The sequence below is a fragment of the Schistocerca americana genome, chromosome 5 (assembly GCF_021461395.2).
Source record: "Schistocerca americana isolate TAMUIC-IGC-003095 chromosome 5, iqSchAmer2.1, whole genome shotgun sequence".
In the NCBI taxonomy this organism is placed as follows: Eukaryota; Metazoa; Arthropoda; class Insecta; order Orthoptera; family Acrididae; genus Schistocerca; species Schistocerca americana.
This window is the reverse complement of record NC_060123.1, coordinates 621,608,452-621,752,630: the sequence shown is the minus strand read 5'-3', so window position 1 is coordinate 621,752,630 and position 144,179 is coordinate 621,608,452. Positions and strand designations below refer to the sequence as shown.

The 144,179-nt window shown below is 42.6% G+C and overlaps 1 protein-coding gene across 1 annotated transcript; it reads left to right on the top strand.

Annotated features, from left to right (window-relative positions):
- The first annotated feature begins 51,477 nt into the window (after positions 1-51,477).
- On the top strand, positions 51,478-131,112 carry LOC124616594 (glycine-rich protein 1-like). The gene is made up of 4 exons (XM_047144915.1): positions 51,478-51,528; positions 78,108-78,582; positions 104,680-104,845; positions 130,891-131,112. Exons 1-3 carry the CDS (start codon positions 51,478-51,480, stop codon positions 104,817-104,819), a joined length of 666 nt encoding a protein of 221 aa, XP_047000871.1. The 3' UTR covers positions 104,820-104,845; positions 130,891-131,112.
- Positions 131,113-144,179: the final 13,067 nt, after the last annotated feature.

The window sequence follows — 144,179 nt, the reverse complement described above, 5'->3', positions numbered from 1 at the left end:
TCTTTGATAGTAATATAGTTGATGACCATGTCTGGGGGTCGATAAAAGTACAAACAAATTAAATAGAATTGGGCCAGAGACATCAAAAATGGTTCAAATGGCTCTGAGCACTATGGGACTTGACAGCTATGGTCATCAGTACCCTAGAACTTAGAACTACTTAAACCTAACTAACCTAAGGACAGCACACAACACCCAGCCATCACGAGGCAGAGAAAATCCCTAACCCCGCCGGGAATCGAACCCGGGAACCCGGGCGTGGGAAGCGAGAACGCTACCGCACGACCACGAGATGCGGGCGGGCCAGAGACATCAATTACGCTAAAGTTCACAATGAAAATACCTAAAATTGAAAATTGGGAAACTTGTGATAAGTTCCTATAGGACCACACAGCTGAGGCCATCAGTCCCTAGGCTTACGCACTACTTAATTGACCTTAAACTAACTTACGCTAACAACATACACACCCATGCCCGAGGGAGGACTCAAACCTCCGACAGGGGGAGTTCCACGAACCGTGGCAAGACACCCAAGACCGTGCAGCTACCCAGCACAGCTCCCAGAACCGAATAAGTGTCGGTAATGAGCAGTCAATAAGAAGTACACAATTAAAACAATTCAACAAATTCATAGTATAAAGCACTCTACAATGGCTAAACAATCCTTTCAGTTAGATCGGATATCTCGAATTTCTGCTTCAATTAAGCCAATCATGAATTTGTTTAACTGCATGTCGCGGTTGAATGTACAGGAAAAACATGAGAGACGCACACGACCGCAATTCTGTCAATTGAATTACACTTGCTGGTGTAGCGTGAGCGCGTCTGTTTACTTTGGTCAGCGGCGGTAGGGGCTGCTGTCGGCACGAGCTTCTTTCTTTCTTCTCTTGCTACTGCCTTTATCCCGCACTGCGCGCAGGGTCGGTAGGGTTAAGTACGGAGTTGGCGTGGTTAATTGTATGGGGTGGCCAGGTGCCCTTCCTGCTGCCACCTCATACCCCCTGGGACGGAATTAGTGTACCCCAGCTGTCTGCGTCTAGTATAAATCGTGAAATAGTGTGAATGTGTTCAGATGTCTGCGAGTCGTGTAACTGAGGCGGGACTTGGGGACCAGCCCGTTATTCACCTAGGAGGATGTAGAAAACCGCCTAAAAACCACATCCATTCTAGCCAGCGCACCGGCCATCGTCGTTAATCCGCCGGGCGGATTCGATCCAGGGCCGGCGCGCCTACCCGAGTCCAGTAAGCAGCGAGTTAGCGCTTGCTGTCAACAGCCGAGACTCCTAGTTATTCCCTAGCGAAATTAGTTGGCATGGTACACTCTATTTGCCTGAAATAGTGCATACGTTGTTTCTCTCAAACCACTCGCAAGCGTTCCACGTGTTTTTGGTGCACTGCTGCGTACTAAGAGACTTAGCAATTTAACTCCTTACGATTTAAGACGAGCCTGTGAACAAGTGTTCACATAAAGACTCTCGCAATTCTCTCACCGCAGCATTCGACGATTCCTGCAAGAGAAGAAGCGAATTACTCTGTCTGCAGTTTGCCTATATTAGAGCTGGTGGCCATGCATTTTATTTTTGGCTAATCAGAGCGTTCGGACTTGTTGTAACACCACCCACCAGAGATTTTGTGGTCTATCACTGGTGTCGTTTCTTTCTTAGGTCAGAGTTTAGCCTTTGCTTCATAATATTTAGATGAAAAGCTTTTTCGTTCATGCGAGTTTAAAAACAGGTAGCGCGAGTGAGTCATCAATGTTTAGAGTTGCGTTTCTCCAGATGTTTGAGCTGGCATCTCCCGCTGCATTCCTGTAGAAAGGCTCTCTGAAGGGTCGTCGCTAAAATCAGGGACAGGGGCTGTTATTTACGAAATGTTGGCTTATTTGTTACATCTACATCACAATAAAATTTGTAAAGAGTCGAGCAACTATGTCATGTGACGTCGAGTTAATAGACATTGTTTTAGAAATTAAATGTAAGGTGTGTTATTGGTATAACACCTTACAAGTGCAGTAATTTCGGAGCATGCTAGAATTTTACTACCCCTTCTTACATGATCTTTATGAAAGTGCTCATTGGGGTCCACTATGGATTGTACATGTCAGGCGTGTAAAGCTCATTTGTTACTGTTGAAGCAGCGTTAGTTGAAGGTTAAGGTTACGATCCATACCACGTTGTACGGTAGCGGATGATATGGTTTCTGTGTATCATCTTACTTGACCGTCTCGTCGTCTACGTGTGTGTATCACATCTCTCAAGACAGAGGGTGGCAGTGTTGTGATGGCACAGAAGGACTACTGCATGCTCTGCATCATTTCTGTGCAGAAGTGTGTTAGGTTCCTGTTAATGTCGATACGTCATCGGATTTATTTTATTGGGCTCTGGATCGGAAGTCTTACACTGGCTCATAATCCTGCGTTGTTTGTTGCTTTTGAATGTGACGATGTGTCTGACCTTGTACTCAGATTGCTTTCTGGTATGTTACTGGGGTTTCGATGATCTGTATAAGGCGTTTTCTGTCCGTTTTTGGTCTTTGTTGGCTACTGTTTTTACATTGCTTTGGACAATGTTTGGAGAGGGTAAGGGGGGGGGGGTTGTGAGTAATTCGTTTTCAGTTGGCAGAGTTGTGTTAATTCGTGGATGAGCAGTAGCAGGGGATCTTTGTCATCTGCGTCTCTTCAAATTTTTTAGTCTGCCGTTTGACAGTCCTTCCATACAAGCGATATTTCAGCTTCAGGATTCTACCAATAAACCAATTCGAAGCGATGCGGTCTTTCAAGAAAGGAAGCAGCTTACAATACGTTAGTTCGTCAAGTCTTAGAGTATTGATCGTCTGTATGGGACCCTTACCAGTTAGGTCTGATTCAAGAGACTGAGAAGGTACAAAGAAGAGCGACGAGATTCGTGACTGGTACATTTAGCCATAGGGAGAGCGTTGTAAAGTCTGAAGTGGGACACACTTGCAGGTAGACGGCGTGATAAACGGAAGGGGCTGCTCACTAAATTCCGAAATTCGATCTTCACCGAGGATCTAGAGGATATGTTATTACCACCAACTTTCAAATCGCGCAATGCATTCAAAGATAAGGGAAATTAGAGCTCGTACTGAAGCGTTCATACAGTCGTTTTTCCCTCGCGCGATCCGCTAGTGGAACAGAGAGGGGGAAATATGACTTTGGCGCGAATTGTGCCCTCCGCCACACACCGCTTGGTGGCTAGTGGAGTATATATCTAGATTAGATGTAGTTTGTGACATGGGCTACGAAACTGTTGGCTTTGCCTAAACCCTCAGAAAACTAATCCTGAAATTATTCACATAACTTATCAAGCCTGTCCCGAGGATCAAAGGAAGAAATAGAAAGTACATTGTTCCGAATACTCATCCCAGACAAATAAAAAGAGTGTAGACCAAAAATATTAAGACTGTCTGGGGAGGAAAGCAATGTACATCTCACTGTCTTCGTCGAATTTTGGAAAGTCACAGGAAGGTTAAAAGTACCTAAGACAGGAATGTCAGCGTCTGACACCGTGTGCACAACTTATGTTTGCAAAGTAATTCGTAAGTGCTACAGTTGAGTAAAGTCAATGAAGTATCAGTGTCACGTTTCAAGTGGACTGATTGCCCAACTATAACAGACACAAAAAATTTGTTGTCTTTAAATAACACTGCAGATGAGACGGGAGCCTTTCCTGAACGGCAATTACACTGCCGTTTTGCACTAACGGCACTATGGTGCTCTGGAAACAGATTGCACTTGTGTGAAAGAATAGAGGAAGGGACTCCTTACGTTACCGTATGTACACTGACTGTGCAAGTCCCCGTTTTCCGCATAATAAGCAAGTCACTTCACACAAGGTGCAAGATCGGCGATCATGTGCCGTATTACAGCGAGAGCACCCGTTCGCACCTTGCGCCGGCCGCGGTGCGTATCGAGGTGAGCCCTGCTGTGGTTGTGCTCTACCAAGCCACTGTCTGCGAACCAGCTGCGAGGACTGTTTGACGAGTCCTACCGAACAAATATGCGCTACGTTACAATTGTCTGCTGCGCTTTTGCCAGAACTTGCAGAACCTGCTGCAAGGAAGAGCCCGGGCACTTATGAATCTCTTCCCGAATTCGAGAGCCAGCTACGCTGTTCGTGATGGAACCACGAATCATAACATCACTGTAGTACTTGCCACAGTCTCACTTGAATCCGCACTATATATTAAGGCCTAGCAATTCAGTCAGCCGCTGACAGTATGTCTGTCTTTGTTGCCTAGGGAAACTAAAGAATTTGTAAGGAACAGCTGTCCTCATGACACTTCGTAAGCGCCTTTAATGGGACCTCATATTGTGCTAGTTGAGGGCGAAACCTTTGAGTAGAAGTGAAATAAGAATGTTTGTCGGTACCTTGTATGTGACGCTCTGTGATGTGTGCGATGAACCATACGAAGTACTCTGCCCAGTCTTCCCTTGTCTCGTCAAACTCACGAAATGGCGGCACATACGCAGGTGGCGCAGACGATGACGTTGCCGTTGGGTTCGGTTTCTTGTTTGAACCCATCTGCGTCGTCATGAAGATTCATAACGTCAAGCAGTTGCGCCATTTATTGACCCTGAAACTGATTAGACTGAGTTAAGTCCACTGCAGGCGGCACAACAGGCGATTTCAAAGTGACTAGACATTATCAGCTATTAAACACAAACAGCGAAGATCAAAAATAGCACAGAGAGAAAAAAAAGAAAGCAAAAGTAACAACCTCGGAATGTAGAACATAAAGAGTACACCTAAGGTATACTCTGGGGACATTAAAGCCCAAAAACCGAAAAAGAAGACAATCAAAAGACGACAGAATAGGAAAAAACTCAACAGAACATTAAGAATGCCTTACATAGAAATTATTTCCTGTTTCCAGGTAAGTTGCGTATTACATCGTACACAGCAGTAACAAGAGGTGGACTACAGCGTGGTGCAGTAGCTGTCATCGTAGGAAAGGAGGACAGGAGCAGAAATGATGAGTGAACAATCAAATTCACTAAACAAAACCTTTACTTAACTGAAAACTTCCTCCATGAGCGTGAACACTCATTATATATAATGTAGCAAGAAACAGAGTCCAGCCAATATAGCAGCAATAAGGATGAGTCTCTATGGCAAACGCCGAATTGAAAAATATTAGAAAATGATTACAATATAAAAGCGACTAGATCTGCAGTACAGAAATGAAAACCAGGATAGTGGCAGGAAAAGGGCATTTTACAAGAATAGGAATGTTTTCCGCAGAGATACAGATATATTTATCAGTGAAAGACACTTTATGCGTTTTGTATTGATTGCCCCTTGAGAGATATTGAAACTCGTAATATGAGTAAAAGATACAGATGAAAACTGGAGGATTCGGAGCTTGGATGTAGCAAGTAATGGAAAACATCCACTTATCAGCCAGAATATTATGACCACCCGCATAAGAGCCGGTATGTGCACCTTTGGCGAGGATAACAGTGGCGACACGTCGTGACATGGAAGTATTGAAGGCTTGGTAGGTCGCTAGGGTAGGTTGGCACCACAGCTGCACACACAAGTCACCTCCTTGTCGTGAATTTCGGGGAGGGGGGTGCTGAGTTCTTACGTCCCGTTCAGTCACATCCCAGAATGTGTTCGATAGGGTTCTGGTCTGGGAGGGGGGGCGGGGGGGGGGGGGCAGCCCACCAATTGGAACTCGCCACTATGGTCATCGAACCATTCCATCACACTCCTGGTGGTCTTGTGACACGGTGAATTGTCTTACTGAAAAACGCAACTGGCGTCGGGAAACATGATCGTTATGAAAGGGTGTGTATGGTCTGCAACCAGCGTACTATACTACTTGGCTCTCAAGGTGAGTTGCGGGAGCTCCACTGGTCATATACACGCCGACGTGAATGTTCCCCAGAGCAAAATGGAAGTGTCGCCAACTTGTCTCTATCGTGCAGTACTGGTGCCAAGAAGCTGATGTGGTGACGGCGGATTCGCGCCACCAGGCCATGCAACACTCTGCCACTACACTAACATCCAGTGCCGATGGTCTCGTGCCCGTTTAAGTCGTAGTTGCCAATGTCATGATGTTAACATTGGCACACGCGTAGGTCGTCGGCCGCAGAGCCCCATCGTTAGGAGTGTTCGGTGCACCGTGTATTCAGACACCCCAGCATTTAAGTCTGATGTTAGTTCCGTCACAGTTCGCCGCATGTCCTGTTTCACCAGTCTGCCCAGCCTACAACGTCCGACATCTGTAATGAGGAGTGGGCGCCCAACCTAAAGATGTCTGGGCGTGGTTTCACCTTGGTTTCATCACGTGTTGAAGACACCGCACTAGTTATCGAATATTCGACAAGTCGTGCAGTTTCCGAAATTCTCGTGCCGAGCCTCTGGGTCATCTCAATATTCCATCAATCAAGCTCAGATAGAGCGCACGCTTTCCCCATTATACTCACGGACAGCACGCTCACTGCTACTGCACACACCGTGTGTGTGTCTGACTCGCACTTATTCCTCGCCAGGTGACGCTGCTATCGCCTGCACAGGTTTTTATCGATAGTTGGTCGGTGGTCAGTTGATCAATGTAAGTTGAATAGAGAGAGTGAAAAATGAGGAGGTAGTCAGAGGTATCAGAAAGCAGAGAAAATTACTGAATGTAATAAAAAGGCTGAAATGATTTGGATAGCAGACGTATTAAGAAAAAACCGTTCTACCAGGCATGTGGGTTGAATGAGGAGGTGCGAGAGCAAGAGATTATAGGTACTGGACTATATGCTGGACTGCAGAATATGCAGCAGCAGTAACAAGGAATCGGTGGAATACCACAACTGGAAACGATAGATGTCTGCTAATAAAGCAGAAACCTGATGATTATATTGGTGATAATGGTGTCAGCAATCAACTGTCACAACTCGAGGTACATGCAGTTTCTGCTACTAATAACTTGATGTGTCACAAAGCTTTTATCTGTGGGAACAGAAAGTTTCGTCGAATATAGGTATTCATGGTTCACCCTTAACACGGCGGCACGTGTGAAACACAACGTATGTGCGACCTCATCTCCATATGAAGCGTAGAATGAGTAGCGGGCTCCGCACTCCATCTCTTCGCGAAGAAACTCGCAGGTATCACGCTCAACCACATTACTTAAGTGCATTGCCCACGGGGGCAAGAGGCGTGCGTGAATCCCCGCCACGTGTCACCTCCGATCATTCCATTACCAGTGACAACAGAGTGGCCGTTCTGAAACACAGAAGCAGTATATGGCACAACTACTCAAGGATCTAATATTAATTAACATAGTCCTTGTGTAATATATTAAAATGTACAAGGTCCAGTCACATTAAGGTAACCAGCGCCTATGCTCGACCTCAAACTGTAATAACTACTCAGGCACGGCACTTGGCAGAACTAGCAATGAGGGTTATACAGAGCAAGTCGGGGGATGTGGAAAACAGGGAAATCCATGGAGTTAAAATCTTCTCGGTTATTAGGCCGCGTCATGTTTCTTCTAAAATGTTCGACGTTTCAACCCCTCTGCTGGGATCTTTTGGTCTCCACTACTGCTAGAACACTGTCAGAGACGAGTGTCGCGTCCACTTATAAAGGGGGAATTTTCTGGCGTTCGTGCTGGAGAAGTGATAGTATTGGTTAAACTTCATATGGATACCATTGGTGGGCCATAGTCATAGGCTCATACAGAAGAAGGGGCGTTGGTAGCTTAGCTCCTATGGATACCATTGGCGGTCATCGTCACCGAATAGAAAGGCAGTATTCCACACTATGCTGGAGAAGGGATATTGGTTGAAATGCCTGCTACCGCTATTGGTTGGTCGTCATCAGTGGCTAGATTCGAAACGGACAGCGCAAGAGAGGGGGGATTTCAACCAATAACCCAATAATCCCAGCAGAGGGGTCGAAACGTCGAACATTTTAGAAGAAACATGACGCGGCCTGATAACCCAGAAGATTTTAACTTCAGTGACAACGGCCACGAAAGCCTGCAGACTTACAGGGAAATCCATGTCGTAATACGGTAAAAGAGTGACTTACCTCACGTCCAAACGGGCATGATCATTGCTTTAAACGCCAAGTGTGGAAGCAAGACCGAAGTGGCTAAGTTTACAAACTGTTAGCGTGTCGTTGTCGAATGACAAAATCCAAAACCAACGCCGAGGCAGCTCTGGTCCACCACGAGTCATAGATGGCACGGGTGAACGACGGATGCGGAAACGTGTACAGTAAATCCGGCAGAAGCGGTGCATGCAATATAGACTGCACATCCATCGTACTTTGGAAAACACGGACAGATTACGCAGGTACCGACAGTGCAGTTCCTCAGTGCACGACAGGTCGGAATGAAAGCGTTTACGTTTCCGTCGAGTACGCTCGACATCAACGTTCCGCAAGGTACCATAAGGTGCATGGCGGAGGATATCCTGCGCCATTGATAGTCATTTTCTTTCCTGATCCACTCGCAAATAGATCGAGGGAAGAACGGCTATCTACATACCTCGTAGGACCCCTAATTTCTCGTATCTCATTTTATTCGTTCTTACTCGTATGTCGGCGGCAGCAGAATCGCTCGGAGTCAGCTTCAAATGCCGGCTCTCTATATTTCTTCAATAGTGTTGTGTACATAGTAAGCGCGTACACAACTTCCCCACTAGAGCGCACCCCGCTAAGCACAACAGCGCAGGCGCAGCGCTCGTCCGTCTCCGCACTACGAGATGGCGCTGTCATAGAGACGGACCAAATTCTGCTTCCGCCGATCCGCGTATTAATATGTAACGCTGCCAATGAGATTGCTGCTAACTTAGAACCTTTTCTCCTCGCTGATCACACTCGTGCAGTGATACCTGAACGCGCGAGGTATTATAACGAGTGTACGGACCTCCGATTAGTCAGTCTGCCTTAGTCTGCATTAGTCTGTAGTCAAGTTTCAGTCTGTGCCTAATAAGATTGTCATATTCGTGTACGTAGCCATGAAGATAAATGTATAGACAATTTGTCGAGTAGCAGAGATATGTGAGAATAAGATTAACGTACCAAGCCCAAGGAACTTCAGATTGTCCATTGTAAATAGCATCCAGAACCAAGTTATTTTTATGTTGTGATTATTTTAATAAATGTGTGTGAAAATTAATCAAGTTCTGTTTAAAGTTGGTCACCGTCAATCTGCTACTCTAAGCGTGCAAGTGGCATTTCTATCGTCTGACCTAACGGTAGAAGATAAACACGCCACGATAAGACCACGAGACATATTGCTGACACTCGCCTACTTAATAAAAGCGACAAGTCAAATAATCTGATGTTGTGTGTACCGAAGGTCTTACAGTAAGCACACCACAAATAGTCTTTCTCGAAGTGAACGACGCCTTCCCTCCAGGGCTTCCCATTTCAATTCCCGAAGCATCTCTGGAAAACTTACATGTTGAAACTGCGCACACTCCGCTGTAGAGTGAAAATTTCTTTCATTCATCCCAACTTAGATGTTGCTCGAAACTACCGATAACCATTCTAGCAGCCCGCCTCTGAGTTGCTTCGATGTCTCCCTTCAATCTGGCCTGGGACTGATCCCAAACACTCGAGCAGTACTCAAAAATAGGTCGCAACAACGTTCTACACTAAAGCGCCAAAGAAACCGGTATAGGCATGCGTATTAGAATACAGACATATGCAAACCGGCAGAATACGGCACTGCGGTCGGCAGCGCCTATACAAGACAACAAGAGTGTGGTGTAATTGTTAAACCGGTTACTGCTGATGCAGTGGCAGGTTATCAGGATTTAAATGAGTTTGAACCTGGTGTTGTAGTCGGTGCACGAGCGATGGAACACAGCATTTCCGAGGTAGCAATGAAGTGAGAATTTTCCCGCGCCACTATTTCAAGAATGTACTGTTAATATCAGGAATTGCGCAATACATCAAATATCCGACATGCACCGGCAGGAAAAGATCCTGCAAGAACGGGATCAACGACGAATTAAGAGAATAGTGCAACACGATAGAAGTGCAACCCTTCCGCAAACTGCTGCTGATTTCAATGCTGGGCTATCAACAAGTGGCAGCGTACCAACCATTCAACGCAACATCATCGGTATGAGCTTTCGGAGCCTAAGGCACCCTTCGTGACTGCACGACACAAAGCTTTACGCCTCGCCTGAACCCGTCAACGCCGGCATTGGACTGTTGATGAGTGGAAACATGGTGCCTGATCAAAGGAGTCTCGTTTCAAATTGTGTCGAGCGGATGTACCTGTACGGGTATGGAGACAGCCTCATGAATCCATGGACCCTACATGTCAGCAGGGGACTGTTCGCGCTGGTGGAGACTTTGTAATGGTGTGGGGTGTGTGCAGTTGAAGCGATATGGGACCCCCGATACGTCTAGATATGACTCTGACAGGTTACACGTACGTAAGCATCCTGTTTGATCACCTGCTTCCATTCATGTCCATTGTGCGTTCAGATGGACTTCGGCCTTTCCAGCAAGACAATGTGATACCTCACACGTCCGGAATTGCTACAGAGTGGCTCCAGGAACACTCTTCTCAGTTTAAAGACTTTCGCTGACCACGAACATTACTGAGCATATTTGTGATGCCTTGCAACATTCTGTTCAGAAGAGATCTCCACCCGCCTCATACTCTTACGGATTTATTGACAGACTTGCAGGATTTATGGTGTCAGTTCCCTCCAGCACTACTTCAGACATCAGTCAAGTCCACGCCACGTTGTGTTGCGGCACTTCCGCGTGGTTGCAGGGCCCCTACACGATATTAGGCGGTTGTACTGGTTTCTTTGACTCTTCAGTGTATATGTCGTCTCCTTTACGTGTGAACCAATCTTACCTAAAATTCTCCCAAATATCTGTAGTTGGCCGTACCACAGTTCTCACGTGCTCGTTCCGTTTCATATCGCTTTGCAGCATTATGTTTAGATATTTAAACGACTTGACTATGTCAAGCAGCACACAAGTAATACTGTATATGAAAATTACAGGTATGTTCTTCCTACTTATCCGCATTAACTTACATTTTTCCACATTTGAGCTAGCTGCCATTCATCACACCATCTATTAATTTTGTTTAAATCGCCTTGTATCTTCCTGCTGTCATTCAAATTCGATACTTAACACCAATGTTTCTTCAGAAAAAATCCATAGATTGCTGTCCACCCTCTCCGTAAAACCAATTATGTACAAATAGAACAACAGCGGTCCTATCACCCTTCCCTGGGGCACTTTTAACAATACTCTTGTCTGATGAATGCTGGCTGTCGAGGGCAACATACTGAGATCAATTACTTAAGAAGTATTCGAGACACTCACATTTCTGTGAACCTATTCCATGAGCTCATATCTTCGTTAATAGCCTGCAATAGGACACCTTGTCAAACGCCTACAAATATGGAATCTGCCAGTGGCCCTTCACCCATAGTTCGCAGTATGCCATGTGAGAAAAGGGCAAGCTGATTTTCGCACGAACGATGATTTCTAAAATCATGTTGATTCATTGACATAAGCTTCTCAGTCTCAAGAAACTGAGAAAAGGTTCAAGGATTCTGCAGCAGACCTAAATTACTGATATCGGTCTGTAATTTTGTGCTTTTGTTTCCTTTCTCTTCTTATACACTTGATTCACCTGCAATTTTTTTCCATTCGCTTTGGTCTTCGTGCTGGGGGAGGGATTCACGATAAATGTAGGCTGGGCAATGGACTAATGCTGCATAGCACTCTTTGTAAAAGTGAATGTTGATTCCATGCGGACCTTGTGATTTATCTACTTTTAAATAATTCAGCTGTTTCTCTACACCAGGGATGCTTCTTAGAATGACATCCATATTTGAATCTGTCCGATGGTAAAATTCGATGTGTTTGTACGTGTCTCCCGTGTGAACGATTTCTTGAACGCTATCTTCAGCTACCACACCAGACTGGTCAACAAGGGCGATTTTACGTTGGACCAGCATTATCTCTGCCAGATCTTTCGCTAAGGTGTCATGGTGTTAGTTGTGTCTTCTCACGGATGGGCGAGTCTTTCCTAACTTTTGTTTGTGGTCATTACTGCGCTCTGTTTCGAACCGGAGTGCAATACCTTCTGCTTCCTCAGCATCCTCGGAATTTTTTCATTAAACTACGGTGAGTTTTTCCCGTCCTTTATTCGCTTACTAGGCACATAACTCTCCTTGCCATGATTTACAGTCTGCTTAAACTTTGCTGATAATTCCACCTAGAACTAAATGATGTCATTCACCGTCTAAGTGAGATGCTGGCAACTGCTTGTCTGCTCTGTCTAGCAGAAACACTCTTTTAGCCTTCTTTAGTATTCATAGTTGGCATACTGACATCGTGATCGCTAATCCCAGTTACTATACAGACCCTGTCGATATGGTCCGCCATATTTGTAGTCAAAATGTCCAAGATATTTCCACTGTATGTGAGCTGCCGAGATAGGTGCTCAAGACAGTCTTCAGAAAGCGTGTTGTAAAGAATTTCGCTTGACTATCTGTCTCCCCCCCCCCCCCCCTCCCCCGGAATGAATATATTGACATCCTAGTCTAGTTGAGGTCTCCTCCAACTAGTATTACATGATTTGGGTATTTACGCGCTGTTGACCATGAACTTACTTTGAATGAATAGAACTGTCACAGCGGAATCGGGTGGCCAGTTAAAACATACAACAATGAATTTGGTTCCACCTAGACCTGTTACATGCGACCAGATGACTACACAGTCACACTGAACTTCGACCTCAATAGAGGCAATATTTAATTAACTGCAATGAACACTCCCCCTCCTATGGCCTCTAATCTGCGTTTCTGATAAACGTTACATGACTCGGTAAATGCCTTAGAGCTTTCCACTTTAAACCAGCTCTCGGTCCCAAGACTAATTTGAGGGCGAGAACTTTCCTGGGGGGCAGTAAATTAGGGAACTTCTTTTCGAATACTTCAACAATTTACAGAAAAAATTTTGACAACCGAAGTGTCTTTACTCTGAATGCGAGTGTTCATCACAGCACCTCAACCACCGTCTAGCCTGAAAGATCCTATTCTGCACTCCACAAGTACTCTGCTACCCGAATAGCTGCTTTCGCTGTGTAGAGCACCCCTGTCCTATCGAGGGGGTCCTACAAATGTCCACACGACAACATAGATCTAGAAATACGCAACCCAGACCATCACAGAGCCAACGTAGCTTTTGGTTGAGATTCTCCAATTGGCTCCAAATCAACTCTGAGAAAAATGCTGCAAATTGCGAGCACTGCTTGCACTCCGCATGTGAGGCCAGCAGTCTTCATCAGCTCAACTAGCCTCCTGTGTGAACTGAGGATGGCCTTAGAACCCATGCAACAGGCGCCGTTGTTGCCGACGTGATCCAAAACATGCAGACGACTGCACCCCGCATGCCCTATAGCCGCAGGCAACGCCACTTCTACATCTTGGATGAGGCCGCCGCTCCAGACAAAGCAAGTACGCAGCGGCTTTCTTTCCTGAAAGCTGTCTGCATAAGGCGCTCAATAAGAACCTAACTTTGGAGCTCCCGACAACTGGTAAATCCCTTCCCCTGTGTGCCTCTTTGGACCCTGCTGAAGGAGCGACCACCTGTCAACTCACACGGTGAGTGGGCGAGGCGGGATGGACAGTCTCCATGTTGGTAATCCACATCGACTGATAAGAACACGTTACCTCCTGCCACTGATCCTGCTGTAAGGGCAGGTCTACAGCGTTGGGTACACTAAGGGCTGCCTCAGAAGCAGAGCCTCAAGTGTCCAATGTGACGCGCCGGATTCTTCGCCACCGGTACACCCTGAGGCTGCAGCCTGGAGGTGACTGACCATAACCAAAAGCGTATTTACCTGTTCGCTAACTGTAGCCAGCTCCTTCTGCATAAATACATGCACCATCCTAGCAAGACTAACCGAGGAAGTAAACTGTAAAACTACAGAGAAGCCTAGATATGAAACTTGCTATCCGTCTTATGTGTTACAAATGGACGCTGATGCGTTACCAAGCTATGTAGCTGGCTGTTCAGTGAGCAACTACTGCGCTATAGGCTGAATGAATTCACCCTTACAAAAACGCGAGATTTAAGCCTTTCAACCGAAAACACGTACGAAATGTAATTAGTATGCTACAAGGAAAAAACAGAAAGAGGTAAACACTTGACTTGCCTCTCTATAGGGTTCTATCAGCCGAGAGCTATGGCCTGACTGACTGCTCAGGGGGAATAACAAGGAAGTCTATAATTAAGGGTATTCACACAGTCGTATGCAGACTTATGCACAATACTATTCAATATTTCAGAAAAAAAAAATATATATATATATATATACATTATATTATATACATATTATATATATATATATATATATATATATATATATATATATATATATATATATATATATATAATATGTGTTGCGGCTGGCAATCAGCGTTCCAGGGAATGTTTTCCAACAGTATAACGCTCGCCCACATACCGTTGTTGTAACGCAACATGCCTTACGGGGTGTCGACATGTTGCTTTTGGTCTGCTCGATTGCCAGTTCTGTCTCCAGTCGAGCTCAGATGGAACATCATCGAGCGACAATTCAAGCGTCATCCACAAAGTGCATCAACCGTCACGGTATTGGCCGACCAAATGCAATAGGCATGGAACTCCTCATCACAAACCGACATCCACCACCTGTACAACACAATGCATGCAGGTTTGCGTGCTTGCATTCAACATTCGTTTGCGGTTACACCGCTTATTTATGTATCAAAGTTTCACATTTGCAATGGCTTTTCTCGCACTTACATTAACCTGTAATCTTGCTGTGTTAATTACTTAAATATGTTAGCTAGAAAAATGCACTCACGAAATTTCATTACTCTACATGAACTATTTTTTGGAGCAGCCATTTTTGCCGTTAGTGTATTTGAAATTGTTTCAGGTGAAATTCCTGTAGTGTATATTGATTCGTGATCAACTGTAAGCGCCAGTTTTCGCAAAAGTTATCCGTTATGCGTGGGTTGCCGCTAAATTATTGCAAACTCATGAAATATTTAGGAGTGTTAGCGACGTCTTTTTCTTTTTTTCCCTTCGTTTGAGCTTCATACGAAGGAATATCGCTGTGGCAGTCCTGCTTTTCCCTGATACTCCTGCCGTTTGGAATTTTTGTGTTTAAAATGTTTCTACGATCGATATGAACCAAAGGAACGCATTAAATCGTACTGAAGAATAAACCTAAGTATAAAATATAGGAGTTGATATGAGAATGAAATATAAGAATATGAGAATTTAAGAGATTGTAAACCCTGAAAATACCATACACACATATATCATACAATAAATGTGTGACGTTGTAACAACCAGTTGAAAATTTACATTTCATACTCGTATAGCGTCCGTGTATACCGTAACTTGGCAGGAAGCTTTCGGGTAGAAACCTTCTACTGACATAGGTAGATAAATGAACCAGTTTTCGCGCATTTTGAATCCTCTTCTAGTGAGTGATGTTGCTAGGAAATCGCCTCGGGAGTATGCAAGATCGAATGTTTCGCTAGGACAGCTAATTTCTAAAGAAATGACTGCAAACTGTGATAGATTGCGCAACTATAGCATATTACCAGTATATATCACGAGTTGTAACTAGTCATAGTATGATGAAGATACTCGAGTCCGCAGCAACCTTAAGCTGTACGTTACCCCTAGGTGGCGCTAAACAAGTATCAAAGCCAGAGCTATCTATTACGGATCTCCCGGCCAAAACAAGAATGCGCAACTGCATCACAACTTTCGTCTCGGGACCAATAAATCAGACAGCTGAATTTGACAGGCTAATATTGAAAGCTTAGCAGGTCTAAATCCCAGCATCTCTCTCGCATGTTACGTGAGAACAATGTGGGTTAAGCAGTGATTAAAGGAACACACATGGATACTGAAGATAGCCTGCATTCAAGAGGTCAGGTATCTGGTTACGAAGTCCTGAGAGCTACGTCATCAGACATACGGTTGCCCTACTTATAAGCGCCATAATATTTAAGATACGCATCTGAAATCTCTAAACACAGTAGAAAGTAAACTGTGTATAAAAATCTGTATAAGCCTCCAGCAGTAAGTGGCTAATTCAGGTTCTTCCCGTTTGCTCACACCTAAGTTGGAACTTAAAATAGTGGCAACTATTTACTCACAACCGATGCAAAAGAGTTACATTTTTTCACCTGTTACAGTCCTTCAAAGTAGTCGTGAGCGTTGTGTATAACCCGTTGCCAGCGATGTGGAAGGCGTAGTATGCCGTTAGCAGAGCCCGTTCTATTGGTGGTGCGAATGGAGCGGTCTACTACCGGTCGAATCTCTGCAACAGTCCTGAAGCGAATCCCACCAAGTGGTACCTTCATCTTCGGAACCAAAGCACAGTAACAAGGACTTAAGTTCGAGGAGTATGGTGGATGGTACAGTACATCCTAGTCCCAATGAGCGAACAGAGCAGCCACAGCTTGCGCTGTATGGGCCCGCGCATTATCGTCCAAAATGATGGGTGGGTTGCGCAGAAAGTGTCGCCGCTTCTTTTGCAAAGCTGGTCGCAGGTAATCTTCCAAAACCTAACAGTAATACTGTGCATTTACGGTCTGCCGTGGAGAAGCGTAATGCATTAAGATAACACCATCACAGTCGTACACGAGAATCACCATAGCTTTAGACCGCTCCATTAGCACCATCAACTCAACAGGCTCTGCTAACGGTATACTACGCCTTACACATCGCTGGCAACGATCTCAACACAACTTTGGTTACTACTTTGAAGGACAGTAAGAAGTACAAACATGTAAATCTTTTGTATCGGTTGTGAATAAATAGTTGCCACTATTTAAGTTGTTGCCACCGTATATACAAGGTTTGGACAAAAATATAAGAACAGAGCGAGAAACACATGCATGAATACAAACGCAGATGCGAGCCAAGGCCGACCGCGGTGGCCGAGTGGTTCTAGGCGCTACAGTCTGGAACCGCACAAACGCACGGTCACAGGTTCGAATACTGCCTCGGGCATGGATGTGCGTCATGTCATTAGGTTAGTTAAGTTGAAGTAGTTCTAAGTTCTAGGGGACTGATGACCTTAGAAGTTAAGTCCTATAGTGCTCAGAGCCATTTGAACCATTTTTTTGCTAGCCAAGTCTGCAGGTTGCACGGCTGTTTCGGAATAAGAATGGCATCTGTGCAGTGATCTCAATACTTTGCAAGTATCATAAGTGGTCCCAACAGTTCCGTGGAGGTGTATATTACCTCGGAGGTAAGTGAATTCGAACTTGTAAAAATGGTTCAAATGGCTCTGAGCACTATGGGACTCAACTGCTGTGGTCATCAGTCCCCTAGAACTTAGAACTACTTAAACCTAACTAACCTAAGGACATCACACACATCCATGCCCGAGGCAGGATTCGAACCTGCGACCGTAGCAGTCGCACGGTTCCGGACTGCGCCCCTAGAACCGTGAGACCACCGCGGCCGGCGAACTTGTAAAAATTTTTGTTGTTCGTGTGGTAGGTGATTTCGTAACTAAGGCGGCCAAAGTGTTTGGCGTTTCAAGAGGCACTGTATCCAAGATTTTTTAGCAGATAAGGAAAACGGAAAAACATCATCCGCTAAGTAACAGCGCGGACGATTGTGGCACACGGTCATTGAAGAGGATTCTGAAGAAAAATAAGAGGACGACCGCAGTAAAAGTCACCGCAGAACACTTGCAAACAGTTGCAGTACCAAAATAACACGAAGGGAGCTCCAGTAGCTGAGAATTGCTGGGCTAGCAGGAATTATAATACCACTTACCAGTGACGCAAATGCCTGTAGCAGTCAAACGTTGTGTCGAAGCCATAAAACCTGAATTATGGAGCAACGGAAGAAACTTACAACGGAAGACTTGTAGCTACCTCTTGAACAAAAACCGTATTTGCAAACCAGCCGACCGGTATCCGTAAAGTAAGTTCACTACCTTTTTGTCTGCGTTGTGAGCATTCCGCTATGGAATAGTCTTCTCGGTCACACAAGAAAGAATTAATGATTAATCCCTAGCCAAACTACTACACCTACATCTGTATGGATACTCAGCATATCACTTTTAAGTGTATGTCAGAGGATTCATCGAACCACATTCACAATCAGCTATTTTTCCAATCTCGTATAGCGAGCGGAAAGAACGAACACCTGTATCTTCCCTGCGAGCTCTTATTTCTCTTATTCTGTTATGATGATCGTATCTCCCTATGTAGGTCGGCGTCAACAAAATGTTTTCTCATTCGGAGGAGAAAACTCGTGATTGAAATTTCGTGAGAAGATTCCGCCGCAACGAAAAACACTTTTGTTTTAATGATCCACCCCAAATCCTGTATCATTTCAGTGACACTCTCTCCTCCCCTTTCGCGACAGCAAAGAACATGTTGCCCTTCTTTGAACTTTCTAGAAGTACTCCGTTAATCCCAACCGCAGCAGCAGTGTTCTAAAAGAGGACGGATAAGCGTAGTGTAGTTAGTCTCTTTAGTAGATGTGTTACACTTTCTTAGTGTCCTGTCAATAAAACGCAGTCTCTTTGGTTAGCTTTTCTCCCAACATTTTCTATGTGTTCCTACCAATTTTAGTTGTTCGTAATTGGAAATCCTAGGTATTTAGTTGAATTTACGGCCTTTAGATTTGTCTAATTTATCGTGTAACCGAATTTAACGAATTCCTTTTAGCACTCATGTGGACGACGTCATACTTTTGTTATTTAGGGTCAGTTACCAATTTTTCCACCGTACATATATCTTATCTGAATCACATTGTAACTTGTTTTGATCTTCTGCAGACGTTACTAGTCGATAAACGTCAGCATTATCTGCAAACAACCGAAGGCGGCTGCTCAGATTGTCTCCTAATTCGTTTATGTAGATAAGGTACCGCAGAGGACCTTTGACACTACCTTGGGCAACCGAGAAATCACATCTGTTTTACTCGATGACTTCCCGTGAATTGCTGCTAACTGTGACCCCTCTGACGGGAAATCACATATCCAGTCGCGTAAATGAGACGATATTCCACAAGCAAGTAATTTCACTACAAGCCGTTTGTGTGGTGCAGTGTTAAAAGCCTTCTGGATTTGTAGAAATACGGCATCAATTAGAAATCCCTTGTAAATGGCACTCAACACTTCGTGTTAGTAAAGAGCTAGTTGTGTTTCACAAGAGCGATTCATTCTGAATCCGTGTTGACTGTGTGTCAATAGACCGTTCTCTTCGACATAATTCATAATGTTCGAACACAATATATGTTCCAAAAACCCACTGTATGTCGACGTTAATGAGGTGCCCCTTTCCTTTTGCCCTGACAGTCCCTTTACAGACAGTGATATGCTGCCTGAACATTGTTACCCTAAGTCTCAAGCACAAGATGAAACCGAGATCGCTTGTCATCCCGAAATCCTCTCGCTGTGATCAGTGAACTGGGCGGTCTAATAAGAGTAAAATCTGCTATCAGCTTTGCTGTGCGAACCGAACATTGCGATCGTTAGTCATTCCCTATAAAATACTGATGGAGAAGATATGGAGACTGATTGTTATTCGAGATACCCCTGTCGCTAACCGCAATTAGACGTATGAACGTCTGGAGCCGTCTGACATTGATTAAACTGTCAGAGCCGCTACCTGCGGAAGGAGGGAAGAATTAATTGATTTCTGGACGGCAGGGACCGCAGGGATCGCGTGGCATTTCACGCTTCCGACAGGTACTCTGGATCGCGGGTAGGTGTGTGTGTAGGGGCAGGGAGGTATGGGGGGGGGGGGGGGGAATATCGACAGCCCTCGGCTATGACCGACAGTGAACTTTGGCGGCCGTGACCCCGGTGGCACAGCGTTCGACTGAAAGAGATAAGGCAATAGTTACACGGTGGACTGGCATTGGGGAGCACGACGGTTCAGATCCACTTCGGACCATTCAGATTCACGTTTTCCATTATGTCCCTAAACCGCTTAAGGCAAACGGGAAAGACAGATTTCCTACACCACCTTTCCTTTATCCGAGTTTGTGTGCTTCGTCTCTAATGACCTCGTTCTCGACGGGGCGTTATACTATAATCTTCCTTTTTTGATTGTGTTAGACCCAGGACAGATCAGTCTGGAGAGCGCCAAATTGTTCAGCGAACGATGAAGTTTTTCATCTCAGCAACACAGAGACCAACGTTTCGGCAATGTAAGGACACCGAAGAGGAATGGCTCAAATACCTGTGTGCAGAATTATTATTTAATTTAGGGACGACTAGACACTTAAAAAATAAGAAACAAAAGGATTAGCGTTTGTCAGACCTTAACAAATCGCCTCTAGTATTCTAATGCTACATCAGTGCCCATTCTCAGCTGGCCATGGTTTATTGACTAACGGAGATGGTGCCTTTAATAACTGCTTACACAACATTACTAATTTCTGTAATTTATTAATAATAGTTCACAAGAAAGTCTCGAAACACTTTATAAAAGACTGATTAAATAACTGTTCCTTTGGGTAATAAAGCAAATAAAACTTACAGAATCGTAATGGTAGAAAGGTAACTTTCAAACTGTAAAATTAACTTTCATTTAATACGCAGATACAAAAACATATACAAAACTCAAAGTTAGCATACATGGTAATTCCAGCATTCATAACCCACTGAACTACAGCGCAGAACTGATTTTCAAATCTATCCAATGAGTAATCCTGGTAACAGAAAATTGTGTTCACAAATAAGAAATGTAATAACCATATGACAACGTCCATCGGGCATTGGCCACACCTTTACACACTCATCAATTCCTTTGAAAATTGACAGTTACTGTTCAATCTCCTCACAGTTAAGCAAACTAACACCGCAGAAGACACTGACGGTTAATACACTTACCGTATTCCACTGCTTTCTTCTCCAATATCATGACGCCCTTATTGTGGGCGAAAATGCTGCAGCACAGCGTGTTCAGGTTGGGCCCCCGATGTCTTGTTTATCTGCCGTGGCAAAACACCCACAAACGACATCGGCCACAGCTCGCCGCAATTGCGTCCACACAATTGCAGAGCCCACGGCTTATCGATCAACAACAGCGTTGAATCCCTAGCTCCTCGGTTTCACCATCGGTCCACAACTACAGAGTGCAAAAAATTATTAAATGCACAATTCGGACCATCCGGACCGCAACACCCCGCCGTTCTGTCCTTCTCGCTCGGTAGTCTCTAATTCTTCACCCCTCGTCGCCAGAGGACCACTCGCCGCCCCAGTATCTCGGGCGAGGCCAATATCGACCTTAACACTCGCGGCCGGAACACAATCGAGCCGAAAATCGGCACACCTGACACAGGTCAAAGCTCATTGTGTAATTCATCGAGTAGAAGGTACTGCGAAACTACAATACTTTCTTTCGATTGCGGGGTCCCCTGTGTTCAGGTTAATACTAAACCTATTCTCAACCGCGTCTCTCGACGAACTCAGTCATGACCAAGTAGTCGCTGCATTAGCTTAGTACTATAACCAGAAAGTTAAAACACTTGCAGCCAGATATCTGTTCTTTCACTTGCAGAAAAATTCGGAACAGATTTACTTTCAGTGGTTTGCAGAATTAACTGGCGTGACTAGGAATTGCAATTTTAAGTGTAGTTGCAGCAACTTTTCCAGTTACTTAACGTTTAGAGATGCTATGTCATTCAATATCCCCGATAGTAGAATACGAGAACATATCTTTAAGTGCTCTGATCCATTACATCCCATATTGCAAAACTTAGAATAGTATGCTTCAAGTGCCGTAGCGGCCGGTAAGTTTGACCAGGCCTCGATTTGTTGGGTCGAGTCACCCTTTGCTCGCGATCGCCCCAAACAGCCACAACAACGATCGTATGCAGAGCAGCGCGGACAGCCACGCAGACACGTAAACAAGCCGATGAACTTAGTGAAGTCTTGCCCTAGATGGTTTGCTCACCATAACAGACAGGATTGACCATCATGTAACACAACGTGTTACACGTGCGGAAAACACAGCCATGTCCAAGAAATTTGTTTGTGGTGTCACAAAAACGCCAATCTTGCCCGCTCCCAGAAAAAACTGACTCGTGCACATGCAGTGGACGATGTGTTTTCCAAACCTGTAAAGTATGATTAAGGGTTGTGCCTTACTCTCGGACTAGCACTGTGCAACGACGTTCTGACAAACTAACTGTCTCACTGCAAATTGCTGGCTGTCGTGTGAATTTTCAATTACCTGCAGGTGCCTAGGTGATTTTGCTTCATTGTGCCACGTACGAACAATTGTTTGACATCAATCGACAGTGAGAAACTTTTTGGTTTAGATGCATTTGATTTGTTTGGCCTTAGCATCCACGCCAACTTACTTTCCATATCGGCTTGTCATCCAAAAGACAGTGCGCTAGATTCGTGAACTATTCTTCAGAAAGAATGGGAACAGCTAATAGCTTTTTAGCGCATGTTACATTGAAAGACAATGTACAGCCTAATGTTTTCAGGGGCCGCCCCATTACAACAGCTTTAAGAGAAAAAGTAGCCGCCATCCGGTGTGGCCCAGCGGTTCTAGGCGTTTCAGTCCGGAACCGCCGACCGCTACAGTCAAAGGTTCGAATCCTGCCTCGGGCATGGATCTGTGTCATGTCCTTATGTTAGTTAGGTTTAAGTAGTTCTAAGTTCTAGGGGACTCATGACCTCAGATGTTAAGTCCCATAGTGGTCAGAGCCATTGTTTTGAACAAAGTAGCCAGTTAATTGAAAGAATTTCAAGATAATGGTGTAATTGCTAGAGTTGAAGCTAGTCAATGGGTAGGTACTCTCGTTTTGTTGTCTAAGCCTTCTGATCGTATTCACATTTATGTTGACTTCATGTCTACAGTCAATCTAAAGACAGTTGTTGACATTTATTCGTTACCTCTCCCTGAGGAACACTTGGACAGGTTTGGCGCAGGACATTACTTTTCCAAGATAGATTTGCGTGATGCCTACTTGCAAATTCCACTGGATGAATAATCACAGAAAAATGTCTGTTGTAAATACACACTTAGGACTGCTCAACTACTTGCGTCTGCCCTTTGGCAGTTCTTCCGCCATATTTAAAAAAAAATGGTTCAAATGGCTCTGAGCACTATGGGACTTAACATCTATGGTCATCAGTCCCCTAGAACTTAGAACTACTTAAACCTAACTAACCTAAGGACATCACACAACACCCAGCCATCACGAGGCAGAGAAAATCCCTGACCCCGCCGGGAATCGAACCCGGGAACCCGGGCATGGGAAGCGAGAACGCTACCGCACGACCACGAGATGCGGGCCCCGCCATATTTCATCATTACTCTGAACATCTAACTACAAAACTTCCATTTTCTTCACACTACACCGGAGGAACACATTGCCAATTTGCGTACTCTTTTTCGAGTATTGTCAGAAGCAGGACTCAAGTGTTACCGCGGAAAGTGTGACTTTTTTCAAACTGAACTACAGTATTTAGGTCATGTGATAAACGGTCGGGTGTACATCCTCTTCAGTCTTATTTGCTTGCAATCCGTGACCTGTTTGCTCCTAGCAATGTGTCTGAACTACAGTCAGTACTAGGCAAGATGACATATTACATTCGGTTCATAACGAATGCCGCTCAGATCGCGGCTTCATTGCATCGCTTGCGTCGCAAAAAGTGTGGACTAAAAACGGTCAAGACGCATTTCAGAAACTCAAAAGTGCCTTGCTTAGTGACAGATGTTTAGTGCATTTTCACTTTGCCAAGCCCGTAGTTTTGTAAGTCGACGCTTCTTCCTATGGAATCGGCACTGTGCTTTCGCACAGAATAGGGAGACACACCTATTGCTTTTGCCTAAGAACTGTTAGCCCAAACAAATAAAAAAAATCTCTCGCTATTGTGTACGGTGTGACCAAATTCCGTCACTATTTGTAAGGTCGCACGTTCTGTTTAGTGACAGATCAGTATGAAATTGTGTTCAGACCGAAGGGAAAACATGGCAAGGCAGACATTCTATCTCACCTTCCGAATTGCCCAGACTCTGATTTTGATGCATCTGACGCATCTTGTTGCCAAATCGATGCGCAGGGCTCTCAATTGCTAGAACATTTTCCCTTGCACTACAGGAAAATTGCACAATACACGCAGGCAGACCCGCACCTCATGTCTTGGCCACGTTCATTGAATAGAATCCAGAACTCAGTTGTGCACTGATAGTTTGCTTGTCTGCGTAGTCTTTCAGTTCAACAGGGTGTGTCCCTCGTGATACTCTCGAGTGCTTATTCCGAAAGTGTTACAAATCTATGTGTAGCGCTTGTTCCACCAAGGACAATGGGGAATTGTTCGCACTAAACAGCTACTGCAAAAGCACTCTACTTGAGAGGGCATGGACGCCCACATTGAACAAATGACGTTACAGTGTCGTACACACATGAAAAACCAATCCGCTGAACCACAAACATTCTCACCTTGGCCTAAGACTCAATCGTCAGCAAGTTTCCATCTGTGATGCCTGTGAAATCTACCACATCACGTAGCACCATTCAAACGTTGTCCTCAGTGTTTTGAATAGAAGGTTTCCCAGTAATATTTGCAAGGGACAACGGACCATAGTTATCTTCGCATGACTTCGAACATTTTTGTGAACGCAGCAGCATTCGTAATTTGAAAAGTTTTCGCCCGCAGTCTAGCGGAGAAGCACAACACTTCGTCTGCACTTTCAAGAAACAGATGGCCAAGTATGGTGTCACCGCCAGACACCACACTTGCTAGGTGGTAGCTTTAAATCGGCCGCGGTCCATTAGTACATGTCGGACCCGCGTGTCGCCGCTGTGTGATCGCAGACCGAGCGCCACCACAAGGCAGGTCTCGAGATACGGACTAGCACTCGCCCCAGTTGTACGGACGACTTTGCTAGCGACTACATGGACGAAGCATTGCTCATTAGCCGAGCCAATAGTTAGAATAGCCTTCAGCTAAGTCAATGGCTACGACCTAGCAAGGCGCCATTAGTAACATTGCATGTATCTAAAGAGTCTCACTTGTATCGCCACAATCTCCAGATGTACCAAAAGGATGGATTAAAGTTAAGTATTCCAGAAGCTACGTACTTTTCTTTATAGCATTCATTACGTATCCTGTTTCAGACATCAAGCCATCCTGCTTTAGCTTAGCGCGTGCCTTTCGGCCTCCTCTCATTGTGTCTAGGCTGTCTTGTCTAGACACACCACCAAGCTTCGCACCACCCACACACTGGAACAGGCGCTGCAACTCTTTCTCGCCTCCTATCGTTCCCACCCACAAGACGGATCATACCATGAGACACTGCTATAGATTAAGGTAATGTATGTCACAAACGAAACATAAGCTCGTCTTTACTAAACTAATGTGTAGTGATTAGATTGACTATTAGTTTCGAGTTGAATATGAATTAGCAAGTGCTAGTATTAAAATAATTGTTGATATTTCAGATGAAACCTGAATCGACTAAAAAAGACTTAAAATGTTCGTATAAGAAACATTTAAACATACCAGTACAAGGTTTAGGCTAGTGAAAGATAACGATGAGACACTGCTACACTTGCTTCACCCCCCGCAGCATCCAGCGCAATCAATGGTCCACAGGTATATCTTTGCGCTTTGCGATCTTGTCCTTTTCAGGGTTTATGGGAACCGTTGGCACTGCGAAAGAGGTGAAATCAAGGAATGCATTGGATCTCCTATACATTTAATAACAGGTACCGATGGTTTGCAGCACCGCCACCAGAACCAAAATCGGGCATGTCATTTGTCCCGTGATTCTGATTTTCTTCTTCCCTCAGATTCACACCTTCGAGGGACAACGTTGCCTTCAAAGCCGCCCTCTGATGCCACCTGTGCACCCCAACAGTAGCAGATGGAAGATGCGCTCTCGCACCCGCTGTCTCGCTCGCTGACCCTATGAGCCTGGACACGACGTCGCCGCCGCCGTCGCAATCATCGCTCCAGCACACGCCCTCAGGCCTGGACATGTACACTGGCAGCAGTTTCCGGGGGCATGTTACTGTTGCCTCGCAAGCCAGATGGCGGGGTACAGTCGGGAGTACGTCGTTCTCCACAGTCACGGCTCCCATCCCATCTCTATTTCCAGCGTCCTGCCTCTCTCCCAGTTGTCGTTCGCAGCCTCACTACATGACAACGGCGTGGCGTTTCGGAGGGGGGTGGGGGGGTGGGGGAGGAGGAATGTTCAGACACAAACTGGCGCCAGCACATCAAGTGTCAAAGAGGTTGCAAGAAGATTGATAGCGGCCAAAGACAGAGTCACAGGTAACGCGCCGACAACGTCCTCTTTGCCGCCAGTATTTAGACTGTCGCCGCGGACCGGAGGGTCAGGCAGTCGAACCAAGTTAGCTCCGAATCTGTCTCGGCCAGTGAGTTCAAGTCTGTCATCAGTCAGCGCCCAATCGGAGTGGCAGTAGCAGTTAGGTCAGAAGCAGGCAGCACATAGCGACCAGAATAGTGTAAGTCGTGGACTTTTACTTCACCAGCAATGAGGCTAACGTTGACTATTACAGAGAGCTTGCATCTCAAGGATTACGTTAAGTGAAGATTCTTATTCTTAGGAAGAAAGAACCTAGTTAATATATGCATGCAGTTTGTGTTATAGATACTGGCAACCAAAACCTCCTCTTGCTCCCTTGGTACAGGTTTATGGAGACAACAAGATGACATAAAAGATCTACTACGACAGATTACGATGTACAGAGAAGTACCAGGTAGGAGAATATATTTGGCTGAAAACTCATTGAAAGTCGTCACCTCGAAAGAAAAGCTGCAAAAAGCAAGTCTTATACGCCAGTCCCTATAAGATTAAGGTATTGTATGTCACAAATGGAACACAATCTCGTCTTTACTAATGTTTAGTGATTAGATTGACTATTAGTTTTGAGTTAAATATGAATTAGCAAGTGCTAGTATTAAAATAATTGATGATATTTCAGATGAAACCTGAATCTACTAAAAAAGATTTAAAATGGTCGTATAAGAAACCTTTAAACACACCAGTACAAGGTTTAGGCTAGTGAAAGGTGTCTGAGTACTACCCCTACTCACGGATTAAATATGATGCGTACATTGTATTACTTGACACTGGTATATTATTACCTAAATAATACAGAGGGTTCCAGAAAAATGTAGACACTCTTTGATAGCTAATATCATGGAGCAAAATGACTCATCGTTGCAATTTTGGGCGGTAGCGTAGTCCATTGTTATCTCAATAGATCTTGGTGTCCATGTTGTAACAGATGACAGTGCAAAAATGAATGAAGTAAGACTGTCATTTGAGCAACGCAAGGACGTATTGAAGTGGTACAACGGCGGTGATGTAATGTGTATGGAACTCAGCAACCAGCACGCACAACTATTTATCGTACGTGGAATAAATTTGAATCGGACCGTTATTTTCGAGAAAGATCCGGCCTTCCAAAAACATCAACAAGTCTACCTTCCAGCGCTGCTGTGTTGCAACATTTTACTGTTTACTTCAAAAATCTGTGAAGCAGGATGCAAAGAAAATCGGGCTAAGCCTAACATCGCTGGCCGCTATGAACGAGAACTACCCAGATCGAAGGATAGAGTTCTGAGAGTAGTTTGAGGGCATGCTTCACGAGGATGAACGCTTTGCAGGGATGGCTATCTGGTCTGATGTGCAATAGCTTAACCTGAACGCTACTGTAAACCGCCACAACTGCGTATACCGGGCTCCTGATAATCCTTAACTTCGCGTGGAGAAACATCCCAATCTACCGGGTGTTAATGTGTAGTTTGGTCTATCACTGCGCAGTTTGATTGGCCGTTCTCCTTTGAAGGTACCGTAACTGATTAGGTGTATCTTCATATGCTGGAAATATCTATTTTGTACGCCATCCGAGAGGGCCGGGCGCTATGGCCGAGCGGTTCTAGACGCTGCTTTTACGGTCGCAGGTTCGAATCCTGCCTCGGGCATGGATGTGTGTAATGTCTTTACTGTTAGTTAGGTTTAAGTAGTTCTGGATCGACCTCAGATGTTAAGTCCCATAGTGCGTAGCGCCATTTGAACCATTCGAGAGGTGTTTGAAAATGAAACATTTTACGTACAACACGTTGACGTTCCGCCTCACTACGCAGAGATGCCAGGCCCTGCTTGGATGGATACGTCGAAGAGGAGCTGCTGAGTACCCACCACGATCTCCAGGCCTTACACCTCTTGACTTCTACCAGTCGGGCTTGCAAAATGAAGTGTATCTGTTGTGGATGGGCAGGAGAGCCAACCCAGGAATTCTAGAGGAAGCCGAAAGGCACGCGTTTTAGCTCACGCAGGCTGGCGTGAGGTCTGGAACAGGACAAGGAGTTTAGACTTTAGAAAAAAAAGGATGTAGCTTGTGGAATACTTAACTTTAATCCATTAATTTTGAACGTAGCTCTTGTCTGTACATTATTTACAATATCAATAGTAACTGAAAATGGCGCCTTGCTAGGTCGTAGCAAATGACGTAGCTGAAGGCTAAGCTAACTATCGTCTCGGCAAATGAAAACGTATTTTGTCAGTGAACCATCGCTAGCAAAGTCGGCTGTACGACTGGGCCGAGTGCTAGGAAGTGTCTCTAGACCTGCCGCGTGGCGGCGTTCGGTCTGCAATCACTGATAGTGGCGACACGCGGGTCCGACGTATACTAACGGACCGCGGTCAATTTGAAGGCTACCACCTAGCAAGTGTGGTGTCTGGCGGTGACACCACATTATCAACAGAATCCAGCCCTACTGCTCGAGCCGGCCGCGGTGGTCTAGCGGTTCAGGCGCTCAGTCCGGAACCGCGCGACTGCTACGGTCGCAGGTTCGAATCCTGCCTCGGGCATGGATGTGTGTGATGTCCTTAGGTTAGTTAGGTTTAAGTAGTTCTAAGTTCTAGGGGACTGATGACCACAGATGTTAAGTCCCATAGTGCTCAGAGCCATTTGAACCTACTGCTCGACCTACGAGAAACCACTGAGGCATCCTCCGCGGCTACCACACTGGCAGCACTGACAGCCGTAGTTCGGTCAACAATTCTGCGGCATCAACGTTGTTTGCTGTTAATGGGAGTCACTTTGACCACATTAAATAACCTCCTCTTAACGGTGTGTAATTTTTTTACGTTAATACTTAGTATCAAAGAGTGTCGAAATTTTTCTGGACCCCTCTGTAGTTATGTGAAAACACCAACATTAAGAATATTGTTAGGTCAGCACACAGTTAGGTTGAGAATAAGCTGTGTAATAAGAATGAGTAAAAAAGATTTCGGGCTTGCAGCTGGTCGTTGTAAACTTCATTGCACGATATTTCGGCTGCAAGCCCGAAATTTTTTTGAACAGTTGATATGCTGGGAAAATTTCGAATTTTACAATAAAGAGTAATTTCACCCTCTTGATCGAAGGACAAGAGGACAGTTAGACACAATACTTACGGAAAATGGTAAGTGCCTTTCCTTTCCTTGACAGAAAGGTAATGGAACCGCGACAAAGATTTGTTCGTTCAAGTAATTCTTATGATATGAGAACTTTACTACAAGATACACAATATTTATTAGTTAAGCTAGATGAATAATCACTTTCTTTCCAGTACTTCCGGAGTCAGTAAATAGGAGTCATGGCTCAATGAGAAGGTGCTGCAGTCGCCAGACTTACATATACTCACATACGTATCTTAACATAAGTAGTTGTAAAAACTAATTTAAATATTATACTCTACAAATATTAATCTTAAGTAAAGCAAGAAAGATCTCGGTGAATACGCTTCTCTAGCTTCTTGCGATTTTGGGTATCGCTCTGCTTTGAGCATCTGTTTTCTTCCGTGTTTAGCTTCCGTGCATGCATCCCATGAACTGACCTGATCAGCCACTCTATCTGCAAGTTAGACTTGTCACTCTACAAACATAAAACGTCGGCCTAAACTTTAGGTAACTGGTTCTAATATAAAGTAAGGTTACATTAGGGTCAGGTTTCAATCGTTACTAACATGACAAAATAATTGTTAACTCACTCTGCTGCATTTCACAAGGTGGACTTACTGTCTTGCAAATATGTTAAATTAAAAATATTGTGATAAAGGTACATGGACAGTACACACAATAAAATGTTAAGCCACTGGACGATGATGAGGTGAGCTCATTTTCTAGGAAACAAGACGCTTACGACCATGAACAAGTGACGAACACTGCAAATATAGGGGCAACACAGTCTGAGCTAGTATTGTGTCGAAGTACGTTGGTGTGAACTTAAAAATCAGACGAAAAAACTACCAACACACGCCTGCAGCGATATATGGAACTCGCACTCTGATATATGGTTCTCATCGGTGATGTACTCAATAACGGGTCATCTGCTCCTTGTGTGGTACAAGCATTATGACGGAATTATGTGATGTGATGAGCAATGCCTGCTCACACGGTGCTCAAACTATCACACTGATGGACGAATTGTTACGACGTGCAGGAGTTGGACCCTGGGCCATAACTATGGTTGCCGTATCTAGCTAGGACCTCGTTGGCAGACTCTGAGATGACGGTGTGGAAATAGGTAAAAAATTTATTTTATATAATTAAGTTTCATTTAGAACACAATTACATGGAACCTGTTGCGGCCGAAGTGGTTGGTATGCAATATTTTTCGGAAAATTTCACCTTTTCCAGGAATTTTTTTCCCTTTTATGTATTTATAAAACCCCATGAAAGTCAGATTATGGTTAAACTGACATAGTAGGGTTAATTACACAGTCCCGGCAGCAGTCGATTTCTTTCGTCAGTCCACTGGGCCGACATCAACGAAAATATTCTTTCCACAGTGGCACCTTGAGGAGGAACAGAAAACGTATACTCACATACTTTTGGCAGATGTCATTTGCATTAAGGATTTTCGGGTTCCTTAAGAAAGTAAATCCACCTCTCTCCCACGGAGTGTTTGGACTTCCACTCTTACGACTCAGGTTTGATTTTTAAAAAGCTGTTCAGAGACATGCATTCCCGAAAACAGTCGTCGCCTGAAATCTTCACACCATTTTTAGTCAGATACGTAATAGTGGTTTCAATTATCATCCAATCTGGGGTTTCAGATAACAAATCCAATCAAATACTAGATATTTATTGAAAGAGGTAGTCCATTTTTCTAAGTAAGCAAATGCTATGATATAGAAAGCGATTGTCTCTTCCTCAGATTTCGAAATCAAATTAATTACTTCATGTTTAGCGTTCTCATTCTTTAATTAGTTCAAACTCATCTTGTTTTGCATGGCAGAAAAACTGGTAGTCGTCTTTTCATTCAGACATACTTGAGTGTCGGTTAATATATTTCTTATTCCAGTATCAAGACTTTATTCTTCTTCATGCTTTTTATATATTTTTTCAACAGAGACAAGTCTGACTACAGAAGCAAGAAGTAAATTTCACGGATCGGACTACTGTAAAAAGTCTGAAATTATTTCAGGCGGCGGTCTTCGGCGTCAAAAAATTGTTTTATTGGTATCCAGAGCTTAAAGATTCTTTCAATTGCAGGTATTAACGACAGCCATCTTGTTTTTAAGTGAGACAGAAGAGTCTGAAGACTGACATCAACATATGAACACAACTCTTTAAGCTTCTCGATGCTTGCCGTGTGTATTGAAAAATAATTATATATTTTCATGACGATTGTTTCAATGTCGACAGTTACGACTCCAGCAGCGTTTGATATATTATTGGGGAGAATATGAGTAAGGCATCTAATTTTCCTAGCTCTTCTTCAGTTTGATGAAACAATTCGCGCTGGCTTGTAGATGAAGCCCTCCGAAATTGATATTGGTATTGTCTCCATAAAAAAGCGGTTAATTTTTCTAACAGCGTTCGCAATTATCGTAGACTCTCCAGACGAAACTTTGCAATTGAAGGGCTTCTCGGAAAAATAGCATTAGTCCAAAACCTCTTAAACAGAATTAAAGCTGCCATCTTGCAGTGTGTATATGAATACATCCGATGATCAAAAAAATGTTCAAATGTGTGTGAAATCTTATGGGACTTAACTGCTAAGGTCATCAGTCCCTAAGCTCACACACTACTTAACCTAAATTATCCTAAGGGCAAACAAACTCACCCAAGCTCGAAAGAGGAATCGAACCTCCACCGGGACCAGCCGCACACTCCATGACTGCAGCGCCCAAGACCGCGCGGCTAATCCCGCGCGGCATCCGATGATCACTCTGAGTCGGCTAAAAGGGCGTTGGGGTTATAATATAGGCGGTTCTGGAGAAAAACATACGTCCAACGTAATTTAGGGAAAAACAGCTCAACTGCTGCTTTTGCGTGAAAGAGCGACGCACGGTGCTGCAGTACAGCGGCAGGTCCTGAAACTAATCTTGTCAACAGAGACGTTGTGTTTTCCGTAAGTACATGGTGTCCTTCGAGGTTACATTGCTTGTGGAAAGATGTGTAATCAATCATGAACGCTGATGGAGAACCTGAAGGTTATGACTGGCCTTTGCGTAAGAAGAGGAAGACACATACTAGAGAGCTAATACGTCAGAAGAAAGTGGCTGGGATAGTACAAACCATGTGGGTCGTGTTGTACCAATCCGACTAACAGGAGCTAACTGTAGTTAAGATATAAGATAATGTCTCACACGTTTATTGTGTAATTTGTATCCTATAGTTTGTGTTTTCTCATCGATTCATTTGAAAAATGGGTATGGTATGTTGTACTTCGCATAGTGTTAGTATCACATACCCAACACTAAATGTGATTTCATTTTAGGGTGTGTGTGCATTCACTGTTTTTGGAAGATAGGCCATGAAGGAAGAGAGCATATCCTTCAAACGTTTAATGCACTGGAAAATAAAAATGATCAGGATCCTCATCTGACTGGACTGATTAACGTACATCAAGTATTTCGTTTGCTGCAGAATCCAGCGGCAAAGATCATTGTGCTGCTTCAACACACAAAGTAAGGTTGGATGGTAAGGATACGCCAATTTTTCTGATAGCATTTATAAGCCTCATGGCATAACTCATGCGTGTGTGCACAGAATTCAAAGGTCTTTGGTAGTTCATGGCATGTCCTACAAAGATATGCATGCTAGCATGACAACTGGCATAACCGGCAGTAGTGATAGAGCTTATCACGTTCCACATCAAATCATTTTTTGTCCGGCAGGAACATAATCCCAACATGAAATATCTACCAGAAGATATGTCAATGAAACGGTTGCACAGAATATTTGTAGCGCAGTATCAACTTAATATTCATTACAAATTGTACCGGCACCTCTTCTCCAATCACAACATAAAGTTCGCTTTCCACTGTCGGACGCATGCACGTTTTGTGATTCACTACAACAGACGCTGAGCAGTCCAGAGTTGACCCTGGAAGACAAAGAGAAGTTGTGAACAGAGGAGCTTCAATTGCGCAGAGCAGAAGCATTCAGACAATGAAAGAGAAATGCCTAAACTAAAGAGATGACATGAATCAGCACTGATTATATGCAAAACCTTATCTATCACAGGTTAAATCCAATGCTGTCTTGTATTTCAGGCAGTTCTGGTATTATTTTTTATGTACACTCCTTAGCTGATAACCGATTTACTATGTAACAGACATACGTGATAGTGCATCTGGACAGAACAAAAACCATGTCATAGCGTATTTCTTGCATTTTATAGTGCATGCGTTGAACATGTTTCGTAGCATAGCGTACTTATTTCCAATGTGGGGCACGCTACTTCCCAAATGATCAAGACATTGCTCTCATAGGAAACGGACCGGAAACTGAATGCAGCAGAATATCCTAATGACTGGATGAAAGAAGTATCATGATTACGACAAAATACATCCATTTAATGTACAAGAAATACACTATTGGGATTTCATTAATTTCAGAGCAACTTCGGCCCCATACTTTCTCATTTGTCACAAACCTCCAATGCAAATTAAAACAGTGAGGATGTTCAAGATAGAGCAGAGACGTCCGGTTGTAAAACTCACGGATTCATATTCAGGTCCGTGGAGGACTAGCGTCACACGCAGTAGCGTTCCTTTCTCATAGGAAATTGAGTTAAAACTAAAATACAGTGCAAGGTTACCAATTTCACTAGCCAGGATTGCGGACCTGCAAAATTTTGTACAATATTTGACCAAGCACGAAAACAGAGTACTTTATAACAAACCTTGCATGGCACTAGAAGGCAACAATGAAGAAACTGACATTGACTGTGATGATAATAGCAGTGGACTTGACGAATGAGAAGCTAACAGCAGTTGTTACACGAATATCAACTGCGTGTATTGCAAGTTCGGCTCACCGAAACAGTATTAACGACTCCTTGATCAAGAGTGTACAGTCTAATTGTGTCACAAGGGGATATGTATAATACCTACTCTAAATGTAAAATCATTTTTGTATGTTCCTGGTACATTGTTACACTCATGAATGCCAAAAGATATTTTTACGTTATCTGTATTTTTCAAGCACGAATGATGTATGTCCGTGGTAGTTTTTGTTCTCATGAGTGGAGTATAACACTTTACGTATTTGGACGTGCGCGTTGTTTCTTGCTGTGAAATCGTGTCTAGGTTTCAGACTGGACAGTCGGGTTTTTAAATTAAATTTGCGGCGTCCGGTCGAACGTCCGGACCGAACGCCAAAATTCCGGTTTCGGGCCCTTTAATTTACGCTAAATTCGTATTTACTAACTTCAATTTTTTAAAATATTTTTACAGAAGCCAAATAATGAAAATGGGGTCAGTTAAACTTTTCAGTTTCATTTTTCTTTGATTTCAATATTTGGTATTAAATAGTGTCACATGTTGGGAGAATTATGAATTTGTCGCAACGAATTACAATGTATTTTAACATAAGTTGGAGCTTTCATTTCTTCGACAAACTGTGTCAAAGAGGTGAAAGAGGCTTTTTATTTTATTACACCGGGTGCCCATTGTCATAAAGTGATTTAAGACCGCTCTGATATGAACGAATTAGCAAAAACAGGTCAATAACAGCTTGTATTTCATTATGACGGCTGCATGACACTTCCACGTGGACAATAGAGTTACAATATCAGTTTATGTCTATTTCTTCTTCTGCACAGTTACATAGCGGCAAAAAACAACAAGCAAAACAAGCAGTGACAATGTCGCATTTTCATTTTATTATCGGTGCTTGCAATAAAGACCAACTAATTTTAAAAGAAATACCACAGTCGAACAAATGAAAGCGCCAAGTATACCCATTGTTGCGGGCGGCTGATTGGTGTAGTGAACTATTCTGTTGTACCTGTATTAGGTTAGCCGTACGCAGCACGCGTGCAGTTTAAAATTGAAGTGCTTAAGAATTTCATTGTAGTGACTGAGTGATACGTGAACGTATATAACATCGTTTTATAGTGAGCTTCTCAAACGCAGCAGGCTGAAAAACAGCGCCGTGGGTGTTATTTCAGTGACAACAGTGGCTACAAAAAAAAAAAAAAAAAATAAGACTTTTCGGAATGGCTTTCGAAACAAGATGGATATAACAGTTATTGTAAAGCATGATGTGTAAGCTCTATAGTGAAATACGACTCCGTGAAAGCGGTAAAGGATCATGCCTGTACCAAGACTCCGCTGTTCAAAGGTATTTCCTGCAAGCGGGAACTATTCAGGAAGGGGACGTGTCAGCAACGTAACTAACATTAACACGTCGTGGAGTGGAACATAATCACATGTACCCAGCACAAGAGAGTGGAAATGCTCTCGTATCTCTCTCTTTGTTTTAAGATTGGAAACTACCATCCAACATTCACTGTGGACGGACTAAATCTCAAGTTATAGTAGAGAATATACCGACTCCACATTTCTGCAATAACTTCTGGAAAAAATTTGTTGCAGAGAATGTAGAACCAGCATATTCTCTACAATATTTCTCCTTCAGTCCGTCCACAGTGAATTCTGAATGATACTTCTCCGCAACCAATTCTGAAAAAAGGTGGTAACGCTCCATCCTCTATTCCGTGGGATGCTTCAAACAAAATATATACAAAACTATTTCTAGTTGCTATCGGGTACTTCGACCAAGAAATGAGGACGACTTCAGCTGTTATGGATTTTTACGAAGACGCTGACGAAACATCAACTTTAATAGCTAAGAAGCTTAAAGAGAGCATCATTAAGACTGATCTTTCAAGATCGCGATTAGTTGCTTATAGCACGGACGACTGTTCCGTCAATTACGGGAAAAACCATTCTGTTCTCGTGGAGCTGAAAAAAAATGTTTGAAGCACCACATCTTATTGTAGGACATTGTCACAAGCAAATACTGCATAATACTGCAAAATACTGACTGAAACGTCTGCCACACGATGTTGAATCTTTAGTGGTTAATATATTTTACAAGTTTTCTTCAAGCGTTAAGATGGTGAGAGAACTGAAAAACGTTTTTCAGTTCCTACAGTCAGAGTACTCCATACTACTCCGGTGTTTTCCTACATGTTTTTTTACTCTGTTTTTCTGCTGTAGATAGATTTCTCGAAAACTAGCCATTGTTGAAGTCCCATTTGCCAAGCCAGAGTGAAGACAACACTGCCAAACTTATTTGGACATTCTAAGCCCATGTAAACGATTGTGTGGTGGATAGCGAAGTAACATTGCCAGAGATTATATCTATTTTGTCCACAATATTATGCATTTCTTTACACAACAATAAAACGTGTGAAAGGTGATTATATGCAAGCAACTCAATAATATTCTGTTTCCTGAAGTTGAATAGAGAAATTATTAATAGTCAAAGAAATAATTTCTTCTGATTCAGTGCATTCCAAGAGCTCAAAAAAGTCCGCAATATTAACAAGCAAAATTTGTCAGAGAACCTCAGCAAGTGTATGCTAGAATTTTCCAATATCTAGAAAAGTGGTTTGACTTCAGGAAATATTCAATTTTCAGGCTTAGTTCTCAGTTAACTCTTGAAGAGCCCCTTAAAATGGAGAACATAATGAAACTTACACATTATTTCAACATAAATATAAACAGTGGCAAACTATATTCTGAAGGATGAACACTGAATGACTTCTTGCCGTTCAGTGAGGACTTAATGACCTATGGAAAATGTCGATAACTAACTAACAACTTAGACAGAAACATAGAGTTTTCCTTGGTTTTAACAAAGATTATTCTAATTACTCATAGTTTTTTACCTTCTATTATACAATCTGCATCAGATATTAATACTTCTGTTTGGAATAACATAAAAATATGTTTTGTCTTACCTTATGTCACTTGTTGTAGTGGGGAGGCTTGCAAGATCGCCCCCAAGAGTACTAGTAATATGATTGCTCGTAAGACTCAATGTCACATTTCGTTATATAGGACAATTTCAGATTGTATTATTTCACAATCAGACGTTGGATTAGTTGACATACCTTGTTAACAGATTGTGTAAGGAACATTGAGTTAATGACAGATATGACATTGGTTTGTATCACTGACAGCAAAGACGTTGAATACTGATAACAGATTTTTGGGGAAATTTTAACATTCGCTAACCCATTTGGGCAAAGGTCAAAGGAAAACCCAAGACAAAACTTAGATTGAGCAGATCACATTCGGTGTGATTTCTCAGTATTACAAAATTTGGTTTTACAAAGTTGGTACTGTAGGATGGACCTGCTATTAAATTGATTTCCACTTAAGAATGTCCAACGTTATTCTAAATTTTATAATATGAATATGTTTCATCTTAATTAATTAAAAATATTTTTGATTTTACTTTACTCATGATTGGAAAAGTATTTTCGGTTTTACATTCTTAGCATATTTCGTCTTAAGTATTTTAAGACAGTTTTAAATTTTATATTACTAGTTTTTGTCATCTTAAATATTTCCAACAATTCAGTTTAAATATTACTTGAGAAATAATAATTAATCATAAATATTGGCAACCGAATACGGTATAGAGAAAATATCATTTATAAATGTTATAATTTTTGTTTCAGAATATTTTTTTATTGGTGCCTTCTCGTTGGATGAATGCTGCTACCTGTTTCCCTGTAGATCATCTGGGTGGACCGCTTTTTCAGGCTGTCTGTGGCTGGCTAGGACGGAGGCACGACTCAACCGTTTTCCATAGGTTGATTGCAGAGATGCGCTGATCAGCTGTGCCTGTGGCTGGCCAAGTAGTATGCTAGAGACACGATTGCACCGTTTCTCGTAGGTTCTTTTATGTGCGGCACACGCCCCACGTACGAGTGCCAAGAACTTTGAAACGCTTGTCTCGTTTGTCCTTAGGCCAACCGTGATACGCAACCGTTTTCGTTTCGTCGTAGGAAGTCGCTATGCAAACTTTTAACCAGTTCAGTGGTGCAGGTAACATGAAACATTTTCCAAGACATTTTGTAAAGCCATTACACTTATTGATGTATGTCATGGTACTGAAAAGGTATGAATTGAATAGTTTTGTGTCTGATGTAGCTCTCTCTCATTTTACAGTTGTCACAATGACATGTAAACGGTCTAGTTCCCCGCAGGAAACGGGAGCTACGCACTGTCCCGAAAATTTCGTACACTCCACACGCGGAGTGCATATTTCGGCTCAACAACGAGTGTTTAGTATACAGCGGGAAATTTACAACGTAAAATTTTTCCACTCCAAAGCAGCACGTTTATGTGGAAATACATTACACGTTATCAACATGTTATATGAGTTAAAACACTGGTTTCTCAATTAGTTGTTATTATCCCCAAAGTGTTCCTCTTACTCCGAGCTTTTAAATACACTCCTGGAAATGGAAAAAAGAACACATTGACACCGGTGTGTCAGACCCACCATACTTGCTCCGGACACTGCGAGAGGGCTGTACAAGCAATGATCACACGCACGGCACAGCGGACACACCAGGAACCGCGGTGTTGGCCGTCGAATGGCGCTAGCTGCGCAGCATTTGTGCACCGCCGCCGTCAGTGTCAGCCAGTTTGCCGTGGCATACGGAGCTCCATCGCAGTCTTTAACACTGGTAGCATGCCGCGACAGCGTGGACGTGAACCGTATGTGCAGGTGACGGACTTTGAGCGAGGGCGTATAGTGGGCATACGGGAGGCCGGGTGGACGTACCGCCGAATTGCTCAACACGTGGGGCGTGAGGTCTCCACAGTACATCGATGTTGTCGCCAGTGGTCGGCGGAAGGTGCACGTGCCCGTCGACCTGGGACCGGACCGCAGCGACGCACGGATGCACGCCAAGACCGTAGGATCCTACGCAGTGCCGTAGGGGACCGCACCGCCACTTCCCAGCAAATTAGGGACACTGTTGCTCCTGGGGTATCGGCGAGGACCATTCGCAACCGTCTCCATGAAGCTGGGCTACGGTCCCGCACACCGTAGGGCCGTCTTCCGCTCACGCCCCAACATCGTGCAGCCCGCCTCCAGTGGTGTCGCGACAGGCGTGAATGGAGGGACGAATGGAGACGTGTCGTCTTCAGCGATGAGAGTCGCTTCTGCCTTGGTGCCAATGATGGTCGTATGCGTGTTTGGCGCCGTGCAGGTGAGCGCCACAATCAGGACTGCATACGACCGAGGCACACAGGGCCAACACCCGGCATCATGGTGTGGGGAGCGATCTCCTACACTGGCCGTACACCACTGGTGATCGTCGAGGGGACACTGAATAGTGCACGGTACATCCAAACCGTCATCGAACCCATCGTTCTACCATTCCTAGAACGGCAAGGGAACTTGCTGTTCCAACAGGACAATGCACGTCCGCATGTATCCCGTGCCACCCAACGTGCTCTAGAAGGTGTAAGTCAACTACCCTTGCCAGCAAGATCTCCGGATCTGTCCCCCATTGAGCATGTTTGGGACTAGATGAAGCGTCGTCTCACGCGGTCTGCACGTCCAGCACGAACGCTGGTCCAACTGAGGCGCCAGGTGGAAATTGCATGGCAAGCCGTTCCACAGGACTACATCCAGCATCTCTACGATCGTCTCCATGGGAGAATAGCAGCCTGCATTGCTGCGAAAGGTGGATATACACTGTACTAGTGCCGACATTGTGCATGCTCTGTTGCCTGTGTCTATGTGCCTGTGGTTCTGTCAGTGTGATCATGTGATGTATCTGACCCCAGGAATGTGTCAATAAAGTTTCCCCTTCCTGGGACAATGAATTCACGGTGTTCTTATTTCAATTTCCAGGAGTGTACTTCTCGTGTACAAATTGTGTGCAGAATACTTGACTGTTTTTTTTTTTTGTCTTGTCTTAGGGTTTCTGAATTTTGTATGAACACACAGTTCGATATGAGTGATGTCGTTTTTTGTAAGTCTGATCAACGACGACATTGATTCGAAGAATTTTTTCTCTTCAATGAAATACACAGAACGTTCTCAATCACTTTGCTTTATGACAAACCTGAAGTAATCACAACGCTGTTTCAGTGCAACAATTTAACACAGTTTAGAGCAAGTTATTGTTAATGTTTTTATTCTGGGAAGAATGTTTGTGTCGTCCTGTCGAAATGAACATTTTCAGGTTATATACTTTACTCTTTCTACAACGATCATGATACATAAATATCACTTAACACATCTACTTCTGTCACTTGCATGACATTTGAGAATATTTTACCATCATTTGATAATCAGTGGTTACATCCTTGCCCCTCATTTACAAAATTTGCGTCACTTCTAGGAAATGCAGAAATATAAGTCCATGTTTGACATTTTTGTGGGACATTCGTATATGTTCTCACGTGGGGGAAATAATCGGGAGCACCAGTCCCTAGTTCAAAAGAAACTATGTACCAAAATGACAAAACGACTTCGCCTAGACTTCGAAAATCTTGCCAAGACTAATAAGTGATTTAAACGTCTCCATTGAAATGGCTTAAAAGTCTCAATTGAGAAAGTATTCCTCAATACACTATTAAGCATTTTTTGAAATCTTGGTGGGTTATTTCAAACCAAAAAGCGTTATACATTCATCATTATTAACATCAGAAAAGAACACTTACGCAAAAATTATTCTGTAAATATTTTCATTAGGTACTACATACACAGTAAATATTGACATGATGCACATACTTCACTTCGTATCAAGTGCTCTTTCTGTGAGGTGGAATCCTGCTCTCTCAAATTCCTTCAAACATAAGTAATTACGGGTTTTAAAGTATTACTAATGAAATTACTCTTATAATTTATTGAATTACTGACAGAGGTCAAAGAAAACAGCTCACATTTCATATACTTTCGGCTACTGGTACACTTATCAACTATTATTTACATATTTACATCTGGAATCTATTTATAGTTTTTTTCAGTTCCTTAATACCCTTTTAATTATGAAGCATTTGTCTAATTTCTGGTCTAACCGCTTCCTTTTCCGCTCAAAATACGAAATACGTAGCTCCGCAAAAGGTTTTGTTGGGAACCACTTGCATATCGCATGCATATCCTTTAATGTCGCCTTGTTTCTTTGGGAAAACTTGTATATAATATTATACCTCAACATGTTGCCTGCTGTCCGGGTACTCTGTTTAAAAAAACATTTGGCCCAATGGTTTTTAAATTGTCTACTATTTCCTCATTTAAAGCTTCAGGTTACTTCTTCTCACTATGTTTATATGTATGACCCGTGGACTTCCACATGTAATTCTGATGCTCTCATACCCCTATGCACCTTAGATGTTCTGATCAGTTCCAGTACAACCCTTCTACCTGTTCATTAAGATACACTTACCTTCAGAGAGGTCGAGTATTGCGTCCCTCTCACGAAGAAAATCCTAACACAGGACACAGACCACTTTTAAATTCTTAAGAACTTAAAAATTACATTTAATTTGCTGATTGTCAATCAACCTGTACCAGGTTTTTAATACTCTCAGCGGGTTAATCTATGACAACTGTAGTTGTACAACTTTTTACTGGAAAATCATATATTTTCTTGTCGTGGCTAAAGTTTTGCAAAAGTCCTTTGAGGCACCCGTGTCGATTATAATATTAATGGATATATCTCCGGTTTTTCCCTGGACAGCAGTTTGCACTATTTTAGTGTTAAGCTCTTGCCATGGACGAGATTCATTGGTCAGTTCTTGTCGAGTGCCCATATCATCGGCATAAAGAAACATTTCAAGCTCTTATACAAGTTTCTCTCCACTTTTAGTTACGACTTGACTTGGGAAGCGGCTAAGCACGGTAATAATTAGTTTAACTGTTGTGGGGTTCTGGCGGGTTTACGTCTAATACTTTGACAGCCATGGCTAGTTAGACTGCTGCCAGGATTGCCCTTCGTTTCTGATATTGTCCATACAACGCGTCGGTGTAGTCTGCACTGGCGGGCTTCCTCTGTTGTTCACCAACAGTACAGGCTGGTTACCTCGCCAACGTTTTCCTGGCGTATTTGGTTTATTCTGATTTACAAATGATCCATTATTTTCATTACGGGCTTCTGTCGCAAGTGCGGGGCTAGAATTCTCTTACCAAGGGCCCGGGTTGTTACCCTGCAAATACTTTATGCAAATGGTTGTTTGGGTAGTTATGTCCAGAAATATTGCTGAATTTTCTTTTTCTGTTAAGCTTTCGCTGGCCGTTCAGAATTGTTGCCAGAAATTACAATTACCGATTCCGTTATTAACTGATTGTATATTTGGAATATTTTCGTTGTAGTTATTGCCAGTATTGTTTTGGTTTCGTGTGCTGTTACGATTAAACTGATTACTTAAATAATTACCATTATTATTGTTATTCCTCGGATATGTGCTGTAGTGATTTTCACGCACTCTTGATACCATTTGGTATATTGTTGAATCATATCTACTGAATCAATCAGACAAAGATTGTTCGAAATCGTTGTCTGGAACGTGGATAAACTTTTCCATCAGATGTATTGGTAGCTTTGTTTTCAGTTTATGGACCACATCCTTTTGAGAAGTAATCTGACTTGAGTAATGTGTTTTGGTGATATATATCTCAAAATATGTTTCTGAGACCACCTTATCGGGGTTTTACATCTCAGGGCTGTGTACCTTTTTAAGCATACGGTACTGTATAACAGAAGACCAGTACTATGCTAGAAAGGCTTTTGCAAACTCATCGCTTCTATGACAATTTTCTGCAGTTTGGTTAGCCCACAGAGCATCGCCACGTGCTACATGTGAAAACATAAACTGTATCTTCCGATATTCAGAGCAGCACTGCGGTATTACTTTCCGGAATCCTTTTATAAAAATCAACGGAGGCTGCATAGTTTTTTGAGGTCGGTTAACGTTTGGAACTGTTCTGTCGACAGTGATGGAATGCTATTGTTCTAATTTTCCACTGTATTCGTTTGTAGTTCATAGTACTTCTGTTTACTCCCAAACGTTGGTGCATACTCATGGAATTTTGATGAAATATGTTGTCTCTCTATTTCTGTTTTACGGTCAGTCGTTAACTCATTTTCAGTGAGTCATAAACGTGCATCGACCTCGCTTTCTCCTCTTTTAATCAGTGTTGCCATTTCGCCATTATCGAACACGACGTCTGAGCTGACGCGTTGCATAGCGACTGAAATTTCGTTTGACACACGTTTCTTAATTTCTGTGCCCGATTGATTTAGTTTTTGATTTACACGTCTAGTTCCGTAGGACCAAATTGAGGAGTAAATCACCAAGGTCATGGAATGTGTTAGTATATGAAATTACAATACAGAAGTAATAGCAGATGAAATGAAATGTTTGTGAACCTAAAAAAAGTCAACCCATACGTTTAAGTAAACGTAATCAATAGTATAAATAGGGACCAACTTAATCTTTCTTCAGTTTCGATCTGAAAGAGCGTGGAGTACAGGTAAGATTTGGGAATTCTCGTGGTAGCTTATTGAAAATGGATTCAGAAGTATACACGAATGTAATTTCTCACGAGTTTAAAAATTTTTCCTTCCGCAATACATTACGTATATCATGGCACTAACAAGCAAACAGTTCCCAAAAACAGAGTACGGTAAGCAGGAAATACGAACAGAATCTGATATGGACATCGAACAGAATATTGGCTATAATGTATTGACAATAATGTTGACACAAACGTTAATGAGCAAAGCTTATAGGTGACAGTGTAGTGAGGCTGTGTGTCAGACCGGGTTTCCAGTTTCGAGCCCAGGACTGGCGCACAGTGTTACTTTGACAGGAAGTTCCAGATCAGTGCACACTCCGCTGTAGAGTGAAAATTAGTTCTACTTTCTTGCATCTTGCTGTAAGCACTTGCCAAATTTGCCATTTTATGGAAGTTTTTCTCAAACCTACTGAAGTTGTATGTTCTCAGTACCTACGAGGAATTGTCAGTGTCGAAAATGAGTGAGACAGATGAGCCGAAACAAACGAAGAACGAGGTAGAGGCTTGTTCCCCCAGAATGGTAACCCCAGTCTGTGGTTGGATTGTCTGCCAGGCCAGCAGAACAGAACAATCAAGAGGGACTTTCAATGAGTATAGGATAGTTTGGTAGGTTTGGGCAGCGTGGAGGCGCTTTCATTTTTGGTATTTCTGCTCCTGTACAGAGGCGTGGTGAAAAGTTATTGTGAGTCTTTCGCTTCCTCGTCTTTCGGTCCCTTCCTGGTGTAGAACTTTCGGTCTCTCCGTTGTGAGTGGGACTTGTGGTCTGTATCTTGTAGTGGATTAAGAGCCAGAAGCAATTTCCAATAATACCGACGTGGAACTGCATATCATCTCGATCGTATCGTGTGTCACGAGGGTGAAATTTTTCGTCCTGTGTCGGCAATCAACGTTTCACAATTCCAGTACGCATGGTCGTGCCATTGCATAAAATTTGTTTGGCCAGACCAGAGAACAGATGCAACTCAAATTCAAGCCTGCGTTGATTTTAGGACTCTGGGAGGTAAGTTTCCCACGTTCTGATAATCAGAACGCCAGGCCACATAATTTGCATATTTTCGGGGTCGCGTCAGATCATGAAGCTGCCACAGCACACCGCTCCTCGCCCACAGCGCGCCTGAATCAAAGTGAAAGGGTAAAGTATTGCTCCACAGATATAGGGCTGTTAAGTGATATTCACCACTCCCTGTTCCCAGGTGAACCATGCTTTGTGGTATACTTGATCGTAGTTGATTCCATTTTAGCAGAGTTGGGCGTCAGAGCGGATTCATGTAAACGAAGTCAGACTTCATTGTAAAAGGGTGTAAATCACGGGAGAATTAGTATACCTCCACCCAAATGTGTGCTCTGCCTATCAGCCACCACTCTTCGCTCATTTTTGTGTAATATTTTCAGATAGTTCTCCATAAAGTTGTAGATACTAATGTTTCGACAAAACTTGTCGTTATTTTGTAAACATAAATACGCTACTGTTCTCATTCTTATTCCCTCTGCTATTAACTGTTTTTAATTTAGGTGGTGGTATATGGGTGCACCAGCAATTAAACGTTCAGTCTTATTCAGTTAGATAATTTAAGTATAAATTTGAGTTCTGAAAGTGATTACAAGCATACAGCAACAAAAGTGCCTTGATAAAAATCACTGGTTCATATACAAAAATTTAGGCTGTAGCACACGATTGGAAGGTTATTACAAAGATAATATTTTTCTTTATGTAAAGACAATAACATTTAGCTTCATACAGACATACGTTTATGATTAATAAAGCGACAACTTATGAGGTGAGAGGGCAAATCTTCTTTCAGATATGTGCACACACGACTTTCTGTAAATAAATATTTTGGCTCTTTCACAAAGCAACACACCTAAGAAAACTATATTATGACAGATTAGGACGAATTGAGAAATAACAAGCCATTTATTTTATTGAAAACACGCCATAAATCTTAATTCCTTTAAAGATCAAATGAAAAAATTTTTGTGTATGGGTCCTTATAAGGTCGCTAATATTCATCGTGGAGAAAGTTTCGTCTCCCGGCATAATCTGAGACGAAAGACATTGAGGGGTTATATGCCCACTATGATCTGGAAAGATATTTCCATAATAAAATGAACTTACTATTTCATATGCGCTATCTTGTATTTGAGGCAATTGTTGGATGTTATTTGTTACTTCGTTAACTAGTGCTTTATATTAAACATCTGATGCTATGTGAGGGAAAACTGTACAGGCTGAGGAAGAATTAGGTGTTTATACTATTAGTAGTTAATTACACATTCACTTAAGGAACAAAGTTTAAAACAGTGAGTTTTAATGGAACACGGCTCGCACTTGCGCACTGTGTATGTAAGAAGCATTACTTGCTAGGCGTTGTACTGTCTAGAATGTTGATGTACGTAGATGGGTAAATAGTAATTGTAAGAAGATTTAAACACACAAACGCTGCAGTGTTAATTTGTGTGCCACTTGGACATTACACGGTGGCATAGTACCTACGTGGTGTAATAATTTGTGTGGTGACTGTTTCAGCCTATGAGCCTAATGAGAAGAGTTACTACTTGGACATAATATCTTGCTTCAGTGGGAATGCATTTTCCTCTAGAATGTTAAGGTGTTGGTACAATTAAAGGAAAACCAAGACACTAGTACATTCTTCTCAGTAATTCCTCTTGACATGAACAAGGTCTACAACATGCAATAGACAAGTTGCATGGATAATCACGAAAAATGTCCTTCCAGTGCTTCTGGAATCAATAACTGAAAGACTTGGCATTGCGAGGAAGTGCTATATATGCATACCATTGTCCATATTCATATACTTAGGAAACCTATTCGTTTCAGAACTCTGCAAAACTTACTAATTAATAGTCTTAGCAGAACAAGCAGGTTTCATTACGGTACAGTTTGACAGCTTCTCACGATTTTAAATATTTTGTGTTTCATCGCTTTTTCACGTGCCACGTACATGTTTGACCTGACGCTCTGTGGCGCAGCTAGATTATTTATTCTACAAGTAGACAACGTCATCCGATCCTGCACTTTTAGTGGTCCTTATAGGATGTAAGATTAATTGGTGGTCAGATCAGAATCGAGTATCAGAGGAGACCAAAGATCGTAAATTCACTCTCTGGTAAAGTGTGGAGATGATCCTCACGCCATGAGATGTGCATTTGTCTTGTAAATATGATAATTAGGTACTTTATATTATGAGAACTTGAATTACATGGGGGAAGAAAACTGCATGATCTGCAAGTACTACCGTATTAGCGTATAATAATGTGAACTAATTTCCTAAACACAGGAAATTTAAGACAGTGAATATGTGACGAAATATAGACAGTGATGAGCACACCGAAGATAATGGTTGCACAGCAAGCTAGCACTGTGTAGCGGCATCTTATTGTGGCCTGCAAAACTAAAACTACCAGTGCACGCCATACTACGCAAAGTAGCACTTACAAGAGGTGTACTCAGCAATGGGTTGCCCGGTGCTGGTGTGATGTGCATTGACGACGGTGTCACCAGAGTTACCTCGTGTACACTACACAAACACACACGTCATGGAACGCACTATTTCGACGCTCTGGAGTTGCCAAGCTGGGGGCGCGTCTAACCGCCTCTGATCTGGGCGTTCATCCCGGGTGTCGCTATGTTTTGAAAACAAGGAAACGTGATCCAGAATGTAAAGATATACATGTTCTAGCCATTAACTGAAGGATTAATTTGAACTGCAAGAACTCGTTCATCACGGTCTATAATATTTGTACTCTATACATAAACCGATGAGTGACACTTTGGAAAAGAAAGTTGAAATAGGTTTTCGCCGCTCTCCCCTATCTACGTAAAACACAGATCTATATAGTAAGTCGCAAATTCTTTTGTTATTGATGTAAGTTTCTTTCAGCACAACCTATGTAAGTCATATTCTACATAGTAATGCAGTTGTATAATTGTTTTACGTGAACTAGCTGTGCGGTGCTGTACAGGGCAACCATGAGAAACAAAGAAGCCTGGGCAGATACGCTGCTAACTGCGCCGATTATGACCTTTCCTGTAGAGACCCTAACCCTTCACATGGGTCCTACCTCAGCCGACGACATCGCCTGAATCAAATCACTGAGTTCGTCGTACCTGCTCATTGTCTGCAGCTACCTTCAGCCACTACCATAACAAAACCTCTGATTTATTCATTGTAATCGGTTACAGCAGTGCCGACGTGATGATATAATATCTACTAACAATTAAAATGACGAACTTTCGATAAATCACAAAACTATAGTTCCTTAATGACTCTTAGGAAAACATATTATTAGATCAACTCAGTGGTGGCAAATGTTTTCTTTCTACTGTCCTGAACATTACTAAATTTCCAGCCGATAAAGCCAGTGCATGGCACATCATATGTTAATGGCGAAACACAGAACTGTATTGAATAGCCGTCTTGTAGAAAAAGTGTCATAGCAGGAATATCGTATTATCTGGAATAATTATTTTTTACCCCTTGCGATAACGTTACAGTCATAAGGTATAACGCAACTTTTCACTTGATGTGGTGTAACAGTGTATCTACCAGAATATTTCATGCTCCAAAAGCGATGTAGTTGATTGGCTGTTCCAGTATTGTTAATAATGATGTCAGAGTCATTGAAGGGGGCGTTGTATTTAATTATATCGCTCTGGAACTATAAAATTGTATAATATCACTACCATATTTCTGCCGCCAGTGTCGGTCTCATTTTCAATGATCATATTGCAAAATAAGAGAGTCACGAATGGCCTCGAATCTGTAGTCTGTCTTCTTTTGCTCTACAGAGTGTAAGCGTCCCTTGTTGAATGTTCGAAGTGCATCTGAATCGATAACTGAAAATTACGATTTAGTCTGAGTTTAATTTATCGCAGATGATGTTGCTTCCGTTCACTGATGTCATACTGAGTTTCGTTATATTTCAGTGTCAATCACGTCGGATGGAGTCAGTTTGGTGATGTCTCAATTTGCTCGCCATCCACGTGCCATAATGTGCACATTTGCAGGGGGTAGAAAAAGTTGAAGCTTGCTGTCTAAATTTCTTTAATGAAGCCCGATTAATGTTTTGTAGTGTGACGCAAATTGTTTTAATTGCATTATATTTTATAGAAACATGGTCCTCCGACACCAACCTTATCTGCTCTCCAACAAAGATCGTAAGCCTGGGGACTATCAACCCAGGACCCAGGTAATCAAATTTACTTAAATTGACCAACCGCAGTAGAGGTAACTCGACATTGATGTTGCTGTTTTTAGCTATGCTTTCCAAATTCAGTTCCTGACGCAGTCATTGTGGTGTGTCACGAGTTCGAGGAAATGCAAGGTCAGCATTTCAATTTAAATTCCAAAATATTTCCTTTCTGATTGCAGCACATTTTATGACCAAGAAATGAAAACACAGGCACGTACAAAAGGTCGTAGGTGAAAGTAGTTATTCGAAGGTGAAGTGACTGGCACAGGATAGGCCAGCGTGTAGAGCTGCACCAGATCTGAGACCGCAACACAACATTACATTGATTTTTTTGCTTTCCATTTTTTCCTTTGTCTCTCAGATGTTGGATTGGTTGGTTAGTTCGGTGGTAGGGGACCAAACAGTGAGGCCCCACCGGATTAGGGAAGGATGGGAAAGGACATCGACTGTGCCCTTTCGAAGTAACCATTCCACAATTTTCCTTAAGCGATTTAGGGAAATCATGGTAAACCAAAATCAGGATGGCCGGACGCGGGTTTGAATCGTCCTCCTGTTGCATGCGAGTCCACTGTCCTAACCACTGCGCCACCTCGCTTAGTCAAATACTGAAAAGCAGCCATCTTGCCATATCACGTAGAAAACTGTGTACATGATGAAATGTTCTCAGTGGTTCGTTATTGATGATTATTAGACACTTACAAACAATTTATTGCTTTGTCGATGCTTTTCTCTGTCGTTTTCGAATCTAAATATGTTATTACTTACCATTTTAGTTTTCCTGTGTTCGTCTGTAATAGCGTTTAACACACAAAACATTATAGAGATGAAATGAGCTAAACGCTATATGATGGCGATTTTCCTGATGGGCTTTGTGTCGGGTTCAGCTGTCGACGTTTGTTTAATCATTTTCCTGACGTTTCACCAATATGAGTGGTTGAGATTGTTGAAGAATCACCCTCCATTGTTGATGGATGGAGAGTTTATCTTTGGCAATCTTTTTATCAATTCATCGCGTGCTTGAGTACGTGCTGAAGCAGATAATCAGTAGCGTCGTCGCCAGAAAATCGTCTCAAATTCTTAAGAGGTGTCATATTTTTGTGGTGTTATTTTGGTGCATCTCAATGCACAAGCATGAGAACACTGTTGTAATATAATTCCAGTTGATTATCTACCGTCGACGAGATGTATGAAAATGTCTAGCAAATATATTAATGCTGCTTCGTAACTTCTGTTTCATTTGTGAATGAGAAACAACTGCTTGGTGGGGATTTTCTATTATCCAATCTGTAAAGAGAGGTATATTTACTGTATTTTTGGCATAAGAGAGGGGACTAGGACAATTAAAGAGGGACCACACTGACGCCTTATGACGTGTTCTTCCTACTGGTAAGTGATTAATAGTAGAAAATTAGGTCAGTTACCATACTGATACACAATGATTTGGAATTGGCATATCAACCATGCTAATCACTTATTCCCGAATTATTTCTTCTGTAGACGAAGTTGTCTCCATGTATAATAACCAGGAGTTGTATATACTGATGTAGCACACAGCGTAAAGCATAGCATTTATTTCAAAATACGAATACCTCGAATTGTTTTCTAGGAAACTTCACAGCGGAAGATGACAACGAAGTAATGCACGACTTGGTATTCTCGTGTGGACACCTTTAATGTGAGGCTTCGCCAAGAATTAAATTTTTGCCATCATAACTGGACTTACTCCAAGTAACACGACGAAAATAGAGGTCGATATTAGCGGGATATTCCAGGGATGGAGCAAAGATAAAACTGAAAATGGAGTGCTCCAAACATAAGCGTTTATTGCCGCTGGGTGACTGCAACATGTTACTAGAGAACGGCGAAAAAAAAAAGACTGCCGTAAGCCCTTTTAATATTTCTTCACATCATTCTTTTCCACATTTCCTTGCTAGACGCACGCGGACAATTTGATTCCCCGACAAAAGAGAGACAGTTCTGTGATATGACGTATTAAGTTCTGTGACACTACGTTCCAGCACTTCATAATTTGTAGAATACTGTAACCCTTTATACCATGAAGTTTCACTTACAACTGTATATTGCTTCGGAGGAATACTAAAGTCGCCATTTGTGATTTTAATCGGTTAAAATCGATCAGATTGCAGTTTTACGACGACCGCTGGACTTTTACGGAGAGGCTGATGTAAAAACTGCACTCATTAACTGGCGCTTATCTGTAAGGCGAACTGCAGCGGCAACAGTAACCGTTTCCTTGACGCCGTAACAAGGACTGCATTTCACGCTGGAGAGCCGTGATCGGGCTGTATTAGCCGGTAACGCACAGTGTGACTGTCACCGGAAAATATATGGCTCCCCCTCTCTTTTTCTCCCGCGGTATAAGAAGAGTGGGCGTGTTCAGTGGATAAGATTCAGGGAACATGAACTTCTACATAGCGCCGCTACTGCTCGCGTTTTGCGTCGTTGCGTCGGTAAGCAAAGTAGACAGTTCATTACTGCTGTAGATGTCTCAGTGCGTCAGAACTTCAAATATTCTTTGAGCATCCCTATCGTAATGCTTATCTTATGAGCCACGAAATAATGTCAGCACCAATACAGAAGATTTTAAGTTATGTGATGAGGCTCTAGAGGTCCCATGGTCCTATTTTTTTTAATGCAGCTAATGCTAAGGAGAAATTAGGATGTTAGAAAGGCGCTTTACCAAACCACAGGATACAAAAAAGTGTAGTTAATCAAGTAACGCCTAAGTCACTGATCGATGCAGTAGAAATTCAGCTATTTACCCGTGGAACCGGTATTCAAGCGCGCCGAAAAGTTACTATTTAGTCATACGCAACTATAGTTGAATTCTTTTATCTTGGCGGCTCGCGCATGCCCGCCCAGACGTGGGAGATTGCTGCGTTGCCAGTTGCACACGACGCACGCGCCAATAGAAGCAGCGCCATAGTATAGCATAGTTCGCAAGCTTACGTTTAGGGGGGGAGCGCGCAGTTTATGAAGTAAAGCCACCACGGCCGCATTAACCCTTTCGCTGCTACAGAGACGTGCTCCCCGCATTCCGCGCTGTGCGCGATTTTGTCACTGCACTGCTCGCCTGTGCTGACACATGGTGTTTCCGACTGCTTTGACACACTTATCATTCGATTCCACAAAAACTATTTGGCCCAAAAATCAGATTTTTACACATCTTCTTGACTGATACCTTCGCCCCACTTCCTTTGACTGGTTAAAGTGCTTTAAAATAAAGCCAAACGCGCCCGGTGTAAATAAAACTTTTATTACAGACGCGAAAGACGGAATATTTCTCAATATTACATACGACACCTATGTGATACTTACATTAAATGAGGTATTGTTATACAGTAAATTTTATATGAAATTTAGGTACCTTGTCCACATTTCATTCTCAACATTGTGGCAACTAAAATCGACCATACGGAAAGTATACGCTATGGACTTTTACCTCTGCAAACTCTTCAAGATTTCGTGCAATGGTTTTCTACATTTAATGCTGCACAATAACTGGGTTGAACATCGAAACAAAATTAAGTCATTTATGGGGGAAAGTATCAGTCAAGAAGATGTGTAAAAATCTAATTTTTGGGCCAAATAGTTTTTGTGAAATCGAATGATAAGTGTGTCAAAGCAGTGGGAACACCATGTGTCTGCACAGGCGAGCAGTGCAGTGATGTCAAAATCGCGCACAGCGCGGAATGCGGGGCGCACGTGACTGCAGCAGCGAAAGAGTTAATGAAGAGACAAAGCACTAGAAATTTCAAAAAATTGCATTCAAATGAATAAAATTCGTGAAGTAAGACACTTCGATATTGTTTTTAAATAAAGAAAATATTTAGCATCGCACAAGGTTTGAACTCGTTAAATTTCGCTTCTTAACCCAACGCCTTAACCGTTACGCTAGCGCAGCTCATCGTGCTATGTCGTTCCATAAGGACTGTAACACGACACGCAAAATTCTGACAAACACTGTTGGTATGCCTATGAATTACTCGCACTTCATCGAAGTACAATAGGACATAAACAATTACCTCTGTTCTTTGTTGCGAAAAAGCCTGAATTAGGAGTCTTATTGCTTGTTTGGTTTAGTTAATTAATAGAAAATGAAGCAATTCGTATAAAGAATGGTTATTAATAACTTTCTATAAAACAAAATCTGCTATCAAGACATTGCTTTTGTTCTATTACTTTATTTATGACTGAACGTTTCTGAAACAGAAGACACTGGTCCCTGCTCTGCTCTGCAGTCGAGATCTGGCAACGTCGTTCTCTGTTCATTGGCTGACTGTATTTTTTGACGTCAGATGCGCAGAACGAACCTAAACTCGGCCGCCAACATAAATGACGCGCACTTTAGTAATTGCAGTTGCTGTACGTGTCCCCGCGAATTTCAACAGCCTCCTTGAAGATGGTGCTATGTATCTTCTACATATTAGTAGTAGAATGTTTCACGGTGAACGTGATTTCCAACGTGATCGTGTGACATGTTCATCACAAAACGCCTAACCTGGTCCATTGCTCATGGTGCACAATCTCAATTGCAGATTGCATATCTAACGCCTTCCAAGGGCAACGCATGTTTTTTGTACAATATTTAATGTAAGGCTGCCGAATACCGTTTTTTTTTTTTTTTTTTTTTTTTTTTTTTGGAGTGATTTTTAAGTACTTTTAGGACCAGTTTGTGTTGCTGAATAGGAGTACAGCCTCACTTTTGATAAATATGCTCCCGTTTTGTGGCAGTTTAACACTAATTGATGAATATAAACATACAGAAATATCATATTTGCGTAGGCATATCATAATCACAAATTACATGATTACTGTCTCAGATAAGTAACTAATTATGTTGATTACTTCATAACAGGCGGAAGTGTATGCCTACATTCGGCGAGACTATAGCAATTATTCCTTCATGATACGATGTCGGTATGATTTTCTTCTGTGCTGGACTGGAGGCACCGACAGTAGTCCTATTGCCCCTGTCTGTAATCACCTAAGTTATCTGGAAATCTTGATAGGTGGCTGTGGAGGAAATACAATTTGGTACTCATATTAACACCCAACTTTTAAATGAAATTACAATGAAATACAGACCTTTAGCTGCTTACAGACGTTGATAAATATCAACGAATGGTTCAAATGGCTCTGAGCACTATCGGACTTAACATCTGAGGTCATCAGTCACCTAGAACTTAGAACTACTTAAACCTAAGTAACCTAAGGACATCACACACATCCATGCCCGAGGCAGGATTCCAACCTACGACCGTAGCAGTCGCGCGATTCCGGACTGAAGCCCCTAGATCCGCTCGGCCACAGCGGCAGGCGATATATATCAACGGGGACAGATGAAAATGTGTGCCCGACCGGGACAAGGACCCGGGATCTCATGCTTACACGGCAGACGCTCTATCCTTCTGCGCCACCGAGGACACAGAGGACAGTGCCATTGCAGCGACATATCTCTGGACTGCTCCCTCTAGGACCCCACATTTCCAACTTACTGTCCACACTCTACATTTGCAGTGCCCCTGCCCACTATACTCATTTTTCGTGGCTCTCGAACTACCGGTTGCCGTAATCAGACATGTCCGAAAGAACAGATACCATTTTCATACAACATTTTAACGGCTGTCAATATGTTCTCCACAATTGAGTTGTATATGTCTGACTTTGATTACCTAATAAATGTTTCAGAACTAAGATATAACGACGCCAGGCCGACAGTTCTGAATCATTCGTGAAATTCGTCACGTTGGAATCATTCGTGAGTTTGCAAATCTGCGACCCATCAAATACACTTGGTTTCCTTTTTTTGAATGCTCAATGCAGGAGAAAATATACATAAATATTTGAAGATATTTTCTTCTTTATCTAGGGCAGTAACAAATTATTTCATCTCTCCTAGCCTTATAAGCAATTTGGGGGCGGAGGGGGCGGCGAGAATTTTTTTCTCTCTTAACCAATAGCTCCAAAATTATGATGGCAGCACTTACGGAAAGACTTTCTCTTAAAGGCTATCTTACTTTGCTTCATTGATCTTGTTTTGCTCTGCTGTCGCTTAAGCCTAATATCATTTAGGGCCACCGCAAGCACGCAGAAGTCCCACAACACGACGTGGCATGGGCTCGACTAATGTCCGAAGTAGTGCTAGAGGGAAAGGACAACATGGAAAACGCAGGGCTGTCATAAAAGAAGGAGGTGGTGGAGATCTCTTCTGAACAGCACGTTGCAAGGCATGCCAGATAAGCACAGTAATGTATAATGTTCATGCCTGAGGAGTTTGATGGCCAGCGGAAGAGTTTAAACTCAAAAGAGTGATCCTGGAGCGACTCTGTAGCAATTCGGGACGACTGGCATGTCGCATTGTTCTTATGGAATTGCGCAAGTCCGTGGGAATGCACAATGGACTTGAATGGATGCGGATGATCAGACAGGATGCTTACGCACGTGTCATCTTTCAGAGCCGTATCTTGAGGCATCATGAGTCCCATATCGCTCCAACTGCACACGTTCCCCACCATTACAGAGCATTCACCAGCTTGTAAAGTCCCCTGCTGACATACACGGTCCATGGATTCATGAGGCTGTCTCCATACCCCGCTCGATACAATTTGAAATGAGACTCGCTGGACTAGGCAATATGTTTCCAGTCATCAACAGTCAAAGTTGACTGGCGCAGACGAGGCATAAAGCTTTGTGTCGCGCAGTCCTCAAGGGTACACGAGCGGACTTTCAGCTCCGAAAGCCCATATCGATCACGTTTCGTTGAATGGTTCGCACGCTGACACTTGATGGCCCAGCATTAAAATCTGCAGGAATTTGAGGAGGGGATGCTCTTCTGTGACGTTGAACAATTCTGTTGAGTCGTTGTTGGTCCTGTTCTTGCAGGATCTTTTTCCGGCCGCAGCGATGTCGGATATTTCATGTTTTACCGGATTCCTAACATTCTGGGTACACTCGTGAAATGGTCGTAAGGGAAAATCCCCACTTCACAGCTATCTCTGAGATGGCGTGTCCCATCGCTCGTGCACCAACTATAACAACACTTTAAAACTCACTTACATCTTGATAAACTGCCATTGTAGCAGCAGTAACCGATCTACAAACTGCACCAGACACTTGTCTTGCATAGGCGTTGCCGACCGCAGCACCGTATTCTGCCTCTTTATATACCGGGTGATCAAAAAGTCAGTATAAATTTGAAAACTGAATAAATCACGGAATAATGTAGATAGAGAGGTAAAATTTGACACACATACTTGGAATGACGTTGGGTTTTACTAGAACCAAAAAAATACAAAAATTCAAAAAATGTCCGACACATGGCGCTTCATCTGATCAGAATAACAATAATTAGCATAACAAAGTAAGACAAAGCAAAGATGATGTCCTTTACAGGAAATGCTCAATATAACCTCCATCATTCCTCAACAATAGACGTAGTCGAGGAATAATGTTGTAAACAGCACTGTAAAGCATGTCCGGAGTTATGGTGAGACATTGGCGTCGGATGTTGTCTTTCAGCATCCTCAGAGATGTTGGTCGATCACGATACCCCAAAGCCAATAATCGCACGGACTGATGTCTGGGGACCGGGGAGGCCAAGCATGACGAAAGTGGCGGCTAAACACACGATCGTCACCAAACGACGCTCGCAAGAGATCTTTCACGTGCCATCTGTCGGACATTTTGTAGACTTTGTTTTTTTTTTGTTGTAATAAAACCCCATGTCATTCCAAGCATGTGTGTCAATTTTTACCTCTCTATCTACATTATTCCGTGGTTTATGAGGTTTTCAAATTTATACTGACTTTTTGATCACCCTTTATCTCTGTATTTGAATACGCATGGCAATGCCAGTGTCTTTTTCGCTTTAGTGTAAAACAAGGGCATTTCTTGTACCCACACTGCTAGCCAAGCAAGATATTTACCATCTATTTCACAAGAAATAGACAATTGACGTTCATGATAGCGTAATTTCTGAAATATGATTTTGAGGGTTTCATATTCCACTTTCAGTTTGGTTGAGTAGTCAGTGGGAATGGATGAAAAGATATTACCGTTGTGAAGCAAGACACATCTCAGACATCTGGGGGAACTGTCTATGAAAAGCAACCAGTCTTTGGGTCAATAATCCTGTAACACCATCTGGAAGAGTAGAATGGGAATGCTATTTCAATATGTCGTCTCGGCTGAAGCATTTTAGAAGACCTGCTTTCCTCGTACGGTATACTGGAATTTTCGGTTCTGGACTGAGACAGTTCCTTTCCTTTAGATTGGATGCCAGACATTATGCTCCTTTCTTTGACAAATTAAGATCACGTACCGTAACTATAGTTTCTTTGGAGTGAACAATTTAGATGTAGAAATTCTTCCATTATATTCGTTTCCACTGCTGATGCTCCTTTTGCACCCCATATCCCGTATTTATTCAGGTAGTTTAGTAAACGCTGGTATAGGAACATCTTTATTGAGTGCCACAGGTCTCCTGGCTGATTCTAAATTTGGATAGTCCCATTTACGTTAGTTGAATCGACTGAACCCTTTGACATCTACAACAAAGAAGTAACAGTCATCGTTGTGGTCTTTTGGCACTCGCCAGACCACTGGTACACCGAAATTACAGCACTCTCTTCGTCCATTTATCCTCTGTCGAAGACGCTGCATACAATTTTTACAAACAGTGTGGGGATCCCATGGTGTATCTTGACATCCAAGCTCTATCCCAAAATATTCAGTCTTTGCAGAACTCGTATTTTCCTGAAACAGAAAAATAAAAATACAGAACAAATTTTAAAGAATTTAATACAACGAGTAATTGTGAAATATCAAAGATTGTAAAAAGTTTGATGAAAATAAAGATCAACAATACTGCTGGACAATCAGCATCTATTGAAATATTTAATTAAAATCCAAAGACTTAAATGTCTTCAGAACTAGAGCAAAATTCGGGAAAAGTAAAGCCATATTCGGATTCGGGACTTTTCAAATATAATAAATGTGTTCGAGTATCTGTGACAATAATATTTTTAGAGCTGTGTAATTATTGACCAAGTTAAGAAAAAGGCTTTCACAATGTACTCGTTAAGAGTTAAAATAGTAGTTAAACCCACCAACGCAAGCGTTACAGTTTGAAACAGTGTGTGTGTGTTATTTTTAGAGCTGTGTAATTATTGACCAAGTTAAGAAAAAGGCTTTCACAATGTACTCGTTAAGAGTTAAAATAGTAGTTTAACCCACCAACGCAAGCGTTACAGTTTGAAACAGTGTGTGTGTGTTATTTTTAGAGCTGTGTAATTATTGACCAAGTTAAGAAAAAGGCTTTCACAATGTACTCGTTAAGAGTTAAAATAGTAGTTTAACCCACCAACGCAAGCGTTACAGTTTGAAACAGTGTGTGTGTGTTATTTTTAGAGCTGTGTAATTATTGACCAAGTTAAGAAAAAGGCTTTCACAATGTACTCGTTAAGAGTTAAAATGGTAGTTTAACCCACCAACGCAAGCGTAACAGTTTGAAACAGTGTGTGTGTGTGTGTGTGTGTGTGTGTGTGTGTGTGTGTATCTGGAGGTAGCGTAATCTGCGGCGATCAAAATACCACGATTATATTAAGCCAGTATTTGGAAATGACAGCATTTGGCGACCTGCTGGAAAGGTTAAACATAATTTCAGAATTTTCAAAACTTTTTCTCGCTGAAACTACCTGAAAGTGATGAAAGGAAAGAAGTTCAGCAAGTACTACATCTCCGCTGTTCATGGAGTTAAACTTCGCCGTCAAACACGATGTTGTAATTTATTACTTCAGTGCTTCTACCTCCGTTGGCAATGCATTTTGTAGACGGTATTCACCTTTAGTACTCAATGTTCCCTTTTAAATTATGTCACTGTGAAATACATAGCTCAGGAGCTACAACTATGTAAAAATTAAGAAGCGATTTAACACGCAGTTCGATTCTGTAAAGAAGCGAGGGTGGGAAGTCAACTGTCTGTAGATAAGAGCCTACTAGCGTACTATAGAAGCTATACACAGGCGAAGAAGCAAACACTTCTGCTTTGCTCAATAAACTCCAAAGGAAGAAATTACGTTGCTGACAGTTAAAACGACAAAACTAAGAATAGCAAATCATAATATTGCACTTTTTCTGCTTGTACTGAATGTCAGGTTTAATGCAGTGCATACTGTGTATGAGTTTCACTACACGATGCTGCTACCACTGGCTCTAAATCAGCCGGATATCGAGTCGAACTGAGCATATATATCAGGTACGGGTATCTCATTCCACGTTTCTTCACCCGTGCGCCATAGTCCACAAATCATACTGGCATCTTTCGACAACCTGTTCAAAATGGTTCAAATGGCTCTGAGCACTATGGGACTCAACTGCTGAGGTCATTAGTCCCCTAGAACTTAGAACTAGTTAAACCTAACTAACCTAAGGACATCACAAACATCCATGCCCGAGGCAGGATTCGAACCTGCGACCGTAGCGGCCTTGCGGTTCCAGACTGCAGCGCCTTTAACCGCACGGCCACTTCGGCCGGCTACAACCTGTCTACATCTACATCTACATCTACACAGATATTCGCCAAGCCACTGTACGGTGCTTGCCGGAGGGTATGTCCTACCACCACTAGTGATGCCTGTTCCTATTCCGCTGGTAAATAGAGAGAGGGAAAGACGACTCTAGGTATGGCTCTCTGTGAGTCCCGATTTTTTGTATCCTGTCTTAGTGGCCCTTACGCTAAATGTATGTTGTTCGCAATAGAATAGTTGTCCGGCCAGCTTCAAATTCTGGCTCTCTAGATATGTTCCTCGAAAAGAATGTCTCCTTCCCTCAGTGATTTCCATCTCCGTTTCCGGAACATCTTCTTAACACATGCATGCTGATCGAACCTACCGGTAACAAATCAACAGCCCGCCTGTGTATTACTTCGATGTCTTCCTTTAATCCAACTTCGTGCGAATCCCGAACACTCGAGCAGCACTCAATAACAGGTCGCACTAGTATCCTACAGACTGTCCTTTACAGAATAACCACACTTTTTAAAAATTCTCTCAATAAATCGAAGTCGACTATCCCCCTTCCTTACCACAACTTACACGCTCATTTCATTTCATATCGCTTTGCAGCGTTATACTCTCAGATTTTGGAACAATGAGACCGTGACAAGCAAGACACTACTAACAGTGTATGTGAAGATTGCGGGTTTGTTTTCCATATTCGTCCGCTTTAACTTACATTCTCTTTTTTTTTTTACATTTAGAGCTATTTGCCGTGTATCACAGCAACTACAAAGTTTCTCTGACTCATCTTGTACCCTCCTACAGTCAATCAGTTTCGACGCCTATCCGTACACCTTTGCATGATCTATAAACAAATGCAGATTGCTACCCACACTGTTCGTCAGATCGCTTATGTATTCAAACAATGATAGCACTCCTGTCATTCTTCCCTGGGCCACTACTAACGATACCGTTGTCTCTGATGGTCACTCGTCGTCCGGGTCAACATACAACGTCTCATCAGACGAGTTCCGTTTCTATGTATAGCACCACAATGAGCATAGGCTTGTGTGTAGCCTCCAGGAAGAACTAACGTCGGCATCTGGATCTACATCTGTATTGCTTCTCTGCAAATCACACTTAACTGCTTGGCAAAGGGTTCATCGAACAACCTTCGCCGGCCGCCGTGGTCTAGCGGTTCTAGGCGCTCAGTCCGGAACCGCGCGACTGCTACGGTCGCAGGTTCGAATCCTGCCTCGGGCATGGATGTGTGTGATGTCCTTAGGTTAGTTAGGTTTAAGTAGTTCTAAGTTCTAGGGGACTGATGACCACAGATGTTAAGTCCCATTGTGCTCAGAGCCATTTGAACCATTTTAACAACCTTCACAATAATTCTCTATTACTCCAATCTCGAAGGGCGCGCAGAGGAAACGAACTCTTATAACTTTCAGTGCGTGCTATGATTTACCTTATTTTATTATGATGATCGTTTCTCCCTATATAGGTCGGCGCCAACAAAATACTTTCGTGTTTGGAGAAGAAAGTTGGCGGCTGAAATTTCGTGATAAGATTCCGTCGCAAGAATGAACGCCTTTGTCTTAATGATACCCACCCCAGATCCAGTATCATGTCAGTGACACTCTCTCGCCATGTCCGGATGGAATCACAATTATGTTTTAGAAATAAAACTCTGCGGCACTTGCCTCCTAAGTTAGCTTGAATTTATTGCGAATCTCTCGTCCAGCGCAAAGCCCCAGGCAACTTGAAAAAATCACAGGAGACTCCTGTATGTGAAAAGGAAAAAAGTAATGAACCCGCATAATTATAGAACAATATCTGTAACATCGATCTGCTGCAGGATTCTTGAATATTTCCTCAGTTCGAATATACTAGATTTCCTTGAGACTCAAAACCCTCCGCCCACGAATCAGCACACTTTTAGAAAGCATCACCCCTACATACATAGCCTGCGCTTTCCTCGTGTGATATACTGCGAATTATGGATGTAGGGATGTTGCTATATTTACGAAAAGCGTTTGACGCGGCGCCCCAGTGCAGACTGTTTGGAGAGGAACGAGCATGTGGGGTAGGCTCCCAGATATGAGATGATCTCGAAGAATTCTTAGGTAATAGACAGACAGGTCTGCCGGTGCATGTCTCTCTGCTGCTGCGTGAGAGGATGACGCAGCTACGCATGTCGAGCTGACAGCCTCAGTACACCAGTCGTCTTAGCGTTGGGAACGTGGATACCGTTTTCGCTGCAGAGGAGACCACTCCATCTCACAATGTACGTGACGTGACAGTATAATTCTTCTAGTATTAGCAAAACTGTGAAGGTACAGTGGTTGGACAAAACTATAAAATCCAATAGGTGTAGATAAATAGTCAATCTCACAGTCAGCGCTATTGAATTGGACAATGGTACTGGTAAGAAGTCCTCGATAGATTGTGGATTTCAGTCGTGGTTCCAAGACTGTTGTGTGTAACTATGGGTGCGTTATGTGGAGCTATGTGAATTTTAACGTGGGAAAAATGTTGGCACTTCTGGGTGGTTGCTACCGTAACCAAGGTAGCGGAAATGTTTGGTGTATCAAATACTTATACTGCATACAAGTAAAGCGGAAGAAAATCATCAGTTAAGTCGTAACGCTCACTAAAGAGTGTGCTGAGTATATGTGACGGACGATCACTGAAAGGGAATTGCGACGCATTATAAGGGAACGACAGTTGAAGACGTCATTGGAAAACGGAATGTCGCACTCGCGAACTCGTTAGCACCAACACATCACGAATAGAGCTCCATAACCTGAGAACTGCAGGGTGAGCAGGCATTCCAAAACCTGTCATCAGCAATGTAAATGGGTGTAACAGGAAAACGGGGTCGGAGTCATAAAACCTAGACTACAGAGCAATGGAGAGATGCCGTTTGGCAGGTTGTGCGATGATTCACGCTGTTTACAAAATCTGGCCAAGTTTACGAGGAGCAAAAGATGGCGGACTTCGGTGATTTGGGCAGCCATATGGTAGTATTCAATGGGAAAAATTGTTACTGTACAAGGTCGCATTAATTCCAGGGATTACGTGCTCATTTTCGCTGATAAGGTCTATCTCATGGTAAAATATTTGCTCCCCAATGGTGGCAATGCGTTCCAAGAAGGTAGGGTCATTATTCACGTGGCTCACCTCGTCCAGGACTGGTTCTGTAAGCATGAGGATGAACTGTTGCATCTCCCCTGGTCACCCTAGTCTTCATGTCTCAGAATCATTAAGCCCTTTGGAGATCGCTGTGCACCTTCACCAGCATTATTTGAACTTGCCACTATTTTACAGGAAGAATGATATAAGATTCCCTCGAAACCAATACATCATTTCTGCTCAGCCACTGCGAGAAGACTGGAAGATTTTTTGAATGCAAACATATTTCCTACAACATATTACGCACGTTAATGGATTGTATTTTGGGTTTTTGCATATTCTTGTCCAAACCCTGTATATCTGTTCTATCGAATACCTTCAGCGTAGGACTGTTCAAATCGTGCAAGTCGTGTGGTACGGTACTGGAAATCATTATTCAGGCATGGGTATTTGTAGGAATATTAACATTGTCGGTTGGAACACTTTTGCGCTGTGTATGCAATAGTATGAGATCCAGTATGCCGAGAAATACAGCCAAATGGTATCGCATTTGATGTTAGTACTACACTATAGAACAAAACATGAATGAATCACGTGATAGAGGGTGAGACAAGGTGTTGTGGGTTGGCAAGAGAGCCAACCCGGTTTTGATAGGAAGCCGAAAGGCACGCGTTTTACCTCACGCAGGCTGGCGTGAGGTCTGGAACAGGACAAGGAATTGAGACTAGCAAAAAAGGTACGTAGCTTCTGGAATACTTAACTTTAATCCATAATTGGTGAACATCGCTCTTGACGGTACATGTTTTACAGCACCAATAGTAACTGGTAATGGCGCCCTGCTAGGTCGTAGCAAATGACGTAGCTGAAGGCTATGCTAACTATCGTCTCGGCAAATGAGAGCGTATTTTGTCAGTGAACCATCGCTAGCAAAGTCGGTTGAACAACTGGGGCGAGTGGTAGGAAGTCTCTCTAGACCTGCTGTGTGGCGGCGCTCGGTCTGCAATCACTGATAGTAGCGGACGGTTGTGGCATTAGGCTTCCGCCCGCCGTGGGGAGGACCCCATGTTGACGTATGCGACGAGGTGGGGAGCCTAACAACAGGCGAGACTGTGCCACCCGCACCCTGCCATTCGGACCGAGGGGAGCTAGGAAACGCCTGAAAACCTGCTCCAGGGTGCACGCCAACATGCGGTGTATGCGACCGTAGAGAGACAGGAGGGCCGAAGGGTCGACCTCCATCGGGCCGGGGTACCCGACGGGCGAAGACGACATATGGTCCGGAGCGGGCAAGAGTTCCATGTCGGAGGACAACTGGTCACGGGAAGCGATCGGCGGCGCGTGACCCAGGGAGGCGCCCGGCGGTTGCAGCGAAGCGTCCACTGCGGGCGCGGCGGCGGGGGCGGGTAGCCATGGGGCAAAACGGAAGGCAGCGTCGGTAACACCAGGGGCTGAAACGAGCCAGTAGATGGGTCCCCAGGGCGCTGACCGGACGGCACCGTCGCTGAAAGCAGACGGGAAGCGGCAGATCCCGTGCGACGACAGAGGCGCAGCCGATTGAGATGCCGACGCACCTCACGAGAGGCCCCCAAAACCAGATACATAGCGCGGCCGAGGCAGCGAAGAATGCGCCCTTCGAGCCAACGCCGTGGACCTCGATAGTTGCGGTAGTAGACAAGATCGCCTGGGGCAAAAGCGGGTGTCTGCCGCTGCACAGGAACCAGATGCGGCGGATGTAGCAAAGACATCAAGATGCGATGAGGGCGACCGTGAAGCAACCCAGCCGGCGAACGACCATCTCGAGGCTGAGAGCGATACGAAGACAAAAAGAGCAATAACGCGTCCTCCCGAGAATGCGATGTTTCAACTTCAACATCTGTGACTTGAAAGTCCTGACCAAACGTTCAGCGGCACCGTTTGGCTGTGGCGAAAACGGCGCGGACGTCAGATGTTGAATACCATTGGCCTTACAGAATGACTGAAATTCTGCGGACATGAATTGTGGGCCATTGTCGGAAACAATAGTCTGTGGAAGACCTTCGATGCAAAAGATAGCGGATAACGCTTGGATGGTGGCAGATGACGTCGTGGAAGACATCCGGACAACAAAAGGAAAATTAAATAATGAATCTACCACAACCAACTATCGAGCATTCCAGAATGGGCCAGCAAAATCGATGTGTAAGCGTTGCCAAGGGAAATGGCTTTTGGCCATGCAAAGAATTTCCGCGGTGGTGCTGATTGTTGTTCGGCACATACCATGCAAGAAGAGCACATACTCGTAATCACGGCATCGATTCCGAACCAAATACAGTGCTGACGAGCAAGTTGTTTCGTCCTCACTATACCCCAATGTCCTTGATGGAGAAGCTGTAAGACAGAGGACTGTAACAAACGTGGGACCATGACCCTGTACTGATCATTATCTGAACGCAATAGCAAAACACCACGTCGTACAAAAAGACTCCTTGTGAGCAAAAAATCGGCGAACCAACGGATCCCCGATCCGTGACTTTGAGAAGGGCCATTGAGTAGCAACGAAACGCAGAACGGTAGCCAGGACAGGGTCGGCATCTGTGGCTGTAGCTACACGAAGAAAATCAATCGGAAACGATTCGACCACGTCATCGGTTTCCGAATCAATGAACATGCAAGCAAGTTCGGAGGAATCGAATGCTCTATCCTCAGCAACAGCAAACGGGACAACGCATCGGCGTTTCCGTGCATAGAAGTGGACCGATACAAGATATCGTAGCGGTACTGCGAGAGGAAAATAGACCAGCGAATGAATTTCTGCGCTGTACGTGGAGGTACAGGTTTCGTGGGATGAAAAAACGATGTCAAAGGTTTGTGGTCTGTGATGATGGTAAAGTGACGACCATACAAGATATCATGAAACTTTGTAACACCAAATACGAGAGCCCATGCTTCTTTCTCGATCTGTGAATAATTTCTTTGCGCAGACGAGAGCAATTTGGACGCAAAGGCAATAGGGCGATCGTGCGAACCATCTTTGTGCGCAAGCACAGCACCGATCCCGAAATCCGATGCATCCACCATCAACAAAAGGGGCTTCCGGAGATCGAATGGCGTAAGGCAAGTTTTGGAAAGCAATGCCGATTTCAACTGGCGAAAGGCGCGTTCGCATTCCGTCGTCCAGACGAACGGAACACCTTTACGGCGTAAGCGATGAAGCGGAGCTGAAATGGAAGAGACATGCGGCACGTATCTGTGATAATAGTTAATTTTTCCCAGCACACTCTTTAGCTGCTTCAAAGTCTGCGGCGAAGGCAAGTCTTGTATGGCACGGAGGTGCTCGGGACTGGGATGTATGCCTTGGGCATTGAGTACATGTCCCAGGTAGGGCAAGTCACGAGCAAAAAACACACATTTGTCCAACCGCAAGCGAAGACCATTTTGTCTCAAGACCTGAAATAATGTTCTGACATTGGCTAAATGTTCTTCTTCCATCTTTCCGGAGATCACAATAGCGTCCAGATAGTTTGCTGCAGTAGGGACCGACGCACAAACAGTTTGTAGATATTCCTGAAACAATGCAGGGGCGGATGCACACGCGAATGGCAGTCGTTTGAATCGATACAAACCAAGATGCGTGTTAACCACCAAAACGCGCTGGGATTCTTCGTCCACCTGTATTTGCAAGTACGCATCTGCTAGGTCCAGCTTCGAAAAATATTTACCTGGGCACAGTTTGTCAAAAAGATCTTCCGGGCGGGGTAAAGGAAAAGTTGCAGTCACTAGTTGTGGATTCACTGTTGCCTTGAAGTCCACACAAAGTCTCAATTCTCCCGAAGGTTTAGGAAAAATTACTAAGGGTGATGCCCAGAGAGAAGCCTGTACACGTTCAATTACACCTTGTGATTCCAAAACGTGTAATGTTTTTGATACCTCATCACGCAATGTGTGGGGAACATTGCGCACTCTGAAAAATTTCAGTTGCGCGTATACTTTCAGTTCTAAATGTGCTTTATAGTTCTTAGCGCAACCGAGGCCCGGTGCAAAAATGTCTGCAAATTCTTCACATAGACGGGAAACATCGTCGGAAGGCTCAGTCTGGTTCACTGATAGGACCTGATTTACTATAGACAAGTTAAACAACTGAAATGAATAGAAACCAAACAAGTTCACTGCAGCAGAAGAATGAAGGACGTAAAATGACACAAGTTTTGGTTGTCCCTTGTATGTTGCAAGAAGGCTGCACTGTCCTAACACAGGGATCACTTGACCTAAATAGGTACTTAACATTTGCGGCACGCAACAGAGGTGTGCCCAGCAGTTTGTAAGTGTCTTGATTGATCAGTGAAACTGCAGCGCCGGTATCGAGCTGGAACGGTATCACTTTGCCGTTAATGTCCAAGTCCACAAAAAGTTTATTGTCCTGCGGAGGACAAGAGCGACTGTCTCGTGCAACGTGAACTGACTCTGGTACAAAATCACTTGCGACTTGACGGGAGTTCCGGCGACATCGACGCACACTATTTGTGGGACGAACACAGTCACTGTTAGAGAGAGTGGCACTGGGCGGAGTGGAATGAACTACATGAATTTCCATGGGCGAAGTGTCGCGAGCCTGAGTATCCTTAGTTCGATTCCGATTCCGGCGCGAAGCAAAGGGCCTGGAATGATTTTGAGCTTCCGATCTGAGCTTTTTCTGGCAAACACTTTGAACATGTCCTTTTTTATTAGAGAAAAAGCAAATAGCTTGGCGTGACGGGCAATTCTCAAGCGAATGTCTAATAGCACACTGCAGGCATGATTTTAGCACTGCATTTGCATGCCGGCGCGGTACACGTGGCTGAAAGTTTGGCGGCAGCGGCGCGGTCGGGCGCGAGGGCTGTTTACTGTTCCGTACAGCTCGCCCGGCGGGCCGGTTAACTTGACACACGGGTGGCGAAGTCTCAAATGATGCCTAAGCAAAGTCAAGTGTGTCCTGCCGATCCAATATGTGCATCACTTGTTGAAGGGAGGGATTGACTAGTTTCAAAATCTGTTCCCGTATACGAAAATCAGAAACGTTCTGTGCAATTGCATCACGTACCATAGTATCTGAATAAGGGAGTCCACATTGACACTCAGAAGCACAATCCCTAGTAAGGCCTTGCAAGGTTGCAACCCACTCCCGATTAGTCTCATTGGCCGTACGTTTTGTACGAAAGAAGATATACCTTTTCGCAACTATATTTACTGATTCTTTGAAGTATGCATCTAATGCAGACAAAATTTCGTCGTAGGACAGAGTTGCTACATCGCGTCAGGGAAGTAATTTGACTATCACACGGTACGTCTGAACCCCGACGGAGGAAAGGAGAAAAGGCCGCCGCTCACTACCTTGAATTCCGTAGGCGGCGAGATGGAATCCAAATTGGCGTGACCACTTCGTCCAGCTTTCCAGTGCAGCATCAAAACGACGAAAAGTTGGTGCAACTGCGTGTTGTGGCTGCGTTGGCGGTGGAGCGGAGGCTGCCGCGTCGTTTTGCATTGCACGTTGACCCTGGACGAGCTGTCCAAAGGCATCCAGTAAGGCCTGCGTCTGCTGATTCTGTAAGCGATAAAATTCGGACAGTACATCTGGAGATGGTGGTGAAGCCATTACACAAGTAAATCAGGGCAGTATAGTTACGAACGCGGTGTGGCCTCGTCGCCAAATGTTGTGGGTTGGCAAGAGAGCCAACCCAGTTTTGAGAGGAAGCCGAAAGGCACGCACCTTATCTCATGCAGGCAGGCGTGAGGTCTGGAACAGTACAAGGACTAGCAAAAAAGGACGTAGCTGTGGAATACTTAACTTTAATCCATAAATGGAGAACATCACTCTTGACGGTACATGTTTTACAGCATCAATAGTAACTGGTAATGGCGCCTTGCTAGGTCGTAGCAAATGACGTAGATGAAGGCTATGCTAACTATCGTCTCGGCAAATGAGAGCGTATTTTGTCAGTGAACCATCGCTAGCAAAGTCGGTTGAACAACTGGGGCGAGTGGTAGGAAGTCTCTCTAGACCTGCCGTGTGGCGGCGCTCGGTCTGCAATCACTGATAGTGGCGACACGCCGGTCCGACGTATACTAACGGACCGCGGCCGATTTAAAGGCTACCACCTAGCAAGTGTGGTGTCTGGCGGTGACACCACACAAGGTATAAAGGCAGTGAGCTGTGTGCGCACGTGTCTTTATTACAGAAAGGAAACAGGCACCATCAGTGACAGTGCGTGTTGTGTAACAATTTCACGCAGAAAACAGTTGCATGTGGTGAAACAGCAAACAACGGTCCGTAAAACGAAATGGAGCTCTCTAATCGAATATTCTACAAGAAGATAAAACCGATCAGGGACAATGATTAATAATTTCTTTAGACTGGGTGCACGATATTGACAGAACGGATAATATGGCCAAAGCAGAAAATTTTCTGAGGCATCGAAACGATTACTTTAGGACAAAGAAAGGGCTTCAAGTCGTTATTCTTCTCAACTTGTTGCTGATTTTCAGTTGCCTATAACTGCCATACATGTACGAAAAATTTTGTCACATGTCAAATGTCTTGCATTCAGGTAAACACTGCAAAAACCTGCTGTGAAATCCAAACATAAACAGGATAGATAAGAATTTACTGAAAAACATATGTCATAGGCTTCAGAATGGCATGAAGTGAGTTGCAATGATGAGAAGAAGTTTAATTTAGACGGGCTGGAGGGATTTCAGTTATTATTGGCATAATATGAGAACAGAGATCGAGCAGAAATTTTGCTGGTGGAAGAGTTATGATTTCGGCAGCCTTCTAGACTAAAAGTAAATCACGCATTGCTTTGCCGAATGTTCTCTAACAGATTTGAAAACCATTGGAAAACATTTAAGTGATACTTTCAAGACGTGTTTATCTGAACGGAAAGCAATTTGAGGCCGCATGCGAGCTCAAAAGCGCGATATGGTAAGAGTGGGTGACAATTTCACTGGAAGAACGAAGAAACCCAACAAAATAAATTCCGAAAAGAATTTTTGACGTAATTAAGATGAAAGGAGGTCGAAGAAAGTACTAACGATGCCATAATAGAACACGATATTGATTGCCTTTATACCAATTTCCAACCAGAAATTCGAAAGCCTTATTTTGATACTCAAGTAATGAATGAAACTACGTAACTCCATCATAACTCTTTGTTATGATGGAGTCTTGTATGTATCTCTATAAGTAAAATCGATACGTGTTGCTTCGGACATTGTGCGTACTACTACTGTCGCAGGAACCCAGGCTTTACAATGATTTCCACTACTGTACAGACATCCTGAAATCTTCGATTCCATATGCGCATGCCAGTGTGGGATGCTGACCAATGCTAGCAGGCCTCGGTCTTGTGACTGCCAAATTACGACGCAAGCAGGGAAACGTTAACGCTTCTTACACAAGGCATAACACAATCTTCTTGTGACAAGATTCATGTACAATACGTAAATAAGACACTTGCTGCATAATCTTCCCTTCTTTACAGAATGTAGACAGCATTACATTATTGTATGAGTAAATGCTCTGAAATGCTAATCATTTGCGTATGAAGTATCTCATACACTTCATGCCGTTTTGATACCTGTTGTGTGTCACCATCATGGTCTTACATATTTAGTGATCAGCAATGTACTTAAGTATTACTGTTGTTGTTGTTGTTGTGGTCGTCAGTCCTAAGACTGGTTTGATGCAGCTCTCCATGCTACTCTATCCTGTGCAACCTTCTTTATCTCCCAGTACCTACTGCATCCTACATCCTTCTGAATCTGCTTAGAGTATTCATCTCATGGTCTCCTTCTACGATTTTTACCCTCCATCCTGCCCTCCAGAACTAAATTGGTGATCCCTTGATGCCTCAGAACATGTCCTACCAACCGATTCCTTCTTGTAGTCAAGTTGTGCCACAAACTCCTCTTCTCCCCAATTCTGTTCAATGCCTCCTCATTAGTTATGTGATCTACCCATCTAATCTTCAGCATTCTTCTATAGCACCACATTTCGAAAGCTTCTATTCTCTTCTTGTCCAAACTATTTAGCGTCCATGTTTCACTTCCATACATGGCTACACTCCATACAAATACTTTGAGAAACGACTTCCTGACGCTTAAATCAATACTCGACGTTAACAAATTTCTCTTCTTCAGAAACGCTTTCCTTGCCATCGCCAGTCTACATTTTATATCCTCTCTACTTCGACCATCATCAGTTATTTTGCTCCCGAAATAGCAAAACTCCTTTATTACTTTAAGCGTCTCATTTCTTAATCTAATTCCCTCAGCATCACCCGACTTCCTGTACACTTTGGGAAAGCATGACTCTTTAAACTCTTCGAGAGCTCATGTTTCATGCAATGCATGACTTTCTCTGACTTATAACCTGGATGAATAGACGAGAGGAAATAATATCGCAACACTTTGGATCCTCACCAGGTGTTTTACAGCTGGCTGTGATGTTCAAATATGTGTTTACATAATAGTTGCAAATTCCCATAGGCATGTACAACATAGTGGCTTATCAGTCTCAGTTACAAACTGTGAGTCGAACCAAGGACTCCTGCATGTACTCAGCCTTACTGGCAGTGGCTGCTATTCCTTACTGTCCCCCAAGCCTTTTCAGGCCCGAAGTAAGCCAAGCTCCTGAGCAGAGTGATATACAACGTGGCCTTCAGTTGAAAGAAAAACAGCAGTAAAACAGCCCTCGGTTACTATTTTTACAAATTAACCTGGTTTCAACACTGCTGGGAGTTTCTTCAGAATTTAATTCAAAGAGTGGTCCACGAGGTGCATTCAAGTTCTAAGGCCTCCAATTTTTTTTCTCCGGACTGGAAAGAGATAGAAACATGCGCATTGTTTTAAAATGAGGCCGCGTTCATTGTTAATACGTCCCAGAGATGGCAGCACTGTACGGCAGATGGAATTTTACCGCCAGCGGCGAGAATGAGAACTGTTTTAAATACTTAAAATGGCGACGTTTTCCTTACTTGAACTGCGTGCAATCATTCGTTTTCTAAATTTGCGTGGTGTGAAACCAATTGAAATTCATCGACAGTTGAAGGATACATGTGGTGATGGAGTTATGGATGTGTCGAAAGTGCGTTCGTGGGTGCGACAGTTTAATGAAGGCAGAACATCGAGTGACAACAAACCGAAACAACCTCGGGCTCGCACAAGCCAGTCTGACGACATGATCGATAAAGTGGAGAGAATTGTTTTGGGGGATCGCTGAATGACTGTTGAACAGATCGCCTCCAGAGTTGGCATTTCTGTGGGTTCTGTGCACACAATCCTGCATGACGACCTGAAAATGCGAAAAGTGTCATCCAGGTGGGTGCCACGAATGCTGACGGACGACCTCATGGCTGCCCGTGTGGCATGTTGCCAGGCAATGTTGACGTGCAACGACAGCATGAATGGGACTTTCTGTTCGTCGGTTGTGACAATGGATGAGACGTGGATGCCATTTTTCAATCCAGAAACAAAGCGTCAGTCAACTCAATGGAAGCACACAGATTCACCGCCCCAAAAAAAATTTCGGGTAACCGCCAGTGCTGAAAAAATAATGGTGTCCATATTCTGGGACAGTGAGGGCGTAATCCTTACCCATTGCGTTCTAAAGGGCACTACGGTAACAGGTGCATCCTACGAAAATGTTTTGAAGAACAAATTCCTTCCTGTACTGCAATAAAAACGTCTGGGAAGGGCTGTGTGTGTGCTGTTTCACCAAGACAACGCACCCGCACATGGAGCTAACTTTACGCATCAGTTTCTTCGTGATAACAACTTTGAAGTGATTCCTCATGCTCCCTACTCACCTGACCTGGCTCCTAGTGACTTTAGGCTTTTTCCAACAATGAAAGACACTCTCCATGGCCGCACATTCAACAACCGTGCTGCTATTGCCTCAGCGATTTTCCAGTGGTCAAAACAGACTCCTAAAGAAGCCTTCGCCGCTGCCATGGAATCATGGCGTCAGCGTTGTGAAAAATGTGTACGTCTGCAAGGCGATTACGTCGAGAAGTAACGCCAGTTTCATCGATTTCGGGTGACTAGTTAAATAGAAAAAAAATCGGAGGCCTTAGAATTTGAATGCACCTCGTATATTCTACAACATGGTCACAGAATGATTACTAAAAACGTATGATAGGGTACAAGTACGATTTTAGTCATAATTCTGCGACCATGTTATAGAATATGGACCATTATTTGATTTAAATTCTGAAGAAGACACTCCTAGCAGCGTTGGAACCAGGTTAATTTGTTAAAAATAATGACCGAGGGCTGTTTTTCTTTCAATTGTAACTATTCACGGTCTCTGAACGTGCAGCCACGTACAGAATTTAACGTGGGCTTCGCAATGACAGTGGAAAATTAAAAACACAGCTTTAAATAGCTCCATAGCGTCAGTGGAATGTTGGTGTCTCCGTCACACGTGACTACGAATTGAGTCTCCTTCTACCTGAAAGACCTTCCCGGTTCCATCTTCAGAGGATCCATTTCAAACATAGCGACACGACTGTACTTGGAGGGTATAGATTACACAGAGAAGAACCCTTACTTGTTACAATATTGGTGGGGGGGGGGGGGGGAGGGACAGATGGAAGTCGTTTCGAATCGACACGACAGGGACGATTGATCAGGAATGAGGACTGGAAACTTTAGTACCAATAAACTCTACCTCAACAGCAAAACAGCATTTCGGAGTAGATGGAACACGTTACATCCGTCATTCAACAGGTCACTTACTAATCTATCGCAAAGTCTTGAGCAACCTTTGTGAGGCAGGCTCTCCCTTGTAGGGATGACGAGTGTCGTTTTACCCTCAGGCATAGACGAGTGCCTGTGTGAAATTAAAACACGATCCCAATACAGAAACATTGGTGGTGAGGAATGTTAACAACAAAGTCCAGCAAACGACTGTACTTTTTAACAATGTTACACCAAATTGCAAGTGATGCAATTGTTCTGATTTACTTGCCTCCAACATAGAGGAGTACAATTAGCCCTCCTTCTTGTGAAATCTGCCTTCTGTACTGTCTGCAGCTCGTCCCACCACGCTTGGTCACGACGTGATAAAGTACATCGTGCTCTAATACATCATTCTTCATCAAAAGCAACCTCATTGAGCTTTTTATTGAGATCAGGATTATGCCGCCACTTTTAGAAAGAAGGTAAAATGGATGAAAAGCCGATCCAGCACCACATAGTATGACTTTCCGCGCTATATGGTTTTTGCATCCCATGTCAATGAATATTTTTACAATTCGTATTCGAAATGCAAACGCCGTTTGGAAATAAAACAACGTATTGACTTTTTAAAAAACTATCAATCATGGTCTGAATTTCTCGCAAATGTATTTCACTTTTTAATTAATCGATGTACACTTCTGAACAGTTTTTACTACACTCCACTAAATTATTCGTAGTATTTGGCCTTCTCGTTGCACAGTATCATTGGCTTGTTTACTGGAACTGCCCAACCACCTTTTTATAACTCACATTTGTTTAGTCGCGTTTAAAGTCTCAACGCCACTGTCCAACCAAGCCTTGACTAATAACTGTAGGCTCATAAACTAATGTAAAACTGATCAAGAATTTGAAGCCCTTTAGCTCCTCTTCCGTACAAAAAACCGAATCACAGCACAGTTCGAAAATGACTATTGAATCAACACAATCATTTGTGTATCTCTGCAAACATTAAAAACATAGTGCTACAATCATGCAACTTTGTTCTGGGCTGTCAGCATTTAAATATAACCAAATGGCCTGGTAATGACCTTCTGATAAATCAGGACTTCAAATAAAATTTTGTAATTTTGAGATTTACAGTTTCACTGGTATTTGAAACTTACAGCGAGAGTCCACTCGAGTAAGCGGCAGTTCCTTCTTTGGTTTATCAACAATCACCTGTATTTATTTTTCTCTCTCAGTTACTCCATTAAGTGAAACGAAGAACATTAAGTGAAATTAACTTTGACTGTCAAGAGGGTATTATGTAAAGCACAAAATGACCACCCTAGGAGAAACTTACAGAAACTCAGGATACCAAAAGAACTTTTAGTCGTGAGTAAAGGTTCTTAGTAAGCAAACGTTTGTGTCGTACACCCATAGATCGAATAGGAAATGGAACTGAGAGCTGCCAAGTGAAAGTAGACGTGTTCAGTTCTGTTCCCAGATCTCCAACTATAGATATTACTCTGTTAATCCATCAAGGAAAGTGGGACTGCAGCCGGACTTCAGTAACGATAACAAAACCAACCGCTGTATTTGAATCCAACGTCGTTTACTTCTTCTTAACACGTGTTACCAATTTTGACACTAAATGGTGTCACCTTCAGGCTCCAGGGATAACATGCCCTCCGCAACCGTCTGATCATGATGGGCTTGTTATTTCCACAGAAGGTACGTAGTCCAGTTAATGTTTGCAAGCTACATACGATTCTGCTCACTGCACATGAAAACGGTTGTGAATGGCAGGTTATGCTTGGGACCTGAAGATGACGCCATTTGGTGTTGGAACTGGCAGCCTGTGTTAAAAAGGAATAAACGACGTTTTTTTGTCATTGTTCAAGTGCCATAAGTATTACAGGTTTTGAGAAACATTTAAAATTATTGACATTAAACACGGCTCGAAGAGCGGAAAGAATTCCTGTCAGATTCCATGCAAAAGTTGGGTCTGAGCATCGTGCCATTTTAGCTATTATAAACTTTAGATCAACTGGACAACAAAGTGTGTCCAGTGGTGAAAAGTAAGCACGGGCCACATACGTCAATAAGTGTGGCAGACTGCTACACAAAAGTAATGTCCTAGCTCCTTCACGTTCATCGGATGTAGAATCTTATAACATATCCTGAGCTCAAACGTCATGAGTTATCTCGAACAGCATGATTCTCTCTATATTATAGTGACTCCTAGCAGGGACGCCGTTCTTAGAAAAATGAATGAAGGCAAAACACATATCGGTGGGAAAACTGAATCTCATGCAAAATTATTCCACTTCTGAAGTAGGATGTCTTATGTTACACGTTAGAGTGGCATTTGATTAAGATGTGCACTAACCTCAGCGTTCACAAGAAAGCCAGAATTTCTTCCAGGCAACATTAATCAATACTTCTGTCTCCATTCCCACCTCCCTTCCTACCAATCTTCTTATGCACTCTCTACATAACACTGAAGTTTTTTTGAAGTTTGTCATTACCAGTGAACATTATTCCCGTATATCTTACTTAAAATCTCAGATATAGAACGTCATATTATATCGGTATCCTTTTACACTGAAAGTGTAACGGATCCTGGCTGACACTTGAAAATGTGTTGAGATGAAGTTCTGTCGACGGGTACCCTTGTGACTAAAGCTAAACACATATCGTTCAGAAGTAGTTTAAATGTAATTGTGGCAGGAAAAGGTATTTTGGGACTCGTTTATAAATCTTCTACATTCCATGTGTTTGTTCATGCACACACATCTTTTTGATTAGGCTGTACCCCCCATTGTGACCTATAGTGGTCAATGACACGTCTGGTAAATGTAATTTTGTGCTCTCATCTTGAATGAAAACTCCAAAAAATCCGAAATGTAATATACTAGACGTGACGTCTTTTCTGAAGATTGAATATTCCCTATGTAGGACTCAACATGGTCTCCACAACTACCAATGATGTGAAACATAGCTTTCTCTGTTCACTCATAGCATCCAGTTCGCAGTAAAGTGAAGAACTCAATTCTGTACCATTTTCTTGATTTCAGGATTTCTGTAAGCAAGGAAAGTAGATTAGGGTGTAACCCTTACGCCGATGACGATACACAGAACGTGGTCGGGTTGTGGAAGGATAGGGAAATAACTAAAATCATCCTCTACAAAGATATCATCGCAACAACCACCTTAATCACTTTTCTCAGTAGGCGACGCACTTGTTTCCTGATGATTAGATGTAGATTTTAATCGGCATCCTGAGGAATATGTGTTCAGCGTCTTAGCTGTATTCTAGCTTGCTTGGAAGAAATCCTTTGCTAGAATTCTCATCACCATGTCACTTTAAAACGAAACATCTTAGCTGAAATGCCTGTGGATGGAAACGTTCTAGTAGACAGATCTCAACATGTCATTCTTAATGGGTGGCTATCGTCAAACGGAAAGCTAACTTCCGTCATATCTAAGAAAGTGTTACAGGGGGAATCGCTTACTGGTGTCGGACATCTCTCGTTGTTGTCGAGGGTAATTATCAGGTTGTGTAGTATCGGGACCGGTTCATTCAGCAATACAGTCAAGATTTGGGCAGCTTATATGACACGCAAGCCGACAATGCATGATCACAATGGCTGGCCGGAGTGGCCGAGCGGTTCTAGGCGCTGCAGTCTGGGACCGGGCGTCCGCTACGATCGCAGGTTCGACTCCTGCCTTGGGCATGGATGTGTGTAATGTCCTTCAGTTAGTTAGGTTTAAGCATTTCTAAGTTTTAGGGGACTGATTACCTCAGAAGTTAAGTCCCATAGTGCTCAGAGCCATTTGAACGATGATCGCAGTGAGTCCACGTCAAGAATTCTCACATTTTGGGGGTAGGAAACAACCGAATGCAAACGTCTGTCATACCTGCTGACATGAAGTACAATGATCTCGTATGGGAGCAGTTGAAACTTAGAGATTGACGCCGTGGGACTAATTCTGACAGTGGATGGCATCAGGAAGACTACCATCGAAGAGCGATAGTCTTGTGTAATGACATTTAGACCTAGTCGAGGGCAGAATGTAGAGGGACGATCCCGTGATCACGTAATTACGTACAGAAGGAAAAATGTTGTGTAGTACGAGTATGTTACTTATGAACAGAACGGTAATTCGTAGGTTGCAAAAAAGTGAGATTTTGTTCAGAAATCAATTCAACTGATGCACTACAGTATCTTTTTCTATGGACCTTATTCAAATTGGTAGTGAACCATCCTAGTAAATCTCACCAAACACTTGACGGCCACAGCAGGTCCATTGTCAATGAATAGTACAAGAACAAGTGGCAACATCTAGGCCGCTTTCTAGAAAATGTGTCAAGGAAGATCAAAACATGGAAGATGCCTGGGGCACTCAGACATAAGACTGAGTGTCACCGAGCAGGAAATTTTGGTTTTATGGACCTGTTAAGAGATGTACTTCTTAGGATATTGTCTTTATTTTGAAAACTGTTTCAATTTTACTTCGATCCAAATTTATCTCATAACATTTATTCTTTCACTTCGAGCTACCATTGTATCTAGAGTAATACACAAATCAAGGTATGCAAGACGCACAAATTTTGCTTTAGCAGGATATGTATCGATTGCATTAGTAGGATGAATCTAGAGGAGCTAAAAAATTTTATGCTGTTATAGGAAAAGTGCTACTTCCTTTGTGTACAGGTGCAGGGTCACAATGCGGCAAACTTCGCGAACTTACCTGCCAGCAGAGGAGCGCTGGGTGCTGCCAGAGGCGCGTCTTTCGGCGCTGCTGGGGCGGCCAGAGGCGCGTCTTTCGGCGCAGGGGCGGCAAGGGGCGCGTCTCTCGGTTTGGGGGCAGCAAGGGGCGCTTCTTCTAGTGCGGGGGCAGCGAGGGGCGTTTCGGCAGCCAGAGGCGGGGGGGCGGCCCGAGGCGCAGCTCTTAATGTGGGGGCAGCCAGGGGCGCCGCTCTGAATGCGGGGGCGGCCAGGGGCGCTTCTCTGAATGCGGGGGCGGCCAGGGGCGCTGCTCTGAATGCGGGAGCGGCCAGGGGCGCTGCTTTCAATGCGGGGGCAGCCAGGGGCATGAACTTCGGCGCAATGGGGGCCACAGGTGCGTCTGCTGCTGCCAACGCCGCAGCAGCCAGAAGAGCAGCTGCGCTGCGCACTACTGCCACAGGTAAGCAAGTGATGCAGGTAAACGAGACCTCTGATCTTATCTAAAAGGAGTTGAACATGTGTGTGAGAACTGAAAATGTCTGTCTGATTACAGCCTTGCAGTAGGAGACACTGTGTGGTTGAGCCGCACGTCTGAAAGATCTCATACAGTTTTCAGAAGTGCCTGCATACACAGTATCATGTCATTTTGTGCCCCTCTAATGAAAACAATTTTATTGAAGCAAAACAATGCAGGTCGATTCTAGAGCCACTCCTCTAGGTAAAACTGGTATCTCCTTAACAAAACTAATTTTCTGTGAGGTGATATGGATAATGACAGTCTAGCTTCTTCCAGCATTGCAACAGTTCTGATGGGGCCATCCAGAATGTAAAGCGCATTGCTACGATTACATGCAACCAGTCATTCATGTCAACAGATAAGGAACTGCATTCAGTTCAGTTGATTCCTGGATGAAAACTCTCATGCCTCCATATTTCTGAAATGTGATTTGGCTGCTGGTAAGATAATATGAAGTGCTGAGACATCCCTTGGAATATGTCTGCCTGTGGGAGGAGCCACTGGAACTCAACTCTATCGAACTCCATGACATCAGTCCGGTTTGAGAGGGCCTTCTTTTGATGACACACTCCATGAGGAGCGCTAAATATGCTGGATCATTTTCCTTTTGCCTGTTGGAACGGATCTACATTTTCTGTCAATAGCTATGAGATATAATGAAAATTATTTGATTAAAATTTTATGTCTAAGACAATTTCAAACCCCCAGTTGAATCTATAGTTTACGTACAAAACTTATCCATATTATTTTATTCTATTCCAAAAATAGGTTAATGAATTTCTGTGAAGTTAAATGTTGAACACCAAAAAAAGCGGAATGGGTGTTGTCTGCTAAGAATGGTATAGGAAACGTACTTGAAAGCCAGCAATACACTAAACGAACTTCCACCACAATAGTACAAATATATGAGATCGGTGTAGGCTTTGAAAATGTGATTGGGTAGGAAACTGGTATTTGACAGTTTGAAGAGGAAAAGATAAAAGACAGTAATTGAATATTAACTGGTAACTGATACAGTTCTGCACAGAGCGCAACTGAACCATTCCAAACACTCTGTCTATGAATTCTGAAAGAAGGTTGTGGACGAAGGAGGGACCTGGTAACATCAGGTGTAAATACTGAACAACCACTCATTCAATAACTCACAGTTGCAAAATACTGCGTCTGAGATAGGCTAAGATCATTTTGGTTTGCAAAGAAATGTAGGAATATGCAATGCAGTACTGAACTAATGACTTATCTTAGAAGACAGACTGAAGAAGTGTATATCTTTTTGTATATCATTTGTAGATATAGAGAAATCGTTCGACAATACTGACTATAATATATCTTCTGGAATTCTGACAGTTGCAGGCTTAAAAAGATGCAGGTAGAGCCATCCACATACTGTGCAGAAATGAGACCAGAGTAACTGAAGGACATGAGAGGCAAGCAGTCATTCAGGAAGGCTTGCAGCCCACACCTATTATCATTCAACTTGTATAGTGAGAGATTTGTGAGGTAAATCAAGGAGGTATGTGGAAAGACAATGAAAGGTCACTGAGAAGACGTAAAAACTTTCGAGTCTGATAGCGACACAGTAATTATGTCTAAAACATCAAGCCGATAGAACAGAAGCTGAGCAGAATGGAAAGTGACTTGCAAACGAGTTAACAACGCACTCAAAAAAAGGAAAATAATATTAATGGAATTTAATCGAATTAAAGCAACCAATGTTGACGATATTAGACTGGGAAATGAGATAGTAAAATCAGAATATGAGTTACACTTATTGGCAGCAAAACAACAGCCGACGTATATAATTAAAACATAAGAGATTTCTGTGCCACTCAGATATGTTTGCCGCTACTTGGTTTGATGGTTCACACCATCACCTTCAGACCGCCAAATCTTTAGTTTGTACATAGCTGGTCCTAGTGAAGAGCACTGACATCTTTCCACAGCAGCAGACAAAGTGAAATGTGCGAGATTATGTTGCGTCTTTTGCTAATGGCAAAACCGTTTTTTAGAAAAGGCGCTTTTGAAGTCCAAAAACATGTGTTTGTGACAGTAAATCCTACCTAACGATTACTAGAGTTGTAAAAACTCTGCATATGCCTGCCTGTTTGTTTTGTGTCCTCAATACTGTAAATTATGTTTACACTGTCACTTCAGAGATCGTAGTGCTACAGGTATATTTTCTTTCACTGGACACAAATATAATGGTCCGATGGAATAGCTGGAGCTCTGTTGTTTGTTACTCTACATCACAATTAAACTTTTATGTTAGATGGTTCTATACATGAATATATTTTTCTTTTTTTAAAAAATATGAATGGGTTGGACTGAACATGGAAATGTCAACAATTGAAATATTGTATTACATACTTTTACATAGAAAGGTCACAACAGATGGTGTGTATATATACGATCGGTTGAACATTCTGGGAAATAATTGGAAGTGGTTAAATTAATTGCTGTGCATTGAAACTGTAAATTATGAGAATGATTTAAGTACTTCATCAAAGCGTTTGAAAATACCCAGCTCAATGCGCAAGTGAAAAAGGTTGTAACGTCCTCACCATATTCCATAAACACATCAACGGCTTCCGATTCAACAAACCATAGAAATCTGCAATAGCCTATCACATAAAAGATACAGGATGTACACAAAGCAACAGCAGGTTATTAGACTGAACAAAGGGCACAGAATGTCTTTGAATGAAGAAATACGCATCTATAGCCGCAGAAAGAAACATGGCGAAAATATGCTAAACAACAACAATTAAACATACTCCACAAGGTTTCACAAAATCTTTGACAAAGTAGTTAAGGAGTACTCCTAACTTACAATTTCAATACACATCAATTTAACCACTGCTCTTCATTTCCCAATAAGTGCAACCTACAAAATATACGTGCTGTATCTCCTAAGAATCGTCAGGCGAAGTTTTTCTGGCGTTTAAGTAGGTACTTGCAGTTTCGCTTTCGCATTGTGTAGTTGGAGTCAGCCCAATCAAAGTTTACTCATCACATCTTCCATGCGACCCCCAGTGTCGACGCAAAGGTCAGATTGTTTCCTGTTACAAACAAAATTATTTTTGAAGCGGGATTTTTAGTGCTCATTCGATAGAGTGATCCCAGTTTAGTGTAGTGAGAACTTGTCTTATCGATATCTGTTAAGAGGGACACTAAAACTCGAAGTGGAACCACCGCTCCGCCAGTGACAGTAGCCCGTGGCCTGTGCTGGCTGCTACTGCCAAGAATGCGGCAGTGCTGAGACGTTGCTGGATTTCTGTTTATTCTTTGTGTGTTACTGTCACGGTTAATAGATATCGAAGAAGGAAATATCGCATTGGACTAATCTGATATTGCTCTATCGACTGGGCACGTAAGATTCCTACTAAAAATAATTTTGTTTGTAATGGGAAACAAAATGACGCTTTCTATTGTAACTGGGCGTCGCATACAGACTGTGATGAAAAGTAATTGTTTGTGTTGACCCAAGGTACAGCGTGCAAAAACGAAATTGCAGATGTCAGCCGATATACGAGAGATAATGTATCTGATATCTCTTAGGAGAGACACGCCTTATGTATTATCTGTTGTGATGTTTCGTATATGAAAGCACTTAATGAGGATTGGAATACCCAATCCTGACAATCTTAAATTAGTGACATGGCTTCCCTGTAGTTCAGAAGCCACTGTAGCCATTGACATTAAACCTTTACAGGTGGTTAAACTGTATGTTCTGAGTCACTGAACTACAATAATTACATTTTAGTCACTTATTTCGGAAATACAACTTTTTAATTACACAGTTAAAATTTGTGTACTTTTTTGTACGTTATCCTAAATAATTTTAATTGTAAATAACATTATGTTGTTCTTTTTAGTCCAGTAGACTCAGGATATGTATGCTATTACTTCCTGCAAATTTGAATACTCTGTTAAAAGTGGCTTCTGAGATTTAGGGAAAAATGCAACAGAAGATGTAAATTTTTCCAGAACAGCTTCTAAAGTTTCAACAGACTGTAACTCAAAATATGCTTAATGTCGGTCATACCATGATTTATTTCAACAGCTTCGTTTGCAGCGCCCTTCATTGACTCACATGCAACAGATTCCACAGCAGCCCCAATAAATCCTGCATACTTGTCGATTTTACAAGGTGGGCGTGACATATTCATCACGGCACACATTGTTTCTGCTGCAGTGTGTCCTTTGCCAATAGCTCTCAGTCCATACAACCTGCTTACATTTACTCCAAAATAATTACCCTTACACTTATCAGAATTCCAAAATGAATGAGTATACTCGCAACTGGCACAATTAATGATACGTTTCCTGGCTAGTCCATTTGATACCACACTGTCTTCATGTAAAATAACTGGCCCTCACATATTTTACAACACACACATGCACCTAACACCCTTGTTGGGATGTGTAAATCAATCATAATATAATCGAACCTACCAGTTACATCACTTTAGTTTTGCGAAAACTGTGTATCACCACGTTTTATTCTAATCTTCGAAGCACTAATGGCTATTTTTCCAGATACTGAGGAGTTTTCCTCTACTTTATTGTCTGTAACTTCACACGCCACGTGGTGAACACAATGTTATTCGAAAATCTATTGCCATGAAACCCACATTTCTTAAAGACACTTCGTTTTGGTGCCATACTTTACTTTTTGAGAGAGTTCCCAATCTATTCGTCCCTTTTCCTCGGAAAAACGTAAGCACTTCGACATAAAACGCGTGATGAAACGATACGATACTGTTTCTGACAGTGCTACCAATACAAACACGTAATTTAACCTTTATAACACAGCAATCTACAATCTTCTATATAAAATATTACCGATTTTATTAGATCTTGAAGTAGCGCATGTAAAAATTTTTACATTTTCAGCTGGTGTAGAGTATATTTACAAAAATAGAATAAAATACTTCGCATGTTAGTTTCTAAGTGGTGTGTATATAATTTTATTCAGAAAACTGCAAATTTTGTAATGAGATTAAAGTCCGAAAATGGGAAAAACGTTTCCGTTCTAATTCCCCGTAATATGATATTTCAACCGTGCACTGTCCATATTATGTTACACTCCACTCAGTTTTTAAAATTCAATAAAAACATATTAATGTAAACGTAACCATTTACTGTAACACACTGGGGTGACAGAAATCATGGGATACATTCTAACATCCTGTCGGACCATCTTTTGTCCGGCGCAGAAGTCCCTGCAGAGATATAGAGCTATGTTGCCTCCATAGCCGTACATAGTTGCAAAAGAGTTCCTATTGCTGGATTTTATGCACAAACAGACTTCTCGATTATGCCCCAGAAATATTCGATTCATGGCGAGCCATCTCGGAGGCCAAATAATTCGCTCAAATTGTCCACAATGTTCTTCAAACCAATGGTGAACAGCTGTGGTCCAGTGACTTGGCCTATTTTATACATAAACATGTAGTCCATGAACGGCAGAAAATGGTCTCCAAGAAGCCGAACATAAATATTTCCAGTCAATGATCGGTTCAGTTGGACCGAAGTACCCAGCCCATTCCGTGTAAACACAGTCCACATCATTATGGAGGCACCACCAGCTTGCACATTCCCTGACATCGTACGTCTCACATTGATATCTGCTGTTATTTCAGGCAGTTTTGCTTGCTGTTAGCATTGACGGCTCTACGCAAACGCCGCTACTCTCTCTCGTTAAGTGAATGCTGAGGGCCACTGCGTTGGCCGTGGTGAGAGATAACACCCGTAATTAGGTGCTCTCAGCACACTCTTCGCCTTGTTGATCCCGGAATATGAAATTCCCTAAAGATTTCCCAAGTGAAATATTCTGTGTGTCTAGCTCCAACTACTACTCCACGTTCAGAGTCTGTTAATTCTGTCATATGGCCATAATCACGTTGGAAAAATTTTCACGTGAATCTCCTGAGTACAAATGACAGCTTCGCCAATGCACTGCCCTTTTATACCTTGTGTACGTGATACTATCATATCTGTATGTGTGCACATCGCTATACCGTAACTTAGGTCACTTCAATGTAACTGAAATGTACAAAGGTGCATATTCTATTACAAGCGATTCACATTTTTAAAATAAAATATTTACGTATGTAATAATTTGATATAGTTATAGCATTGTGATGTAGAGTAAGGTATAAGAAAACTCCAGCTATTCCACTTTTCAATCATCTTTGAAGTATGCAAACATGTGTGTAAAAAATACATCATCTTTGATGTGATAATGTATACATAATTTAGAGTGGAGAGGATATACAACAAACAGTAGTGTGGAGAATTTTGAGGACTAAAGTTAACCCAGAAGTACAATTTACTGTCACAAATTCTGGTTTTTTAATCTTCAAAAGTGCGTTTTGTAATAAGACTGTTCTTATCATGTGGTATATTTTTATTAGTCTGCTGCTGCTGAAAAGCATGTGTGCTGTTTACTAAAACCAACTACTTAAATAAACATACATCCACATGAAGATGATCGAGTGAACCATCGAAACGCGTAGTGGGGAAGTAAATAAGTGACTGAAGCAGGAAGCAGTTTGTACATTCTGATCAACAGTCGCAGTCTTCTGATACCGTCCCATACGGACGAAACATTAAATATTCACGTGTATAGTGGATACAAAATGCACATTATTGATAATGAGAAAAACTTTTTTAAAAATGCACAAAGTTGTAGATATCGAACATAGATGCAAGAGTAAGGAAATGTTGCCTTCTATAGCATCAAAAGTTAGTAAACGGTGGAGAGTAGGGACAAGAAGAGAATATAGCTTTTTTCGGAGATGGAGGTACACAAGAATGCTGAAGAGTACTGGAATGAAAAGGAAAGATCATTATGGCACCAGCTGACCACATTTAAGGATTGATTGTTCGGATATTGCCGAAGAATAGTTAATTTGATGATGGTGCGAAGCGTGTTTGTGTGCGTGTGGGGAGGGGTGGGGGGGGGGGGGGGGCTGGAGGGGAGTGGCGCGGAGGCGGTAAAAGGTATAAGGAATAGAGGGAGACGAAAGCATGACTTAAGTAAGCAGGTAGTATGTTCTTGAAGGATGCATTAGTTATGAAAAGGCCGATGAGAGTTGCACACTATGGACTAACGCAGAGAGGCGTATAAACCAGTCTCTGGACTGAAGACCAGAACAACATCATGCACTGAGACTGGCAGTTGCCACTTTGAACAGTAGCTATACGCTAGCATTCGAACTTGTATGGTAACTTGTTCGTGTCTACAAATTACTTATTATTCCAGGTTAACATATATTTATTAACAGCAATGCGTATTCAGTCATGTTATCTTCATTTTCTGACATTTTCGTAACTCGTTTCGGAGCTGCAACTCTAATTTCAAAGACTGTGTGGACGCAGTGGGCGTTACATCTCATTCAGGTTTTCGCCGAAGGGCAACAGAACAACGCAGTTCTTAGATTTACAGAGAAAATAGTCTCAGGCGGGGTTAAAGAGAGATATACCAGCGAAATGAGAGAACTACAGTATTGTAACATATTACCAACGTTTGACCACATAAAACTTGAGTTCTCCATTGATGAACCACTTCCATATTTGCTCTTATATTCTGAACGATTTAACATGTTTTGCCGGTACTACATGACTCAAATGACACTTACATAGCCTGTGTTAAGTTACGTGAAAGAATAATGAAGTTAGTATTATTTACATTTAAATAGATTAATGAAATAAAATAACAAATAAAAATAGACCAGAGGAACGGCAGTTAACAATTCCAGTTCTACATTCTTTCATTTTCAATATGATATTTAACATGTTTAATAACGTACAGAGTGACTCAAAATACCGTAGACAATATACTGCTTCTGTTGCTAAGTGGGTAATTTACAATTGTTGAGATTGTAACTTGATAATAGCTTCATATTCTTTTAGTTATGGATACAAATCGAATGAAAACTACCTGCCAAGTGACAGTGAGTGGGGTGTAGAACTTAGAGTGACAGATTGATCGGGCAGGGATTAAAGAGAGAGAATGCGAGAATGGTAAAGGGAGAGGGAGAGAGAGGAAGAGAGAGACAGATCACATGAGAGGAACTATACAGTCCTAAAAATTGAGTTGTCGTGTCGAAAGGTTTTGGACAGCAATTGGAAAATAAAAACATCGTTGCTGAAGGCGACGGAATTAGTAAAATAGATTCCACTAGAAGTTACAATCACGGACAGCCCACAACTTAATGTTTATTAATAACCAATTATATATTTGTTTCCGACAGTTAGGAATGATCTCAAAATACCTTGTATGTTGGTGAGGATCTGTAATATTGTGGCCCTAAATATTTGCAACAACATTTGTAGGGCATGTAAACAACTTTTCAACTTTAGTTTCGTCTGCTTCATGTGTACTTTGTTATTAGAGCCTTCCGGAGTAATAAAAGAACACGCTTTCCCTAACTGCTCGTTTGCTACCACTGAGGTGATAGTGTTCACTGCAATTACTTCTTGCACAAGTACCTTACCTGTATATACACCCGTCTGTGCTACTTTCGTGATTTCCCTTTTCAGAACTCTCCATTCCTCGTCATCTGAAACGGCCTCGCGCTATTCTTCTAAGTATTATGTAAAATATTGTTTAGAATATGGAAAGGATTAAAACTGATGCTACGCAACTATTACTTTTTTGTAACGAGGTAATATTTTGCGATAAGCTGCGTCTTCTCGCTCATTCTGAGGAGAAGCTATAATTTTCTAACCTTATTAGCCCAACTTATTTTCAACATCAAAAGCACCACATTTCAAATGCTTCGATTTTCTTATTTTTAGGCTTTTTTCAGAGTACAATGCTTTACCCCATAGATACATTCTCACAAACCTCTTGAGGTTGATATTTGATACCCGTAAGCTATTTTTTGCTTTTTACCAGAATTCTTCTGTTTTCCTAAAATAGTCTGCTCTTTGTGTTCCCCTTGCTTCATCCAACACGTCTTAATTTACGTTCAGGGTAGCAAAATTAATTCACTTCGTGGACTACAAATTTGATCTCAAGTTTACAGAAAACCTCATTTCAGCTGTGTCTCACAGCGATAGTCTTTCTTTGGCCAAGTTTCAGTTCACATTTTCTGCTCATGATACTCAATAGGTCTTGTCATTCTTCCTCAATCTCAAGCATGACAGATATGCCATCTTCGAAACTTATCACTTTTATTGTTTTATCCTGTATTTTAATCACGCTCACCTTTTTGCTATTTGGGTCATAGATTGAACGGTAGGGGCGAAAGGCTTCTTCCCTGTCTCACACACTTTTTAATTCGAATATCTCCTTATTACCGAATTAGAACTTCTGATGGATATTTCCTACGCCTTCTACCTTACATTGTCGCAACTCTTCCGATGCTCTGTTAAAGTATGACTCTAATATTGGATCCTCTTTGTTATCCATACGAACTACCATTTCTTCTTCTTCCATTCCATGAGACAGTTTCCTCTTCCGTATGGATCTTCAATATACTAGTTCCATCTGTCTACTTTCTCCTCTGCATTTAACAGTTGAATTCTCATAGCAGTCATAATGTTGGCACATTTGCTTAGAATTTCATCAAAAGCTTTTTTGATTCTTCTACATGCCGAATTAGTCCTTCCGGCAACCAAATATTTACTAATTTTTAAACATTTTATTGCATCCATTAACTGAGGCTTCCTTGTATCTGTTATTTTTTTCCTTGTATTCCAGACTTTTCTTGAATATTTTTGTGTTTCCTTCTTTCCTTGGTCAGTTGCCCAAGGTTTCTTAGCAGTTACCTTATCTGTATGTGCACCCGTCTGTGCTACGTCTGTGATTTCCCTTTTCAGAATTCTCCGTTCCGCATCATCTGAACTGTCTAATATGGCAGCCACTTTTGCAATACCTGGAACACGCATCAAAATTTATCCGTAACTCAGTATCCCACTTCTTTCGCCATTCATTCTTCCGGGCAATTCTCTTAAATTCTAGTCTACTTTTCATTATTACTAAAGTGAGGTCTAATACCGTACCTGTTTTTGAATAGGTCTTAGGATTCAATATCTGACTTCAGAATCTCAAACTTACCATGATTTAATACAACTGTAATATGCCTGTATCTCCGAGTCTTTTCAAAGTACACCTTCACCTCTTGTGATATATTACTAGTTTAAATATTTTGCAAACCTCAGATATCTTCTCCTCTCTCTTTGTCCCATTGGCGAGCACATATTCCCTTCTAACTAGATCGTCTGGTCTCTCATCTACTACCGTGTTCCAGTCATCCAGTTTTATCATATTAATCTGATCTGCTCACTTAATGTCCACATATCATTTCTCCATCCCTTTGTCTGTGGCACTGCATGTATATCAAGACTTGTTGTTTGCATTTATTTGCTGTTTATGGTATATATCACTGAACTGTTGACATTGTCCGCCCTACCTTACTAGTCACAACAAATCCTACAACTATAATACAATTTCCTGCTGCTGTTGACGTTACCTTAAGTTTGGCTAGTAATAAATATGTACATTTGTTTCGTCTACACATCACTGACCCCCCAATAAATCTAAACTGAGCATTTGGATTTCCATTTTCAGATTACTTATCTTCCACATGACATGCTGAAATTGTACATTTAATGGTCATGAAACACATCCTGCAGAGCAGAAGCACTCGTACAGTTAGACCTAAATTACAGTAACGTTGAAATGTAATGTCTTCTCCGTTGTTCGGCCATGGTCCTCTTGAACACAAAGCGAAAAGGCTGAACAGCAACGGAGTCGTTCCACGGAATGACGTAATACGTTTAGAAAGACGAAAATGCACAACAACAAAAATTAAAAGTACACGTGAAACTGCAGCAAAATTACTGACTCGAAGCAGAAGAACTTACTTTTAAATAGCTGGGGGGTCAAATAATGACATTGTGGAGATTTATATGAACACCATTCGTATTATTCTCGAAATCAGCTGCAATACTGGTTTCGTTGTTCTGTGATTTGGCACCGGGGGAAGAGGCAAGTAACACTTATCTACACGGAGACACTGAAATTGAAGTTGTTTCAAACAAAAAATATGCATCTTTTGTGAAGTCCACATAGGTGCAATACTTATGGGCGAGAAATCATCACTTTTGAAGTAAATACAAAGGAGAATATGAAAAAGAAGAGCACACACCTTGAAATTAAAGTGTTTTGGTAACCACACGTCACTATCTCGTGTAAATTAAAGAGCGCTCCATGTTTTTGACGATATAGATGACAAAATGAAGCAGGAGCACTTGATGGAAGGGGCTTCTTCTCTTTCTCACGATTCTCTAGGAAAGAGTTTTTCTGTTCTTTGAAGAAAGTACAGAAAAATATTGATTTACATCCACTTCACCTCCCTTCCAACAGTTTCAAGAACCGTCACCTTTGACACGTATAAGTGGGAAGGAGTTGAAAGATGGTGTTAGGCATTCATACCGAGGTAGTTACCACCTTCCTGATGGCTTGAAAGTTTCGAGAAGACGAGGAAGCTTCTAACTTATTATAAGATGGTAAATTAGTATTGATATTTATGCCGGACCGAAAGGCGCCAGCCCACTGGCCAGTTTCCCTACACACAACCTGACAGTAACTGACGATTATTACATTCAGGACACAAAGGAGATAACGACATTAACGGCCAGTGGGTATTGATATAAATCAGTGGGAAAAGTAGAAAATTTATGCCAGACTGGGATTCAAACCTACGTTTCCTGCTTACTAGGCTGATTCACTGACTTCTTCGCCACCTAGACACAGCGGTCATCGCAGCTGCACGGACTATGCTAGCACACCTCCCATCAGACCTAAAATCGTCAACCTATCCACACAATACTTATATAGTACCCCTTCCGCTATATCAGCATTACTCGTGGCATTTCGCTGATTCCCGTAAGAGTTCGAGCGTGGTATGCACTCTAAAGTGATTATTGGCCGTCCACGCGTTAATTATATGTGTCTGTTCTTTCGGACATGTGCGAAAGAATAAACACTATATGTTTCTTTATTTCAGTGCCAGAAACAGTACCATCCTTCACTAGTTGGTGAATCTTGTGATTTCAGTCTGATTGTTGTCAGCTGGGGCCATAAAAAGGAGAATCCCATACCTCTTCGTTTTTCCTGCAGTGATTCTCGTACGCTTCCCTGTATTGGGATTGCCCGTAACGGGTCCGGCGGTGCCGAATACTGTGGCTCGGGTACGCGTCACAGTGCAACATGGATGCCGTACGCGCCCCACCAGTCGTCGCTTGTCGTTGTCTGGCAACGGCAGTAACAATACTCCTGTGATCTCGCCGCGAGTTGTCTCTTTCCTTCAGAACAGCGCTGTCTCTCTTGTCTTCTCCCATCTTGTGTAGCCGAAATTCCTTGACTTTCATCCATTGCCACGAAATTTTACACGTGAGTCGAAAAGTGGAAAGGGGCCACAACGTTATTGCAACTTACGCTTCACTTTTCCAACCGTCACGATCACGCATCCATCTAGGCCATCAAAGTTTTATAGTGCTGTAAATATGCCCGCCACCAAAGCGCAATCTTGATTTACTGTCTGATAATGGAGGAAAGGCTTAAGAAAAATTACTATACGTACAAAGCATTCGTCCAGTCGGTAAAGGTATTCGACTGCGTAAATTAGAGCAAGATGTTAGAAATTCTGAGAAATATAGGAGAAAGCTATAACAAAATACAGGCTATATACAATACATACGAGAACCAAGACAGAACCATACGAATAGAGGACTAGGAACGAGGTGCTCCGATTAACAACGGTGGATGACAATCAAGTCATCTTTTGCCTCCACTGCTGAGCTATAAACTGAAGTTGCAGTGGTGGAAATACTCTGTACAGCAGCTTTAGACACCTTCTAATGGTCTCCCACTGCGATGCAGAAGATCGAAATTTTGCTCAAAGGTGCCTATTATCTCTCTCTGTAACGATGTAAAACCGAGACTCCCTGCGGGGGTCGCCTTCGGCGACGCTTCAAAAAGCGAAGAGCAGAGAATCTGCCAGAGCTCAGAAGTTCATGACAGATGTGAAGAGGGTTAGTGAGATCACATTGTCACCAAATTTCACCCCAATTCTGTCCAACTCCACCACTGATGCGCCACGTGATGGGAAGGTCGTCAGACCCCTCTTATCGATATTTCACCCCTTCATTTGACGTCACCGCAATGGAAGCCAGAAACCACGACCTATTTTATAGGTGGCTGTGGAAAACATTTCAGCACACTCCCGCTCAGCATCGACATAGAAAGGGCTCAGGGAGTGGCATAAATGGCGTCAGTGAGACGAACCCTTAAACTGAGGAGTTCATTTGTGCACATTTCACGGTTGAAAACGACGGTTCGCAGTGCGATCGGCAATGGAACAGCTTTCTTCACGACCTTCGACACTGGCTGGTAACCCCCAGACGATTCAGCCATTCTCTAAGGACATCTTGGGCCACCATCACCACTGACGGTGATCGCACAACTTTGGAGCGTAGCGCGGCCACAGTTTTTGCTCTGCTTTACAATTTAGACCCACTAGAGAACGCTCAAAAAGTTGGACAAAATTTATAGGCGTTTATGCTTTTTCATCCTTCATGTTCCACGGTTTCCAATGGTGTGTGATCATTATGGGGGGGGGGGGGGGGAGGGGGGGGTGAGAGAGAGAGAGATAGCAAGATTGACGCACGCACATATAAAACGGAAAAGAGTTCGTTTAGGAATCCCCAGATCGACAACACCCTCAGTGCCACCCGCGACATTTGTGAAGCACTTTAAAAATATACATGTAAAGAGTCAGTCAGTCACCGGTTAGGTTACTAGGCGTCAGTGCGACTAAAACCCCTTTTTGCTTGCGACCAGGAAGTGCGTATTCAGTGACTTAACACTACTAGACTCAGGGATGTCGAAATGGCACCTAGTAACCAGTGACTGCCTCTCTCTGCACTGGCTCCGTTTGGACGTTCTTAGCAAACGTGCGAAGGTGGTGCACTGAGGGTGCTGCCAAATTGGAGATCTCAAAGCGATCGTTTGCCTTTCTTTTGGTGAGTGTGTCAATGTGCCCCCTCCCCGTTATCAATCCCAAGGAGGGCGCAAAGCAGGAGAGCTGGAAAACATAAACATTCTTTGATGCTCCGGATGACGTTTAGATATGGCTCTCAGCACTATGGGGCTTTACTTCTGAGGTCATCACTCCCCTAGAACTACTTAAACCTAACTATCCTAAGGACATCACACACATCCATGCACGAGGCAGGATTCGAACCTTCGACCATAGCGGTCGCGCGGATCCAGACTGTAGCTCCTAGAACCGCTCGGCCACCCTGGCCGCCTACGTTCAGAAATCGTTGGACGGTTCTGAACTGTCCGTAGTCTTTCCTCGGTGTACATCAGACCAAACACTGTGGTTACGTTGAACTTCACAGCGGTGCGATGATGTTCAATGGTTTGCAGCGCCACGATGTTGTTAGATGAGGTTTGAATTGTGTGCAGGGGTACCAGCAACCTTAAAGATTGTCAAGTAGGCCGTCCGGTTGGTCATTGCACTACTAATTGTCGTTTTCAGTCACCAAATGAGTAGGAATCAAGGGCCCAAAGGAAACGACGGCTTCATTGACGCCATTTATGCAACCCTCTGTGACCTTTTCGTGCCGTTGCTGAGTGGAACTGCATCTGAAATGTTTTCCTCACACACATAAGAATATCGCGTGATGTGAACGCTGGGCGTCATGTTCTGATCTTCATTCCAGTGGTGTCAACCGAATGGTTGGGGCGGGGGGTTAAGTGAGTAAGAGGGCACGAGGACGTTGTTATCGTGTGACAGGCCCATGGTGGCTTTCTTTAGAATTTTGGTGAAATTTGGTGCCAGTGTGACGTGACTAACCGACGTAACACCTAACATGAACTTCTGAGCTCTGGCCTTTGTTTCATCTCGCACTCGAAGGTGACGCCACAGGATGCCACGCCTTCGCACCATCACAGAGAAAGAAACAGGCGCCTTAGGGCCAAATTTCTAACTTCGGCATCGCAATGGGATACAATCACAGGGTGTCGAAAAACATACCTTTTAATTATGTAGCACAACGGGAAAGAAAGGTTCAAAAGTTGAATTTAGATCAGAGTGAAATGAGTTCCATGACAACATTTGGTAATGACACTGCTGTACGCACTCGAACTGAAAAAGAATTACGGGACGTTTTTGATGGACTGTCCAGGCTAAAGTGTACAGAATCTGGATTGAGAGTATCAACAGAAAGACAAAAGGAAAGAGAAAATGAGAGCAGCGATATACTTAACAAGATTGTAAGGAACACTTATGCGAAAACAAGACAGATAGAAAATAGTAAAAAACAGCAGCCATATAAGCTCCGGGAAAGTCATGATGATCTTTATCCTTAACTGCAAAGATCAACTTGTGAATGACTTTCTGGAACACGGTATCACAATTACCTCTCAGCGATACGTGAATAGCCTTCAAACGTAGAAGCGTGCCTTCAAGTCAATACAGCAAGAAATGTTGACGTACGGTATCTGTCCGTATCAGAATAGAAAAGAAGTTCATTTAGAAAGCCCTTAAACCTCTCCAATACTGTACCGGTACCTCCCCGTGTGATTTACATATTTTTGGAGTACGGAAGAAAGGCACTGCTGGCTGAAGTTACCCTTCGGACGAAGAGATGAATGCCTGGGTCCAACTATGGTTCCGTAGGTAACTGCCAACATTTTTTCTTGAAGGCATTAACCTTCATGTATTACAATGGGTGAAACGAGGGTTGCCCAGAAAGTAATGCACCGCCATCTTTTTTCTCAGCGGAAAACAATGCTACGAGTGCAAAATGATACGTATGTATTATTTGAAGTCAGCTTGGTGAGCGCGCCAAGTTTCCGTCTCTTCTCACGGATAGTGTAGCAACAGGACAGGTTAAAAATGGCGTTTGTACGTGATGTACGTTACAAGCAAGGTGCCGTCATTGAATTTCTCACTGCAGAGAAAGAAACTGTGGGGAACATTCACAAACACTTGTGCAAACTCTATGGAGCATCTGCTGTCGTCAGAAGTACACTAGGGCACTGGGCACGGAGGGGGAGGTCATCAGAAGGGGGTTCGGCGGAGCTACACGATTTTTTACAACTCTGAACATTTGGAATTATTTCCTATACTTGATACCGTTTGGAAGTCATATCAAGATCAGACTGAATATTTGTGAAGTTAATTTTCGAACAGGATTTCATTAGAGATAATTACGTCATCACGTAAAGCTTGAAGATAGTATTAATATTATGTCCAAGGTAATAGATATATATCATGAACATCACATGCTCCAGTACACTTCGCTGGAACACACTTGAATTTACATTTATATCAATCGATGGCTCTCTATCTAAAATAACATACTGTGGTCTCTCTATCAAGGAATACTCAATCCAGCCACAACATTCGCTTGATACCCCATACGATCGTACTTTCGTCAGTATTCGTACGCTTTCCTCAAGTCAATGAATATATCAATGCCGTGCTACATGACGCTTTCACATCATGATCTGAAAAACTGCTTGTTAGGTTCCACACAGCCGATTTTTTCCGGATCCGAGCTGGTTGGCACGGAGGGCTCATTCTGTTCGACATTCCTCATTACGTTTGATATCCGAATATGACCGAATATTCACCAGCAAATGGATATTAGATATATTGAGGGGTAGTATTGTGAATCACTTGAGCTACCTTTCTGTGGATGGATGTCATCTGTCTGCCAACTACTGGTCATGGTTTTATGTTCGAGGGGTCTACAGTATATTATTCTTTAAAGAGGGCGTAACAGTGGTAAATTCGGTATAGAATTACATACAGATTCTATAACGAGATTTGTTCAGTTTTAGTTTTTCAGGTATTACTAAACAGCAGTGATGTAGTCATTACAGGGTGTTCCACTACTATTTTAATCAACAGGAGGAAGGAGTAGATGACAATTAAATAGGCAAGTAATGCTAACAAACATACGTCCGGAAGCTAACGGTTTCACCGATACGACACAGTGCGACAGAATACGTGAACGCCTCATAATAGCATCCCCGCGGATCCAAACAGCAGATATGCACTTGAGGACAAAGGCAGTACAACAATGCTTCCACACAGCCACTGCTTATGTAAGGCCAGGCCTCAGTGCGCAACCTTATCAATGTCCACACATGATCAGGTATCCTAGGGATATTCTGAATGCTTTGTCAACCATCTCGTTTCCGGAGTTAATAGACAATATAAACGTGATTGGTGAACAGTCGGAAGACATGGAAGACTATGGTATGGAACAGACACGACTGATATACTTGTTACCGAAGATTAAAGCTACGGATTCCCGATTAGCCACATGAAACTACCAGTGCACCATCATGCATTTACCAAATTCGAATTCTTTTACTACTTGAAATATCATCCAAAACGTAGCATTAGCCATTAACAGACATAACAATGGCACATTTGCACATGAACACACATCTTGGATGGTGTCTGTTATGGCACCTTTTGATATTGGTTTCTATGATCATATGTTGTTGTCTTCCTAAAATGTCTTACAGACGCTTAATAAGTACCTGGAATGTGAATAAATAATAACGAATTTTCATTTTATCTTGATATCAGCAAACTTTTTCCATTTCCCACTTCTTCAATTATCACTGCAAAGTGTGAGCGCCTGTTGTTGTTGTTGTTGTTGTGGTCTTCAGTCCTGAGACTGGTTTGATGCAGCTCTCCATGCTACCCTATCCTGTGCAACCTTCTTCATCTCCCAGTACTCACTGCAACCCACAACCTTCTGAATCTGCTTAGTGTATTCATCTCTTGGTCTCCCTCTACGATTTTTACCCTCCACTCTGCCCTCCAGTACTAAATTGGTGATCCCTTGATGCCTCAGAACACGACCTACCAACCGATTCCTTGTTGTAGTCAAGTTGTGCCACAAACTCCTCTTCTCCCCAATTCTATTCAATACCTCCTCATTAGTTATGTAATCCACCCATTTAATCTTCAGCATTCTTCTGTAGCACCACATTTCGAAAGCTTCTATTCTCTTCTTGTCCAAACTATTTATCGTCCATGTTTCACTTCTATACATGGCTACACTCCATACAAATACTTTCAGAATCGACTTCCTGACACTTAAATCTATACTCGACGTTAACAAATTTCTCTTCTTCAGAAACGCTTTCCTTGCCATCGCCAGTCTACATTTTATATCTTCTCCACTTCGACCATCATCAGTTTATTTTGTCCCCAAATATCAAAACTCTTTTAGTAAATTAAGTGCCTAATTTCCTAATCTAATTTCCTCAGCATCACCCGACTTAGTTCGACTACATTCCATTATCCTCGTTTTGCTTTTGTTGATGTTCATCTTATATCCTCCTTTCAAGACACTGTCCATTCCGTTCAACTGATCTTCCAAGTCCTTTGCTGTCTCTGAGAGAATTACAATGTCATCGGCGAACCTTAAAGTTTTTGTTTCTTCTCCATGGATTTTAATACCTACTCCGAACTTTTCTTCTGTTTCCTTTACTGCTTGCTCAATATACAGATTGAATAGCATCGGGGAGAGGCTATAACCTTGTCTCACTCCTTTCCCAACCACTGCTTCCTTTTCATGTCCCTCGACTCTTATAATTGCCATCTGGTTTCTGTACAAATTGTAAGTAGCCTTTCTCTCCCTGTCTTTTTCCCCTGCCACCTTCAGAATTTGAAAGAGAGTATTCCAGTCAACATTGTTACAGCTTTCTCTTAGTCTACAAATGCTTGAAACGTAGGTTTGCCTTTTCGTAATCTAGCTACTAAAATAAGTCGTAGAGTCAGTATTGCCTCACGTGTTCCCATATTTCTGCGGAATCCAAACTGATCTTACCCAACGTCGGGTTCTACCAGTTTTTCCATTCGTCTGTAATGAATTAAACTGATAGTTCGGTAATTTTCACATCTGTCAACGCCTGCTTTCTTTGGGATTGGAATTATTATATTCTTCTTGAAGTCTGGGGATATTTCGCCTGTCTCATACATCTTGCTCACCAGATGGTAGAGTTTTGTCAGGACTGATTCTCCCAAGGGTTTGAGTAGTTCTAATGGAATGTTGTCTGCTCCCAGGGCCTTGTTTCGACTCAGGTCTTTCAGTCCTCTATCAAACTCTTCACGCAGTATCATATCTCCCATTTCATCTTCATCTACATCCTCTTCCATTTCTATAACATTGCCCTCAAGTACATCTCTCTTGTATAGACCCTCTATATACTCCTTCCACCTTTCTGCTTTCCGTTCTTTGCTTAGAACTGGATTTCCATCTGAGCTCTTGATATTCATAGAAGTGGTTCTCTTTTCTCCAAAGGTCTTTTTAATTTTGCTTTAGGCAGTATCTATTTCACCCCTAGTGATATATGTCTCTACATTCTTACGTTTGTCCTCTAGCCATCCCTGCTTAGCCATTTTGCACTTCCTGTCGATCTCATTTTTGAGACGTTTGTATTCCTATTTGCCTCCTTCATTTACTGCAATTTTATATTTTCTCCTTTCATCAATTCAATATTTATTCTGTTACCCAAGGATTTCTACTAGCCCCCGTCTTTTTACCCACTTGAGCCTCTGCTGCCTTCACTACTTCATCCCTCAGAGCTACACAGTCTTCTTCTACTGTACTTCATTCCCCCATTCCTGTCAATTATTCCAATATGCTCTCCCTGAAACTCTGTACAACCTCTTGTTTAGTCAGTTTTAATCACAGTTCATAACCAATAGATTGTGGTCAGAGTCCACATGTCTTACAATTTAAAACCTGGTTCCTAAATCTCTGTCTTACCATTACATAACCTATCTGAAACCTGTCAGTATCTCCAGGCTTCTTCCACGTATTCAACCTTCTTTTATGATTCATGAACCAAGTGTTAGCTATGATTAAGTTACGCTCTGTGCAAAATTCTACAAGGTACCTTTCTCTTTCATTCCTTAACCCCATTCCATATTCACCCACTACGTTTCCTTCTCTTCCTTTTCCTACTATCGAATTCCAGTCACAAATGACTATTAAATTTTCGTCTCCCTTCACTACCTTACAATATCACAGATTTTGCCTCTTTTAAATAACGAAGCTCATAAGAATACACATTTCTTTTATCTCATCATATATTTCATCAAATATTTCATCATCTGCAGATCTAGTTGCCATATAAACTAGTACTACTGCAGTAGGCGTGCGCTTCGTGTCTATCTTGGCCACAATAATGCGTCCACTATACTGTTCTAATTAGATTACCTGCATCCTATTTTTTATTCATTATTAAACCTACTCCTGCATTACCCCTATTTGGTTTTGTATTTATAACCCTGTATTCACCTCCTGCCACCGAACCTCACTAATGCCCACTATATCTAACTCTAACCTATCCATTTCAATTTTTAAAATTTCTAACCTACCTGCCCGATTAAGGGATCTGACATTCCACGCTCCGATCAGTAGAACGCCAGTTTTCTTTCTTCTGATAATGACTGCCTCCTGCGTAGTCTCCGCCCGGAGATCCGAATGGGGGTCTATTTTACCTCCGTAATCTTTTACCCAAGAGGACGCCATCAGCATATAACCATACAGTAAAGTTGCATGCCATCGGGAAAAATTACGGCTGTAGTTCCCCCTTGCTTTCAGCCCTTCACAGTACGAGCACAGCAAGGCCGTTTTGGTTAGTGTTACAAGGCCAGATCAGTCAGTCATCCAGACTGTTGCCCCTGCAACTACTGAAAAGGCTGCTGCCCTCTTCAGAAACCACACGTTTGACTGGCCTCTCATCAGATACCCCTGCATTTGTGGTTGCATCTACGGTATGGCCATCTGTATCGCTGAGGCACGAAAGCCTCCCCACCAACGGCAAGGTTCATGGTTCATGGGGGGTAATTAATATATTCTTCCCAGAAGTCTCTGAATTTGACTTATATGTACTGCAAACTCCAACTACTAAGATCGTAAGAATTTCCTAGCCTGGAATAGGGAATGGACTGGTAATGTGAATTGTAAAACATTATTATTCTTCCTTTACAGATTCCAGAAGTCTGCATACTCATATTCTGTTGGGGTATAAAAGCTCATATTTAAGCTCAACAAAGTGATTAACGAACCCCGTGTATGCTAAATGACCATTCTTAATTTATTCTATTTATATATCATGTCAGAAATGCTTATGCCGTATACAAAGTTGGTCGTAATAAACATCCATTTATGCGTATATTACCTGCTACTGCTCTCACTTCCCACACTTTCCACCTCCTCTTATAACTATTTGAAAGGTCATTTATCAAAACATTGAAAATTTTTTAATAGGTTACTTATGTCAGACAAGTTGTCTGAGAAGGAATGTTTGTTGTGATGTATTACATAATAATCTCGTTGTCTGACCTGGCAATCTTTAGCCCTAGCGATGTTATGCCATTAGCGATTGTGGGGCTCAAAAATATACATTTCCCGCTAAGAAAGTTTGCTACAGGATATCTCGACATTGAACATACAGTGAGTGGCAATTGGTAAAAAAGATTTCACTTCTTCCCTGGTCTCTGAGAGGTCAGATATTTAAATAAGTCCATACGATATGGCAATGAGAGATACATTAAAACTGCAACAGTCCTTAAAATTTCATAGATTTTAACTCTTATAAATAACGAAACTCATAAGAACAAAGCTGACACAACGCTTCTAGTCATACGCTGATCAGCTAGAACATTATGACCATCTAGCTAATAGCTGGTACGTCAATCATTGGCAAGGATAACAGCGGCTTCGCGTTGTGGAAATGAACCAATGAGGCCTCGGTAGGTCTGTGAAGGGAGCTGGTATCACATCTGCACTCGTCACCTTATTCCCGCAAATTCCGTAGGGGGAGGGGGGGGGGGGATAGTGAGCTCTGACTCCAAGTTCAACCACATCCCAGACGTGTTCGATCAGGTTCGTATTTGGTTAGTTGCGGGACCAGCAGATGAATTGGAACTCGTTATTGCGTTCCTTGAACCTCTCCATCACAGTCCTGACGCTGCGACATGGCGCTTTATCGTGGTGAAAAATGCCACTGCTGTCAGGAAACATGACCGTCATGAAGTGGTGTACTGTGGTATGCAACCAGCGTAGTCCACTCCTAGGACGTCATGGTGCCTTGCACTAGTTCCACTGGTCCCACTGACACCCACGTGAATGTTCCCTCGACCATAATGGAGTGGCCGCCACCTTTCCTCAATTCCGCTGTACAGGTGTCAAGAAGCTGTTCCAATAATGAAGAAGGTATCGGGATTCATCAGATCATGCAATGCTCTGCCACTGCGCCAACATCCAGTGCAGATGGCTGCTAGTCGATTGGACTCGTAGTTGGCGATGTCGTCGTGTTGTCACTGGCACATTCATGGGCCGTCGGCTGCGGGGGCCAATCGTTAGGAGTCTTCGGTGCAATGTGTGTTCAGACACACATGTACTCTGCCCAAAATCAAAGCCTAATATTAGTTCCGCCACAGTTTGCTGCCTGCCCTGTTTTACCAGTCTGCCCACTGTACAACGTCAGACATATGGAATGAGGGATGGCCGCCCAATCCAACGACTTCTGGAAATGGCTTCAGTTTGGTTTCATCACGTATTGAAGACATACACCACAGCGCTCCTCCAACATCCGACAAGTAGTGCAGTTTCCATAACAGTCGCGCCAAACCTCTGGGCCATCACAATCTTCTCTCTGTAAAACTCAAATAGATCATGCAACCTCCCCATTCTACACACAGATAGCACCCACTGACACTACATGCACCGTGCGTGTGTCTCACTAGCAGTCATTCCACGCCAGGTGACGCTGCTATCGCCTGGAATGGTTTATGCTAGTAAGTCGGTGATTATAATGTGCTGGCTGATCAACGTATCGGATAAGCCATTTGTTTCTGGGGCTACAAGGGATAGGCAAAATAATGTAAACCTCTGTAATTACTTGGGAATGTTAACAGAATCTTCGGTCGGTTATTGATAGAACAACATTATAATAAATGAAAAGCACCAATTGGCTTTTGTTCTACAATATTACTTTTATTGTGTTAACTGGTTTTTCAGCTTGCAAGGCCATCTTCAGACACTTACGGGTTATTGTCACCAAAGAAAGCTATAATGTTTGCAAACAACATTCGAAGAGAAGTAACACGTCTAGACTCAAGCAGAAAAATACAGTAAGTAACATCTTCGACAGTGTGGTGGTAATGCACTGAAGAAGTAAAAATTGAACAGTAAATAAACAAAAATGGAGTAGGCAGGAAAAACTTCAACGCAAAGTAGGAGCGGCATGCCCACATAACAGTTTCTATTAATAAACAAAATTAATAAAATAAAATAAAATGCAGAGTTAGATACAATAATATTTATTGCCACAGCCAACGGCTACAGTCCAGTTCTTATTGACCACTTCTTGCACAGGAAACAAAAACGAAAAATTATACCCTTCCTCTATGCCCCACCTGCTTTCCCATCCACTGTCAGCAAGAAATGGTGTACAGTTCCAATATCTAGGTGAGGTATGACTGATCGTAGCCAAACCACTGAAAGCCTCCAAGTATAGGCTTTCCTATGTTAAGAAGACGACAGCCAGTGTATTTTTAATAGCAAAGATAAGATCCAGTTATCAGCCAACAGTGGGGTATACAAAATCACCTGTTCTGATTGTGACAAATTTTACATAAGTCAGGCAGAGACACAGGAACTAGGCTGGCTAAACGTGAATGCAGCTGCAGGTTGCAGTATTCTCACTCCGCATTTACTGAGTATGTACAACTAGTAGCCAGTGTCCTATGCACTTCGCTTAGCAAACAAAGGCCATAAACTCAGCCTGCTGGAAGCCCTGGAAATTAACAGGCATCTTGCTCACAGTCCAGATCTACTCCAAATGACCAGACGCAGCTCAACACCTCCACTTCTCCTAAACTTCGCATTATAATCTCAGTTGATCATTACTTCCCACACTGTCTGTTCCTACATATTCCCATTTTCCTGTATTCATTAAGTTTTTTGGTTTTATTGAAGTTGTCTGTGTATTCCATATAGACTGTAGTTTCAATTGTTAAAGCTTTCCTTTAACTGGTACTTGTATTACTGTCCATGTGTAACACCTCTTGCTGTTGTCTCATTAAGTATTGTCTATATTTTACTTGGTTCATTTATTTAATGCAAACTGATACATAGCCACAGTTTTGAATATAATGTTGAAGTGCATTACCACCAAACTCTCAAAAATTGCATTTACTGTATGTTCCCTCAAACACCTCCACTTTCCTGCATTTATTTATTTCTGTATATCTTACTGATATTGCTTAAATTCCTTACGTATTGAGTAGTTACATTGATAATTGTTTCTTCTTTTAATTTGTTAATGTATCACTCTCAATGTTTTGTAGCTCCTGATGTAGACTTTTCAGGTACTAATTTTATTTTATTTTATTAGTTTTGTTTATTAATCGAAACTGTTATGTAGGCATACTGTTCCTATTTTGTGTTAAAGTTTTTCCTGTCTCCTCCACTTTTATTTATTTACTGTTAAATTTTTTTACTACTTCATTGCATTACCACCACACTGTCAAAGATGTTACTTACTAGATGTTCCTGTCTCAGTCTAGACTTGTTACTTCTTGTTACTTCTTTGGTGACAATACTCAGTAACTGTCTGACGACGGCCTTGTAAGCCGAGAACCGGTTAACACAATAAAAGTAATAATGCAGAACAAAATCAGACTGGTGCTTTTCATTTATTACTTGGGGATGGTTTATTAATAACGGGATTGACCCCAATTTGCCCGTAATACAGCTGTGATTCTTCTTGGAATGCTTGCATATATTGATTGTTTGGTCTCCAGTGGCTGCCACTCTTCGACCAGAACCTCTTCTAACTCCTGTAGTGACGAGGGAGGCATGAATTTGCTCCGGAGTGTGTGCTCCAATACCGCACACAAGGGTTTGATAACGTTCAGGTAAGGGGGCCGTGCTAGCCAGGGAATACGCTACAGTTCGGTTACACGTCCCTCATACCACGACTGTACTGTCCTGGCTGCATGAACGGGTGCATTATCGTCCTGAAATATCGCACCATTCTTGGGGAACAACATTCGAATCATGGGGTGCACTTGATTATCTAAAATAAGCAATGAGGGTTGTAGGCTTGTTTCGTCGTTATCCAGACGTAAACCCGGCTCAGAGCAGGAAACAATGAAAACATTGACTCGTCGGACCATATGACGTGTTTCCATTGATCAGCCGTCCACGGTTTATGTTCCTGACACCACATTTTACCCTTCTTTGCGTTGGTTGTCGTCACTGCTGGTTTCGGTATAGCAGCTCGTCCACGAATATTCGCTTTATCGAGTTCTCGGCGGACAGTGTCGATAGATACGAGGTCTCGAAGATGGCTGTTGAGTTCTGCAGTCACTTTAGCCACCCTAGTGTTGTGTTGTTTTGACACAATTCATGTTACATTACGACGATCTAGTTTTGAACTGCGCCCACTGTTACGTTAACACGATGATAACTTTCCATTATTCGTGTAGACAGTCATGACTGTTGAAACAGTTGCTCTTGAAACATTCAAAAGTTGGCAGTCTTGGTTAGTGATGCTCCAGCTAATCGGGACCGTACAATCTGCCCTCTCTGTAACTCTGTTATGTCTTTCATTGCACGTCGATCTCGGCCTCTGAACGCAAATACAAAGTGTGCACTACTCGTAAACAACCATGCACTACTCGTAAACAACCATGCACTGATGCCTAGTCCGAAATGAACACGGACAGTGCAGCGCCACACGTCCCTTACCTTCGTTTTTGACCGTCAAACACAACCATCCGATTGCTACCACTGTTCATTTTATTTTGCCTATCCCACTTGCTCGTTTCATTGTCTCTACACATATCTCTCGTTCATACCGATAATAGTACCGAACACTGTGTATCACTAAACTTACTTGAATCTTGAGCAAACTTCGAAAGAACGGAAAGTAGACAACTGTGAAGATGTTTGTTGCAGTGAACGAAATTAACGCGCTGGGGCAGAAGAGCAGGCAGGCAGGGTTGCAAAGCCTAATGATATCTTCGGCGCCGGCGCAGAGAATGGCGGCTTCCGCTGGGGCCACGGCGCAGGCAGCGGCTGGAGCCGGCGTCGAGTAGCGGGAGCCACCACCCAGCGGCAGCGGGTAGGCCGCGCGTCCCACGCCGTTCTCGCCAGAGGAACACACTTTATGTCACTTCTAATCCTACCACTGTGTACGATACGAGTTACACCGAAATACAGTGGTTTCAAATCTCTAAGGTCACACAATTATTTCAGTCACTTAGTTCTCACAGTAAATTTTCTTCACTGATAAAGAACACGCCTGCAACTGAGAGGTTACTGTGTCAGGCAGCCTTGCAGAGGATCATGGCTCACTTACCACAGATGCTAGGGATCCTGCCTTGTGCGAATACTGGGATTAGATGTACTTTGCCCCATGCCGTAAAGATGAGTGACTCGATGGAGAAGTAGCGACCCTGAGGTATCGAAAGCTTTCATACAACACCCACATGGTGCCCATCAACAGACATAGGAATGGTGTTCAGGCAGCATCGTGTGGCCTTCTGCACTGGAATGTGGGGTCCTTAATTACCCAGTAAGAGATGTGCAAGTTGCTTCTATATTGAAATACCTATTCACTACAGTAATATAGTTTAGTACAGAAATTCGAAGATATTTGGAACTTAATGCAAAATTTAGCCTTAGCCACACAGCTTTGCACATGCATGCACACATCTCCTCCTTCCTCTCTCTCTCTGTCCACCTCTTCTGTTCCTCCTTCCCTATCTCTGTTTATCTGTCTCCTTCTCTCTACACTCTCTGTCTTCTTATCTTTTCCTTTCACTCTCTTTGTCTATGTCCTCCATTCTCTCCGTCCATACAGATGTTCCTTCCTGCTCCTATACGCAACTCACTCTGTTCTCTCTCTCTTCCTCCCCTCCTCTCCATCCTCATAGTGCACTAATCCACAGCTCCACTACATATTCCACCTCGGCCTGCATCTCCCGCATCTTCCGTATCATCCCCTCCTCCCCAACTTCTGTCCATCCCTTCTCAACCACCTCACTCTGTCTACCTGTGCTGGCCGCGGTGGCAGTGCGTATCTAGGCCCTTCGGTCGCAGGTTCGAATCCTGCCTCGGGCATGGATGTGTGTGATGTCCTTAGGTTAGTTAGGTTTAAGTAGTTCTAAGTTCTAGGGGACTGATGACCTCAGATGTCAAGTCCCATAGTGTTCAGAGCCATTTGAATAATTTGTCTACCTGCACCTACCTTCTCTCTGACTGTCAAACCCGTCCTACCACTCCCTCTCTCCTTCGACTCCCTGTAACCCCTGTCTCATTATCTGTCCCCTCGTGCACCCCTCTCCGTCCTTACCCCATATCTCGGTCACAAAATTCCCACAGCTATGCCCATCCATACGTGTAGTACTTGCAAAGCTGGCCGATGAAGGGGCAGTACAAGACCAGGCAGCCCTATAAATGTGTCTCCATTCTTATTGTAGCTAGGAGGCTATAAACCCCACTGTGTTCGTGAAGTTCGTTGATTGTGTGTCAAATTTGGTTGAAGTAGATCCAGGTGGTTGGGAAGAGATCTCACCACACAAACATACTTGCAGTCTGCTTTATATATGAGAGGCAGTGAAATGAAAACCGATCACCTGCCAGGATGGGGCCATTGAACGATTCCATTCAGAAGTAATCTCCAGATGTGAAAAGACATTTATTAGACTGGGACAATAGACGATCAAGTCCTGGGTGTTTTGACTTTATGTTACATCATTGTGTCTGCAAAACGCCATCACAGCAGTGCGCATTCTACGCCGAAAAAACTCGATGAAGATAGGACTCCTGCTGCTGAACAAGAAGGTTATCATGAGCTTACCACAGTTCTTGTAAACGGCTTTGGAATTCTTTGGCGGGGGAGATATGGGATGTTTTTACTGCTGGCTTTGCCACTTGCCCTCAGGCTGTTGGAATGGTGTTGATCACAATCATCCTCTTTCACAATAATGCCAACCCCACACTGACAGTTTGGTGAAGGTTCCTCTTCACATTGCAGCATCCTCCGTACATCCTGGATGACTGTGTGATTCTGACAGCTTTAGTGATCTGAAGAAAGATATGCGTTTTCGTCAGTTTGTCAGACAAAGAAGTGTAAGAGTGGGTGTGGTTCTGGATCCTTCAGCGGTCGATCTCAATCTCTATAACAGTAACTCATCACTGCTTCTCCCAGTGGGACGAATGTCTTAAGCCTTCTGGTGCCATTACGGCAGGAGCTGAGTTTCCATTTGGCTACCCTTATGTATGCAAGTCTTTTTTCCACAGCTTCGTCCACATACATGTTTGACATCTGCATGTATCTCCCCTTCTCCCATCTCTGTGACCCCCTCTTCCATTACCATCTCTCTCTCTCTCCACTTTATCCCCCACATGTATTTATCTCTTCCTCTCCAATTTTACTTCCCCTACATCTCCTCCTCTCATTGTCCATTCCATCTTACCCATCACTCCATCTACAGGTCCCCTTGCCGCTTTTCTAAGTATCTTTCTCCCCCTCACTCGTCCTCCATTTTCCACTGGCGCACCATCCTCCACACCTTCCATCTGCCTCCTGCATTCGCCCTTCCCTCTCTCTCTGGCGATATCCTCCTACCCCATCTCTCTACCTCTCTCCTCCTTCCCCTGTCTCTGTCCATCCACCAACCCTCCCTCTCTGTCTGTCCATCTTTTCCTCCCTGTCTTAGTCTATCTTCTCTTGCCTCCTTCTTTCTCACCCTCTCTGTCATTCATCTGCTCCCATCACCTCCGCTTTTTGCTCAGGTGCGCCTGTATGCAGGTGTAACATATGTTAGGCCTCCCAATATCACCATCACAGCACGATTCTTCTCCCCTCTATATCAGTTGTGAACGTCTCTGCAGGAAGGCTTAGGTGTTCTTGGTTGAAATACGAGGCACTACTAATCCTAACTTTCATGACTGTTGTGCATAGTAGTCTACCCATCAAGGGTATAAAAAGTTTTCATATCCCTACATTTACTTGGTGGGTGATAGGACCTTTTAACTGAAACAGTGCTGATTCACAAATAGTAATAAAAGTGTGTACCAAATTTGGTTGAAATAGATTCGCTGATTTTGGAGGAGATGCTGCATGTATTCATTCTATTTTGTAGACAAACCTTTCCCAACAACTTGGCCTGTATACATCATATTTAATGCACCCAATTCTTCCCCCTCCCTAAGTCCATCTCCTCCTCGCTCTCTATCCATCTCCTTCTCACCTCACTCTGTGCCAGTCTCCTCTTTCCCCTACCCACTAATCTCCCCCTCTGCTGGTCTTCACTTCCTTCTTGTTCACCGAGCGAGGTGGCGTAGTAGTTAAACACTGGACTCGCATTCGGGAGGACGACGGTTCAATCCCACGTCTGGCCATCCTGATTTAGGTTTTCCGTGATTTCCCTAAATCATTCCAGGCAAATACCGGGATGGTTCCTTTGAAAGGGCACGGCCGACTCCCTTCCCAGTCCTTCCCCAATCCGATGAGACCGATGACCTTGCTGTCTGGTCTCCTTCCCAAACAACCCCAACCCCCCCCCCCCCCTTCTTGTTCCCTGACCATCATGCCCTCCCTCTGTCTCTTTCATCTTCCCTTCCCCTTTCTCTTCCCATTTCTCCAGCCCTTTTCCATCAGTACTCCCCTACTCCCTCTCTGCATATACCACTCCCTATCCATCCTAACCCTCCACCAGCCACGTCTATCAAATGTGTAGCCCCAGAAAAACAGTTCAATGAAGCAGGCCGGCCCGCTGGGAGGGCCGAGCTGTTCTAGGCGCTACAGCCTGGAACCGCGAGACCGCTACGGTCGCAGGTTAGAATCCTGCCTCGGGCATGGATGTGTGTGATGTCCTTAGGTTAGTTAGGTTTAAGTTGTTCTAAGTTCTAGGGGACTGATGACTGCATCAAACCAGTCTCAAGACTGAAGACCACAACAACAACAACAACATAGTGCTCAGAGCCATTTGAACCATTGTTTTGAAGCAGGCCGTCACTACTCCTACAGCACACCTGTTGTGTCACACAGCCTACATGTCAAGGACTGGAAAATCTTTTTTAGGCATTGCACGCCAATTAAGCAGGCTGATACTACTACAACACAACATGACTTCTATGCAGGACAGCCTATGTTCTGGGACTGGAAACCGTTTCTTGGTACTGACATGTAGGCCAGTGTGCCACGCAGGTGGATAGGGCAAGTTAATACTATTACCAAACATTACATCTGTCATGCACAGCAGCCTATAAACCAGAGGCTGAAAACACGCGGTTTTGTCCACAACTCTGCTCATATTGGGGCTAGGAAGTTATAAACTGCTGGGTGATGGTACTCATGAAGTTTGCTGTTGTTGTTGTTGTTGTTATGGTCTTCAGTCCTGAGACTGGTTTGATGCAGCTATTTATGCCACTCTATCCTGTGCAAGCTCCTTCATCTCCCAGTACTTACTGCAACCTACATCCTTCTGAATCTGCTTATTGTATTCATCTCTTGGTCTCCCTCTACGATTTTTACCCTCCACCGTGCCCTCCAGTACTAAATTGGTGATCCCTTGATGCCTGAGAAAATTTTCTACCAACCGGTCCCTTCTTCTTGTCAAGTTGTGCCACAAACTCCTCTTCTCCCCAATTCTATTCAATACCTCCTTATTAGTTATGTGATCTACCCATCTAATCTTCAGCATTCTTCTGTAGCACCACATTTCGAAAGCTTCTATTCTATTCTTGTCCAAACTATTTATCGTCCATGTTTCACTTACCATACTTGGCTACACTCCGTACAAATACTTCCAGAAACGACTTCCTGACACTTAAATTTATACTCGATGTTAACAAATTCCTCTTCTTCAGAAACGCTTTCCTTGCCATTGCCCGTCTACATTTTATATCCTCTCTACTTCGACCATCGTCAGTTATTTTGCTCCCCAATAAGCAAAACTCCTTTACTACTTTAAGTGTCTCATATCCTAATCTAATTCCCTCAGCATCACGCTACTTAATTCGACTACATTCCATTATCCACGTTTTGCTTTTGTTGATGTTCATCTTATATCCTCCTTTCAAGACACTGTCCATCCCGTTCAACTGCTCTTCCAAGTCCTTTGCTGTCTCTGACAGAATTACAATGTCATCGGCGAACTTCGACGTTTTTATTTCTTCTCCATGGACTTTAAAACCTACTCCAAATATTTCTTTTGTTTCCGTTACTGCTTGTTCAATATACAGATTGAATAACATCGGGGACAGGCTACAACCCTGTCTCACTCCGTTCCCAACCGCTGCTTCCCTTTCATGCCCCTCGACTCTTATAACTGCCATCTGGTTTCTGTACAAGTTGTAAATAGCCTCTCGCTCCCTGTATTTTACCCCTACCACCTTTAGAATTTGAAAGAGAGTGTTACAGTCAACATTGCCAAAAGCTTTCTCTAAGTCTACAAATGCTAGTAATGTAGGTTTGCCTTTCCTTAGTCTATTTTCTAAGATAAGTTGTAAGCTCAGTATTGCCTCACGTGTTCCAACATTCCTGCGGAATCCAAACTGATCGTCGCCGAGGTCGCCTTCTACCAGTTTTTCCATTCGTTTGTAAAGAATTCGCGTTAGTATTTTGCATCTGTGACTTATTAAACAGATAGTTCGGTAATTTTCACATCTGTCAACACCTGCTTTCTTTCGGGTTGGAATTATTATATTCTTCTTGAAGTCTGAGGGTATTTCACCTGTCTCATACATCTTGCTCACCAAATGGTAGAGTTTTGTCAGGACTGGCTCTCCCATGGCCATCAGTAGTTCCAATGGAATGTTGCCTACTCCTGGGGCCTTGTTTCGACTCAGGTCTTTCACTGCTCTGTCAAACTCTTCACGCAGTATCGTATCTCCCATTTCATCTTCATCTACATCCTCTTCCATTCCCGTAACATTGTCCTCAAGTACATCGCCCTAGTATAGACCATCTATATACTCCTTCCACCTTCCTGCTTTCCCTTCTTTGCTTAGAACTGGGTTTCCATCTGAGCTCTTGATATTCATACAAGTGGCTCTCTTTTCTCCAAAGGTCTCTTTAATTTTCCTGAGGGAGTATCTATCTTACCCCTAGTGAGATAAGCCTCTACATCCTTGCATTTGTCCTCTAGCCATCCCTGCTTAGCCATTTTGCACTTCCTGTCGATCTCATTTTTGAGACGTTTGTATTCCCTTTTGCCTGCTTCATTTACTGAATTTTTACATTTTGTCCTTTCATCAATTAAATTCAATATTTCTTCTGTTACCCAAGGATTTCTACTAGCCCTCGTCTTTTTACCTACTTGATCCTCTGCTGCCTTCACTACTTCATCCCTCAGAGCTACCCATTCTACTTCTACTGTATTTCTTTCCCTCATTCCTGTCGATTGTTCCCTTATACTCTCCCCGAATCTTTGTACAACCTCTGGTTTAGTAGGTTTATCCAGGTCATCTCCTTAAATTCCCACCTTTTTGCAGTTTCTTCAGTTTTAATCTACAGTTCATAACCAATAGATTCAGATCAGAGTCCACATTTGCCCCTGGAAATGTCTTACAATTTAAAACCTGGTTCCTAAATCTCTGTCTTACCATTATACAATCTATTTGATACCTTCCAGTATCTCCAGGATTCTTCTATGTATACAACCTTCTTTTATGATTCTTGAACCAAGTGTTACCTATGATTAAGTTATGCTCTGTATAAAATTCTACCAGACAGCTTCCTCTTTAATTTCTCTCCCGCAATCCATATTCACTCACTATGTTTCCTTCTCTCCCTTTTCCTACTCTGGATTTCCAGTCACCTATGACTATTAAATTTTCGTCTCCCTTCACTACCTGAATAATTTCTTTTATCTCATCATACATTTCATCAATTTCTTCATCATCTACTGTGCTAGTTGGCTTATAAACTTGTACTACTGTAGTAGGCATGGGCTTCGTGACTATCTTGGCTACAATAATGCGTTCTCTATGATGTTGGTAGTAGCTTACCCGCACTCCTATTTTTTTTATTCATTATTAAACCTACTCCTGCATTACCCCTATTTGATTTTATATTTATAACCCTGTATTCGCCTGACCAAAAGTCTTGTTCTTCCTGCCACCGAACTTCACTAATTCCCACTATATCTAACTTCAACCTATCCATTTCCCTTTTAAAATTTTCTAACCTGCCTACACGATTAAGGAATCTGACATTCCACGCTCCGATCCATAGAACGCCAGTTTTCTTTCTCCTGATAACGACGTCCTTTTGAGTAGTCCCTGCCCAGAGATCCGAATGGGGGACTATCTTAGCTCCGGAATATTTTACTCAAGAGGGCGCCATCATCATTTAACCATACAGTAAAGCTGCATGCCCTCGGAAAAAATTACGGCCGTAGTTTCCCCTTGCTTTCAGCCGTTCGCAGTACCAGCACAGCAAGGCCGTTTTGGTTAGTGTTGCAAGGCCAGATCAGTCAATCATCCAGACTGCAACTACTGAAAAGGCTGCTGCCCTTCTACAGGAACCACACGTTTGTCTGGCCTCTCAACAGATACCCCTATGTTGTGGTTGCACCTACGGTACGGCAATCTGTATCGCTGAGGCACGCAAGCCTCCCCACCAACAGCAAGGTCCATGGTTCATGGGGGTGAGTTTGCTATTGGCATGACAAATTTAGTTGAAATCGGTATTGGAGTCTAACAGAAGGTCCCCAAACATACATAGATAACTGCATACTAACAGCCTTTAGGGTGTCAAGGTTAGAAGGGCAGATATTTCTATTGCTCAGTCAGGACGGTGAACTGAGTAACATTATACCAGTATTTACTTCATCCATAGACTAATAATTGTCACTATCAGATGTCGTATGTTTTTAGATTGCTTAGTACCTCCAAGTACATGTGAAAAGAGCAAGTCATTAAATCTTATTTTGCCGTGGAGGCAGACAGATGCTGAGTTTTTTACATGTGGACGCAGAACAGTTAGTGTATACTGACATGTGTAGTCCACTTCCTAGTGCAGTTATGGCCATGCAGAAAACATCAGATCATAAAGATTGTGACATGTTTGTGGGAAAACTGGTAGATGCAGACAAGAAACAAACAACATACTAGAAGACAGGCAAGGAGAGAATGAACCCACCTTAAAATCATCTTTAAATCAACACTTCCAGCTACCACGAAATGACGCAGTTGTGTATATTATATATCACTTACAGCAGCATCAGCACTCCCATATATCCAAGGTAATTTAAGGAATAATGACATCTTGCCACATACCAGGACGAATGAGTCGTGGAGAGGGGGTGCAATTGCGGTAATAATATTTCGCTACCACCGGCATCAGCACTTTCTTATTGCCAAGGCCCTTCCAGGAATCATAGCATCAGCTGCAGCACGTCTTGCCATGTGCCAAAGCTATGGATAGGAGAGAAGAGAAAAATGAAGTACCCCTATCTCCCTACCACACCCATATTCAGCAATCAAATACATCAAAGTATGTAAACTGCCAAAAAAATTTGTTTGTATTGCTGCTGACTACCAAAAATTAGTTTAAGGACTGGCACACGAGGCAGTTGGTAACTTTGACTTGAAGCTATGAATCACCCCCTCTTCAGTATTGGAAGGGGTAATTGCATGTTTCTGTATAATATTTTTTCATTAAATACTATCCGACAACCTCTGAAAAAGCAAGGAAAAGTAAGTCTACTTTCGCTACTGCCACCAGCAGACTGTTGTACTGGGGACAATGAGTGCTTAACACCACCACCAGCAAATGGCTGCACTGTAAAACAAGGAAGTTAGATTACTGCAACACGATTTTGTACTGGACTGATGCACAGATAAAAAACGCCCAGTGAAGTAATTTATGTATTTTCCAAATATAAGAGGCTGAAAAATTCTAAATGTCTGCAAATACGTCAGCAGCGCAAAACGTTCCATGTTTCCATAGCTTCTTGAGGTTAATACATGAAAAACACTGTCCGTTTCAAATAATTTAATGTGATGCCACAATACTGCAAAAAAAAAAAAAAAAAAAAAAAAAAAAAAAAAAAAAAAAGTCTGCAATGTAACAGAAATCTCGAGTTCATTTACACAGAACCACGTACACTCCAAATTAGTGCCACAAAAATCTAAGGTATATGTTACCAGAGTATATTTCAACGCCTAATAACAACTAAGCCAACGGTCTTGCCGCAGTGGTAACGCCGGTTCCCGTCAGATCACCGAAGTTAAGCGCTGTCGGGCTGGGCTAGCACTCGAGTGGGTGACCATCAGGCCTGCTGAACGCTGTTGACAAGCGAAGTGAACTCAGCCCCTCTGAGGCAAACTGAGAAGCTGCTTGATTAAGAAGTAGCGGCTCCGGTTTCGTAGACTGACATACTGATAGGAGAGCGGTGTGCTGACCACGTGCTCCTCAATATCCGAATCCAGTGACGCCGGTGAGATGAGGATGACACGGCGGCCGGTCGCTACCGTTGGACCTTCATGGACTGTTCGGTCGGAATTTAGTTTTAATAAAAACTGACACTTTAGAAGTTAGCCCTAACAATTTTATTAGCTAAGCAAGCAAATAGAAAGACTGAGTGTAACGAATAGGACCATCAAAGTATATTTTTCCACATGTAAAAAGGTTTTTAAGCACGATTTTAGGAGGGACGAGACGAAGATAATAAAAAGTCTGCAATTTCTAATGAATAACCATTAGAAATAATATGAACGAAGCTGTTATGTAGTACTTATTGCTGTTACTACAAATGATACCTGATGACTGAAGGCTCTGTAAATAATAGCATTTTTCTTGCAGAAATCTTCCCATTATATTTTTGTAGACTGTACTTATCCGATATTATTGCTCACAATGTTCCAAAAAATGTGTCAGCAGCGTCCAAAGTGCTCCCTTCCATGTGGCTGCGGTAACTAAATACGTAAAGTTAGTATTAAATCTGAGAAATGACGTTAGAGATTCTATCACCACATGATGCTGTCTCAACTAACAAATACACTTAATAACAAACCCTCAGCTATATCGTCCACCTTAGGACTTACAATAAACAAAATGGCCGTAAATATTACGTGGTATGGTACCTCAACATTTTAGTGTAACAGCATGACAGTGCCTGTTTGTAGAGCCTATGACGCCACATCGTTACACACGGATACTGGAGACGAAATAATACCATCACATCAACCATAGCGGCGCAGAATTACCAATAAGTAGAAAAACGATGCATTTATATTACATAAAAGAATAGTTGAAAGGAAAGACACAAGTCTTCAAATACGTACCCAAACCGTTTTGCACAGAGTTCAAACACGCGATGCATTTTGCAGTGATCTCCACCCTTGTAGTAACATGTTCTTCAGCCAAATAAATCGTAAAAATGTTTCCTGTAATCGTATGCCTGCATACTATATAAAAATCATTTGACACAGAGTAGAGTGGAGTACATCATAAATAATATTGGATGGTACTGAATACTCATACGGCGTCTTGCACAGGGCCAAAGCACGTGATCAATCCTGCTCACAGCTACAAGATTCTACTGAAACCTTTTTTTTGAATTCTGAGTGGAGTGCTGTTGTATCTCAACACAAACGAGCTGCACGTAAAGTTATGATGGTAACAACTTAACAATGATTTACAGAGTTTAAAATTGATGGAATAGCAACCTGAAATGGTAATTCGGAAGCGACCCATGGCAGTTTGCTGTTACATTCCAGTGATGAGCTATTCTGAAAACAGAGAGTCAATCTAGATATGGTGTTCCTCAGTTCTTATACTGGATTAGTAAGTCTTCCAAGCACGGGTAGTGTGTAACGTATACAAAAGAAACGGAATCGGAAATGTACGACTTCGAAAGAAGTCATATAGGTTTTGCTACAGTTTCAGCTACTTAGTTTCATCTTCTTTTCATGTCCATACAATTACCCACATCCACACACAAAGATCATCGTAAATCGGTTTCTTTTTAGGTTTTTTCTCAGGGCAGTGTATAAGAAAGCATAATAGATTCTCAAACTATATTAATTCTTGCATGTTTATGGCACATAGCAGTTAACCCCATCCTTTATTTTATTTGGTTTATCTGTAATAACAGCCAGAGTATTTACAACCTTTAATTTAAATCGAAATTGGACTCTTACAATCCATTCTCCAGCCAATAAGTAATTTGAAAAGTACAAAGAAGGTATATACTCAAATTCAAATACAGATCCAACTATTTTCCCGTAAACTGCCTCTTTTATGGCTTTCACAATTAGCACGGTTCCAGCCAGCATTTCTGCTAGGTGTGAACATTCGGGAATTTTAATATCACCTCTTATTTCCTGTTTAACACTATTGTTCAAAATTCCACATCATCCTGGATGCACGCTACCAGTTCTTATGATGCAAATTCTTGGGGAATATACGTCTATAACTTTATGTTTCCAACTTTTGCAAACGAGTGATTATTAAGAGTATTTATTCCGTTGATTTTAGGCTTTGGAAACGGTTATTCTGTTTCATGGTGCTAAACATTCAGCCCAGCACATTTAGATACAATGTAGCCATCCCGTGTAAGCAGTTTTGAGGTGGGAATAGACGTTTGTAAGCTGACTTTTTTAGATGCCATTTAATGCAATAAAAACATGAACCATTCCATCATTTTTGGTCGGCACTTTAAGATATGACTGCATCTGCGTTGTCGATAGTAAATTCAAGTATTATATAGTCCCCAGTCGTTGTCAGATTTCGCCCCTTTTCTTTTCTCTCTCCTTCCCATTAACCGGTGAGGCTTCTGACCCAGTTTCTCCTCTGATGACCATCTTCTGCACCTCACCCATCTCCTACCCCGCCAACTCAATTCTCGTTAATTGCTAGTTAGGTCTCCCTCGATCTAGAAAAAGTCTATGAGCGTATTTGGTATTCCAGTCTCCTTTTCAGACCCCAGACACACACACCTCTGATCAACTATGTGTAACTTATTGCATTTTTCCTATCTAATCGCCCATTCTTTGTCACTATTAACAATACCAATTCCCATAAATTCTATCCTACTGCATGTATGCCCCAAGGCTGTGTTCACTCTACTCTTCACTGTCTCCTCTACACCGCCAATACGCACAAACTGCTCCCACCAGTCCACTTCCCTCAATGTGCTGATGACACTGCTTTCCAAGGCCTCAGCCCCACATCCTAGAAATCCCAACAAGTCCCTCCAAGCCGCGCGGGGTAGCCGTTCGCTCTGAGGCGCCTTCCACGGTCCATGCGGCCCTCCCCGTCTGAGGTTCGAATCCTCCCTCCAGCATGGGTGTGTGTGTTGTCCTTAGCGTATGTTTATGTTAGATTGAGTAGTGCTTAAGCGTAGGGACCGATGACCTCAGCAGTTTGGTCCCATAGTCCTTACCAGAAATTTCCAAATTTTCCAATCCCTCCAAATGTATGAGTCACTTTGTCTCCTGGCATAACCAAGGGCTCTTCAAGATCAACCTCTCCAAAATCCAGGCAATAATTATAGAACAAATCATCTGCACCCTCCGCCTCCTACCATTGACAACTGACCTACCCAACTAACTAGCACACTAAAATATCATGCTCAACCAGCAACTAAAGTGGAAACCTCACCTACTAACCCTCCAATAGAAAGTCCTCAATAGGCTGAAACTACTAACAAAGCGAACTTGGGGATTGCACTGCTCCACTATTCTGCACATCTCCAAAACACTGATGCGACCCATCCTCTGCTATGCAAATGTTGCGTAGATATCTCCTCCACAAAAATTCCATAAGTTCCTCCAAATTCTCGAACGCCATGCCCTCCATATACCTTTCCGCATCTGTTTACCTTTCCCTATCTGGATACTCTACCATCTCATTAAATTTCCACCCCTTCTCACCCAAATCAAATACCTAAGCATCTCCTATACAGTCCATAATCTAGTTTCCAATAACCACTGGTTTCCGACGTGGTATGCTGCAGTGCATTCACAAACACGATTCTCCATCCCTACACCTACAAACACCCCATACTGTATCCCAACGCAACTTTAAGCAACTCTCTCTGCAAGAAAATGAGATACACTCCTATATTTGTCGCTTCTACTAACTTAACTCTTCCTCACCTATCCCACACCATGGCAGGGCTCCTCTCCCCTTTCCCTCTTCATCCTACTCCGTCCCTTTCCTCTTGCAACCACTGCACTATCCGCATAACACACTACTCCTCACCCTCTGTCTTTCCCAATGATTGTAATTCACCCTATCATCTCAGCTCCTGCCTCTCAGCTCAATAGTTCTCTACCTAAAAGACCCCTCTCTTCCTACCCACTTCCCTCAGCCCTATGGAATATACCCTCTCCCGCAATACCTCTCGCTCTAATACAGGTCATTCAGATTTTAAATGAAAGTGCCATGATGCAGTATTTTTATCCAAAGAATTTCACTTTCCTGCGAAGTGTTTCCTTCCCTTCTGTCCCTCCCTGGCTTTGACGTGTAGCAGGACGTCATGATTGCTGGAAAGACCTTTAAGATAACGATGTGCTGATGATGCTTTCAGTGAAATATAACATAATGCGTCGTTTCGAGGAAGCTGAAAATGATGATTTAAAGCTCATTTGAAGGTTGTCTCATTCTCTTCTTACCACACTACTCGCAATGACGTGTGTAGATATTAAGGTACCACTTATAAAAATATCTGCACGAACAGAAATTAGTCACCAAAACATTTACGTATATTGACTTTGACTGTTATGTCATGGTAATGTATATGTATACGTATATGTATATGTATATTACAGTTTATGTTTCCATTTGATCAGCCTTGATCAGTACCTTCAGCTATGAAAACTTCATTAGTAATGTTTCACATTAAGGACAATCACATCCACGCCGTTACGGTGCTGTTTCCCAAAGAGAGCAAAAACATATACTACTATGCATGTTGTTAAAAAACTAATAGTTGATATACTTGTACTGAAATTTAGTACGATAATTATTTGTTGATGCAGCACTGATTTATTTTAAGACCTTTTACCGGCTGCCATTATAAATTAACTAATTCCAGGTGAATAATGTGCTACAATTTTCACTTTTTAACTTCTGAAACTAACACCAGAAGTAATTTCACTGACCCAACTCTTAAAACAGTTCTGCTGAATGCATACTAGTAGCTCTCATGTGATAAAGATGAGCTGTAGGCTGTGGGGAACGACACGTCTTTCACTTGTTACACCACACAGTGCTTTCATAAATAACTCTGATTGGCCCCTGTTTGCTCATCAAGTCAGTTTGATCACAGCTATAGGAAGCTGCAAACCACTCAATGGACTTCAGTAAAAGTCTTCATAATTCTATCGCGCCCGAGGCTGTGTCCTCCACGTCAGATCGGTGTTGAGCTGACCTCCCCTAACACCGAAAAACGATGGGAAACTGGTTTCAGCCTCTGATACACTTTTGAAAGCGTTGTCCAGAAGCAAATGATAGTGTTTGATTTCTGTGTGTAAGAGTAAGTTTCTTCTCTTCTCTCTCCACTAGTGTCGTCTGACGCACACTAACTAGAATCTCACTCCAAAAAGCACATATTGGAAGGCACGGGCAGCTCTACTGGATGTCGTTTGCTACTACCATTTATGTTATATGGCACTGTGACACTGCATCGAATGGAAAGTACGGAGCGGAGAAACTAAAATTTCCCTCGAAAATGTTTCTTCAACCTTAAGATACGCAACTCAACTTACATTATATGCCCATGGTGTGAATTATGCAAGTTGGATTGCCTATTTTATGGTGGATGAACATCTTCCAGGCCCGTTTTAGTTTGCACAACCTGCATGAGTAGCCCCAAATTTCATTGTCGCATAGAATTTACGTGCAGTACATATTAAGAGAAATGTTAACTCTAAAACTAAATGCTGTGTGGCTACCCCTCCAAACATACTGTGCAGTCAATGTAATCTATTCTATTAGCTGTTTTACAATTCCTAGTAAAGGCTTTCAGGGGTTGTAGAGGAGTCTTCATAGATGATGTTTGGATAAGAAACCCACGTCCAGATATGTACCGTTTGAAAATCTGATGACTCTATCACTTATAAATCTACCGCTTTATAATCACACAAATCGGAGAGATTGAGCTCTGAGATGTGTGCTCTACAGGAGCCCATAACATCGGCTATGTTTACCGTGATCGTCATTGGGTTCTCTTTCACATGACGAAGGACGACCTCTTCAAATTAGAGAACGTCGCACGTCTGTGGTGCACCAGAGTCGAACTTCCTAGCTGCAAACGTGCCATGTCGTCGCAGCCGTTGTTTTAGTGGGACAAAAACGATATGTGATGTTGCAATCACTACAGAGAATGACGACGGCGTCCTCTTCTCACATTTTATTCTTATCGTGCATCAGGAGATTTGAAAAGATCCTATGTTCAAACAATTTTACACTATGCTCGGAAATTCCCGTAACTAACTTGAACACAGTATTTTGTTAGGAATCCTCGTGCCGTTTCCGTGCTACAGCCTTTTGAAAATGTGTTTGCCAGGTAGGCATGTATCAGGGTAGTCATGGTTATGGGTGGTGATGTCGGATTGGCTGATGCCATTTGACGTCTGTCCTACCTCTCTGACCCCGCTCGAATCTCTTCGCGGGTCGGTGAGTGATAGAGCAACATGATTGACTGTACGTATGCAGAAACACCGGCATGATCCTTCTGAATGGCGAAGGTAACGGTAATGGAAGAGCTGATTGTCGCCTTTGTGAAGATTGTACCCCCGCCCCCAACGTCCGACTCCATCGCATAAACTTTTCGCCACAAGTACGCAGCAGATTCGAGAAAGGGTACCTTCATGACGGCTGGCATGGCTGTGGTTCTCCAAGAAGACGCCACACACCCGGATTGGAAGATACTCGTCAACGCGTACTCGAGCAATTGATTTGGTTTTTAATGAGTGTAATTGTAAAATAAGTGATGTATTGTGTCATACGCAATCAATTACTTCTAAAAGTGGTCGCGTTATCAACATATTTTTAAAGAAATCCAGCAAGGAAATCTTACGTTTCCAGACATGCGTTCCGATTCAAAATATTATCTTCTCACTCCCCTTTGCAACTCCTAGAAGTTTCTAACGAAAGTTTCCGAACTCATTTTATATCCAAACAGTAGGATACCCACATACTAACCTCTACAAACCACAGAACCCTGTTATAGGAATTCTGAAACATCGACTATATACCACGAAACATTAGTTAGTTTTCTCTAATCCCATAGTTCCCCATTTTATGCAAAACTAAATAAGTTTTTACAGTAGGATATCGAAAAGTCTCAAGTAGTACAAAATAATCGGTTCAAAAATGGCTCAAATGGCTCTGAGCACTGTGTGAATTAAATTCTGAGGTCGTCAGTCGCCTAGAACTTAGAACTAATGAAACCTAACTAACCTAAAGACATCACACATATCCATGCCCGAGGCAGGATTCGAACCTGCGACCGTAGCGGTCGCTCGGTTCCAGACTGTAGCGCCTATAACCGCACGGCCACTCCGGGGGGCTACAAAATAATTAACTGCACTTATGAATGATTTTCTTTTCACAGCGAAATAATGGTTGTGTCTTATATACTGGTAATATTTTGTTACTATGGGCAGGTCTTGTATCTGGTACACTCCATTTCATTGATAGTTGTAGGATTTGAGGGTAAGTCAGTGCCCGGACATTAATTTCCTAAAGAAATAGCAATATTCTGACAAAAAAAAATCGTCTTTGAAGAATATAAAATGTAAGTGCATTTGAAGTGCAAAACGTTATTGGCATGTAAACCTATTCGTCAAAAGGTAAAGGCGGAGCATAGTAAGACTGTAATCCTAAAGAAACTGGTTCGTATCTCGCAAGCAGTATGAGTTTTCTATACATTTATTTAGATTCGATATTTCTCAACAAACTGAAAAATAATTAAACAATATTTAACCACAGTTTCTTTGAATAAAAAGTCCTCCTCTAACTTGTAGTTACAATCCAAATGCGAGCATTCACAATAAATTAGAATTTGGCACTAAAAATCCAAACGTCGGATAGAAAATAAAACACCTGTGTTATGTCTTGAGATTAACGCTATTTTTTGTGCATACATTTATCTTATTTAATAAGAAGCGTTTCCCATACATCTACGAAGTTTTAATTTATTTTTATATGACTAATATTTAAATATTATAAAATTATTAAATAAAGAACTATGATTCAAAATTTATTTATATAAATTTGCTAATAGTTGATAAATATGGAACTTGTCTAAAATTTAAATGTAAATACGTATACAGCCTCTAACGGGTATAAATGTAAATGTTTCTGTTGTCGACTGAGGACAGTGCACTAAACATCATTACATCGCTATTTATGTCATTTATAGACTAATAATTATAGATATTGCAAGTCGTGTGTTTTTTGGTTCGTTGGTACATTCAAGTATGTGTGGGAATTGTCTTTTCAAAACCTTTCAGGAGCCTTAGTTGAAAGTAAACTGATCTATGATAGACTTCGTTATGTCTTCCGTCTTCTTTAAAGAGTGCTTTTAACGACAAGTATTTTAATGTCAAGACATTGACTGCACTTGAACGAAACATTGAAGTTGAATTGACTTGATATTTCGCAGTACTCATGTAAGTCCTAATTCTTTATCTTATTATCCGTTCCGATTTTCTACAGTGTTGTTTCCTACATTGTGCTACCCACCTAGGAACACCACATGCCTCCTTCATCGATAATTTCACATCTCACTTATTCAAAGAAAACGGTGAGTTAGAAGTTCTGGCGGACCACTAACAATTGCATTCTCTCACAGATTTATACACAATACGTTAAGCGTTCGTTTTCTTCCTTATACCTTTTTCAAATCTTATCATATAGCTTCAGTTATTTTCTGAAAGCTCGCTAATCACGTACGGCACTGGGTTGTTTTAACCAGTTTTACGCCATTTCCAGGCACTTCGTGGTACTGTGTGTAGTAAATTCTCTAAGCAAGTTACGGCTCTTACATGTTACGCTCTAGCTGCCATTTCCCCCTACACAAGTTCTAACTTAATTAACTGCCAAAACTCATGATTCGTTACTACTGCCTTAATGTTTACAACCTTTAATCTCAAAGTACTATCAGACACTGATAAGAATTTATATATAGAAATATGTTACATCTGTCATTCCTTGTCTGTTATCGATGTCATGAAACAGCATGGAATATGGTGTACCATTCCACAACGGTGGCTTTCGACAGCCATGCTGTTCCATACACGTTCTTCTTTCTCCGATGTATGTCTACCGATGTTTGTCCTTCGGCTGCCAATAAAGTACGTTACTCCTGATGGACTCATTTGATAATAACGTCTTGTTTCCGCGCATACCGCACGCACATCGGAAAGACAGGAATGTTGCACTAATCCCTTTCCTACGTATCGGTGTTTATACAATGATGAGCCAAAACCTGCGTGATAGCTGATTTGTCAGTCTTTGGGCAGAAATACATCCCTGACCCTGGGTATGAGGGATCCAATAGTTAGTTGATAGGTTTGTGGAAGTATGTTGCATTAAATGTCTATCCACGAGTCGGGTAATGGGCGTAAATAACAGGCCGCTGATATGCGTACGCTGCGATGGTGCCCTGTAGCAATCCAAATGGGATTCATACGATTTACATCAGCCAAATTTGGTCGCCGAGACATGGACATAGAGTTTACTATAGTGCTCCTCGAACCACTGTATTACGGTTCTGGCTCCGAGACAAGGACAGTTATACTGCTGAATTATGACCTCCGTCGGGGGGAGTATCAAGCAGGAAGGGATGATGGTACTTGGCAGCTGTTGACGTATCTTCGATCACTATAACACGTCCTATGCAAGCGCGGGAGAATGTCTCCCACATCTCAATACTTCTCTCCAAGTTTCGAGTCACCGTTCACCTAGATGACGGCTTTTGTGGAGGTTACCATCGATTTAGTGTAGCAAAAAATGTGTCTACCCAAACAGCCGACACGTAGCCATTGATTGACCGTCGAATTCTGTTGGTCCCGTGTCCACTGCAATCGTAATTGAGGACGTCGTTTGCATCTAGACGTGAACACGAAGGGGTTTGCTGCGGATCTCCATGATGAACAATGTACAATGAACGATGTGCTCCGAAACACTTGTGCAAGCACCAGCATTCCACTCTGACGGCGGGGCTGCCACAGATCACCATCTATCCTATTTTACAGAGCAGACAGGCCTTTGTACGCCACGTGCTGTAAAGAGTTGTGGACTTCTAACCACATACTGGTAGTATCACTGACCTTATAACTCTTAACTGGACGCTCACGATAGTAGCACGTGAGCATTCGACCACCTTCGCCGTTTTCGAGAAACTCGTTCACTGGTTCTGGGTGAACACCTAAACTGGGAAGAACAAACAGTCACAGCTTGCCGGAAATCGCTCTCCTCCCTACATGCAATTCAAAAATTTAGAAAAATATTTCCAACCCATGTTAAACAAAAATTAGTCCAAACACTAGTCTTGCCTAATCTTTACTACTGTGATGTAGTTCAACATGGCACAAATAATGAAAATTCGAGATGCCTCGAGCTAGTGATGAATGCTTGTGTTAGATACGTATGCAACATACGGTTGTATGATCATATCAGTCCTTCATACTCCCAGCTAGGTTGGATACGCCCACATAAGGCACGCGATCTCCACACGATGTGCTTACTTCATCGATTTCTTAGCCACTGGTGCCCCCAATACTTATCTTCTCACATTAAACACCTATCATCATTCCACAACCGCAATACCAGATCGGATACGTCTAGCATCTTGGCTGTACCTTTACATAACACAAAATCTTTCTCCGTGTCATTCTCCATCTCAGCCATACGACTATGGAACGCGCTCCCCTGTGATCTGCGTCTTATCCAAAACCACTCAACATTCAAGAGGGAACTTAAGACTTACATATTAGGGACGGTATAGCCACCATTGTTGTGCCCCCCCCCCCTCACCTTTTTCTTTCTCCTCTCCATCATAGCTTCGAATTTTACCATTCCATTTCTCTTCCTCTAACCTATCTACCTCTTCTATATCTCTTTCACCCCATTCCATCGTCTTATGTCTCTGCTTGATGAGAATAACTCACAAGCTGCAAGAATATAACGAGAAAATTCCCAACCAGCAATAGGACTGACACTCATATAAGAAAATTATGTTTACTTTCATATACATAGTCATTATTATTATTATGATTATTATCATCATTATTATTATAATTTTTATTATTCTAGATTGTTATAATTATTTTTTGATTGTTATAATTATCATTGTACTACTTTTATAATCTCTATTTTTTTTCTTTAACATTAATACTGTATAACATGTTATATGTCCTAATTTTCTGTAGACACTGAAATTTGTTGAATCTGAGTATGCCTGGTTAGGTGTAAGAGAGGGCCTGAAGGCCCTAATCTTGCCAGGTAAAATAAATGCATAAATAAATAAATAAATAATAATAATCTTCCCTTTGTCAAAGTCGCTTATCTTAATAGGTTTTCCCATTTGCAGCCTGTAACTTCTCTAGAGTGATCCCCCGTTCTTGTCTGCCCCGATTACATACCTTTGTTTCCTGGGGCGCCTTGAGTGGTCGAGCGGTTCTAGGCACTACAGTCAGGAACCGCGCGACCGCTACGATCGCAGGTTAGAACCCTGCCTCTGGGCATGAATGTGTGTGATGTCCTTAGGTTAGTTAGTGGTAGTTCTAAGTTCTAGGGGACTGATGACCTAAGAAGTTAAGTCCCATAGTACGCAGAGCCATTTGAGCCATTTTTTGATTCCTAGTTACGCACCCGCAATGCTACCAGGTGGTATTCTACGTCACGGTGGGCAGTGGTCATAATGTTGTGGCTCATCAGTGTATATTCGCATTGGAATCGTGCTACGTTGCATATCCCTCAAACGCAAAGTTTTGGTCGCCCCTTATATGTTTGAGAACCACAAGCTTGTCGATGTTGTACAACAGTAAATTGTTACGTTCACCGGTTTCCGAGTTACAAGGCTCTCCACAGACATTACCTACCGTTCTCAAAGAGGGCTGAATACTGTTGCAAAAGATATTACACTTGAAGTGTGAGGTGAAACTACAAATAACTCGTAAATGTCATATTTGAAACTGTAATGGCAACGAAATTTAAAATGTTAAAGTTAATGAGTCAATAATTATAAAGGAATCAAACCAATAAACATTAACAGTTATCATCGAAAATGTTATGTGTGTTAGTCTGTATGTGGGAAAATGAGGTGCAAGAGACGGACGACGTTATTAGGAAAGAATTTAACTCATTATTTGACATAATAATACACACGAGAACATTTGTGTGACTGCAGTACAAAATATAGGCCATATACGAACGAATTAAGTAGTCAACAAGGTAAATTAGTCTGATTACATCATTACAATAAAGAAACGAAATTTTAACACAAAAGGCAATTATGCATCTACGTAATGAAACGGAGGAAAAGGTCCTCAAATTATCTAAAGTCAACCGACCTCTTAGTGGAACTAAGAGGTACTCGAAAAGAAAAGTGATTATAAATTTTTAGACTATTAGGATTCTACTTGTGTATGCACAATATCTTCCTGCCTGATGCAAGAATAACTGCTCCCGTGCCAGTTTGACGTATTCCTGTTGCTGACTTTGAATACACTGCATTAATGACATGGGCCTTGTGACTAAATTTTTGTGAGTGGACCAAATTCTTCTCTTTGTTCTACTGCAGACATTCGGATCGCAAATGTTCGTTCCCATCACAAGCGTAACACGGAGCTTGTCGGGAGGGGCAGTCTTGGCGTTTAGCGGACTGCTTACCCGGCATCGAAAGGACTTGTTTACTCATCTTCGTTAGCGAAACCTGCCACGGAATGGGGTGATGGCAAGCAAGGGACTCAACCCAAAAGCTGACTGCGCAGACGTATGTGTTGACAAGACTTCTAAATCGTACTGACGTAATAGTTGCACTACCTGTTATCTGAATTTGACATCCGGTACATTATACAAAATCGCATCACGCAACATAACAGCTGAATAGAAAGCGTCTCAAGCGCATGTGAATTTGCATTTTCCCGTCATACCCTGCAAATCTGTTACCCACTCGCTATAAGTTCTCCCGTGTTTTTAAGGAACAATCAGTACGCCGGGAGAGCTTGAGGATGATTCCAACAGCACTACCATTTTTGTCACAATGTGGCTCTGTAGATTGAGTGCCAAAAAATGGTGGTGCCATTATAGCTGGCAGCAATGTAGGATATAATGGCCAGTCTCAGTTCGTAGGTTGGTGATTACCAGAGAAGTACAGGCACCTAAAATCTGATGTTGATTTACACTGTGTTAGATCGTGTTCACCACGACATCTGGTACAGAGTGGCTTACTCTGATACTCTGCCCTTACTTGATAAAACCGGAGGCAGTTGTAACATTGTCTAACATTGTCTAACTAGCGGTCTGTGAGGTTGGACCTCACATCTTAAGCTGTGCAGGAAAACATAACCTGGTAGCAATTGAGACGTGAATATCACCAGAACCACCGCTATATGCTGGTGGGAGGCTTCGCAGATTACCGTTTTTTGGAGTATATCAGTTGCTGTGTCCTCATCAATATCAGTACAGATGTTGTGGATAATTGGCTAGGTATATAACATTCCCAGTTTCTCTCTTCCACTAATGACGATGTTACAGGTAGATTAGCGGCATTATCCGGCCTGAGTTCAAGTCTTACCCCATTTCTTTCTGCTGGCCTGATTTCAGCAATTTTATCTTTCCACTCGTTTCTGTCTTTGAATAAGAGTCTGCCTACAACCATGGGAATTTTTCCAATGTTTTGGGATTTCCTCTAAATGTAGACAATATATGGCCTCTCATCGGCGCAATCATGCCAGTTGATTTCAGCTATAGTCATTGCACTCCTGTTCTCTACAATCTGAGTATTACGGTTAGAACTATCGCCAATACTGCTGAATTCAGTGGAATGGCTCCCTTGATTGTCTTCCTGCACAAGAGTGCGAACCATTCCGTTAACCTCCGAAATTTTTGAACTGCATAGAACAATTAATTTTAGCTGACTTGCCAGTGCTGCTATCAGTATTAGACATTCAGAAACTGATCAGACCTACGTAACGGCCGATATGCTCACTTTTCGCAAGGATAACAGTGTCATCACATCAAAATGTATCTTGAGGTGGTTGCTCCATTACATGCTCGTTGATTTGTTACTTAGGGGCACCTTCACTGTTACTCTGATTTATAGGGACTTCATTCCCTTACACAATAGTGGGGTAATTAGAAGATGCTGAGATTTCTACCGCTATCATGTGGCCAATAACTATAGGGGATGTTTCCCAATCTTTTTTTGAGAACCACGATACGGAAACGGTTTCTGTCAATTTTATAAACAAATAGCAGTAGGTAATGTAGTCCTAACTGCACAAATTCTGGTGCTTACCCGAGTATTTTGAATCTAGATAAACTGAAAGAACCAGAGGTTGCAGAGAGTTTCAGAGGGAGCTTTGGGGAACGATTGACAACAACAGGGGATAGGAATGCAGTAGAACAGGTAGCTCAGAGACATGAAATAGTGAAGGCAGAAGAGGATTAAATAGGGCTAGTTGAAACCCTTGGGTATCACAAAAGATATTGAATTTAACCGATGAAAGAAAAAAATATAAAAATGCAGTAAATGAAGCAGGTGAAAGGGAATACAAACGTATAAAAGCGGGACTGACAGGAAGTGTAAAATGGCTAAGCAGGAATTACTAGAGGACAAATTTATGGATTTAGAAGCATATATCACTAGAGGAAAGGTAGATGCACCTACAGGAAAATTACGGAGACCTTTCGAGAAAATAGTACCACCTGTATGCAAATCAAGAGCTTAGATGCAAAACCAGTCTCAAGCAAAGAAGGGAAAGCAGAAATGTGGGAGAAGTATACAGACGGTCTATACAAGCGAGATGTACCTGAGGGCAATATTATGGAAATGGAAGAGGCCGTAGATGAAGATAAAATGGGAGATACGATACTGTGTGAAGAATTTGACAGAACACTGAAACACCTAAGTCGAAACGCACCCCGGTAGTAGACAAAATTCCGTTAGAACTACTGATAGCCTTGGGAGAGTCATCCAAGACAAAACTTTTCAATCTAGTGAGCAAGATTTATGAGAGAGGCGAAATACCCTCAGACTTCAATAAGAATATAATTCCACAGAAAGCAGGTGTTGACACGTGTGACAATCACCGAGCTATCAGTTTCAGAAATCACACTATAAAATCATAACTCGAATTCTTTATAAAAGAACGGAAATACTGGTAGAAGCAGACCTCGAGGAAGATCAGTTTGTATTGGGAGAAATCTGGGAACACGCAAGGCAATACTGACCCTACAACGTCTCATAGAAGATAGGATAAAGAAAGGCAAATATACCTTAATAGCACCTGTAGACTTTGAAAGCTTTTGGCAATTTTGACCGGAATCCTCTCCTTCAAATTCTAAAGGTGGCAGGGGTAAAATACAGGAAGCGAAAGACTATTTAAGATTTGTACAGAAACCAGATTACAGTTATAATAGTCGGTGTTTGGGGGGAAGGGTGGGGTGGCATGAAATTGAAGTAATGGTTGAGAAGGGAGTGAAGGTAGTCGAATTAATTCGGTGATGCTGAGGGAATTAGATTAAGAAATGAGATACTTTCTGTACTAGATGTGTTTTTCTATTTGGGCTGCAAAATAAATCATGATGGTCGAAGTATACTGACAATGGCTCGAAAAGCGTTTCTGAAGAAGAGAAATCTGTTAACATCAACTATATATTGCGTTTCAGCCGTAAGTCTTTTCTGGAGGTATTTGTATGGAGTGTAGTGTTGTGTGCAAGTGTAACATGGGCGATAAAGAGTTTAGACAAGAACATAACAGAAGTTTGGAAATGTGGTGCTACGGAAGAAAACTGAAGATTAGATGGGTAGATGACGTAACTAATGAGGAGGCATTAAACAGAACTGGGAGAAAAGAAATTTGTGGACAGCCTGATTAGAAGAAGGAATCGGTTGTTAGAAATTATTCTGAGAGATGAATGCAGCACCTACTCAGTACTGGAGAGATGTGTGTGTGTGTGTGTGTGTTTTGTGTGTGTGTGTTTTGTGTGCGTGGGGGGGGGGGGGGGTGCGGGAAGGGGGGTAGGGGGGGGGATTCTAGAGGAAAACCAAGGTATGAATACAGTAAGCAGATTCAGAAGGATGTAGATGTCACTAGTTACTCGGAGATGTAGAGGCTTGCACAGGATAGAGCAGAAAGGAGAGCTGCATCAAACCAGTCTTCGCACTGAAGACCACAACAACCACAACAACAACAACAACAACAACAACAAGAAAGAGGGTGTAGTTCTGCTCCCAACCGCTGCTCACAATAGATGTATGTGCAGTAAACAACTTAACAGTCCAGTAAAGAACTTAAATTAAATTAATAACCACAATAAAATGAAATTAATACGACAAAAGAATACTGACGAATAACTTAAAGAGTTGTGAGAAGTATGAAGGATTTCTATTAGTATACGAAATATGTTTGTATTTCTAATAAAACAGCGAGATGTTTTTGAGTACATAGTTACAGTAAAAGAAATAAATGCACAAAAATGGAGGAAAAAACGGAACCGACATACTGAGAAAATATAGAAATATGGGCCTCAAATTTAGTTAATGAGAGGGGTATTGCTGTGCAGTGTGTTGTTATTTAATATTAAATGACGTTTGTGTTGAAAATGTTCACCGATTTCCATACTTCCTGAAGACTAAGTTTTTCCTTTGCTTGTGACGTGGTCCTCACTCAGCACATTTGAAATTATGAAGTTTTCTATCAAGAAGTTGTGGAATAATAATTTAATGCTGTGCCTTGATGATACCGAATGAAGATCCGACACGCAGTTAACCACATTATTGGCATCCGACGACCTTCCTTCACGTAATCAAACTCTGTGTTTATCCTGTCTGCTTGACCCATAAACGATTCTTTTAAGTGATGGCTACTTTCTTTGTAGCTGATAGGTACAACATACTTCATGTTAAATACGTGGCTCATTTAAAGTGGATGTAACTGATATACTTTTCCCTCTTTCTGCAGCGGACCGTCCATGAAAGTGAACGTGCACGATCAGCAACACTGAGAAGAATCAGCACGGCACCTGGAACCACCCCAGACACGGTTCGCTCTCCATGAAGACATCACATTGGAATAAAAACATGTTTTCAGCACGCCTTTCAGTTTCACGATCTCATAACAGCATTGTTCCCCTGTAGGCTTATTAGTTGCGAATTAAATACCACTGTACCGAGAGGCCTCTTACGCTGTACTAGTTGCTACTTGTCCGTAGAACAGTAATCAATGCATTGACAGTTATTGTATCTTTATAATGGTTACGAATACTATTTATAATAGATATATATGTTGTCTATCCTAAGAATTCCCACTCTTACTCCAAATAAGCCGATCTGTTCTTCCCACGTCCGTTGTATTCCTTATAGAACATGAGTATCCTCTCAGAGAAATTGGAAATTTGTGGTAAGGACTATGGGACCAAACTGCTGATGACAGCGGTCCCTAGGATTACGCACTACTTAATCTAACTTAAACTAATATAATGCTAAGGACAACACATGTACACATTCCTGCCAATCCGATACGTTCACTACAGCACTGTAAACGGCGAGTGCTTACCGAGAGAAATTTAATGGCTGGCGGGTGTCTAGGAAGCCTGTTCTTCGCTCTTTGTACAGTCAAACAACTGAGCAAGTGATGGCGGTCGCGTTGAAGAGAGAACGATGCTCTAGTAATGGCAGTACAGGTAGTCTTCATAATAGTCGAACACAGAATGGGCTGGCCGTATGATATCACGGCATTGGAGTGAAGCCGCATAGTATTGGTGTCATTATGTAGAAATTGTGATGTCCTAGGAACTATGTTGAGTGAAAGTATACTTCATTCCTAAACAACGTACATTTTCAATGTTATTGGAATTAGCAGTTTTGTATGGAGTAAAATATGAGCAACGCACAAACTCTACTCTTGACTGAACACTCTAAGTAATTCCGTTGATATCACGAACCAGGGTAGTCACTCGGTTTAAAACAGTCAAGTGCCTGACGACTTCTCTACGAACCAACAGTTTACCTGGTGTAAATCTCCTTTCTAATCTCTTTCTAATCTCGAAAAGCACGTTAGTATACAATATATATAAGTTGTGACACATACAGGTGTACTACATTTCATAGCAACAATTGATATGGGTAAAATTCTATGATTTTAGATATAAAATCGTTGTAGCGAGCAAAGACCCACGAATGTGTTAGTTTTGAGATGACTACAAATGTGTTATTACCAGGCGCCACTACTTCAGAGTGAAATATTTTTTTAAGTTTGCATAATTCTACTTCAAATACAAAGTTTTGGATTAAATCCCCTGGCTAATAGGGTGATGTCACCCATGACCTAACTGAACGCAAATAATGATAGCTTAACCTCAGGCAGTTTATCACAGAAGCCACATATTGCGTGCTGCCTGATGTTGTGTTCTCGTCGCCACTGTAGAATCTTATACAACAGAAATGAAGGGAGAGGATGTTATTCGGTGACCGCTATACTGTTTCTACAACACAATCGCACACATGTATTGAAAGGGTTCTTTATTTACATATACAGAAAGCTACTTAACTTTAATAACCCATGAGTTGTGCTACAAGCTCTTCCATAATAGTCTACATTAGCCTCACTGCTGGTGAAGTACAACCCCGCTATGTACACTAATCTGGTCGCAATGTACTGACAGTCGCCATCCTGGAGTGCGAGTTGGTGCCTAAGTGGCTGAGCTAGTCACTGAGTGCCTGTGCTAGACACTGCGACTGAGACACTCCTGATAGGTACGCTTCTCCCAGTGCCTATTATCGATCTTCTTGCTACAGTTTTTGCAGGCCGGTCTGCTAGCGACAGTTTACTCCAGAACACCTGATGTGCATGCAGCTCACACAACGGTATTGGCTAGCGGGTCCCCTTAAGTCTTTCGGGTACAGTCATTTTTCCATTGAAAGATATATTTTTTCGACTATTGTTTTGTGTTTGCATGAAATCACAAAAATAAATTTATATCATCAATTTTCCGTGTTTGAAAACAAAACGCTTCTACACATTATGAAAAAGTAATTTATAATGCATGCAGAAAGGTAACACTTCTTATAAACTATAATCGAAGTGTAATTGTAAGCTACATTTAAAAATAATCATCGTAAACCACTATATTAGCGTGCACAACAATAAATGCAGTACATAACACAAGTACACATGTTTTTGCAGTCTCCATTTGTTGATCTGCTCCTTCATTATATTATTTACTGTTGTTGCTATAGACGTAGTACTGCATTGAGACACGTAGACAATTTACGAATACTGTCACAGGGCCCTTTGATTTTATTTGTCGAGGAGACCTTATCCTTTATTGTTGCCACTATTTCATATATTTGTTTTGTTTGGAGCATACACAAAAACAATACTGGTCTGGACGATGAACGCCTTTCACGTGGCAAATGTACTGATTTACGAACAGGTGTCTTAATCTATCTTCTTCGATTTTTGTATTTTTCGTTCCTATATTTGAGACACAAGCGTCATAAATCGTTGGTATAATTCTTGTCTTTCCATACGAAGGGATTAATGTCACCTTTCGTCCAGTTAACTATGTCGCCGTTCTTCATTCACCTTTTCGCTAAAACTCTATTTACTGTATTAGAACCACAGACTCGGGTTTTGTGTTTCAGTAGTAACTCTGCAATAAAGTTATTGAATAATATTTATCATGATAGATACTGTGCCACCCACCAAGATAAGGGCAACAACTTAGAGAGCAGATTCTCTCACTTTCTTCCTTTGACCATTGTGTGTCTCCGCACTGCAGTTATAGACTGTGTCGCTGTCGCACACCCTCCTAGCAAGTAACCCATAACTTTTATTCTTTGTGGGGTTGTGCGTTCGAAACCACAGGTGTCTTTCTCATTCTATCGTCCAGAGACAACTGTTTCATTTGCGTGTAGACTGTCCTGAATTTATCGAGGAAACAATCCAGCACACGTTGAACTCTGAAGGGCTTCCTAGACCTATTGTCCAATTTTGTGTCTAATAAAGTGACAGATTGTGAAATACTGTTAATATCGATTGCGATTTATAGTCTGTGAAAATATTGCGGTGAATACTGGGACGTCTGTTGATCAATAACCTTTCCATCTCTCGTTTGTTGTTTGTCTCACTAAAGAATTAGGGCAAGAAACTTCTTCGTTTCTCTTTGCGTATCATGAGAACACTTGATTGCTTTATGCGACGTTTTACGTTTCAATGAGGTTTGAAGGTGGTAGATGCACAACTTCTTGCAAAACCATTCAAACAAGTCGTCACCAGACATTCGGCTAATAGTTGACGCTACAGAGCCACATTGCGTCACAAAATGGTAGTGCCGTTGGAATCATCCTCAGAACCACACAGGCATTTGTATCTTCTTCCGACTGGAACTGTCTGTATAAGCAGCAGCAAAAACATCCAAAAGTATTTCAGAGTCATTCATTTCCTTCCGTTTTTTTGAATAGGGCCATATCTAAATGGAGGAGGAACTTCAAGACGGAAATGACACGTATTTGAAATATCAAAATGCACTCACAGTGCTAAATAAGGAAAAGGTACATGAAGGCAATCACGTCCCTGCGCTGCCCACTTGTGTAAAGACCTAACTCGACGAAGTCTACGGGCAGGGAGTAATCTCGCGTTCCGTCCCCAACAAGCGGCGCGCGTAACACAAGTAGATTCGGGATCTGTTCGCAATGTGTGAACAAGGAATACAGCACTACTCCAGCACGTTGCTTGTAGCGATTTACTCCACACTGCTACCTGCTAACCTCACATTATGATATAACCATGCACTGATCTCTGTGGTAAGGTATGAGCTATTTGAAACAGCTTCGGATAATCTCGTAACTGCCGGCCGAAGTGGCCGTGCGGTTAAAGGCGCTGCAGTCTGGAACCGCAAGACCGCTACGGTCGCAGGTTCGAATCCTGCCTCGGGCATGGATGTTTGTGATGTCCTTAGGTTAGTTAGGTTTAACTAGTTCTAAGTTCTAGGGGACTAATGACCTCAGCAGTTGAGTCCCATAGTGCTCAGAGCCATTTGAACCAATCTCGTAACTTTTGACGTGAATGTTCATTTATGGAATACTTGATACTGCAATTGTAAAAGCAATCATTGGGAACAACAAGGACGAATGATGAGTCGACACATTCAACCAAGGTCGTCCTTACTCAAGTCATGTGTGTCAGCAATAGTCGGGCGAATCTTGGCTGTCCGGAGCTCAGTGCAGCTCCATCCCGACTCAACTCCATGTCCGTTCGGAACTCGGAGACACGGTGACTTGGGCGTCACTTCTTACTATTTGTTAGCGCGGCGCTTTTCGGCACCATCTGCCATCATCATGTGTATTACACTTATCTGTACATTATATTAATCTGAAGTCTGACAACTTCATTTCGTCAGATCGCATGCAGCGGAGGAGCAACATAACAACGGATACAATGTCGGACTAACACCAAAAACGATTAACAGGACGGGTTGTGTAATGCACATCGGTACGTTCCACTAATCGCTAATCTAGTCAGTGTTCATAGTACTACAGGGGTATATCTTTCGTTGTTACATTAAGAACTATGAAAGAGGAATAACATCCACGACAATCATATAGTCACTTTTAGCGTATCCTGTTGCTTGCAAAGCGTGTACGAAGGTGAGGATGTAAATGTAGATACGTATCTCTGAGTCAATGAGCAAATACCTCGTGGAGCTCTGGTTGTCCTCACCCAGTTCGTGAGTGTTGAATTAGGGTTTTCTGAGCTGAAAATTGCTCTGCGGCATCGACAAATGCAGCACCCGTTTCGACGATCACCAGGGGTGCGGTGAGATGCGTAGGCAGCGATGCAGTGCTAAGACACAGAATTAATTCTCCTGAGTTGGTGTTTAAATCCCCGTCCGACCATCCTAATTTAAGTTTTACATGATTTCCCTTATTCGTTAAACCCAAACGTTGCTCCTTTTTTTACGTGGCGTCACTTATGTGCAATGGAATTGACAGATCTGTGTCTTAAATGAGTCATTGGCTTAAAGAGGAGTAAACTTGTGAGGATGCCATTGAGGGAAGCACTCATTAGTGCATCGTATCAGGGACTGCCACCACTCACCAGAGGCGCAAATTCTTTTCGGGCACGTCGCACTCTGCTTTGCAAGATCCGTACTTCTCACATTGTTATGTACAGCGCTATAAGAATAATATGGACACACACACACACACACACACACACACACACACACACACACAAATGTAACAACGAAAGATATACCCCTGGGTGTGTGTGTGTTTGTGTGTGTGTGTGTGTGTGTGTGTGTGTGTGTGTGTGTGTACACATACAGGGTGTGAAATCTGGTTTCGCAGTACGGAGCGGATCAGGTTGTGGAAAGGGGCCCAAATTAGTTGCTGTTAGTTGCACAAACATACAAACTTTATTTTGCTAAATCAATCACACAAGATCTTAAAAGAATCCAGAAACAATACCGCTGAAGGCCAGAATACAGGTTATTAAAATTGTCTTAAGGGACACACATGGCTGAAGGCCTTAGTTACCAAATAGAAGAACTGATGGCTTAAGGCCTAAATAACAAGAATTTCAGTAAGAAAATTTGAAAGTGTTTTAAACAAATGACCTTTCAACTTTTAATTTAAGATGGCTGAAGGCATTATCTTAAAATATTTCACATAAAGTCCGGCTGAAGGCCATATGTCGAAAATTAAAACAAACTAAATTAATACACGGCTGAAGGCCTCGCACAGTACTTGAGGCTAAAAGAAAATCACAATCCAAAGCAGCAGAACAGTGGTGATACTAAAATGTAGACGTTAACGGCCGGAAATATCACGTCCATTATAATTATCCGAGCTGTTATGCCGTGGTCGGTTGATGAATTTTGTTTCAGTTCCCAACGCTTCGTCTCCGACTGCGGGAAACATCTTCAAGGGGGTCCGTAGCTCGATGGAAGGTCCAACACACCCACTGGCTCGCTACTGACTGCCGCTAAATTCCGTGTCAGCGCTCCAGCGCCGCGGTGTGACGTCACGTGTTTTGAAAACGTCAGTGCAATTGGCCGCTGTCCGTCGCCGTCGATCGCCGTTGCCATCACCCAGTAGTGGATGGGTGGTACACATCTTCTTTAGCACCTGTATCCATATACCGTTTAATTTCACGCCCTCCTCCTTTCGGCTGAAATTATTTGGGTGCTTAGCGATTTCGATTGCCTCCCTGTAGAGCCTTTCGTAGTATCCGCTTGTGGCCGCTAGTACTTGCGTCTCCTCGAAACGAATATTGTGGTTCCCTAGCTGGAAAGCATGCTCCGCAACAGCTGATCGTTCCGTTTCTCGTCTTCTACAATTTCCCTTGTGCTCTTCCAAACGTTTAGAAACAGTTCTTTTAGTTGTACCCACATAAACATCACCACAGCTGCATGGGATCCTATACACTCCAGCTTTTTCCAAAGGTTTGCGAGCGTCCTTGCCAGGCTTAAGGTATTCCTGTATCTTCCTGGTGGGCTTGTAAATTACGGTAACATTCCGCTTCATCAAGGTCCTCCCTATTCTTTCCGTTACATTTTTAACAAACGGCAGGAAAACCTTAGATTTTGGAGTAGCCTGTACGTCAATATTATTTCTGCGTGGCTGCCTCAACGCACGTTTTATTTCGGCGGTCGAATATCCGTTCTTCATTAGTGCATTGTGGAGATGTTCCATCTCAGTGTCGAGCAACTCAGGTTCACAATTTTTTATAGCTCTGTCCGCTAACGTCTTCATAACACCCCGCTTCTGTTGTGGGTGGTGGTTCGAATCCCGGTGCAAATAACGGTCCGTGTGCGTGGGTTTGCTGTATACTGAGTAGCCCAAACTACCATTTTCGTTTCTAAAAACAAGCACATCGAGGAAATGTAATTTGTCGTCTACCTCCTCCTCCATTGTAAACTGAATTCTCGAGTTTATGCTGTTTAGATGTTCGTGGAACCGGCTTAGTTCCCCCCTACCATGTCTCCACAGAACAAACGTGTCATGCACGTATCGGAACCATACATTTGGTTTTTTGCTGGCAGTACCTAAGGCCTGTTCTTCGAATTTCTCCATAAAGAAGTTTGCAATTACGGGATTTAGGGGGCTTCCCATAGCCACGCCAACCGTTTGCTCATAAAACTGTTCATTCCACTTGAAGTATGTGGTCGTCAAACAGCACTTAAACAATTCTAAAATATCGGCAGGAAAAATTCGATCCAGCTGTTCCAATACATCATTAAGTGGAACCATGGTAAACAGCGATACTACATCGAAGCTGACCAATATGTCCTCCGGCTGGACCACTATGCCATTCAGTCTGCTGATGAAATGTGTCGAATTCTTTATATAAGAGTCCGAACGGTCCACATGTGGTTTCAACAGCGTAGTTAAAAACTTGGCTAACGAGTAGGTGGGCGAACAAATGGCACTTAGTATCGGTCTTAGCGGCACATTTTCTTTATGAATTTTGGGTAATCCATAAACCCTCGGTGGTAGCGCAACCGAATTGCAGAGACCTTTCTGTACACTCTCTTCAACGGAGGATTATTTTATTAACCGCGACACAGTTCTAAGATGGTTGTTAGTGGGGTCCTTATTCAGCTTCCTAAATGCTTGCGGATCCAATAGATCAGTAATTTTACTCTGATAGTCGGCCACATCCATAACCACCGTTGCGATCTCTTTGTCAGCTGGGAGAACCAAAATACTATCGTCCCATTCAGGAGTTTTAAAGCTCTTCTCTCACCCACAGTTATATTACTTTTCGGCGGTTTTGCATTGGCTAATATTCTCACTGTTTCTATACGGATTTCTTCAGCTGTTACAGAATCCACACTGCGAATTCCTGCTTCTACACTGGCTATAATTTCTTCCGTGGGCACAAAACGCGGACTAACAGCAAAATTTCCTCCCTTGGCAAGCACAGATGTCTCACCGTCAGATAACGAACGTGTGGACAAATTGATAACGGTCCGGGAAACGTCTAAATGCCGAACAGTCTGATTAGGTAGCAAATTATCAAACTTCTTCTGTCTACTAGACGTTGTCAACATACTCTTCCCCACTGTATCATGCAGTAGTCTATCAATTTCATCCCAGTCACTGCTGCACAGTTTACTACTGATCGTAATATGGAGAGACATTAACTTACAGTTTGTGCTTGCCAAGTCCCGTCGGGTCTGCTGAATGCGCTCTCGTAGTAAGGCCTCCTCAGTCCGTTTGAAAATGCGTTGTGCTTTTCCCGAATAGAACTGTCGCTTTATCTTCAGAAACTTCGGTATAACGCCGACGGCTCTGCAACGAGACAGGAATGTGAGGGAACACAAACGCTGCACTCTCTTCTTCTGGAGTCCTTCCAGGCGTCGCACTTCTCTTGACATCTCCTCCCCGTAGAGGCGTCTGATACTAAAATGTAGACTTTCACGGCCGGAAATATCATGTCCTTTTGTGGCGGCGTTCGTAGCGACAAACAATTCGCTGTAGAAACGGCTTACGAAGTCACCGCCACACTTTTAATAGCGGGCCGACCGGTCCGCTGGAACAGTGAACAGAAAGATGAAAACCCAAACACTCTGGTTAAATAAAAGTCGGTACTTATCTTTATTACGAAGATACGGAAACACAGTAGTGAACTCCGTGTCTACAGAAATCTGTCTAGTTCGAGTCGGAGCGGCTAGGTCAGCGTCGGCTGACGACAAACAACAACTCTGCTGCGATGAACACACAACTGACTAGCAAGTACACAATTCGGTGGCGAGTATACAACTGAGCGGCGAATACAGAACTGTCCTAGCGCTCGCGACTCCAGCGCTTAAGTAACCAGAAGCCAGCGGTGGCGCGCGCAGACTTGCGGCGATTTCCTGTCTCACTGGCGCTGCTTATGCGGACGGCGTCCGGACTTTGATGCTGCCAACCTTTTGGCAGCGGGCTCGGGTGGCATTACTGGCTAGGATATAACATGTCCATTATAATTATCCGGGCTGTAGTGCTGTGGTCGGTTGATGAAGAAGATGTGTACCACCCGTCCACTACTGGGTGATGGCAACGGCGACGGACAGCGGCCAATTGCACTGACGTTTTCAAAACACGTGACGTCGTCACACCGCGGCGCGGGAGCGCGCGGACACGGAATTTAGCGGCAGTCAGTAGCGCGCCAGTGGGTGTGTTGGACCTTCCATCGACCTACGGACCCCCTTGAAGATGTCTCCCGCAGTCGGAGACGAAACGTTGGGAATCGAGACAAAAGTCATCAACCGACCACGGCATAACAGCCCGGATAATGATAATGGACAGAACAGTGGTGCTCAGAAATGTTGCAAGGGTCGGTCTGAGGAGGAAACTCTAACATAAGTTTAAATCGCATGGCAATACGACCCAGGGACGGCTGAAGAACCAACCAACAACCTAATCAATTGCCTTCCACCCGACCAACGGCAGCACAACCGAAAATATCAGTGAGGACGAGGATACCAGCTATCTTGAAAACTTGCGTCTGAATACAGTCAAGGCACAATAACGAATCCAGAAAAAATGTGAACAACACCCAGGCTGTCGACCTACGTGCCGTGCCAGACAGCAACAACATGGTGAGGAAAACACACTGCTGGAAAACTAAGCCAACGACCAGGGCAGGTAACTGGAACGTTAACGGCCACAAAGCAGAAGATAGCGCTGGTGCACTTCACTAATACGGTACAACCAATTCAATAGTTAAACACCACACAGGAAGATAGCTGCAAAGCTATGCCGACTCCAGCACACCACGCATTGCTGCTTGCAGGAACGGCCCAGGAAGCAGCAACTGGTAATGAACGAAGAGATGTCACAACACAGGTTAACTGACTACTCAACTCCAGTATCTAGGCCCTGTGGGTGAAGAACTTTGCAGCTCTCACAGCTAGTGCCTCACAAATACGACTGCACGTGCACGCCGCCAGCGGCCCAGGCCTCACCTCGTGCCGTGTAGTCTTCCTCGCTGCCCTGTCGGAACCAACCGACTGCCTACTCCAGTACGCAGATAGCATTAACATAACTGCTCAGTCGAAATTACACAAGCGAGACGCAGTTCCACGAAAACACTTCCACAAGAAATCGAACAATTGTAAAAGCAATCATTGGGAACAACAAGGACGAATGATGAGTCGACACATTCAACCAAGGTCGTCCTTACTCAAGTCATGTGTGTCAGCAATGGTCGGGCGAATCTTGGCTGTCCGGAGCTCAGTGCAGCTCCATCCCGACTCAACTCCATGTCCGTTCGGAACTCGGAGACACGGTGACTCGGGCACACACTGGCTCGGACCCAGCCATGCAGAGGTAACACTCGCCCATTGGCCACCCGACATCTTTGTACAAGGAAGGGACCGACCCACGACCGGCAAGATGACCAACTGATGAGGCCCAGAAACAGTCGAAAGACCAAATACACATCGCCCGATGTGACGACCGACCGAATGACCAACCAACGGTCGTTCCCGCTCTAGTCTCCCTCCGTCGCATAGTGCATGTGTTTCGCCTGCGGTCGGCGAGTACCGGTTGTCTGGACCTCAGTGGTGTCCATCCCGACTGAACCCCAGACACAAGACGAGCTGGAAATACTGGCGGTCGCTTCAAAGATAATACGACAGTGTTCTTATCGATACGCGCTGCTGCTGCCACTCATTGGCAGGCAAGCCAGCAGCTTAGTGACGACAGTAAATCGAATAAGAAACGAGGCGGCAGTTCGGTCAAGCAATAAATGGCATGGACACGAGCCGCGCACGGCTCAGGATGTACATAAAGTCCGGGAACACTTTCAATTAATTTTGACACAAGAACCAAGTAATGTACACGTATCATACATATGTAAATTTTAAGAGAAACTCTGAAAGTATTTTTTAAATTATACCGCCACAGTACATATGTCAATTTCAAGAGAAACCCTGAAAGTATTTTTTAATTTATACAGCCACAGCGCAGTTTGGTAATTTGTCGATTGTAAGCGCTAGTCGCCAACGTGGCGGTTGTGCTGCAGAAGGGGACAGCTGTTTCACGAAATGGCCTCCCTGATCACCAAATTACTCCGTTTGACTTTTCTCTGTGGGGACCATTTCTAAGTATCAGCAAATTGAGGATCTCTCGAAAACCCGTCGTTAATTGTATGATTTGTTACAACAAAATGACATTAACCGTCATGTACGTAGTTAAATAATTATTTTAACTTGTGTATGATTAAAGTACGTCGTTTCAGTGCGACAGCTCACCAAGGATCCATAAGAAACTCATTGTTCTCGCTAAAGTTTAATTAAATGCCATTTAATAACATTTCTGCGATTGAAGCTTTCAGTTAGTAACAACTCTACAATTAATTCATAGTATGGTCAGAAAATGAGTATGATTAGTATAGTACAATGAGTCGAGTCATAGAAATGTGACGTGCCAGCTTATCTGTTATTTACTCGCGTCCCACTGAAGGCATTTTTTTTTTTGCTTTGCTACGCGTTTTCCGTTCAGTTCTTCTTCTTTCTTACTACTTCAATAAAAGTACACTTGATGTAAAGTAAATATAGGTGCGTTATCTCTGAGGAGGGAGATTGTTTGATTAGTTTGACATAAGAGACAGCGTGCTCTACTAGCAGTAAGATATTTTGCACCTTATTGTTTTAAGTTTTATGTTTCATATGTTGTATAGATTCTACTGCTGAACAGAAACGATGATGAACTGAGAATAATATTAGTTTTTACTAAAAGTCATAATGGTGACTTAACTTTTATCTTATGTGGAAAACCATTGTACATTTTTCCGCACCATATGTAATGGAACTTTTGTAAGCTGATGTCCTTACTGACTGGAGATGGTACTTTCCTTATTGCCTATAACAAGTCCATGGATATTGAAGTTTTTATTTATATATTCTACAGCTAAAACGACATGGCTAGCATGTGGAAATTGAGGAAATGTGCATTTTGATAGAGCTAAAGTAGGAATTTTACGTCCGTCCATTTTGTAAACAGTGCGGTTAGTGAGACAGACGCTGCCGAGAAATGGCGCTGAAGTTGTCTGTGATCGTGTATAACAAGGTAATGGACATGTACAGTATGCACAAGTCGCATTGTTTCCGACCGTTCGCCTGAATGTTGAACTCGGCATGGTCAAAGTTGACGTTCGACAGCAGGGTCCCTTTGCCGACGACTTGATGCTTATCCATGGCTTTTCGTTCTTTATTGTCTTATAGCAACTAGCACAATGAAAACACTCTCACTGCATTGGTATTAATAATACAGGGTGAAAATTATTGATCTGTATGAAGTAAAATTATAATAACTTCTTAATGGTTTATGTTACGACGTCAAACTGCACGTTTTTACGCGGAGCGTGATGGGAACTCGTATGTGCATGCATGATTTGGTTTAGCGACGAAGCCCACTTTCATTTCGATGGGTTCCTCAATAAGTAAACTTGGCGTATTTGGGGGACTGAGAATCCGCATTTCGCGATCGACACGTCTCTTCACCCCCAACGATTGACTGTGTAGCGTGCAATGTCCAGTGAAGGAATAATAGGGTGATTTTCCTTTCTCGCACGGTGACTACCGTATGGTACATGAAGGTTTTGGAAGATGATTATGGTGATGATGTTTGGTTTGTGGGGCACTCAACTGCGCAGCAATCAGCGCCCGTAGAGAATATCAATTTTTTTCACTGTCCAATTTTTTTCACAGTCCACTCTAGCCACTGTCACGTATGATGAGGATGATGATGAAATGGTTTTGGAAGATGATTTCATCCCCATTATCCAAACTGACCCTGATTTCGTCAAGATGTGGTTCATGCAAGACAGATCTCTACCAAATCAAAGCATGAGAGAGCTGTTTGGGGACTGCATTCTGGCTCTGGGGTACCCAGAGGTCACTGGCATGGGCCTCGATAGGCCGTCATACTCTCCACATGCGACTCCTTTTTGTGGGTTTATGTTAAAGAGAGACATACAGGGGCGTATAGCAGTAGTTTCTCCCTAGCTCTGTTTGCGTGTGTAACAGGAAAGGAAATGGCTAGTAGTGGTACAGGGTACCCTCCGCCTCGCACCGTCCGGTATCTTGCGGTGAGGACTTACCGTTCCAGCCCTGAGAAGCGTCATCAGTGGAATACAGTCAGTCAGGACGACTCCCATATCGTCTGAACAATTTCAACACAAGCATCAGCTACGTCTTAGAACAAGTTGTGCACATTCAGTCTTCTCCATGACCTACGCCTACGTAAAGAGAA

Coding starts and splice junctions, on each gene's coding strand:
- LOC124616594 (XM_047144915.1), top strand. CDS start 51,478: ATGAACTTCTACATAGCGCCGCTACTGCTCGCGTTTTGCGTCGTTGCG. Junction 51,529..78,107: donor CGTTTTGCGTCGTTGCGTCG/GTAAGCAAAGTA, acceptor CTTTGTGTACAG/GTGCAGGGTCACAATGCGGC. Junction 78,583..104,679: donor GCTGCGCACTACTGCCACAG/GTAAGCAAGTGA, acceptor TGTTTGTTGCAG/TGAACGAAATTAACGCGCTG.